The 112334-nt window shown below is 33.4% G+C and overlaps 11 protein-coding genes and 1 long non-coding RNA gene across 15 annotated transcripts; 2 read left to right on the top strand and 10 right to left on the bottom strand.

The window, feature by feature from the left end:
• Positions 1 to 1375: 1375 nt before the first annotated feature.
• Positions 1376 to 7463, bottom strand: LOC117910064. The gene is made up of 3 exons (XM_034824121.1): positions 7296 to 7463; positions 2195 to 3612; positions 1376 to 2118 (listed from the first exon to the last, which is right to left on the bottom strand). Exons 2-3 carry the CDS (start codon positions 3576 to 3578, stop codon positions 1376 to 1378), a joined length of 2127 nt encoding a protein of 708 aa, XP_034680012.1. The 5' UTR covers positions 3579 to 3612; positions 7296 to 7463.
• Positions 7464 to 10615: 3152 nt separating this feature from the next.
• LOC117910051 (glucan endo-1,3-beta-D-glucosidase-like) lies at positions 10616 to 11034 on the bottom strand. The gene is made up of 2 exons (XM_034824108.1): positions 11000 to 11034; positions 10616 to 10900 (listed from the first exon to the last, which is right to left on the bottom strand). Exons 1-2 carry the CDS (start codon positions 11012 to 11014, stop codon positions 10616 to 10618), a joined length of 300 nt encoding a protein of 99 aa, XP_034679999.1. The 5' UTR covers positions 11015 to 11034.
• Positions 11035 to 19350: 8316 nt separating this feature from the next.
• Positions 19351 to 21029, bottom strand: LOC117910063 (the record flags this gene model as incomplete). Its single annotated transcript, XM_034824119.1, has 1 exon — positions 19351 to 21029. A coding segment is annotated over one exon (1668 nt), but the record flags the coding sequence as incomplete, so codon positions are not given.
• Positions 21030 to 24365: 3336 nt separating this feature from the next.
• LOC117910062 (protein FAR1-RELATED SEQUENCE 5-like) lies at positions 24366 to 25437 on the top strand. Its single transcript, XM_034824118.1, has 2 exons — positions 24366 to 25355; positions 25414 to 25437. The coding sequence occupies exons 1-2, from the start codon at positions 24366 to 24368 to the stop codon at positions 25435 to 25437; spliced, it is 1014 nt and encodes a 337-aa protein (XP_034680009.1).
• Positions 25438 to 37502: 12065 nt separating this feature from the next.
• LOC117910052 lies at positions 37503 to 42093 on the top strand. The gene is made up of 4 exons (XR_004650537.1): positions 37503 to 37997; positions 38087 to 38224; positions 41673 to 41762; positions 41849 to 42093. It is a non-coding gene; the product is annotated as an uncharacterized LOC117910052 (long non-coding RNA).
• Positions 42094 to 42860: 767 nt separating this feature from the next.
• On the bottom strand, positions 42861 to 47525 carry LOC117910047 (replication protein A 70 kDa DNA-binding subunit B-like). The gene is made up of 3 exons (XM_034824102.1): positions 47425 to 47525; positions 43585 to 43794; positions 42861 to 43388 (listed from the first exon to the last, which is right to left on the bottom strand). Exons 2-3 carry the CDS (start codon positions 43666 to 43668, stop codon positions 43188 to 43190), a joined length of 285 nt encoding a protein of 94 aa, XP_034679993.1. The 5' UTR covers positions 43669 to 43794; positions 47425 to 47525; the 3' UTR covers positions 42861 to 43187.
• Positions 47526 to 51144: 3619 nt separating this feature from the next.
• On the bottom strand, positions 51145 to 56444 carry LOC117910061. Its single transcript, XM_034824117.1, has 2 exons — positions 56287 to 56444; positions 51145 to 53317 (listed from the first exon to the last, which is right to left on the bottom strand). Exon 2 carries the CDS (start codon positions 53281 to 53283, stop codon positions 51145 to 51147), a length of 2139 nt encoding a protein of 712 aa, XP_034680008.1. The 5' UTR covers positions 53284 to 53317; positions 56287 to 56444.
• Positions 56445 to 72545: 16101 nt separating this feature from the next.
• LOC117910059 lies at positions 72546 to 73478 on the bottom strand. Its single transcript, XM_034824116.1, has one exon. The coding sequence runs from the start codon at positions 73476 to 73478 to the stop codon at positions 72546 to 72548; it is 933 nt and encodes a 310-aa protein (XP_034680007.1).
• Positions 73479 to 73570: 92 nt separating this feature from the next.
• Positions 73571 to 74647, bottom strand: LOC117910058. Its single transcript, XM_034824115.1, has one exon. It carries the CDS (start codon positions 74645 to 74647, stop codon positions 73571 to 73573), a length of 1077 nt encoding a protein of 358 aa, XP_034680006.1.
• Positions 74648 to 82910: 8263 nt separating this feature from the next.
• On the bottom strand, positions 82911 to 105782 carry LOC117910048. Its single transcript, XM_034824103.1, has 2 exons — positions 104900 to 105782; positions 82911 to 83661 (listed from the first exon to the last, which is right to left on the bottom strand). The coding sequence occupies exons 1-2, from the start codon at positions 105367 to 105369 to the stop codon at positions 83124 to 83126; spliced, it is 1008 nt and encodes a 335-aa protein (XP_034679994.1). The 5' UTR covers positions 105370 to 105782; the 3' UTR covers positions 82911 to 83123.
• Positions 83668 to 86524, bottom strand: LOC117910049. Of its 4 annotated transcripts, XM_034824106.1 has the most exons (4): positions 86328 to 86524; positions 85720 to 85861; positions 85259 to 85407; positions 83668 to 85188 (listed from the first exon to the last, which is right to left on the bottom strand). In XM_034824106.1, the coding sequence occupies exons 3-4, from the start codon at positions 85269 to 85271 to the stop codon at positions 84380 to 84382; spliced, it is 822 nt and encodes a 273-aa protein (XP_034679997.1). In that variant the 5' UTR covers positions 85272 to 85407; positions 85720 to 85861; positions 86328 to 86524; the 3' UTR covers positions 83668 to 84379. The 4 variants fall into 4 exon arrangements, with proteins under 4 accessions (XP_034679997.1, XP_034679996.1, XP_034679998.1 ...); XM_034824105.1 differs by lacking the exon at positions 85720 to 85861; XM_034824107.1 differs by lacking the exons at positions 85259 to 85407; positions 85720 to 85861.
• Positions 105408 to 106430, bottom strand: LOC117910057. Its single transcript, XM_034824114.1, has one exon. It carries the CDS (start codon positions 106428 to 106430, stop codon positions 105408 to 105410), a length of 1023 nt encoding a protein of 340 aa, XP_034680005.1.
• Positions 106431 to 112334: the final 5904 nt, after the last annotated feature.

The raw sequence follows: 112334 nt of genomic DNA, 5'->3' as shown, positions 1-112334 counted from the left end.
GTAGCTCCTCGCCTCGCCGGAGCTGTTGACCGTGTTCAATCCATCCACAATGACTGGGCATAGCACAACATCTCCACCCACACCTCACTCACCAATTCCATTTCTCTCCCATCTCCATTTCCACTGATTCAACTTTTTGGCAAGCCCATATGATCATATTCTCAATAATTTGGTTGCACGCACAATTCGGGCATGTAAGTGGTATATTACGACTACGAATTTCATTTTCACCTTCCAATATTTGGAATTGCTCGCTTAAACGACTACGAATTTCATTTTCACCTTCCAATATTTGCAATTGCTCGCTTAAACCGAGGTAGGACATAAGAATGCAGACATGAGTGAGTAGCTCCTCGCCTCGCCGGAGCTGTTGACCGTGTGAATCCATCCACAATGACTGGCAGCATAGCACAACATCTCCACCCACACCTCACTCACCATCTTCCATTTCTCTCCCATCTCCATTTCCAGTGATTTCAACTTTTTGGCAAGCCCATATGATCCTATTCTCAATAATTTGGTTGCACGCACAATTCGGGCATGTAAGTGGAATATTACGACTACGAATTTCATTTTCACCTTCCAATATTTGGAATTGCTCGCTTAAACCGAGGTGGGACATAAGAAGACAGACATGAGTGAGTAGCTCCCCGCCTCGCCGGAGCTGCTGACCGTGTTGAATCCATCCACAATGACTGGCAGCATAGCACAACATCTCCACCCACACCTCACTCACCATCTTCCATTTCTCTCCCATCTCCATTTCCAGTGATTTCAACTTTTTGGCAAGGCCATATGATCCTATTCTCAATAATTTGGTTGCACGCACAATTCGGGCATGTAAGTGGTATATTACGACTATGAATTTCATTTTCACCTTCCAATATTTGCAATTGCTCGCTTAAACAGAGGTTGGACATAAGAAGGCAGATATGAGTGAGTAGCTCCCCGCCTCGCCGGAGCTGCTGACCATGTTGAATCCATCCACAATGATTGGCAGCATAGCACAACATCTCCACCCACACCTCACTCACCATCTTCCATTTCTCTCCCATCTCCATTTCTAGTGATTTCAACTTTTTGGCAAGCCCATATGATCCTATTCTCAATAATTTGGTTGCACGCACAATTCGGGCATTTAAGTGGTATATTACGACTACGAATTTCATTTTCACCTTCCAATATTTGGAATTGCTCGCTTAAACGACTACGAATTTCATTTTCACCTTCCAATATTTGGAATTGCTCGCTTAAACCGAGATGGGACATAAGAATGCAGACATGAGTGAGTAGCTCCTCGCCTCGCCGGAGCTGTTGACCGTGTTGAATCCATCCACAATGACTGGCAGCATAGCACAACATCTCCACCCACACCTCACTCACCATCTTCCATTTCTCTCCCATCTCCATTTCCAGTGATTTCAACTTTTTGGCAAGCCCATATGATCCTATTCTCAATAATTTGGTTGCACGCACAATTCGGGCATGTAAGTGGTATATTACGACTACGAATTTCATTTTCACCTTCCAATATTTGGAATTGCTCGCTTAAACGACTACGAATTTCATTTTCACCTTCCAATATTTGGAATTGCTCGCTTAAACCAAGGTGGGACATAAGAAGGCAGACATGAGTGAGTAGCTCCCCGCCTCGCCGGAGCTGCTGACCGTGTTGAATCCATCCACAATGACTGGCAACATAGCACAACATCTCCACCCTCACCTCACTCACCATCTTCCATTTCTCTCCCATCCCCATTTCCAGTGATTTCAACTTTTTGGCAAGCCCACATGCCTCGAATAACACCGACTTGCTTTTATCTCCTTTCACTTTTATTGGCTCAACTTCCGTGTCAACTTCAAGCAGCAATCTGCAAGCTTCTTCATTTCTGTTAGATATGGACTCCCTTCTTTGCTGGAAGAATCTTTTAGCCTCTGAACAAGTGTATCGGAACCTAAACTCCCCTATCCCTTTTGGCAGCATAAATGGACACATGACTAGTAGATACAACATATACTCAGACAAGCATTTGCTTATTTCGCATCTTGACTTGAGATTGGTATCTGGGGATTTTTCGACATCACAAGGATAATGTAGCGATATGCCAGAGGAGGATGCTGTGATCAAATTCCACATCAATTATACTCCAACGAAGTGTTTCAAAAAACCCTTTTTTTCTAGTCACATAATCACCTCTGTGTTTGAGTAGCTGCCTGCGATCCCCGGCATCATTTGTCACCTCTAGGAGCCAGCAGAAGATGGGTTCCTTCATGTCATCCACCTTCTCCCAAGTCATGTACCAGTACTTCTCTAAGAATTTGTTCATGTCAAAAAACCCGGGAACCTGATTGAACTTGGTTTTGTCTTCGAGGCAAGAATCAATTAAATTGTTCTGTGCCATGTGTCTAGACCATCTCTTGTCACTAGTTAGAACTGATCTAAAAAAGGTAATGGCTAGGTAAATGGAATCAGCCAGGGGGTTCTTCTTGCTGCTCAACCAGACGATGCTCCAGTCCGACAAAATCAGCTTAATGAGAGCATAAACCTCAAGAAAAATAGCTCCAAAGAGTAATAAGTAAGTAATGTTGATGTCAATGTTTGAGAACTCATGCCTATCGATGAAGAAGCAGAAGGCCGCTAAGGTAGAAATAGTGGACAAGAAGCTGGCAATGAGGAAAAGAATGCCTAGTAGAGAATAAACCACTGTTGCCTTGGTGTAGAGCACATCATACATAAAACTAAGCTCCATCTCTACCACTTTGAAGGCATCTTCGAATGACAATTCCTTAATGAAGCGCTCACTGGTTTTTTGGTCATCCAAGCTGAGGATGAGGTCTGCATATAGATGCTTGAATTGGTTCTCGAATAAGAAGTAAGCTTTATCAATATATTTTCCACCCGGAATAGTAATGTCATCACCAGAGGTAGATTGAAGTGGCTTTTCACCAATATTTTTATTCCTGGTTCTAGCAACGTCCATTTTGTCTTTCAATGAACCATATTCCTTCATGAACTCAGCATAATCAGGTCCAGGATCAGGAACTGGAAGCAAAGAATCTCTAAAGTGATTCTTGCTTGCAGACCTCAGAACGCAGGTCCTCTCTCCATACTTGATAATTCCAGCCACAAACATCGGAATGGATAGAAATGTGAGTGGAGTTCCTGCCCATGACCTCAGAAACACGTAGAAAGCCACTCCAACTTGGACAACTAGTCCAAGCAAGTGCCTTAACCACAACTCATTATCTTCTAAGGAGTAAGCTGTGATAGTGTCCGGACCACCAAGCTGCAAGAGAAGGAATGACGCCCAAAATGCCATGAGGGTATAGTTTGGATCCAGAAGTTTCCCTTCCGAATCTCCTTGGCTGTTTGAGAGGGTACCGAGGGATACTGTCGCCACCCAGTCTGCGGACAAGTAGGCCGACCAAATCAGGATTCTGAACCAAGGTGTGACTCTGTACTTTCGTCGGTTGCTAAAGATGATTAGGACGATTTGTAGGAAAAGGCTGAGTAGAACCATCAAGCGTAGCTCCCATTCATTCCAAAGTTTCCGCACACTTTCTGGGAATATCTGCATTGCTCTCGCGCCTGTTCTCTGTAAAAAGATCAAACTGAAAACAACTAAACATTAAAAAATATTAGAGCCAAAAATGAAGAATAAAAGAATAAATTTGTAAAATAAAACTCTTAAATTCATACCAATCATTTTTCACTTTTATTCATTTGCCACTTGTAACTTTCTAGCTTTTATAACTCAACATTAAAGTTTAGCACTTAATTTTTAATCTTCAATTTTATTAAACACCTTATGAATAGCTTCAATTTTCACTTAAAATTAGAAAGATAGGTTGTTTCACCATTTTTTTTACTTTTTTTTATAAGCTATTTTTAAATTAAAGAATAAAAAAATAATTTTAAAAAATTTTATTAAAAGAAATAAGGGTGTTTGACAAGTTTTTAAAAAACAAAAAACAAAAACTTGTTTCCATAAATTATTTTAAAAAAATGATTTTTTATTGAATTAATTAATTAAAATGGATAAAATAATATTTTTGATATAAACGTCTTTTACTATTTTAAGTATTTATATATATATATATATATTGAAAAAAGGTTATTTTAATAAGAAAATAATAAGAGCATTTTTATCAAAATAAGGCCAAAAATGGGTAAAGGGTTAGATTTAAAAAATTGGGCTTCAAATGATCCTTTTAATCAAATAACTCTTTTCTATTTTGATTTTATAAAAACATTGTAAATTTTAATTTATATAATATTAATTAAATTTAATTCGTCTTCTTAAAAATAAAATTGGTTTTTAATTACAAATAAATTTAAAAAATTAATAGATTTTAGTAAAACAAGAAAGTAATATTATAATAATAATAAATAATTTTTTTTATAAAAAAATACTACGTTAATATGTATTAAAAAATATGGATATTAACATTTTTGTAAAAGAGTCATTAATTTCTTTTTTTGTTAAAAGTGAATAATAATAATATTTAATGATAAATTGTTAATAATATTGTATTTAAAATGAATATAAAATAAAGTTTAGCTTTTTTTAACATGTAAATGAACCAAAAATTTTCATTACACGCACACATTTAATCATCAATTATAAGCACAATATTTTAGAATGTTTGGATTTAATATATAACTAATCAAATCAATTTTTTGAATTTCAAATTATTCTCAAAAATTAAAAGGTTCATCAAATAATCTAAATTATTAATTATGTGTTACTTAATTTAGAATCTATTTACGTAATAAGAAAATTAAAAAATTATAGTTGTATATAAAAGAAAAATAGTAAAGTTATAATTCATGATATATCAATTTTTATTTCTTATTTTTTTTTATAGTAATTGATCTATTTTTTGAGTTTTAATTATAATATTTTTAATACTTGAAAATTTTTATTATTCAAGTATTAAAAAAGGTATAAACATTTCTAAGAATCTATAAGGTGTACTCATAGAGTCACATATAATTGTAAGGGAGAAGCTAGAGTGTAGGACTTGGTCACGAGTCGAGGAACACATGCTAATTTCGCCTTTGATTTTCTGAAACACTGTTATGGCTGCAATATTAATGGGTTGACATCTAACCCAAATTCAACTGGAATAAAAAACAATTGATCAAAATCTAACCCAAATTGACTTCATATCCAAAGTATTAAGCCAAAACTTAACCCAACCTCATTTCTCTAAACCCGCTTGAGTTCAAGGTAGTCAAGTTTTATTTCAGGTTAATCAAGTTATATAATTCAAAATCCTTCTACAATGTTTTATTTTCTTTTTTTTTTTTAACAAAATTTCTATATATTTATATGAAAATTTAAATAATAAAATAAGACAATTTAGATATAACACCAAAAATATAAAAACAAATTTGTAAATATATATATATATATATATTTTAAATGAACATGTATATTATATAATATTAATTTAACATTTTTTCACAAAATATAAAAAAAAAATGTATTATTGTACAAGATAATATATATTATAAATATTAAGAAACATTAAATTGAATTCAAATTAGGTTTATTCAAACCCGAGGAAAATATAATGTTTTTTTGAGTTATATAATTCAAAATTCATTTATAATATTTTTTTAATAAATTTTTATATATTTATGTGAGAAATTAAAAAGTAAATAAGAAAAAATTTATATGTAACAACAAAAGTAAAATAAATTTATATTTAAAAAAATAAAAAATATATATTATATAATATTAATTTGATATTTTTTTTTAAAAATCTAAAAAAATAAATATTATTATATAAAATAATATACATTATAAATATTATAAAAACATAAAATTGGGTTCAAATTAGGTTTATGTTGTCCAAACCTTAATCTTAAGCTAGGCACAAACCAAATTGAACTTGATTTGAAAACTTTAACTCAAGCTCAATCCCAATAATAAAAATGATTATCTAAACCCGCCAAACATTATATCAAGTTTAGATTGAGTCGAGCTGACCCGCCCCATCCAATGAATAATAAACTTGTGCATTCACTTCAAAAGTTCCCTATCATCAGTGACAAAACAGTACTATATTCATTGAGTATGGCTTAAGCTTTCTTTTTCTTTTTCCTTTTCCTTTTTCACACCTCACTCGTTAATTTTCTTGTTTTTTAGATCCTCCTGTGCCACATTTTACCTTCTAACCATTATTTCTTAACTACGAAAAAACTCACAAGACTAGACAGAAGATTACACGAAGCAGATTCTCCATGGCTTGCTCCAATTTTTTTCTCCTTAGACTCAACTCATGTGTCTTTGACCAACTCAAAGAGATCAAAGAGCAATAATAATTTGTTGAAAAATTAGTATCGCATAATTTTATGTTTAAAAATGATATTGTAATTGTATATTTTTTAATTGATGGATAATTATGATATTTATAAAAAAAAATTCTATTATGGTATTATTGTCTTGATCATAATGAAGCAATAGAGGATCATTACCTTGTTCATGGAAGCTAATATACAAATGTCGGTGTCTTAGGTTTGCAACATAATATCTTTAGATCTTTGAAAATAATGTCTCAAATCCTTGGGATTGTAAGCTACATAAGCGGATTAGAGTGCTCAAAAGCCTCAGAATGGTAAGCCTGAATATAATGCCATGTTAAATGTTATATAATGATGAGACTATGATTGCTGAGGTGGTGGTTCACTGTGTGAAGTTCATGAAGGTGGAGTGTAGTGGTGAGATGGTATGCTGACCGACCAAAAAAAAAGAGGAAGAAGATTTGCTGGGAACAAGGAAAGCACCCCAAATCAGTTTTTCTTTTTCTTTTGACACTTTTTCTTTTGTCCTGTTGGAAGAAGACCTAGAGTTTGGATTAGGTCTTGGTGGACAAGAGACTGATCACTCCAAATCAATTTCTCTTTCTTTCTTCTTTTATCAGTTTTTTGAGCATCACCCAGAATTCTTTATTCACAGGAACATATTTACAAGATTAAACAGAAGATTAGCACAAAGAAATACAGAAGAAGATTGTGGTGAACTGATGTAGTACAGCAAGAGAGTTGACAGTGGCAGAGTGACTAAAATAGAATACTGATGAAGAGAATCTAATTAAAAATAAATTTAAAAATATCCCATAAAATGTAGGAAATCCATGCATGGATAAATCATCTTCATTTTGAAAAGATTATATTAGAAACTATTACATAAATTCTATAAAAATTAGGAAACAATAATAATAATAATAAGAACAAGAACAAAAGCAAAAGGTTTGAAAGCCAAATAAGAAGGGAATATATATACCAGAGAGTGATGGTGGTGGGTTGGTTGGTGGTGCTGCCGGGGATGTCGCGAGACTAAGATTGATATGGAGGTGGTCGCCTGTTTGAACTACAATGCTTGCTTCAGTCGTGTGAAGGACGATGACTGTCCTGTAGGAATTATGGTGGCAGTGGTGTGAAGCTCATGAAGGGGGAGTACTGTAGCAGTGAGATGATGGCCTTCTTATCTTTAAACCAGAGCCTGGGCTCAAACACAGCTCAGAATAACATTATTTTTTTTTTCCTTGGAGAGTTGCCCCTCTGGCCACATGCTTGGAGATTCAGAGCCGGGGGCGGGGCGGGGGCGGGGGCGGGGAAGGGGAATTTTGTCCCTCTGGCCACATGCTGGCTCTGCCAATGGTTGCAGTATAAAAAGGAAGAAGACATAGAGGGGCGAGAGAGAGACGGACGTGGACTGAGATGGTAGCAACATTAACACGACCAGTGGAGGTGATGCCGGAATTAACGGAGATGGGGAGAGGGGATCTGTGAGAGCAGTAGCTCCACAATGATGAAAGCATTAAAATAAACAAACGAAACCGAATCTTCTAGCCAATCCAGGATGTGATCTGAAGTGGAGTTTAACTTAGGTTCTTCAATGGCCATTGTGGTGGAAAAAGAATGGGTGAAGAAGAGAAGTTGTGCGGTACTGTTTGATCATTGACCAAAGAGGAAGATAAGAGAGGGCTTTGACACACATTCGATGAAAGCATTAAAATAATGAAATGGGGAATGATGGCTTTTGGAAGAGACGATGGAGAGCATATAGCTTGATTTGAGATGGTGAGGAGCTTTGAAAGTTGGAAACAGTGATGGGATTGACCTTGAATTTCAAAGAGACGGCGAACAGCGAGGAGCTTTGCTCCTAATAATACAATAAAATAAAAAGAAATCAACTATCATCAATTTTAATTAAATTTATCTAATTAAAATTCTGAAGTATAATTCACATTCATTTAAATATCCGCTAGAATTAATAATTTTAATCTTTTTTTCAAAATAAAAGCTAGGATGTGATGTTTTCCCCTAAATTAAAAAAAAATTTCCAGAAATTAAAGAATTAATTTCAATAATAATTGAATCACAAATCCGTAAATTTAAAGATGTGCCACATAAAAACCACAAAATTATTAATATAACTTAATTTAATTTTTTTTTAATACTTTCTTAGCAATCAAATGTAATTAAAAACCCCTTAACTATAAATTTCTTAACCAATATATAATTAATTATTCTAAACTTTTATTGTCAAAATAAACGTTGTTGTTTTGAAATATTTGGAAATATGCTAAATTAGTTTATTTATTTATTTTATTTTATCAAATGATTAGTTTTCAAATATTTTTTATTTTAACTATATAAAATAAAAAGAGACATAATCATTAATATTTTAACAAATGTTTTTAGCATATCAAAATGAAAATATTTCACATTTAATTTCCAAATTGTTAAATGATTTTTTTTTTTTTTCTGGTTAGCTTTCAAGTAATTTATTTCATTTACATAAAATAAGAAGAAATGTAATCATGAATACAACTATTGGATGGTTTTAGCATATTAAAATAAACAAATTTAACATTTACTAACGTACAAAAATAAAATAAAAGAACTTTAGCACTTTACAATATTTAAAAATCTAAAGGGTGCAATCTCCATAAATGGTAGGGATGTATGACCTTTTCAATATTTTTAGAATCGGACTAGTCATGGAACTAGAAATGTTATTGAAGCATGGTTTATTGGTAGGATCGGTAGTTAAACCATGATCAAACCATAATGTCAATAAAACATTAAAAGATAAATATATTTTATTAAAAATAAAATAATTACAACAAATTAAAAAATATGTATAAATAATTAAATTTTTTAATAATATTTCATGTTTTATATTTAATAATATCAAATCAATTCATGATCAAAATAAATATAAATGTATTAATATTTTTAATTTTATTAAATAAAATAGACATAATATTTAAGTGTGAAAATATATTCAAAAAAGGAAAAAAAAATTCTATTATTTAATTTTACTTACATGACAAAAGTTATATGCCTATTATTTAGTGATGAAATGAAGGTTACATATTTCCGTTTATTTAAACATTTTAACTAATAAGTAAGAAGACACAGAGGGAGTTCTGCTTACTGCTCAACCAGACGATGCTCCAGTCAGACAAAATCAGCATAATGATGGCAAAAATCTCTCGAAAATAGCTCCTAAGAGTAATAAGTAAGTAATGTTGATGTCCATGTTTGAGAACTCATGCTTATCGATGAAGGAGCAGAAGGCCACTAAGGTAGAAATAGTGGAGAAGAAGCTGGCAGTGTGGAGAAGAATTCCTAGGAGAGAATAAACCACAGTTGCCTTGGTGTAGAGCACATCATACATAAAACTGATCTCCATCTCTACCACTTGGAAGGCCTCTTTGGGTGACAGGTGCCTGATAATGGGCTCACTGTTTTTTCCAATGTTTTAAAAACCGGATCGGACTGGCCGGTCCGACCGGTCCGACCGCCGACCGGTCACCGGACCGGTCCGGTCCGGTCATTTGGACCGGATGGGGATCGAATCGGGGTCGGACCGGTCGAACCGGCGGTCCAACCGGTGAACTGGACGAACCGGCCGGTTCCAACGGAACCGGCCGGTTCAATTGATTTTAATTTTTTTTTTTTTAACCACATCAAAACGACGTCGTTTTGATGCTTCTGGCATCAAAATGACGCCGTTTTGGAGTCATATTTAAGCAAAGGAGATCTCCTTCTCCATCTCCAGGCTGCGCCGCTGCAAGGGATCCCGCTCCACTGCTCTAGCTCCAGCTCCAGCTCGCGACACCAAGGGATCTCGCCGACGGCCTGAAGCAGCGACACTCACAAGACGCCGGCGGCCCACGACACCAAGAGAGCTCTGCTGCAAGGGATCCCACTCCAGCTCCAGCAAGGGATCTCACCGACGGCCTGCAGCAGCGACACTCACAAGGTCCCGCCGGCGGCCCACGACACCAAGAGAGCTCCATCCCACCCCTCTCCCAGCTGGTAACCTGCCTTGGCCGTGGAATTTGCCACTTTGCCCACAATGAGTAGCTGTTTTGCTCTGTTTTTTTATTTTTCCTTTTCACTTGAAACCTAGGACATCATAGATCATTATGGCAGTTTTGTGAAGCTGCCCTGCCCTGCCCCTAAGCCACCAGCCATGGCCTGAGCTGTATTCAAGTTCAATGTTCCACCAACACCATGAACAGCTAGAGAGAGGAAAATCTAGTGACGGTTGTTCTGAATTTTGAAGAAACAAATTAATTGGTAAAACTATATCACAGTTGAATGGGCTTGTTGGAATTGGTAGAAATGTGACTTACTTGGATCGGTCATGACAATGACGGCAGAGTTCTGAAAATAGCAGTTCCAGTGGTTCCTTCCCCTTGACTGGTAGTAAAGATTCATGGCTATTGAGGCATGGTTTATGAGATTATCTGGGGAGAAGCAAGGGCATCCCCTCTGCAGAACCTGGCAATCTACTTGTGAACATGCATAATTGATGTTGGCTAAAAGAGTAGCCTGATCGGATGATGGCTTGGCCACACACCAAGTTTTCTGCGTTCACATTACAAAATTTCCCCAAAATCAATTCGAATGAGAAAAGCAAGATTTGATAACAAAATGAAATGGGGCTTGTCTAGATCTTGGCTCTACCTCTCCATTCACCATTTTCAAAAGTCCTCATGCAAAATTAGAGGCACCCTAGAGTTAATGAATTTCATGCAGTGATCAAATTGTAAATCTATGTGATAAAATTTACACAGTTGAATCAAATTGAATTGCGGTTATCTATACAAAATTACTTTAAAATTTAGATAAATTTATAATTGGATCAAAACATGCTTGTTATAATGACGGTTGTTCCTTTTAGATAAATTTACTAATTGATATATGATTGTTATAAATTGTTGATGACTTGATTATAAATCATTAAATGGTTGATGACTTCCATTCTCTATGTTAATGTGAGATTTTTGTTTCTAATTTGATAGGGAAATAAAAAATGGAATCAAACTTGACTCCATCCTCTGGTCAAGATTCAACTACCAATTCTCAATCAACTAGAAGTAAGATCGATCCTGCATGGGAGCATGTTTCTGAAGAAAGATATGCAAATGGAAGGAAAGCTCTTATTTGTTTGTATTGTAAAAAGATTACAAAAAGGTGGGGTATTCATAGAATGAAACAACATCTTGCTGGAGTGAAAGGAGATATTGGTCCATGTAAATCGGTTCCTCCTGATGTAAAATTTCGAATGGAAAATTCTTTGCAAGAGTTTGTGAATTCTAAGAAAGCAGCCCAAGAGCATATGAATGTAGAAATCCTTATGGTCCTAATGTGTCACAATTTGAAGGGGATGGGGCAGAAGGTGAAGAAGAGGTTCAACAAATGCAAAATCCTATGGCAGCTAATAGTGGAAAAAGGAAAAAATCAACAGTGGATAAGTATTTTGCACCAAGAAATACTCAAGGAGCTCAACCTTCCATGAGGAGTGTACTAGCTGGGAAAGAAGCTATTTGGAGAGCGGATATGGCGGTTGGGAGATTCTTTTATGATGCATGCATTCCTACTAATGCAGTGAATTCCTTCTACTTCAAGCCAATGTTGATGTTATATCTGCAATTGGTCCTGGATATAAGGGTCCAAATTACCATCAACTACGGGTAGTTAATTTAAAGGATGCCAAGAAGGAAGTTCAGTTACTTGTGGACTCTTATCGTGCAATTTGGGCAAAATTTGGGTGTACAATAATGGGTGATGGTTGGACAATAATAGACAAAGAACACTCATCAACTTCCTTGTGTATTGTCCTGAAGGAATATCATTTGTGAAATCCGTTGATGCTTCAGACATTGTCAAGGATGCAACTAATTTGTTTCAGTTATTTGATGAGGTGATTGAATGGGTTGGTCCACTCAATGTAGTTCATATAGTCACTGATAATGCAGCAAATTATGTGGCCGCGGGGAGATTGATTTCTCAGAAGCATAAACACATTAATTGGTCACCTTGTGCAGCTCATTGTCTTAATTTGATCTTTAAGGATTGGTAAGATGGACCATGTTGCTGAACTTGTAAGACGTGCATCAAAGGTGACAATTTTTGTGTATAATCATGTTGCTTTTTGTTAAGTTGGTAAAAAAAAGGATGGACAGAGATTCTGCGACCTGGTGCAACTCGCTTTGCTACTACTTTCATTGCACTCAAGAGTCTTCATGATCATAAACATGACTTGCAAGCTTTGGTGACTAGTAAGTTCTTTGTGGACTCTAGATATTCAAAGATTATAAAAGCCAAGTTGCAGTTTCCATCATCTTGGATATATAGATTTTGGAATGATTGTTTGATTGTTGTGAATCTTATGTCTCCACTAATGCGCTTATTGCGTATTGTTGATTGTGATGAGAGGCCTTCGATGGATATGTGTATGAAGGCATGTATAGGGTTCGTTTGGGCATCAAGAAATTGTTTAACTACAACAAAAGACTATACAAGCCTTATACGGAGATCATAAAGCAACGTTGGATCAACAACTGAAGAAAAGCATTCATTCAGCAGCTTATTGGTTGAATCCATGTTTCCAATATGATCAGGAAAACTTTTGTAGTAAGCCAAATGTTATTGGAGGTGTCATGGATGTTATTGATCAAAAAGTTCTGAAAGGCAAGCTTGAAACAATGAATGAAATGAAGCTATTTCGTGATCGATTGGGAAGTTTTGGAAGAGAACTTGCTTATTCTTCACGTGAAGTACTTCAACCTGGTAAAAATTATTATCATTTATTAGTATGTTTATTCTTCTTATTAGTTACCTACTTACTATTTAATATTTTAAACTTGCTAATGTTTTATTTTTTCTTATTTTTAATGTGAAATGGTAATTAGATGAATGGTGGAGGCTACATGGATACAGTGCACCACATTTGCAAAAGTTAGCCATTCTAATATTAAGCCAAATCGCATCATCTTCTGGATGTGAGAGGAATTGGAGTGTCTTTGAACGTATACATACCAAAAGAAGGAATAGATTGGAACATCAAAGGCTTAATGATCTTGTATACGTTCATTATAATTTGCGCCTAAAAAATCGGTATAAATGATTTCTTAGTTGTTTTGAATTTAAATTCTTCTATTCACAATTATGAATAATTATATGTTTTTTTTTTTTAGGTTCTATAACAAGAAAAGAATCTATGATCCAATTGACTATGCATGCATTGATGAGACCGATTTTTGGGTAGTTGATGATGATCAACCAGCAGAGTTAGATGTTGAAGAATTGGAAAATCTTCTATATGAAGAAGGGTCAATTCCAATAAATGAAGTGGAAGGTTCAAGTTCTCACATTGGTTAGTAAAATATTTAAACTTATAAAAGTTCAATAATTATATTTTTTTCTTTAAAAATGATTTATTGTTGATATATATTCAATATTTTTGTAGATGATGAGGATGGTGGTGACGTGGCTATAGAAGGGCTTGATGTGGAGAACTTTGGTTTTCCAAATGCTCATGTTCAATTTCCATATTCCAATTTCCAAAATGAATGAAGACATGAATTTTATATTTATTAGTATGCAAAAAACTTCATGAATATTCAAACATTGACATGTTATATTTTTATAGATATCATATATGATAATTGATGACTTCTATAGGTAAAAAAATTTGTGACAAAACTCAACAAACAAAGTAGATGCTGTCAAAATTTACATAGAATTTATTAAATTTTAATTTTTTATAATATATAAATAATAAAATATAATTTATGACGTCACCGGTTCGATAGCGGTTCGACCGCCGGTCCGACCGGTGAACCGTGAACTGGTAACTTTTCCGGTTCAATGACCGGTCCGGTTCTGAAAACATTGGTTTTTTCTGTCACTAAAGCTGAGGATGAGGTCTGCATATAGATGCCGGAATTGCTTCTTGAATAAGGAGTAAGCTTCATCAATATATTTTCCAGCAGGACTAATAATGTCACCCTTATCTTTGTCAAACACAATCGCTGTAACTCCTTCCGTGATTTCAATATATTTTCTATATATATATAGAAAATGATCATGCCTAACACAGGCATGGTACTTTGTTATCGTTGGGATGCGTTTGGCATGTGGGAATAAAAATGAAAATATGATGAGAATGAAGGTGAATCACCATATTATGTAAAAGAGAGGAATCAAAATACCAATGAGAATGGGATTTGATTTCTATATATTCTAATGAATTTTCCATTCTTATTTCCATTCTGAAAAATAATTCAAATAAAGTAATAAATAAGAATAAAATTGATTTCTCATTCTCATTCTTTGATTTAGTTTCTAAACCTAATCTTAGGGTTATTCTTATGAGTTTTTCATCTATATACTTCTAGAATTTTAGGGAATTCAAGCTATTTCAAGAGAAAAGGATAGAAAACCATATACTTAAAGGAAAACAAGAGGAAGATAAACAGTGTGCGTGTTTGGAATTGTTTTCAAAACCATTTTTTCTGTTTTTAAGAATAAAAAAATGGGAAAACATGTTTAACAATTCAAAAAATAGAAAATAGTTTTTTTGTTATTAAAAATATAAAACAAGGTTTTTTTTAGAACACATACTTTAGTTGTTTAATTTCAATTGTTTTTTAAGGACTGTTTTAAAAAATAATTATATAAATATAGAGAATAATTGAAAATAAAGAACCCTAGATAAAAGTTATTTTTGAAAAATATATAAAAAAAAATTCAAAACATTTTAAATTTCCAAACAAATTTTTATTTTACAAAACATCAAAAAATCATTTTCAAAAACCATTTTTTTAGAACTGTTTTAAAAAATACACTTCCTAGATAGAGTCAAAGCTTTGTTAATTTGGTTGCCTTTTTTATTTGAGAACATTTTAGGTCTATTTGTTTTCAAATTTATCATCTTTTCTAAAATAAGTTTGCATACAATGGGAAAACCTTTTTACTTTCATAGTAGGAAAATGTGTGTTTTGGGACAAAATTTTGATAAAAAAAAGGGAAAAATAAAAACCTCTAAAAGTAATTCAAATTTTAGACATTCTAACATCAAATATAACATCTAAGTAAATTAAAGGTAGTACTTATATCATTGAATGTAGTATTTGAAACTACCTTTGACAGCATAAAATTACAAATTTTTTTAATCAGATGCTATGGATTGAAATATCAAATAAGAGCATGTTGTAGCTTTTTATCAACAAATATACTTTCATGAGCTGCATACTTGCTCTTATCAATGAATACTTATGGGTCATGAAGGTACACTATGCCCATGAGCTTGCTTATAAGTTATAATCTAATTTTTCACCTAAGTTTACAATAAAAGTAACACTTTTTCAAAAAAAAAAAAAAAAAATTCTCACTTTACATTTCTTTAAAAAAAAAAAAAAAGGTGATGTGCTAAAGACTAGTTTGAGGAATATTCTCAAATGCATTATAGAATGAGAGCTTATAAGTTATAATCTAATTTTTCACCTAAGTTTACAATAAAAGTAACACTTTTTCAAAAAAAAAAAAATTCTCACTTTACATTTCTTTAAAAAAAAAAAAAAAAAGGTGATGTGCTAAAGACTAGTTTGAGGAATATTCTCAAATGCATTATAGAATGAGATTTTTTTTTTCTTTCTTTTTTTGAAAAAGGATTAGTTTTGTGGCAAACTCTATTCACCTTCCAGTAATTGGAATTGCTCACTAAAACTGAGGTTTGCCATAAGAAGGCAGACATGTACATGTGTGAGCAGCTCTCCGCCTCATCTAGGCTACTAACCATTTTGAATCCATCCGCAATGACTAGTAGCATAGCACAACATCTCCACCCACACCTGACTTAACATCTGCCATCCATCAACAATGGACTATTACAGAAATACTGAAATCAACACTTTTAGCACCTACAGATCAACACCCAACAATGCCACGTTTTTACTCTATTGTAGATGGAAAGGGAGGCAAGAATATTGAATCAACTGCAATTTATATGATGGTGCCTGTTTGCCCTAGTGCCAAAATAGAACATAAAAAAACAGAGGAAAGAGAATTCTAGGTCCGTAAATGGCTCAACCTAAAAACAGCTGACCCTTGCACAAGTATTGGTTTATTCATTTACATTCAGAGTCTAAAAACACACTTAGGTGGTGTTTGTTTTTTGGCTGAATAGAAAAAACCAAAATATGTAACTTTTTTTATTCAACTAAAAGTAACCTGTTAACATCATCCAACATCACTAAAGTGAACTTGTTATCAATATGTTCAATTTAGTTATGTTAAATGATATTAATAGGTTACTTTTAGCTGAATAGAAAAAGCCAAATATTTTGGCTTTTTCTATTTAGTCAAAAAACAAACACCACCTTAGATTCCTTTTTAAGTCAAATTCGTATGCATTTGCATTTAGGATAATAACATAAACCCTCAGCATGTGAATATTTGGAATATTAAGGGGGGCCAAGGATTGGCTTTACTTCTTCACCATCTAATATTTGGAATTGCTCACTGAAACCAAGATGTGGCATGAGAAGGCAGATAGAAAAAATGGGGCATTAAATTTCCAATTCAGTGATTGGGCCTACAACAATGTATGAGGGAGCATAAGGCCTAAGGGAGGGTGGGCTGTAGAATTGGGCCTCCATAGTATGTTCTTATTGTGAGCATTTCTCTACCCTTCTTAGATCCCATCCTACATCGAAAATACATGTAAGAAATAAGGTGTTTAAATCACATTCGTCCAGTTAAAAACGTATTTGTCTTGTCACCCCAGAATCAAAATTATTAAACTAAGTGCCGGACTTCCCCCCAGCCCAACCTCTCCATATTGAATTCCTCAGTGAAACTGCGAGCGAAGACTGCTTCTGTAATGATCGGGTATTTTATGACACGTTAGCATTTTTAGTTTGAAAAGTCTTATTTTGTGTGATGGTTGAAAAGTAAAAAAGAAAAGTGTTTGGAGAACATGTGTCAATTTCGGATTGGTGAATTTCATTTTATTGTGTCGGTCAATTAGACAAATTGAAATTTTATGCCATGTCAGCCTTAGGTTAGAAAATTTCTTAAGATTTTAGAAATTGAAAATTTCCGGAAACGAAAAACGAAAACGAAAAAAAATGAATTAATTAAAAATTAATTAGAATTATTAAGAAAAATTAAATTAAATTGATGAATAATAAAATTGAGAAAAATTAGTTTTAGATTGGTGTTAATAAATAAATTTGTGTGTTAAAAAAAAAAAAGAATTGAAAATCAAATAAAACAATTAGAATAAACAAAAGAAAAGTAAAAATAAAAGAAATAAATTTTTCTTTATGCAAATGGATGGGAATAAAATCTTTGGGCCTTGGTTTTGGGCTTTAGTGGCTGGTAGTGGTAGGAATACAAAAGTGGGCTATTAAAAAAAAAAAAAAAAAGGGAAAAGGAGGAGTTTTTGAAAAGGGTAGAACACGGGGAGAAGGAAAGGAGCAGTGGCGGTGGAATTTTGGGGTTCTCGCCGGAGCTTTGACCGGCCATTTGGACAGCCAAATGACCTCCGTTTGGGCCCAAATTCGGAGGAAGTGCTCTATTAGACTAGAGGAACAAGTCTATGGTGGCTGATTTCATTTTTAACGATCAACTTCTCAGATTTGTGGTAGGGAAAAACTAACCCTAAAACTCAAATTTAATATATTTTTCATTGGAAAAAATTATAAATCTGATAATTATGAGTTAAGTAGATAATTGTGATGTTGTGTGAATTTTTTGGAATGATTTGAGATTTTTTCTGGATTTTTTTGTAAATTCTGGAATTCTTTGTAATTGATAAATAATTATTTTAGGTTGTTAAAAATTGTTAGAAATGTAGGAAAATTCCGGAATTAGGGCAAGATTTCAAATCTAGTGATTTATGAATTTTTGAAAACTGATTGGAATAATTGCGGTAATTTTATTGTGGAAAATTAGTTATTTCCAAATATTAGGAATTATTAGAAGTATTGAAAATTTTGAAATTGTGATATAAATTCAAGTATGTTGATGTGTGAATTTCTGAAAATTTGTTGGTATATTTTCGGGAATTTTAAATGTGAAAATTTTATTTTATTGGGTTATTGAGAATGTTGAAATCATTGGAACTGTAGAAATTATTAAGGAATTTTGGAATTTGTGGCATTCATTTGCATCATGATTGTATGAAGAAATGAAAAAAAAAAAAAATTGTGAAAAGTGTATGAAATGGAAAAAAATAAAATAGTGATGAAAAATGAAAGCCCGTGTGAGGCGAACTAAGAAGGGAGAGAGATCCCTAGGGTGAAAGACCCAAAAGTTTACCCCGGGAAGACTCCAAATGGGGAGTATATTTGGATGCGGACGCGTATCCTTCGGTGAAAGCCCAAGAACGATAGTGCATTGTATGATTGTGTGTCACACGTTTATATGCATTCATTTAATGAGTGGATGTTGTGGAATTAAGTATAGTGTTGTATGTTAAATTGTGTGACTTGATTTATATTGGTGAATTGTTGCGTTTGGGTTCTTAAAATATAGTAATCCCCCATTAACCCTTTGGGTGTTAGGCACCCTACTAAGCAATGTGGAAATGCTCACCCCTTCCTTTTTATATATTTTTAGATGCAGATATCACTCCTGAGGATCCACAGATGGGACATGAAGGACTTCAGGATGCCCTTAGAGCGGTTTAGTGGAAAGGTTTTATTTTTTATTGTGTTGTGGTATTGAGACCTTGTAATAAGTGAATTATGGATAATGTAATAAGACCTTAGTTTGATTAAGGGGATTTTTATGAAATTTTATTTTGGGATGCAATGATGTTTATTAAATCTTGATGTGTTTAAGTAAGGTTTAAAATATTGTTAGTTGGTAAGAACCCTAGTGGGACTTATATGAAAAAAAAAAAAAAATTTAGAGTGTTTAGTTGACTGCCAACGTGGAATAGGAGAAACCCTTAGGGTCAAACCTTTGACCTGGGGTCACGGGCCAAATTTTAGGTCGCCCGGAATTTGGGTCATGACAGCTTCACCATCCGCTACTTGGAATTGCTCACTGAACCGAGGTGTGCCATGAGTAGGCTCACATGAGTGAGCAACTCCCCGCCCCGCCTAAGTTGCTGACCGTGTTGAATCCACCCACAATGAGTGGCAGCATGACACAACATCTCCACCCACACATCGCTTACCATCTCCCATTTCTCTCCAGCCTTCATTTCCAGAGATTCCAACATTTTGGCAAGCCTACATGCCTCGAATAACACTGACTTGCTTTTATCTCCTTTCACTTCTCTGGGCTCATGTTTCGTGTTAACTTGAAGCAACAATTTGCAAGCTTCATTTTTGGTAGATATAAACTCGCTTTTTTGTTGAAAAAATCTTTTGGCCTCTGCACAGGTGTCTCGGAACCTAAACTCCCCTATCCCTTTAGGCAGCATAAATGGACACATGACTAGCAGATACAACATATATTTGGATAAGCATTTGCTTATTTTGCATCTTGCTTTAGGATTGGGGTCCTCATCAGAATAGCTACAGAGATCTGTTGCGATATGCCAAAGGAGGATGCTGTGATCAAATTCGACATCAACTACACTCCAACCAAGTGTCTCAATAAACCCCCATTTCGTAATCACATAATCGCCTCTGTGTTTTAGTAGTGACCTGAGATCCTTGGCATGATTTGTCATCTGTAGAAGCAAGCTGAAGATGGGTTTCTTCATGTCATCCACCTTCTCCCACTTCATGTACCAGTACCTCTCTAAGAATCTGTTCATGTCAAAGAACCTGGAAACCTGATTGAACTTAGTGTTGTCTCTGAGGCAAGAATTAATTAAGTTGTTCTGTGCCATGCGTCTAGACCATCTCTTGTCACTGGTTAAAACTGATCGAAAAGGGGTGATGGCCTGGCAAATGGAATCAGTGAGGGAGTTCTTCTTACTGCTCAACCAGACGATGCTCCAGTCAGACAAAATCAGCATAATGATAGCATAAATCTCTAGAAAAATAGCTCCTAAGAGTAATAAGTAAGTAATGTTGATGTCAATGTTTGAGAACTCATGCTTATCGATGAAGAAGCAGAAGATCACTAAGGTAGAAATAGTAGAGAAGAAGCTGGCAGTGCGGAGAAGAATGCCCAGGAGAGAATAAACCACAGTTGCCTTGGTGTAGAGCACATCATACATAAAACTGATCTCCATCTCTACCACTTGGAAGGCCTCTTCGGGTGACAGGTGCCTGATGATGGGCTCACTGTTTTTTCTGTCACTAAAGCTGAGGATGAGGTCTGCATATAGATGCCGGAATTGGTTCTTGAATAAGGAGTAAGCTTCATCAATATATTTTCCATCAGGACTAGTAATGTCGCCCTTATCTTTGTGAAATACAATCGTTGTAGCTTCTCTCATGATTTCAACATAATCCGGTCTAGGATCGGGAGATGGAAGCAAAGACTCTCTCAAGTGATTGTTGCTTGCAGACATGAGAACCCAAGTCCTCTCTCCATACTTGATAATTCCAGCAGCAAACATTGGAATGGATAGAAATGTGAGTCGAGTTCCTGCCCATGACCTCAGAAACACATAAAAAGCCACTCCAACTTGAACAACTAGACCAAGCAAGTGCCTTAACCACAACTCATTGTCTTCCAAGGAGTAAGCAGTGATGGTATCCGGGCCACCAAGGTGTAGGAGAAGAAATGGTGCCCAAAAATATATTTATAATATCCAAGGTGCAGTGTGGTTTTTTTTTTTTTATTCCCTGATCTACGAGCACCATGAGAAAAGTGATCTATGAAACTTACAGGCTTTCGACTGAAAAGTGACCAATGGAATAGGCTTTAGAGTAGCTTTTTCCAAATAGGTCGAGAAATAAAATTTTAAGGAGCTCTCTAGTTGGGATTCACAAGTGTAAATAGAATTCAGGTGAAACATAGGAATTCCAGAGTAAGAATAATAGGCAGAATATCAGATCAGTTCACCTTAAGACCTCATCTTTAAGCCTGTGTTATGAATCTTAAGCCTATGTTCGCACGGTTAGAAATAGAATTTTAAGGAGAACAAAACTCGGCATTGTTTCAACCAGCCTAGATCTTGATACAATTTAAGCCGTTAAACGAACTCAACATTCTCCGAGTCAATCCATGCAATCAAACGTCTCATGAATTTTAAACAATTTCTCAGAAGAATAAACAAATAAAGCATAATTAAAAAGAAGAAGAAAGAAGTCAGTTTGAAAGCAAAATAAGAAGGGAAATGTACCAGAGTATGACGGTGGTAGGTTGGTTGGATCTGTTCACGATGTTCCGCTCATGAAGGTGGGAGTAGTGTACTGGCGAGAAGGTGGATGGCCGGAGATGGTGGTCAACGGCAGTGAGAACGGTGATTTTGTGACCCTTGAATGGGTTGCATTAGTAGTTTTAACCCAGAGAAAAGGCCTAAAAAGAAAAAGAAGAGATAGAGAGAGAGAGTCGTCTCGTGGGCCGACCGAAGCGTGTTTCTGTAGCAATAATTCGAAGAAAGTAGGTGGTCGACAGCAGTAGTACTAGTTTTAAGAAACCGGGTTGTTCTATGGTACCCCTTCTTCATTTTGGGGGTACCTACCCACATTTGACCCCAATAAAAATATGACATGTGTAAAGTACATATCATTAAAAAATTTATAAAAACTTATCAAACCGATAAAGATGACTTGTTGGTGAGAAATAATCACATGCATTTCATATATATCTAAATATTACAATTTTTTATAATTTATTATTAAATATCAAATATAATTTGTTATTTAATGCATTACCTAACTCTATCTAAAAAAAGAAAATCTTACCTACTACTCTTATACTCTCATTATTCATATATAAAAAAAGGATAGTAATTTAATATGAAAATTAAATAATTTCAACTACCAAATTACAAAATATGTAAGATGTATTTTGATGAATCAAATTTCAAGATCAAGTTCAAAACTTTTTGAGAGAGAAAATTTAAAATTTGTATAATATGAAGAAGATGAAGGATTTCAAGTGATTACAAGTGTCAAAGCTAATATTTGATATTTTTTTATCCAAATATAATTGTGTAGGAAGAAATGTGATGTTAAATAACGATTTTAGAATTTTTTATGAGTTTATTATAAAATTTTGTTATCAAATTGTTATTAATATTTTATATAATTTTTTTTTTGTTCATAGATTAAATTTGAAGATGAAGCTTTATATGTCTTGAAGGATGTCAAGTGATTACAAGTGTTAAAAGGTAACATTTGATTTATTTTTTTCCATTTACATATAACTATTGTAGGTAGAAATGTCATGTTAAATGACATTTAAATATGTAATGATTTATAATATCTAGATTTTTAAATTTTTTCTGAGTTATTTTTAATCAAATTGAGAGCATTTAGTAATTTGTTATGAAATTGTCATCAATATTTTGTAAGAGAGGGTACGAACTTTCTAAGAGAGGGTACAAACTTTCTAAGAGAGGGTACGAACTTTCTAAGAGAGGGTACGAACTTTCTAAGAGAGGGTACGAACTTTACTAAGAGAGTGTACGAACTTTCTAAGAGAGGGTACGAACTTTCTAAGAGAGGGTACGAACTTTCTAAGAGATGGTATGAACTTTCTAAGAGAGGGTACGAACTTTCTAAGATCGGGTACGAACTTTCTAAGAGAGCTAAGAGAGGGTACGAACTTTCTAAGGGAGGGTACGAACTTTCTAAGGGAGGGTACGAACTTTCTAAGGGAGAGTACGGACTTTCTAATGGAGGGTACGAACTTTCTAAGAGAGGGTACGAAATTTCTAAGAGAGGGTACGAACTTTCTAAGAGTGGATACGAACTTTCTAAGAGTAGGTACGAACTTTCTAAGACAGGGTACAAACTTTCTAAGAGAGGGTATGGACTTTCTAAGACCGGATACGAACTTTCTATAAGACCGGGTACGAACTTTCTAAGACCGGGTACGAACTTTCTAAGACTGGGTACGAACTTTCTAAGGGAGGGTACGAACTTTCTAAGGGAGGATACGAACTTTCTAAGGGTGGGTACGAACTTTCTAAGAAAGGGTACGAACTTTCTAAGAGAGGGTACGAACTTTCTAAGAGTGGGTACGAACTTTCTAAGAGAGAGTACGAACTTTCTAAGACCGGGTACGAACTTTCTAAGATCGGGTACGAACTTTCTAAGAGAGGGTACAGACTTTCTAAGAGAGAGTACAAACTTTCTAAGACCGGGTACGAAATTTCTAAGACAGGGTACGAAATTTCTAAGAGATGGTACGAACTTTCTAAGAGAGGGTACGAACTTTCTAAGAATGGGTACGAACTAGATAATGTAATTTTCTAACTACTCTATCTTTTATATTTCAGTTTCTTCATAGATACGATGGACAAAGGCAAAGAAAAGGAATTTATCATTGATTTGAACGATGAAGACTTTGATTACCAATATGATAGCATTGTTAAAACTGAGTCTGATGAAGAGGCCATTCTAGTTTTGAACAAGATTTTTAGTGATTTAACTGTTGAAGATGTATGGAAGATGAAGTTTAACTCAGTAGAGGAGGCAGAAGAATTTTATAATTTATTTGCTAAAGTTACCGGATTCAGTGTTAGAAAGGATGATGTAAAACGAGATAAAATCAAAATATAGTATCTCGTAAGTGGGTTTGTTCGAAAGAAGGATATCGACATAGAGTGTGTTTAGAGAATGAAAATCGAAAACGAGAACCTAAGGCAGTAACTCGAATTGGTTGTGAGGCAACATTTCGGATTGGGTTTAACAAACAATGAACAAGTGGGTTGTGAAAGAGTTTATGGCTTATCATAATCATCCTTTGGTGGAACAAAAAATGTCCAATTCCTTCGATCCCATAGGGTCATTAAAAATGCAGATAAAGCTCAATTGAATGCAATGCGAAGTGTTGGCATGGGAACTAGCCAAATTATGGATTACATGGTGCAACAATCAGGTGGATATAAAAATGTTGGCTTCACAAAAAAGATCTTATAACCATGTTGATGCTGATCGTAGAGTTCATCTAAGAGATGGTGATGCAGAGGGTGCTTGGCTATTTGTGTGGAAAGTCTGAAATGGATCCATCATTTTATTACAAGTACAATGTTGATGAAGACAACCGTCTAGCAAACCTGTTTTGGGCAGATTCTACTAGTAAATTGGATTACAGTTGTTTTGGAGATGTGTTAGCATTTGATACAACTTATCGGACTAATGCTTATAAAAAACCGTTGGTCATACTAGTTGGCATTAACCATCACCATCAAACTATAGTGTTTGGATGTGCATTATTGGTAGATGAGAGTGTTAGCACTTATACTTGGGTCTTGGAGACTTTTTTGGATGCAATGAATAACAAGAAGCCTCTTTCTGTTATTACTGATGGGGATAAAGCAATGCGTAAAGCCATCAAGAGGATATTTCCAGACTCTTGTCATCGATTATGTGCTTGGCATATTCAACGCAATGCATTCACTAATGTCCATGTCAAAGATTTTACTAATCATTTTTCTAAGTGCATGTTCATGGAAGGCACCGTTGAAGAATTTGAATGTGCATGGAATGACATGTTGGAAATGTTTAATCTTCATGGACATAAGTGGGTGACAGATATATATGCTAAGCGTTCTAGATGGGCAGAGGCTTATTTAAGGGGGCATTTCTTTGCTGGTATGAAAAGCACACAAAGGTGTGAGAGCATGAATGCATACTTGAATCGTTTCCTTAAAACTCGTTTGAAGCTGTTTGAGTTTGTCAAGCATTTTGATAGAGCACTCTCACGTATTCGTCATAATGAGGCAAAGGCAGAGTTTGAGACACACCATTCTTCAGCTGTTCTAACAACCAAACTCTATGCACTTGAGAAATATGCAGGGACTGTTTTCACAAGGCAATCTTTTCTAAAATTTAGGGATGAGATGAAGAATGCAGAATTGTTTTTCCCTGTCAGTACAGAAAATCATGGAGGTTATCGTGTCCATACATTGACCAAGTTTAGAAGCCCTGACAAGATTTGGAAAGTATGTTATGGTAATAGTGATCGGTCTATGAAATGTACTTGTATGATGTTTGAGTCAGTTGGTTTTCCATGTCCCCACATGATTGTTGTAATGAAGATAGAACACCTTGAAGAAATACCTGAGACTTGTATTATGAAAAGGTGGTCTAAGTTAGCAAAGGAAACGGTCCAAGTTCATCATGACAATGAAAGTCAAGGTGATGCGACTAACATCATACGATATGGTGCACTCAGCTCTATGTGCTCACGGATGTCTTATTTCGCATCTCAATCGGAAAAAGCTTTTAAAGAGGCTAGATGTGAAATACAAAGACTCACTTGTCAAATGGAAGAACTTTGTAAAAATTCAGTGGAAGAAAGTGAACGAGAAGATTTGAAAGCTACAAAACACCATGTTCGAGATCCTATCATTGTGAAGACGAAAGGTAATCCGGGTAACTTAAAAGACAAATTTAAGAAACCAAGGCATTGTGGGAAATGTAAGAAAGTAGGACACACTGTTCGAAAATGCCCAGAGTTCGTCAACACTCACAATGCATTTATCAACATTGAAGATTCAATTGAAGATATGGTATGTTCAAACACACATTCACTAAATTCATTAATTATTCACTTTATAGTTATTTTTATTTGGTTAAATTGGTTGAAATAAAAAATTGAATTCTTTATATTAATACAGGGGGACATGCCTTCATTACTAAATCACAACATGGAAGGTGGATCAAGACACGGACAAATGAATTTTCTCAAAATGTAAGTTTAACATTTTTTAAGTAATTTTTATTATGATGTGAAAAATATTACTTATTAGAGTAATTGAAAAATTAAATCATATTACAGACAACACTTGGCACATTTCAGAATGGTCCAGAAACAAGCTTAAATGATTCATGGCTCGGGTTACATCCACCAAATTACTTCACAAACCAAGTAAGAGTCATAGAATAATTATATTACACCACATATCATATATCTATATATTGACAGAAGTTCCTAACATTTAGTATTTAATCATATGGATTTTCTTTCAAAATATTATGTATAACTGTAAATATTTTCAATGTAGGTCACCATGAACCACTTTACATCCGGAATTTCGGGAGCAAGTTCTACATATCATAACCAATGAGTTGTACTACAATGCAAAAAATTATGTACAAAAAAAAATCAACTCTTGATTGTATTCTATACTCTTCTTCTCTTTATTTTTGCATGATTCTGAACTTTATCTAATATTATAGCTTTCTCACTATTTTCATCATCAAGAAGTAATTCGATTGCCAATTTGTGTCTTATAGCTGTAGAGTCCCAATGGGAAGGGGTTGAACTTGAGTCCATGAAATCGGATCTTCGCATATGATTAATGACATGGACTCCACAATCCCACCTAACAAATAAAATGAGTAAACATTTATCTAGTTAGTACATAGAAATATTATCTTGAACACATTATATTTGAAGAAACAATTATGCTTGCTTACCCATTGGCTTGCACATCTACCCATGTAGGTCTTTCAATGGGAACACTTGATAAATTCTTTAGATGCCCATTGAGATTAAAAAAATGTGCACACTCTTCAACCTAATATTCATATCGTTATATCTTTTAGCAAAATAAAACATGCTATTTAACAACTAACATTAAAAAGTAATAAAATTCATTAAAATATAAGACATACCACAGTTCTCACAGATGAAGTTCGCATGTCATCCCTTTCTATTGATGGTAATGAATCCAATATATGAATATTATGTTGATGAAGATTTATAACACACAAATACCAATGATCCGGACATGTATCGTGCATCGGGATGTATATCTAAACAAAACACACATTTTAGCATTGATAATTATTTACAACTATGATATGAATCCAACTTCAAATATGTACCTTATGCAATCATTCATTTCATCCATGTGTTTGATAATATGTGTGAACATCTTGGTAGCAGTTGCCAATTTTCTACCACCATGTAAGATTATTTGCTATGCAAAAAAAAAAAAAAAACATATATATATCACAATATTTATTAGGTTTATTTTTTTTCTTTAATAAGAAATATAATGGATGAACATACCGCAAATGTGGTGGGTAAGTAGCATCTGGTAGGCCGTATTCCTTTGAATTTGTTCTCAAAACTATTAAGTTTGCATGCAAATACATTTATGATCTAAAAATGAAACACAAAAAAGTTAACAATGTTAATTATGTAATAGAATTAATAAGAATTGGGTTTATCCTTGTATTACTCACCACATCGAGTAATTCTTGTCTAGGCCCTAAAGTCAAGAAGTCTGCTCGATTGCATGCTCATATTGAAAATTAACAAGAAGTTCACTGCAAAATATAAGATATTTAATAAGTATAACTTTTAAAACATGACATACATAAAGTATAGTCAAAATAATTGGTTTACACACCTTTTGTCCAATGAAACATCAAACACATAAGCAACAACTAGAGACTCAAGTGTACTCAAGGAATGTGAATCCTCCACGTTCGGCAAAATGGACATGGGGATTATCTATATTGAAAACATCTCTAACAAACATTAGTTATCGTTCACTATATTATTAAGTATTTAAAAAATACTACATCAATGAAGTAACATATTACCTCTAATACCTTTTGTGATCCAACAACTATGCTTGGGAATCTCTTAGGCTTTGGCATCTTATTGGATTGATGAATGTAGGGTGACACCTTGAATTTACTAGGCTTGCGTTCCATTGTTGATCGTGTTTTCTTCAATTGACGTGGGAGCACCACCAATGAACTTAGTTGTTCTTCTTGTTTTTCAACATATGGAACATCAACATTAACCTATCATGTATTTGAACATTAGTATATATATATATATATATATATATATATATATATATATATATATGTATATATAGACTTTGTAAAAAACTAGGTCTTCATAATATGCAAATACCTTTTCATCTTGACAATGGGAGAAACATGTAACTCCATGTCACCACATGAGTCATTCTCACTCAATCTCTCTTCTACGACAACATTGCTCATAGGAAAAAACAAACGTTTCAATTCCATATATTTTATATGCAATTGTTTTTTTCACTTTATCTTTTTTTTTTAAATATTAAAAATATAAATTTATTCAAAATTTCCTAAAATATAAAATAATAATAATAATAATAATAATAATAATAATGAAGTTCTAATATTTTATAAATAAAAATTAATTTGACAATATAAATTATTAATATAATTTTTAATTATTTAAATAAATTAATGTTAATATAAAAAGTTATTACCACATATTTGTAATAAATTTTTGAAATTAAATTTCAAATAAAATATTTTATATAAATAAATATTTTATATAAATAAATTAATTTTTTATTTAAAATATAATAAAAGATGTTTTAATAAAAGTATTTTTTTTAATTTTTAAAATAAATAAATATAAATATATTAAAGGAATTTAAGCTAATTTTTTTTATAAAAATTTGATAAATATTATTTTTAATCATACTTATGTAAATTACACTTATAAAATAATGTTAATATGCGTATTCTTACTTATTTTATCATTTTTTTTTTTAAGTTTTCTAAGTATTTTCATGAATTTTGAATTATTTCTATTTGATCCATATTTTTGTCAAAATATCCATTGATATTTGTCCGATATTTTCAATATATCCGTAAAATTCAAATACCAATATATCCATATTTAGCGATATTTCAAATATTGCTTCTCATTTATTCAACTATGGAACCATACAAGAGCACAAGTAATAAGAATAAGATTAGATTTAGGTGAATTGGTGTAATAATGGAGGCTGATCAACAATGATAGTGCTGCCAAAATTAATGGATATTTAAGGTTGTTGGTTTCAAAAATTGAATAGGCTTAATTGATTTTCCAAACCCTCTTTGGGATATTTAGGGTTTTAAAAGAGAAGTAAAAACAATTATTATTACATAACTTAATGTTTAAGGATGATATTTTCAATTTTTCTTTTAAGTTATTGACAATTGTGATATTTAATTTAAACATTTTTTGCTACTATTAGAAAATACACTATTATTGTCTTGGTCATGACTAAAAGTGCTCAATCTCTTTTGAGATATAGGAGATTACCTTGTTCATGGAAGCTAACAATGATGTCCAAATATAAATGTTGGTATCTTAGGTTTGCAATATAATATTGTTCTTTGAAAATGATTATCCCAAGTCCTTGGGGATTATAATTAAGGTACGTAAGGGGATTGATGTGTAGTAGTGCCTCAGGATGTTAAGTCTTAAAAGTCGAAATAATACAAAGTTGAATGTATAAAAAGGTTTTACCTCCCTACATTAATAATCAATTTGCTTTAACCTTGAGCTTAGCAAGTTTCCCAAGTTATGGATTCATGTCACCAGAACCTCATGTTCTCAAATTTTAAATTTGTGATAATAGCGCTCATTGGATTAATATGATAGCATAAACACTAAGCCCCAAAATAAGCTTCAAGATAGGTGTGTTGTACTTGGTTTTCAATCCTAGGATGGAAGTACTATAAAGCACTAGCTAGGTCAACATTAGGATGTGTTAGAAAAATTAGGCTAATCCAACCTATGGTAATCACCCTAAAGGGGGAGAGGGGGGGGGGGGATGAATAGGGTGATGGTCTCTTTTTGCAAATTTAAACTATGTGAATGTAAGAGACAATTATATGCAAGTATATAATAAACAATATAAAGACAATTGCATATAAATTAAAAGAGTAGGGAAGAGAAAATGCAAACACAAGAATAGTGGTTTGGCGTAACTCGACCTACATCCACTCTCCTCTATCTTCAATCCCAAGCTTGAGGTTCCACTAATTCAAGGCTTCCAAACCAAGCCTTCAAGCAATACAATTAAATTACGGTTCCAATTCACCCTCTTGGACTTTTGGCTCCAAGCACCCTTTACACTTCTTAAGAGATATCCCACTCTTGAACAACCCCTCAAGTGATACCACACACTTGAGAAACTTCCTCTCAAAGATTTACAAATAAATGATCTCACAAAATCCTAGTACAAAAACTTTAAGCTCAAATGATACAAGAAAACTAGGATTGAAAGGTGCACTAAAGATATAAAAGTTTTAGAACAATGGTGCACTCAAAAACACTATTCCAAGGCTCAAATATATTCAAGAAATGTTTGGGAAGGTTAAACTCTTTTAAAAAATGAAGATTGAAGCCTTTTTATAGAAGAAAAAAAGCCAAACTAGCCATTGGGGGTTCGACCGGTTGACTAGCCATTAGCATTTAATGCTTGGTAGGTGATCGTTGGACCTCGACCGGGAAGGGGTGAACCTCAACCGGGAAGAGGAAGCTACTGGATGAGAGAGAGTGTTTTTGGGCACTCCTCGACCGAACCTCGACCAAACAAGGGCAACCGGTAGACTAGTTCCCTAACCGATTGAGCCGGTTGGCCAGAGCCTCAACCGGTTCAACCTTTTGGTCCCGAAAACCTATCTTTTTCAATTCCTTTCTTTTCTAACACTTAGGCAAGGTCTTTAGGTGAATGTCAATTTTAAAACGTTTTGCCTAAGGTACATTTGATAAAACTCGGGTTTTAATGAAATCGAAGTTTTAAAGGATAAACCAAGTTTTCTAAGATGCATGAAATGGTATGAAAATCCTAAGTGCACCAACAACCTTACAAAAAGATCTTATGAAGCTTGGGTCTTGAAAACACTTCTCTTTGAGGTGGTCTTCTTCTTCATGATTTCTTTTTGGCTTGATTTGTCTTTGTGATTGCCACTTTGGAAATCATCTTGCCTAATCACACTTGAAATATAATCATTAGTTCTAAACCTTGTTTTGTTATCATCAAAACCAAGATTAACCAAACATTGGTTTCACAATCTCTCCATTTTTTATGATGACAAAATCAAGGTTGCTAAAGAGCTCCCCCTCAATATATGCTCCTTTGAATTTAGAAAATATTCAAGTTTAGAAACTTCAAAGAGTATATTAAAGATGCTCAAAATGATATAATCAAACATAAATAGCATAAAGAGCAATTTAGCAATTGCAAGATATTATTATTTAAACATGATGCATGTAATTATAACCAATAAAGCACATAGCATCAATATGAATAGGATTGCTAAAACAAAATTGACATTTATTCCCAAGTTAGCAACCTACCATTACTTTCCCCCCTTTTTGTCATCAACAAAAAGTCTCAATAAAGTATATAAGGGAAATCACATGTTATCAAAATTTTAAAAAATAAACAATAAGCATGATATGATTTCTCATGAAAATGAATCTCCCCCTTTTTCATTTGAGAATAGTTTCCAAATAAAAGATTGCTCATCCTTAGAGCATTTTCAATTTAAAGCATGATTTGGAAATATATGTGAGAGAACATATGCATTTAAAAAGATATATAACATGCATTGAATAACACTATTAGAGTTTACAAGCATATGAACATTCAATTTTACCTAGGTATATTAAAAAAATTTCTTTTTAATCCAAACCTTGGTTTAAAGATATACCAATTTTATCAAAGTGATGCCAAATGTTATATTATTGACAAAACAATATACCAAGTGTTAGAAAAATGATAAAATGATATTGCAAATTAAGCTTTAAAAGGGATACCATTACCAATATTATCAACGCATTCTTTCCAAGGTAAGCATATCCTCATTTTTGCATGGATCCCGACAAAAACAAATTAAGTAACCTTTAGTACCCATATCTTTTTGGGTCCTAGAGGGTTAGTCTTTCTTCCATTTGGAATCCAAAATAATTTAGAGTTTTGAAGAACATGAGGGGATTTTCAAATATCACCAATGTGACCTCCTCTTTCACAAAGATTGCAAATAGTTGAATGTGAAAAACTAGAGGTTTCCTTTACAAAATAATTTTAAAAAAAAATTTGATTTTTGAAAGGCTTGTAGCCTAGCCTTTTTATTTATTTTTATTTTTTATTATTATTATCAAAAATGCACTTTTGATTTGCCAAAATCATATCAAAAGTCTTTTGGCCATTTGAGAATTTTTAACTCCTCATTTTCCTTTTCAAAAGAGATTTTTGTCTTCTCAATATTTTCAAATTTTTCATTATGCTCATTGAGCTCATTTTGAAGACAAGAAATCTTTTTCTTGAGAGATATATTTTTGAATCCAAGTTTTTCAAGATCAAAATATAATTCTTGAAGTATATCTTGAAACTCGTTATGGTTAGAGTTGGAGTTTACCTCATCTTGATGTTCTTCCAAAGCCATAAAGCACATATTGGCATCCTCATTTGTGCATTCTTCTTCCATGGAGTCTTCATCACTTTCACTTTCACTCTCTTCCTCTTCATCATCATTTATTGAAGCCATAAAAGCTATACTTTTCTTATTTTCTTCAACTCTTTGAAAATTGTTCAAATTTATCTCATAAGTCATGAGTGACCTAATGAGTTTTTCAAGTGACAGTTTGGTGAGATCCTTTGCTTCTTGAATAGCCGTCACTTTTGTTTCCCATTTCTTTGGTAGAGACCTTAAAATCTTCATGACTTTCTCTACTTCGGTGTAGGTCTTTCCCAAGGCTTCAAGTTCATTCACAATCACCATGAACCTAGAAAACATCTCTACAATAGATTCAAAATCCTTTATAGAAAATAATTCATAATCATGCACAAGGATATTGATTCTAGACTCTTTAACTTGGTTGTTTCCCTCATGAGTGATTTTTAATAGTCTCAAAATTTCTTTAGCCAACTTACATTGCCAAATGCGATTAAATTCATTTCTATAAATAGCACAATGTAAGATAAAAACGACTTTGACATTTAATTGAACTTTCTTTCTATGAAGTCCATCCCATTCATGCTTAGGTTTTGGAACCATCACTCCATTTTCTAATTTTGAAGGAATGTGGGGACCATCTTCAATGACATCCCATAAATCAAGAATAGTAGATTGGAAAAACCAAGTCATTTTAGTTTTCCAATAAGGATAATTGGTTCCCGTGAAAAGTGGAGGTCGGGTGGTTGAAGAACTTTCAATGTGAGATGAGCTTGATGGATTAGTCATTACTACTTAGACGATTAAGTCTTAAACAAGAAGCCTAGTTCTGATACCAATTGTTAGGATCTCAGACGCTACCAACTCTCTTAAAAGCAATTGTTTGTAGGAAAGGCGCATACCCTAATCTTATAGTGCATTCACCCAAGCACCCACAGCGAACATAAGGGGAGTTGATGGATGCGACCAACCCTCCAATTGCTTTTAGGAGAGTTGGTAGCGCCTGAGATCCTACAAGTGGTATTAGAGTCGAGGTCACGGGTTCGAACCCCAGGGGTGTTGCTAGGGGGGAGATTGTTGGTAGATCGGAGGGTTGACCGCATCCATCAACTCCCCTTGTGTTCGTCATGGGCGCTTGGGTGAATGTACTATAAGGTTAGTGTATGCACCTTTCCTACAAGTAATTGCTTTTAAGAGAGTTGGTAGCGCCTGAGGTCCTACAGGATTGATGTGATATAATTCTCAAAGATGGTTAGCTCAACAACCTCGTTGTAAGTTGTCTCGGGTTTTCATCTCTATGATGGGTGTGTGGTAAAGTCTCAAGATGGGTGTGTTCCAAGCCTTTTTAAGTAAGCTTTGGAAAGTCATCATATCCTCCTTAGAGCAATAAGTGTTGAGATATTAGTATTATAAAGCCTTGGGATGGTTGCTTGGCCTAGAATGGTTAAACTGTGAGATGGGTGCACTATAAAACCTTAGAATAGGTTTATTGTAAGCCTTTGGGGGTGTTATTGCTTATAGATAATTGGCTTGGGAAAGTGTGTTGTGAACCTTGATATAGTAATATAAGGGTTCATTTGGTAATGATTTTAGGAATTGTTTTTAATGTAAAAAGTATTTTTTTTAAAAAAATAATTAAGTGCTTGTCAAAATAATTAAGTATTTTTTTGAAGTACCATGCCTTTAAAATCTTTAATTATTGAATTTTTGAAAATCAATGTCAATAATTGTATTTTAACTACCTAGCTACAATCTAAAAATTAAATTAGGGTATTAACTCCACTAAATAATAGAATGACCATAGCTCGAATAAACATTAATTAAACGTGATAAAACTATAGACTAAGTGGACATTGCTAGTTTTGGACAATGTAAAACAAGTGTGCACCCAAGACTCGAAGATATGGTATCTAATCAGATGAGAAGTTTGGGTATTCTCTTGAAAAGTTTAGGTATTTTGTATATTGTATTGCATTATGCTTGGTTTAGGAATGTATTAAGAAAAATTATTTTTTCATATTAGGTTAATTTCATTTATCTCTCTTAAAGTTTTGACTAAATAGATATAACTTTTATTGGTTTGAAATTTCATCAAATATCTTTCATATATTTTATGTTTACTATTTTCATTCACCTCTCATTTCATCCAAAATAAGAAAGGTGTTTGGTAAATTTTCAAACCAATAAAAGTCAAGTGTATTTGATCAAATCTAAAGGAGAAATGAGTGAAATTAATCTTTCATGTTTGGTTTTATCATAAAAAATAAAAAAATATAATTAAAATTAATTAAACATAAAAGGTATGTTTAATGTGGAATAAAGAGGTAAAAGAGGTAAAGAGAATAAACGAGAAGTATATTATGTATGAATTGGGATCTAAAAAAATAGTACTTTGTATCTATCTTGCAAATGTAGTTTGTAAGTATCCTATATGCAATATAATTTGTTGAGTCAAATACAAAAACATGAACCCTAAACATACGAGTATTTGAAATATTAAGGATGGCCAAGGATTGGTTTTACTTCATCATCTAATATTTGGAATTGCTTACTTAACCCAAGATGTGCATTAAGAAGGCAGACATGAGTGAGCAACTCTCCACCTCGCCTAAGCTGATGGCTGGGTTGAACCTATTCACAATGAGTAGCCGCATAGAATAGCATCTCCATCCACACATGACTTATCATCTCCCATTTCTCCTCTGTCCCTGCCATTTCCGGTGATTCTAATATTTTGGCAAGCCTATATGCCTCGAATAATATGGACTTGCTTTTATCTCCTTTCACATCTCTAGGTAGCAGTTGCGTATCACTTTAAGCAACGATGTGCAAGCTTCATCTCTATTAGATATGGCCTCCCTTTTTTTGCTGAAAAAATCTTTTGGCCTCTGAACGAGTGTCTCGGAATCTCCCCTATTCCTTTTGGAAGCATAAATGGTCATATGACTAGGAGATGGAACATGTAATTAGATAATAACTTGCTTATATTGTACCTTGATGTAGGATCAGGGTCTTTATGATCAAAAGAACTGCCATACATATCTGTAGCAATATGCCAGAGAAGGAGGCTGTGAACAAATTCCACATCAACTATACTCCAACCAAGTTCATTAATAAACCCCTTTTTTGTAATCACATAATTACCTGTGTTTGAGTAGCTGCTTGAGATTTCCACCTTCGTTTATCATCTCTAGAAGCCACCAGAAGATGGATTCCTTCATATCATCCACTTTCTCCCAAGTCATGTACCAGTACTTGTCCAAGAATTTGTTCATGTCGATGAACTTGGGAATCCGATCAAACTTGGTTTTGTCTCTGAGGCAAGAATCAATTAAGTTTTTCTGTGCGATGCGTCCAGACCACCTCCTGTCACTGGATACAACTGATAGAAAAGAGGTGATGGCTGGGCAAATGGAATCAGCCAGGGGGTTCCTCTTACTGCTCAACCAGAAAATGGTCCAGTGGGACAAAATCAGCATAATGAGAGCATATATAAATCTCAAGAACAATAGCTCCAAACAGTAACATGTAAGTTATGCCGATGTCAATGTTTGAGAACTCGTGCTTATCATTGAAGAAGCAGAAGGCCACTAAAGTAAAAATTGTGGAGAAGAAGCTTGTGGAGCGGAGCAGAAGGCCTAGTTCAGAATAAGCCACTGCTGCCTTGGTGTGGAGCACATCATACATGCATAAAACCGAGCTCCATCTCTACCACTTTGAAGGCATCTTCAGATGGCAAGCACCTGATGATGCTGTCACTGATTTTTTGTTCATCCAAGCTGAGGATGAGGTCTGCATATAGATGCCTGAAGTGCCCCTCGAATAAGAAGTAAGCTTTAGGAATATATTTTGCATCAGGAATATATAGTAATGTCATCACCGACAGTAGGTGGTGGAAGGGGACATTTAATCGCCACCTGAAATCCCACATCCTCTCGTTTTCTTGAACTATAATCCTCCATGAATTTATCATAATCAGGTCCAGGATCAGGGGGTCGGAGCAAGGAGTCTCTGAATTGCTTGCTGCTTGCAGACCTGAGAACCCAGGTCCTCTCTCCATACTTGATCATTCCAGCAATAAACATTAGAATGAACAGAAAAGTGAGTCCAGTTCCTATCCAGTACCTTAGAAACACAACCAGCCGCTCCAACTGGGATGACTAGTCCAAGCAAGTGCCTCCGCCCCAACTCGCTGTCCTGTAAGGAGTAGGCAGTGATGCTATCCAGCCCACCAAGGTGGAGGAGAAGGAAGGGTGCCCAAAATGCCATGAGCGAATAGTTTGGATCCGGGGAGCTTCTGGAGAGAGTACCAAGCGAAACAGTTTGCCATCAAGTCTGCTAACAAGTATGGCAGCCAAATTAGAATCCTGATCCAGCTTCCAGCTATCCGTTTTCGTTGGTTGCCAGAGATGACGAGCATAATTTGTAGCAACAGACTGAATAAAACCATCACACGGATATCCCATTCGTCCCAAAGTTTTTGTTGCACCTTTGAGAAAATCTCCATTGCCTGCCTCTTCTCACTACGTAATTATGAGATTAATTCACTTGCAGTTTTTTCAGATTCTCCAGTGCCATATTTATTCCCTAATCATTATTTAACTATCACAAACTTACAATAGTAGGCAGAGAAAAGATACGTGTGGCATATATATAAGGGAAAGTTGTGTTTTGCCCCGCCCATTTGGGCAGAATAGCTTTTTCATAACCCAAGTTTGCATAACCCAATATATGTCCACTATTGCCCAAAAAATTATGCTTTTCATGCACTATGTACTGTTTTATAATTTCATTTCCAAAACTACCCCTCCACATCCATGTCAGCAGCCATCTCCCTCTCCATGTTACGGTTGTGCTTTTAATAAATAAACACACAAATACTCTGAAATTTGGGGAAACCAGGTTAGGGTAAAAGGAGAGAAAGTCACAGAGAGTCCTTAGCTTCTTTCTCTTCTCTCTCTTTTCTCTCTGTTGTGTGAATTTCTCAGTGAAAAATAGAATAATCGATTCATGCGTGTCTCCGTACTATTGATCCGCAAATTTCTTCAGATAAAGCCCACGCAACACCCGACTCTGAAATCTGGGGCTCTGTTGTGGAAAGTCACAGAGAAAGTCACAGAACTGCTTGTTTTTCATGTTCCTATTTAACAAAGGAAAATACTTCTTTGTGACCACTGAGATGGACAAGTTTAACTTCTCTAGAGCAGTAGGTGAATCCATTTCAATGAATCACCACAACAATAATCCAAGTTAGTGTAGAGTTGCATGCTGAAGTCTGGCCTCAGAGCCTTTCTTTCCTTAAGGTTGCATTGGACCACTTTTAAATATATCTGACAAGGAGTTAACACACCTGCAGGCTAGTTTCTCCCCACTGATTATTTGTGGTACCTATTATATGTATTTTACAAACCAATTAACCACTCTAATGATAAAGACTTGTTTTCTAAGTCAGAAAATGATTTTTTATGGGTAGGTTGTACCAGACAAGAAATTAGTAAAGCATTTACAAAAGGAGGTTGCCCGACTTGAAGCTAAGCTACGAAGTCCAGAACCTTCTTCCTTTGCATGTTTAAGAACTTTACTGATGGAGAAGGACTTGAAAATCCAGCAGGTATGCATCGTAGTAATGTGACAATTCCTTTTCATCTTAGGAGATAATTTGTAACAAGCCAGTCAATTAAGTGCACTTAAATACTCTTTCAGCTCCTAGAAATAAATATACTTGCTATTTATTACCCTATTTATGATCTTAGAACTTTGGCTGCAATACTTTCTGTTTTTATTATTAAAATATTTATGAATGTAGAAATCCTAGCCAAGAAAAACACAGAAATAGGATAACTACAGTGTATAGCATCTGGATTGTCGTCCTCCGGGAATGATATAGTTGATTGTTTGTGAATTGTTTAGAGTATAATATACCTAGGATTACCTTTACATAACTAAAAATATCTTCCAATTAAAAGATCAAATTTTGTTTCCAAGTTGAAAATGATTTAAATCAATCAGTAACTACAAGTTTTCACAATCCAGCTTTGGATCCAGTACACAAGAGAGAGCAATATTGAGATCTATGGCTTAGGATTCAAGATCTGTTTGAGATCAAATCAAGCCTAGGGACCAATTCAAATTTGAACCCTAAAAATTGATTCTTTTTATATTCATATCACTAAACCCAATCAACTTGAATGGTGGTTTAGGTCTTTTAAGTTCATTCATTCAGTTCATTCATCCAACTTGCATATTTGACTTTAGACTTAATCACAATAGATTAAACCAAGTCAACTACTGAACAAGCAGTGCCTAGTATCACTAGTACCTCAAAAACATCTACTGTAATTTTTCATCAGAAAAGGTGAAGAAGAATACCATTTCTGCTGGTACGAATTTCCACCTTCAAGAGTAATCATGTCTTCTTCTTCACCTTTTCTGAGGAAAAATTAATAATCATGGTACCAACAGAAAACCATTTAAATTCAACACTTCATCCCCAAATCAAACCAGCAGAAAACCATTTAAATTCAACATTTCAATGTATTTTTGGGAAAGTATATAAAAAAAAAAGGCTCTCTTTTACATATGGGGTCGAAATTGATTTGATGATTTTGGTCAGCACTTCTCAATTATAGAACCATTCATCCAATGACCCACCTCAAGTTAAGGCTCAATAATAATATTTTAGAAGGTAATTTTGGGAAGTAGTATCGTTTTTTAGGGACTGTACCTTAAGTACTACCTTAGTGGCCTTTAGGTACTACCTTAAGGGCCCCTAGGTACTACCTTAGCTAAACCTCAACTCAACCTCTCCAAAGCCTCGGACCTTCCTCTCCTACCCTTACACCATCCATTTATATGCTTCTCTTGAGTGCTCAAGTGGTCCCCAAGTGCTTTTTAAGGACTGTACCTTAGGTACTACCTTAATGGCCTTTAGGTACTACCTTAGTGGCCTTCAGGTACTACCTTAAGGGCCCCTAGGTACTACCTTAGCTAAACTTCAACTCAACATCTCCCAAGCCTCGGGTCTTCCTTTGTCACCCTTAGACCATGCCATTATATGCTTCTCTTGAGTCCTCAAGTGGTCCACCAATGGTTTTTTGCTACTGTTCCTTAGGTACTACCTTAATGGCCTTTAGGTACTACCTTAGTGGCCTTCAGGTACTACCTTAAGGTAAACTTGAACTCAACCTCTCCGAAGCCTCGAGTCTTCTTTGGTGACCTTTAGAGCATCCCATCATGTGGTTCTCTTCATTCATCAAGTGGTTCACCAATGGTTTTTTGCTACTGTTGCTTAGGTACTACCTTAATGGCCTTTAGGTACTACCTTAGTGGCCTTTAGGTACTACCTTAAGGGACCCTAGGTACTACCTTAGCTAAACTTCAACTCAACATCTCCCAAGCCTCGGGTTTTCCTTTGTGACCCTTAGACCATGCCATTATATGCTTCTCTTGAGTCCTCAAGTGGTCCACCAATGGTTTTTTGCTACTGTTCCTTAGGTACTACCTTAATGGCCTTTAGGTACTACCTTAGTGGCCTTGAGGTACTACCTTAAGGGACCCTAGGTACTACCTTAGCTAAACTTCAACTCAACCTCTCCCAAGCCTCGGGTCTTCCTTTGTGACCCTTAGACCATGTCATTATATGCTTCTCTTGAGTCCTCAAGTGGTCCACCAATGGTTTTTTTCTACTGTTCCTTAGGTACTACCTTAGTGGCCTTAAGGTACTACCTTAGTGGCCTTGAGGTACTACCTTAGTGGCCTTCAGGTACTACCTTAAGGAACCCTAGGTACTACCTTAGCTAAACTTCAACTCAACCTCTCCCAAGCCTCGGGTCTTCATTTGTGACCCTTAGACCATGCCATTATATGCTTCTCTTGAGTTCTCAAGTGGTTCACCAATGGTTTTTTGCTACTGTTGCTTAGGTACTACCTTAATGGCCTTTAGGTACTACCTTAGTGGCCTTGAGGTACTACCTTAAGGGACCCTAGGTACTACCTTAGCTAAACTTCAACTCAACCTCTCCCAAGCCTCTGTTCTTCATTTGTGACCCTTAGACCATGCCATTATATGCTTCTCTTGAGTCCTCAAGTGGTCCACCAATGGTTTTTTTCTATTGTTCCTTAGGTACTACCTTAGTGGCCTTCAGGTACTACCTTAAGGTAAACTTGAACTCAACCTCTCCGAAGCCTCGAGTCTTCTTTGGTGACCTTTAGAGCATCCCATCATGTGGTTCTCTTCATTCATCAAGTGGTCCACCAATGGTTTTTTGCTACTGTAGCTTAGGTACTACCTTGAGGGCCCTTAAGTACTACCTTAGTGGCTTTCAGGTACTACCTTAAGGGACCGTAGGTACTACCTTAAGGTAAACTTTAACTCCTTGGATGTAAAATATGTTCTTGTTGTCTTCGGATGTTGGTTTCTTAGTTGTTTTCTGAGATCATCTCGATAAAAAAAATATAATCACTACACTCTGATGTGCTGCCTAGTTTTTAGGTCTTGTTGGATATCCGAGTGATGACATTAATAAGTTCCTGTGGATGGTTCGCATAGGAGGGGGGGTATTCCCTCACATCAAGGAACCTGATTATCTGGTGAGTTGTTGGTTGCTTGTAATATGGATTCTAAGTATGTCTCCTTTGGGTTCTTATTGCTGGTGTATTGTTGGTACACTAGTTTCAAGCTTTGTTCCATTTGAGATTCCAAATATTTGTCTTGATTGGCAATAGACTAACATTTAAGTTGAATCTCACTTGATGGTCTCACATTATTGGTGAATTTGCATTTGGTTGAAAGTTTACTTTTCTTTATGGCTTTATTGTGGTGAATATTGGAAACAGCTTGGATTTGTTTAATTTCCATGGAAGGTCCAAATAGTCCATGAGACATGTCTTTGTAATGTGAGTTAAGAGAATGTTGACTTGTTAGTGTTAGTGTTGGACGGCCCATCCAAATGGCATGTATTTAAACTTGCCATACAGGAATCCTAGAGACATGTCTTTATTTTCCCTATAAAGTCCCATGTCTGTTCTGATTAACTTTCCATGGTTTATAATCAATGAAGGTGTTCACTACTCACCATTGGATGGTTCGGATATACAAATTAAAACCTCCGAAGAACAGGATCCGAGTAAAAACAAAGAAATCAAAATCGGTATGCATGATAAACACCTGTAGATTGTATTCGTTTCTGATTCAGTGCAAAATTACCCACTGACCTTTTGTTGCCTCCCTTTGCAGAAAGCAAGCTCCACAACCAGCTCAAAAAAAAAAGCGGAAAAAAAAAAGAAGAATCCCTGGCAATGAAAGGCACTTTCAGAAGATGCTGTCTCCAATCAGTTACTTGTAACCCACATATTTAATATCCAAAACACTAATTCGTTCTCTTAAAAGTAATTTCTACAGCAATTTTATCGTGGTCAATCCCAAACAGGCCTTTATTATGATTTCTATATCCATATCCTCTCTTTTCAATTTCTTCCTTTCATTTTCCCTCTCATGTGGGATGGGTAAACTTTGCACTTTCTAAAGTCATCTTTAATGTCTGAACTGAGTGGTATCCTACATAAATATTTTCTACAAACTCAGAATGACCTCAGTGACAAAAGCCAACCCCTTGAAGTAGAGGTATAGAAGTAAATTGCATTCACAGCTGATTTTGTCCCCTATTTTCAATCAAGTCACAGCTAACAATTTTATATATAGCATTCAAATTGCATTCCACTCCACAAACTATACAACATTCAGATGCAAAATTGTCTTCTTACCCTTCCAGAAAGCCTATATCAACCAATCATTCAAAACTAGGACATAAAAATGCCAAAAGTACATAAACAGAATGCCACCTTATGAATCTCCACAGTAAAATTATCAATCTTTTCTCATGTCATTCAACATTGTTTTCATAATTTTCTCACTTTCATACAAGGAGTATATATTCAAAAAACAAAGAAACAGAAAAATCAGTTATATAGGCAAGAAAAGGACTTTCCCCAGTTAGACGAACATTTGTGAATAAGATTGATTGGACAGAGTTTCTACTGGATATGAGGTAGTTGGCTGAAGAAGATAAAAATTGATCACTGATGTCTGCACACTTTCTTTGAGCATAGAAACTCCCAAGCTTAATTAATCTTCCAAACCATCGATCAAATACACTATTCTGCGTGAGACCCTGGAAAGGGCATCTCAACAAAAAAAATCCAACAAATTTTACTATACAGGAGCTATATTTTATTCCAAAAGGAGACGGTTTTTGATCTTGAAGCCCAAATCAATATATATATACTAGGAGCTTCTGGCTTCTCCCTGGTGTAATAAAAAGTGAGCTACAAAATGACCCAGAGCAGGTCCCACCTCATAATTACCTTCATCTGGTCATTTTCTTGACACCTCATAATTGTTACAGTTTCTTAGGCAGGTTGTAATTTTTATTGAGAATGCACATACCATTACTGTAATATATATTACAGTCCTCAAGCTTCCTCTATATTCAATGGGATGTGTCTTAAAACATAAAGGGAACTAAAGGCATACTGCCTAACTACCCTTATCCAAATAACAAAATAAACCAAGGAGCCTATTGTGAAGTCTTCATCTTTGATATGTCCTCCAACAATAATCTGGATTCAGCTGCAAAATCAACTGCCACAACAGCCCTGGCTGTTATCCACTGCCTTTTCTCATTCATGTATTCATGTTGTGCAACACTAATCCGGAAAAGATGAGGGACCCAAATAGCTTCCTTCAATTTCTGCTGGAATCGGTTCTCCTCTCCCTCCTGCAGAGAAAATTGGGTTTTTAAAACATCAAATTTTGAATGCCAGAAGTTCATCCTTTTTTTCTTCCATAGAACCCAACTAGGCTACCAAATAAGTAACCAACTACATATGAATTAATGCATCAATGAGCAACTCTTTCAAGTTAACTAAGATTTGGACAAACTCCTAGATATTTCAATATTGTCAAGAGTTCACCTGTGATTTAAGCTTATCAAGCTCATCAGCAGAGCACCCAAATATGTTATCCAAAATGCTGCCATAATAAGTGATTGAAGTCATGCCTGTCTGCAGGTCTCTTGGTGCGCTGGCAAGAGCTCATTATACTTTATTTGTAGATCTAACATGTCAGCTTGTAGCTTTTCATATTCAGACACAGTTGGACCACCTAACTTCTATTGGACAAACCTGCAAAACAATATATATAAGAAGTTAGGTTATGACATTTGATCAATATTACATATTTACATGTCTGAGTATGATTGTTTAAAAGTATGTACATATATTACTACAGATCATATCTCCAAGCCATTACAATCCCCTACTCAGCTAAGACGTGGTATGGAATTTCCAAGCTTGTTTTTCAATGGAGGAATGAAAAGAGACTATCAGCATATGAGATAAATTCATTCTGCATAAAGTTGATCAGATGACAAATTGAAGCAGAATAAATTCTAGCATGAAGAAATTCTAGCATGATTGAGGAATGGAATCAATTTTCATGTTGGAGGAATCAAATTTTGGTTTGGAATGTTGGTAGTACAAGTTTGAGCCAACACTTCAAGTTTCAGCGAGAGTCGCGGGAGTTGCGGGACGAACTTATATTGATTGAGGTTCTTAATGTCTTCATCCTATTTTTAAGCATAAAGACGATAACAATAACAACAATAATAGTAGCAGCAACAACATTAGCAATAACTGAAAATCAGTTTTTAATTCATCAAGCTATCTACCCTTTACATTCAACCTATGCTAGAGTTCATGCTTCTCCCGAGCTCCTTTTTTTTTTAAGGAAAACAAAATCAGAAAGAAACTTCCCCATATCAAATGATATATAATATCACAATGATTGTGATGCTGCTAGCTATTTCATCAAAAAGGTTGTTTTAAGTGGGTGAGCGACTGGTCTGTCTAGCCCATTTCCAAGAAAGTGGAATCCAAAACTGAAGTCGATTACCTCAATTCGGAATACGTATAGCCATTAGCAAAATACCTACAATCTTATCTTGCAAGTACAGTAGCTATCTTGTTTTACCATTTCCAGAAATTATTTCCCAAACACCAAAACAAGCCTAAAAGGAAGTCCCATGTTTAGAGTCCATAGCAGTTCTACCATGTCAGCGAAGAAGATAGAGGGAATCAAAAACAGTTTTAAATTAAATAACCCTGAAATGATAATAAAATTGCATCTTATCTTGTTTATTTTGGAATGATATGCATCCTTCTTTGTACTTATCAGTTCATTTAAATTAACTTTGTTGTTTCCGATAAAAAATATGCATTAGACAAAAACCTTAGAACTGAATGCACTTCTGTTTTTTCAAGAAGACTAAACATCTACCCCTATTTTTTTTTATAGGTAAATGAAGATTGTATTAAATTTTTAAAAAAAAAAACATACACAACGCATACAACATCAAGACCCCACAGAGCAACTCTGGCAAAGCTCGCCTAGTACCACAGGTTACTGACCAAAAGACCCCATAGAGCTAAGGGTCCCTAATCTGAAGGGATCAAACTAAAAGAGGTACCAGTGGACTACTTAAAGAAGTGAGGCCCATAGACTACGAGAGACAGAGTTACTAGCTGTCACACAAGGTGATAAAAAGTAAGCATGAGTTGTTTGTGTGTACGTGTAAATGTATTGTGTTTCTGTACCACAACGCCATTTTTTTATCACAATTCTGTAGCACAACTATCTCAATATCAATTCCAAAAAGCTCCCACTTAGCATGAATAATCTTAAGTTAATTTAATCAATTGGAATTCAAGCAATCTTGTTGTATTTTATTTTGCTGTTTAAGTCTAGAAAAGCTAATCAGCATATTGTCCTTCTTAGTAATAAGGTACAAATAGCAATGAAATAGTATCTTAAGGTATAAATCGTTCTATCCTCTGAAGCATTATGCATCTTGAACTCAATTAATTTAATTTAAGTCCATATCAGAGCTATGAAGCTTAGGATGGATATATCAGTTGAACTCATCCATAAAGAGCATAGCATCAAACTCTTTTATCATCCATGATAGATTTGTACTTGGTTCTTATTTTTCTTTCCATAGGTGTTATGTATGTACTTTGTTGAACTCCTCATCATACTAAAATTCTCTACTACTATAGCCCTTCAGCCTCTACTGTGCCTCTCTCAATTATTGTAGGAGCCACCAGAGCAGCATCAAATATTGACTATGTCTTCAAGGAGCAACATTGGTTTTAGTCCATTAAAAGTGAAATCAAGACCAAATTCAAGCATAATACCTAATTTTCTTCCACAAAAATTTTCATCAAGTTGGTTGAAGGTGTGGGTTTAGATTTGAATGTGCCATCCGAATCATAAAGCCTTTGGTTCCTAAAGATGTTGTTCTTTAAGCAAGCAGCCCCTGTACAATCATTGAAGATTCTTCTTTACAAATAAGGTCCAAAAGTAGTGCTTTTTCAAACCTAACTTTAGGCTTGGTGTTCCTTAGTTGGGTGTTGGTACAAACAGGTCCCATTCTTCCTCAGTCGGGTGTTGGCATAAACGTTTTTCCATATCTCAGTAACATGTATAAACTCAAAAGTTAGGATAAGGATCGTGCTATGGTGCTAGTGATGTCCAATCAAGAACAACCACGTGGCCAAAAAGTTCTTCCTACTTTCTAGCTGTCTTATTTCTTTATACCTTCATTCATTGATCTAGATTTAATCATACGTCTTAGAATTTTCCCTAAAATAATTTGAAGTGTGATGAAAAGCAATTGATATTATGGTTATAGGCTACAGACTACAGTTATCCTATATAATTCAAAAAATATCATGGTCTTAGTGGGTTAGACAATAAAAACAAGAGATAGTGAATTCAGAATAGTTTCTATTCACAAAAGTGGTCTAGGATGGGTGCATGTTACAATCCTTTTACCCTGCAAACAAGTATGAAATCAAGAAGCGCTACTAAGAGAAGTAAATGGGGAAAATTTTGAAGGCCAGGGAGTTTTCTATATGCTCTGAGTGCAATGTCATGAGAAATCATGAAGGACAAGAAATTACAGTAATAAAACACTAAATGTAAGTGAGGTTTAGAGAACCATGAAGGAAGGAGAGTTAGACTAAGGTTAAATTGATTGTATGGGCACATAGCTAGAAGTAATATAATTATGTAATCTGTGTGGAGGTGGAGAGAAATTAAGAGGAACATAAATGGGGATTGGTAAAAAGATAGGCATCAAGGTTTGTTCAAGTTCCGAATGATTGATATGTTTGCAAAAAACAAAAAAAATCAGAGCTCCGTCAAGCCTGCACAATCTGAGTGGTTGGGAGTGGGATGGGACTTGGAAGACACCTATCTAATATATAGGGAAAATTGTGTTTTTTCCCTCCCCCTGTTTTATGGATCTGTTCTAGGGGCCATTAAAATTAAATTTCGCAAACCCTAAACCCACGATTTTTGAGTTAGGCTGAAAAATACCATCTTTGCCTGCAAATCGTGATCAGATTACAAAATAGCATCTTATTGTGCCATTGGATTTAAATTTCGCAAACCCTAAACCCACGATTTTTTACCCAGGCTGAAAAATACCACATTTGCCTGCAAATCGTGATCAGATTACCAAATAGCATCTTATTGTGCCATTGGATTTAAATTTCGTAAACCCTAAACCCACGATTTTTTAGCCAGGCTGAAAAATACTGCTTTTGCCTGCAAATCGTGATCAGATTACCAAATAGCATTTTTTTTAAAAATAAAAAATAAAAATGTTTAGAGAGCTCGTGAACAATGCAAAACAACCTTCAGCCCAAATCTTTTCTCAACAGCCACACAAATCCTTAAATGGAAATCACCTGCGATTACTCCAAAAGGAAGACGAAGCTCCACCGCGGTTTCCAGAAATGATCCATGAAATTGCACATCACGTTAGGGCAAAAGGAGAGAAAGTCACGGAGTCCCCAAATTTCAGAGTTTATGGGTCGGGTGTTGCGTGGGTTTTCCAAATTTGCTAACTTCAAAGTTCAAGATTTTTGTGTTTATTTATTAAAAGCACAACTTCCGACATGGAGAAGGAGATGGCTGCTGATGTGGAGGGGTAATTTCGGAAATGAAATTATAAAACAGTGGATAGTGCATGAAAAGGATAATTTTTTTGCAACATTGGACATATTTTGGGTTATACAAACTTGGGTTATGAAAAAGCTATTAGGCCCAAATGGGCGGGGCAAAACACAACTTTCCCTATATATAATATATGAAGAAATGTGTTGTGATCAAATTCTATCTCATCTACATTCCAAACAAATTGGTAAACTTAATTACCTCAAACTATATGCTTCTGTGTGGCTGCATGTGTAATTGTCTCATATAATTCCCTTCGACCTTCAGAAATCACCTAGTTTTCTGTATGATCTACTCGAACTAGTGACCATTGGGGAGCAAACTCAAGACTGGACCAACTGAGCTATTCTTAGGGTTAAAAGAGGAAGTTGAATTATACACGATTAAAAAAAAAATACGTGCCTTTCTAAATTATTTGTAAAAGGAAAACCATTGGGCATTATGGGCTTCTTTAATCATTTGGTTGAGAAACATATTGAAGAATAAGAATTGTCCTCAAAGAAAGAAAGGTGGCTTAGACAAATAGAAACAGACAAAAGTGGTGTTGTTAACAAATCTTTCCATATTTCCATAATTTATTTAAACCTATTATTTTAAGATGATCATGTGAGTAAAACATTTATAGATTTATATAGTTTAAGGTCTTTTTGGTAACTTTCTTTATTTTTTATTTGAAACAACTATAAAAAAAAGCAATTTTTAAGAATATTTCTTTGATATTTTCTAAAATAAAAATCTATTTGAGAACTTTAAATATTTTTAATTTATTTTGTATATTTTTAAATATTTTTTAAAATTAAGTTTTATCTGCAGAGCTTTATTTTCAATTATTATCCATTTTTTAGAATTATTTTTTAAAAATATCATTTAAAAAAATTATTAAAATATGTCATGAGAAAACATCTCATTTTTTCAAGGAAAAAAAATTCAAAAATTAACAAAATCAAATTCGGATTATGTTAAGAATAATGTGACTAAGGTCGGAAGACTTTATAGTGGATTTGTATTGCCTAGGTTAAATCATTTTGAGAAAATTAGGCCAAAGAGACTTCACATGCATTATTTAGAAAGAGGTGTTAATTAACTTTTATTCATAAAAAAATAAAAAATAAAAATATGATTCTTTCTAAATTAATTGTGAAAGGAAGACCATTGAAAGTTGAAACACCACTGTGGGCCTTGATCCCACCATTGACAACTGTGGAGATCTGCCAAACTTAATTGGAGATGGTGAGGGGTTTTGAAAGTTGGAGTGATGGAGTTGAGTTCAAATTTTCAAGAGAAAGACATACTCTGCTTCACCTATTATATATTCAATTTTTTTGTCACCTTCTTTCCTCAGTTTTCTTCTAATTTTCTCCTCTGTTTTTCTTACAATTTTGGTAACTATAATAACACTGAAACCCAATTTCTCAATTAAAATTTAAAATTTTTCTATGCAATTTAGATGAAAAATAATTTATTATATATTAGTAAAATTGTCATTAAAAAAAGAATAAGTATGACTAAGATAGACTAAGATAAATTGTTTTTTCCCCTCATTTTGTTCTCTTATTTTTGAAGTAAATTTAGAATTTATTTAATGAATTCTTACTAACAAAAAAAAATCAAATAATAATAAAAAATCACTTAATTTGATAAGAAATGAATTTAAAATAAATCTACAAACTTCCAAAATGAAATTAAAATTGAGGTTTAATTACATGATATCATAACTCATCCAATTGTCAATAAAATTATAATTAATTTTTTTATTATTATAAAATTTTAAGTTTAGCTCATTATAATACAATTAAAAAAAATCAACTATCAATTAAAATTGTAGAGAATAATTCAAATTGGGCTAAATATCCACTAGAGTTAATAATTTTAATTAATTTTTAAAAATCCAAATTTAGGAGGTAATTTTTTCCCTAAATTAAAAAACCAAAAATTAAGGAATTAATTTGAATAATCAAATATACTTTCAATCACAAATTCATAAATTTAAAGATGTATGTGTCACATAAAAACCATTAAGTAATTAATACAACTTAGTCTAGAAAATTTTCAACACATTTGTTAGTAATCAAACATAATTAAAGAACCCCATGACCACTAGCTAATTATCCATTTCTTAACCAACTATATAATTAATTATTATGAACTTTTGTTTTTATAATAAATCTTGTTATTTTGAAGTATTTAGAAATATGTTAAATTATGAATTACATAAACTGTTAGATATGGACTACCTTATTTGGAATTTTCTCCTTCCTCTGTTTTGCTTGCATTTCATTTTTTGGGCAGTTGCAGCCATCCGGTAACTACAATAACACTTACACCCACTTTCTCATTTTAAAAATTAAAATAAAATAAGATTCAATCTTAAAAATTTTGTATGCAATTTAGGTGAGAATTAATTTATCATATATTAGTAAAATTGTCATTAAAAAAGATTGAATATGACTAAGATAAGTTGTTTTTTTGTCCCTATTTTGTTCTCTTATTTTCAAATAAATTTAAAATTTATTTAATGAATTCTTACTAAATAAAACAAATCAAATATTATAAAAATCTCTTGGTTTGATAAGAAAAGAATTTAAAATATATCCAGAAAGTTCCAAAATCAAAACCGAAATTTAACTACATGATGTCGTAGCTCATCCAATTCTCAATAAAATTATAATATAAAAAATTATATTATAAGTGAATTTATTACAAAATTTCCAATTTAGTGAAATTTCTATAATTAAAATTCTAGACTATAATTCAAATGCATCTAAATATCCACTAGAGTTAATAATTTTAATTAATTTTGAAAAATCAAATGTTAGGTGGTGATGTTTTTCCCTAAATTAAAAATCCAAAAATTAAAGAATTAATATAAATAATCAAACATTGGATTCAATTACAAATTCATAAATGTATCACATAAAAACCACTAAATAATTAATACGACTTAATCTAGATAATTTTCAACACTTTGTTAGTAATCAAACATATTTATTATAAACTTTTGTTATTATATTAAATCTTGTTATTTTGAAGCATTTAGAAATATGTTAAATTACTTTTTTTGTGCCCAACCCCCTCTTTCCTTATAGGCGAGACGAAGGTTCTATCCTCATCATGTGAATCTGAAAATTCTCTAATCACACTTTAGGTAAAAAAAAAAAACAAAAAAAAAAAAAAAAAGAAAAGAAAAGTAAAGAGTGTTTTATGGACCTAATCTGTTTTTAGAAACTTTTTATTTAAAATAAATAAATAAAGCCTAAATTTCCAATTTAGTGATCGGGTTTAGTGCTTGAGGGAACATAAGGCCGAGGAAGTGTGGGCCATAGAATTGGGCCTTCTTTCTATATTCTTATTTTGGCATTTCTTTACCCTTCTTGAATCCCATCCCACATCGAGCAGTCACGAAAGAAATGAGATGTTCAAATTACAAGCTTCCTCGTGATCAAGAAGCGGCATCAAACTCCCAGGGAAATAGGGGGTTGGGGAAGGGGGGGCCGGGGAGAAAGGGTCCCAAAAGTCCCAGGAGTTGGGGGGAGGGGGAGTTCGAGGGGGCGGAGGGGGCGGAGGGGGACGGACATCGGAGGTGGGGTCCAGAGGGTTTCACCTTCCAGTATTTGGAATTGCTCGCTTAAACCGAGGTGGGACATGAGAAGGCAGACATGAGTGAGTAGCTCCCCGCCTCGCCGGAGCTGCTGACCGTGTTGAATCCATCCACAATGACTGGCAGCATAGCACAACATCTCCACCCACACCTCACTCACCATCTTCCATTTCTCTCCCATCTCCATATACAGTGATTTCAACTCCTTGGCAAGCCTACATGCCTCGAATAACACTGACTTGCTTTTATCTCCTTTCACCTCTTTGGGCTCAACTTCTGTGTCAACTTCAAGCAACAATCTGCAAGCTTCATTTCTGTTAGATATGGACTCGCTTCTTTGCTGGAAGAATCTTTTGGTCTCTGAACAAGTGTCTCGGAATCTAAACTCCCCTATCCCTTTTGGCAGCATAAATGGACACATGGCTAGCAGATACAACATATACTCAGACAAGCATTTGCTTATTTTGCATCTTGATTTAGGATTGGGGTCATCATCAGAATAGCTACAGAGATCGGTTGCAATATGCCAAAGGAGGATGCTGTGATCAAATTCCACGTCAACTATACTCCAACCAAGTGTCCTAATAACCCCCCATTTTGTAATCACATAATCACCTCTGTGTTTGAGTAGTGACCTGAGATCCCTGACATCATTTGTCATCTCTAGGAGCAAGCTGAAGATGGGTTCCTTCATGTCATCCACCTTCTTCCAAGTCATGTACCAGTAACTCTCTAAGAAATTGTTCATGTCAAGGAACCTGGGAACCTGATTGAACTTGGTTTTGTCTCTGAGGCAAGAATCAATTAAATTGTTCTGTGCCATGCGTCTAGACCATCTCTTGTCACTGGTTATAACTGATCTAAAAGAGGTAATGGCTCGGTAAATGGAATCAGCCAGGGAGTTCATCTTGCTGCTCAACCAGACAATGCTCCAGTCGGACAAAATCAGCTTAGTGAGGGCATAAACCTCTAGAAAAATAGCTCCAATGAGTAATAAGTAAGTAATGTCGATGTCAATGTTTGAGAACTCGTGCTTATCGATGAAGAAGTGGAAGGACGCTAAAGTAGAAATAGTGAAGGAGAAGCTGGTGGAACGGAGCAGAATGCCAAGTAGAGAATAAATCACTGTTGCCTTGGTGTATAGCACATCATACATAAAATTGAGCTCCATCTCCACCACTTTGAAGGCGTCTTCGGATGACATGTACCTGATGATGCCCTCACTGGTTTTTTCGTTATCCAAGCTAAGGATGAGGTCTGCATATAGATGCTTGAATTGGTTCTTGAATAAGAAGTAAGCTTTGTCAATATATTTTCTACTAGGAACAGTAATGTCATCACCAACGGTAGATTGAAGTGGCTTTTGAACGATGTATTCTTTGCTCATTTTAGCAACCTCCAGTTTGCCCTCCCTATATTCCTTCATGAACTCAACATAATCAGGTCCAGGATCAGGAACTGGAAGCAAAGAATCTCTAAAGTGATTCTTGCTTGCAGACCTCAGAACGCAGGTCCTCTCTCCGTACTTGATAATTCCAGCCACAAACATTGGAATGGATAGAAATGTGAGTGGAGTTCCTGCCCATGACCTCAGAAACACGTAGAAAGCCACTCCAACTTGGACAACTAGTCCAAGCAGGTGCCTTGACCACAACTCATTATCTTCTAAGGAGTAAGCCGTGATAGTGTCCGGACCACCAAGGTGCAAGAGAAGGAATGGCGCCCAAAATGCCATGAGGGTATAGTTTGGATCCAGAAGTTTCCCTTCCGAATCTCCTTGGCTGTTTGAGAGGGTACCGAGGGATACTGTCGCCACCCAGTCTGCGGACAAGTAGGCCGACCAAATCAGGGTTCTGATCCAAGGTGTGACTGTGTACTTTCGTCGATTGCTAAAGATGATTAGGACGATTTGTAGGAAAAGGCTGAGTAGAACCATGAAGCGTAGCTCCCATTCATTCCAAAGTTTCCGCACACTTTCTGGGAATATCTGCATTGCTCTCGCGCCTGTTCTCTGTAAAAAGATCAAACTGAAAACAACTAAACATTAAAAAATATTAGAGCCAAAAATGAAGAATAAAATAATAAATTTGTAAAATAGAACTCTTAAATTCATGCCAATCATTTTTCACTTTTATTCATTTGCCACTTGTAACTTTCCAACATTTGTAACTCAGCATTAAAGTTTAGCACTTAATTTTTAATCTTCAATTTTATTAAACACCTTATGAATAGCTTCAATTTTCACTTAAAATTAGAAAGATAGGTTGTTTCATCATTTTTTTCTACTTTTTTTTTTATAAACTATTTTTAAATTAAAGAATAAAAAAATAATTTTTAAAAATTTTATTAAAAGAAATAAGGGTGTTTGACAAGTTTTTAAAAAACAAAAAACAAAAACTTGTTTCCATAAATTATTTAAACAAAATGATTTCTTTTATTGAATTAATTAATTAAAATGAAATTATAGTTATGTATAGAAAAAAAATAGTAAAATCATAATTCATGATATATCAATTTTTATTTCTTATTTTTTATAATAATTAGATCTATTTTTTGAGTTTCAATTATAATATTTTTAATACTTGAAAATTTTTATTATTCAAGCATTAAAAAATGTATAAACATTTATGAGAATCACTAAAGTGTACTCATAGAGTTACATCAATAATTGTAAGGGAAAAGCCCCGACTTTAGCACTTGGTCACAAGTCGAGGAACACATGCTAATTTTGCCTTTGATTTTCTGAAACACTGTTATGGCTACAATATTAATGGATTGATATCTAACCCAAATTCAACTGGAATAAAAAACAATTGATCAAAATCTAACCCAAATTGACTTCATACCCAAAGTATTGAACCAAAACTTAACCCAACCTCATTTCTCTAAACCCGCTTGAATTCAAGGTAGTCAAGTTTTATTTCAAGTTAATCAAATTATATAATTCAAAATCCTTCTACAATGTTTTATTTTCTTTTTTCTTTTAACAAAATTTCTATATATTTTTATGAAAATTTAAATAATAAAATAAGACAATTTAGATATAACAACAAAAATATAAAAACAAATTTGTATATATATATTTTAAATGAAGATGTATATTATATAATATTAATTTAACATTTTTTTCATAAGAATATAAAAAAATGAATATTATTGTACAAGATAATATATATTATAAATATTAAGAAACATTAAATTGAATTCAAATTAGGTTTATTCAAACCCAAGGAAAATATAATGTTTTTTTAAGTTATATAATTTAAAATTCATTTATAATATTTTTTTAATAAAATTTTTATATATTTACATGAGAGATTAAATAGTAAATAAGAAAAAATTTATATGTAACAAATCTAAAAAATAAAAATATATATTGTATAATATTAATTTGATATTTTTTCTTAAAAATCTAAAAAAATAAATATTACTGTATAAAATAATATATATTATAAATATTATAAAAACATAAAATTGGATTGAAATTAGGTTTATGTTATCCAAACCTTAATCTTAACCTAGGCACAAACCAAATTGAACTTGATTTGAAAACTTCAACTCAAGCTGAATCCCAATAATAAAAATGATTATCTAAACCCGCCAAACATTATATCAAGTTTAGATTGAGTCGAGCTTACCCGCCTCAAATTGCACCCTAAGCACTATCCAATGAATAATGAACTTGTGCATTCACTTGAAAAGTTCCCTATCATCAGTGACAGAACAGTACTATATTCACTGAGTATGACTTAAGCTTTCTTTTTCCTTTTTCACACCTCACTCGTTAATTTTCTTGTTTTTCAGATCCTCCTATGCCACATTTTGTCTTCTAACCATTATTTCTTAACTTCGAAAAATCTCACAAGACTAGACAGATGATTAGCACAGAAAGATGAAGCAGATTCTCCATGGCTTGCTTCTCTTTTTCTCCTTAGACTCAACTCATGTGTCATTGACCAACTCAAAGATCAAAGGGAAATAATAATTTGTTTAAAAATTATTATTGCATAATTTTATGTTTAAAAATGATATTGTAATTGCATATTTTTTAATTGATGGATAATTATGATATTTAAAAAAAAAAATCTATTATGGTATTATTGTCTTGATCATAATGAAGCAATAGAGGATCATTACCTTGTTCATGGAAGCTAATATACAAATGTCGGTATCTTAGGTCTGCAACATAATATCTTTAGATCTTTGAAAATAATGTCTCAAATCCTTGGGATTGTAAGGTACATAAGGGGATTAGAGTGCTCAAAAGCCTCAGACTGGTAAGCCTGATTATAATGCCATGTCAAATGTTACAAAATGGTGAGGCTATGATTGCTGAGGTGGTGGTTCACTGTGTGAATTTTTTGGAAAAGGTTTTATTTTCTATAAAGATCTCGATGACCGCTTAATTCATCTGTCCTTTCCCGCTTCTGAATGAGAAGTGGTTTTTTTTTATTCCCTGATCTACGAGCACCCTGAGAAAAGTGATCTATGAAACTTACAGGTTTTCGACTGAAAAGTGACCAATGGAATAGGCTTTAGAGTAGCTCTTTCCAAATAGGTCGAGAAATAAAATTTTAAGGAGCTCTCTAGTTGGGATTCACAAGTGTAAATAGAATTCAGGTGAAACATAGGAATTCCAGAGTAAGAATAATAGGCAGAATATCAGATTAGTTCACCTTAAGAGCTCATCTTAAGCCTGTGTCATGAATCTTATGATCAGGTTTGAATTCCAGAGTAAAGAGCTGATCTTAAGCCAATGTTCGCACGGTTAGAAATAGAATTTTAAGGAGAACAAAAGTCGGCATTGTTTCAACCAGCCTAGATCTTGATACAATTTAAGCCGTTAAACGAACTCAACATTCTCCGAGTCAATCCATGCAATCCAAAGTCTCATGAATTTTAAACAATTTCTCAGAAGAATAAACAAATAAAGCATAATTAAAAAGAAGAAGAAGAAAGAAGTCGGTTTGAAAGCAAAATAAGAAGGGAAATGTACCAGAGTATGACGGTGGTGGGTTGGTTGGAGCTGTTCACGGTATTCCGCTCATGAAGGTGGGAGTAGTGTACTGGTGAGAAGGTGGATGGCCGGAGATGGTGGCCAACGGCAGTGAGAATGGTGACTTTGTGACCCTTGAATGGGTTGCATTAGTAGTTTTAAACCAGAGAAAAGGCCAAAAAAGAAAAAGAAGAGATAGAGAGAGAGAGTCGTCTCGTGGGTCCGCCGGAGCGTGTTTCTGTAGCAATAATTCGAAGAAAGTAGGTGGTCGACAGCAGTAGTACTACTTTTAAGAAACCAGAGAGAAAGCCCCAAAAACCAAAAAAAAAAAAAAAAAGGAGAGAGATTCGTCTTTTGGGGTGGTGAGAGTACAGTGGGGAGCTAATACCGATAGTGCATATAGGGTCGTTCCTTTACACGCACACATTTTTTATAAGAGTACAGCTGTTTTAAAAAATAATTTCTAAATTATTATAATAGGGAAAATAATTTCAAATCTATCTCGTCTTAAAAATCGTCTCTTTAAGAGAAGATTTTCAAAAAAAAAAAAAAAAAAAATTTAAGAAGTAAAAAATTGTTTCTTCAAGAGATGATTTTCACAAAAAAATAAAAAATTGAGAAGTGAGAAATTGTCTCTTTAAGAGACGGTTTTAAAAAAATAAAAAAAAACTAATAAGAAATCGTCTTTTAAAGAGAGGATTTTCACAAAAAAAAAAACATATATGTGAGAAATTCTTAAAAAAAAAATAAAAATAAAAAACTAAGTGGAAAATCATTTATTTAAGAGGCGACAACAAAAGTGAGAAATTCTCACTTAAATTGAAAAAAAAAAACACTTGAAAAATCGGAAATCGTCTCTTCAAGAGACGATTTCCATACTTTTAAAAGTGAGAAATTCTCACTTCAAAAGGAAAAAAAAAAAACCTTTCAAAAATCCATTTTTTCTTTTTTTATTCTATTTATACAATAATACAATTATTATAAATACATATTATAAAATTAATTAATTTTATTTACTAAATTTAATATATAAATAACATACTAAATTTAATATAAGATAAATAATCTATTATTTTTTTCTCTTACTTTAGAATTAAAAAAAAAAAACTATTATCAATTTATGTGTTTCTCACCTTTAAAGGGGAGGTGGAAATCGTCTCTTGAGGAAACTATTTCCAATTGGGCTTTTTTAAAATGATATACTAAATAATTATTTAATAAATTAATAATAATTGTTTTTAAAATTTATTTTTCACATAAATTGATAATAGTTTTTTTTAATTCCAAAATAAGAAAAAAAAATAATAGATTATTTATCTTATATTAAATTTAGTATGTTATTTATATATTAAATTTAGTAAATAAAATTAATTAATTTTATAATATATATTTATAATAATTGTATTATTGTATAAATAGAATAAATAATGAAAATGTGGATTTTTGAAGGTTTTTTTTTTTTTTTTTTTTTGAAGTGAGAATTTCTCACTTTTAAAAGTATGGAATTTGTCTCTTAAAGAGACAATTTCCACTTTTCACTTTTGTGTGGAAATCGTCTCTTCATTTTGTTTCCTTTTAAGTGAGAATTTCTCTCATATATATTTTTTATTGTGAAAATCGTTTATTTAAGAGACGATTTCTCACTTCTTAAATTTTTTATTTTTTATTTTTGAAAATTGTTTATTGAAAAGACAATTTTTCACTTACAAGTTATTTTCTCTTTCTATCTAGACAAAATTATGATAGATTTGAAATTATTTTTCTGGATAATTTAGAAATTATTTTTTAAAACTACCGTCGTCTTATAAAAAAAATCCCACACTCTTTAATTTGGGGTACATGCCCACTTTGATTCCAAAATTGAAAGGTTCATACTCACTTTTTCTGAAAAAAAGAAAAAAAAAAAAGGTGGGAGTAGTGTACTGGTGAGAAGGTGGATGGCAGTGAGAATGGTGACTTTGTGACCCTTGAAAAAAGAAGAGATAGAGAGAGAGTCGTCTCGTGGGGCCGCCGGGCGTGTTTCTGTAGCAATAATTCCCCCCCCCCACCCCCGGGCGTGTTTCTGTAGCAATAATTCGAAGAAAGTAGCTGGTCGACACTACTACTTTTAAGAAACCAGAGAGAAACCACCACGACGCCGCCCCCCCCCCCCCCCCCCCCCCAACCCCCGGGCGTGTTTCTGTAGCAATAATTCGAAGAAAGTAGCTGGTCGACACTACTACTTTTAAGAAACCAGAGAGAAACCACCACACCCCCCCCCCCCCCCCCCCCCCCCCCCCGGGGGCGTGTTTCTGTAGCGATAATTCGAAGAAAGTAGCTGGTCGACACTAGTCACACTACTACTACTTTTAAGTAGCTGGTCGTTCCTTTACACACACTTTTTTGTTTTTTATAAGAATACAACAGTTTTAAAAATAATTTCTAAATTATTATAATAGGAAAAATAATTTTAAATCAAAATAATTTTAAATCAATAGTAATTTTGTCCAAATAAAAAAGAAAAAATAACTTGTAAGTGAAAAATCTCTCTTCAAGAGACGATTTTTAAAAAATAAAAGATAAAAAATTTAAGAAGTGAGAAATCGTCTCTTGAAGAGATGATTTTCATAAAAAAATAAAAAATAAAAAAAATTAAGAAATGAGAAATCGTCTCTTCAAGAAACAGTTTTAAAAAAAATAAAAAAATAAAATAAAACCAAGTGAGAAATTGTCTCTTAAAGAGACGATTTTCACCCAAAAAACATATATGTAAGAAATTCTCAAAAGAAAAATAAAAATAAAAAAACCAAGTGGGAAATCAGCTATTTAAGAGACGACAACAAAAGTGAGAAATTCTCACTTAAATTGAAAAAAAAACATTTGGAAAATCGAAAATCAATGATTTCCATACTTTAAAAAGTGAGAAATTCTAACTTCAAAAGAAAAAAATAAAAAAAAAACCCTTCAAAAATCCATTTTTTCATTCTTTATTCTATTTATACAATAATACAATTATTATAAATATATATTATAAAATTAATTAATTTTATTTACTAAATTTAATATATAAATAACATACTAAATTTAATATAAGATAAATAATTTATTTTTTTTCTCTTACTTTGGAATTAAAAAAAAAAACTATTGTCAATTTATATGAAAAATAAAATTTTAAAACAATTGTTATTAATTTATTAAATAATTATTTAGTATATTATTTTAAAAAAGCCCAAGCAGAATCATCTCTTCAAGAGACATTCCACACCACCTTTAAAAGTGAGAAATTCTCACTTCAAAAAAAAAAAATTAAATTTAGTATGTTATTTAGTAAGAGAAAAAATGGATTTTTGAAGGTTTTTTTTTTTTTTTTGAAGTGAGAATTTCTCACCTTTAAAATAATATACTAAATAACTATTTTATAAATTAATAACAATTGTTTTTAAAACTCATTTTTTACATAAATTGATAATAGTTTTTTTTTTAATTCCAAAGTAAGAGAAAAGAATAATAGATTATTTATCTTATATTAAATTTAGTATGTTATTTATATATTAAATTTAGTAAATAAAATTAATTAATTTTATAATATATATTTATAATAATTGTATTATTGTATAAATAGAATAAATAATAAAAAGGTGGATTTTTGAAGGTTTTTTTTTTTTTTTTTGAAGTGAGAATTTCTCACTTTTAAAAGTATGGAAATTGTCTCTTGAAGAGATCATTTCTCACTTCTCACTTTTGTGTGGAAATCGTCTCTTCACTTGGTTTTTTTTTTTTTTTTTTTTTAAGTGAGAATTTTTTTCATATATATTTTTTTGTAGAAATCGTTTCTTTAAGAGACAATTTCTCACTTTGTTTAATTTTATTTTTTTTAAATCGTCTCTTAAAGAGACGATTTCTCACTTCTTAAATTTTTTATTTTTTATTTTTTTGAAAATCATCTCTTAAAGAGACAAATTTTCACTTACAAGTTATTTTCTCTTTCCTATCTGGATAAAACTATGATAGATTTGAAATTATTTTTTAAACTATTGTAATTTTATAAAAAAAATCCCACACTCTTTACTTTGGGGGTACATGCCCACTTTGATTCCAAAATTAAAAGGTTCATACCCACTTTTTCCCAAAAAAAAAAAAAAAAAAAAAAAAAGATAAACCTTTTTACGAGTAAAAGTGACATAATGATGAGAGAAACGTGTGTATATCAATAATTCCAATCACTGATTCCATTTTCAATTTTGTTGAGTCATCAATCAAGTTTCTTTAATTAAGTAAATTCGAATCAATAATTCCTCCTTCACGTTTGTTGGATTCATCAATGAAGTTTCTAGCAGTGGAGGCCAGCAGTGATCCTTTCAGTTATATCACACGGTGCCTTTAGCAGTGTAAATATAAACAGGTTTCACATTTGATAGCATTCAAATACTAATGAAATAAAACATTTTAGTACAATTGATATATATAAAGGGTGCAATCCTCAAGCAACGAACATGTTTTTATAATTGGATTGTTCAATTGAACTAGAAATATTAAGGATCATGATTCATTGGTTAGTGCATTCGGGGTTCAACTATGGTCGCTCATCATGATGTGATATTAGGATGACATTATAAATATATAATTTATATATTATTAAAATTAAAAATAATTATAAATAATTAAAAAATATATAAATAATTAATATATTAATAATATTTGATTTTTTAAAAAAACTTTAATATTATTAAATTAAATCATGAAAAATATAAATATAGATATATTAATATTTTCAATTTTTATGTGTTAAAACTATGGACTGTATGCGTCCCCACTCAATCGGTGAGACTCGTTTTTATTGATGAAAATTTAATTTTGAAAAAGTCGGAGTTGCCACTTATTTTATTATATTTTAAAAGGGAAAACAAAATAAGAAAGAAAAACCCTAAAGAAGTGACTCCATAGTTTTGGAAAAGCATGTCTTTGAAAAACCCGAGTCTAGATTCAAGGGCCAAGTTACTTATTAGGAAGGTACCTCTAAGATGTAGTACTCTTCTAAGCCCTAAAGAGGTATCTAATTACTCAATTGAGGGAAATGGATCAATTAATTGATTAATTGAGGGTACCTAGGAGGTAGACTAGGGTGATTTCAAAAAATAGTGTGCCAAACAATATCAAATCACAATAAAAGAGAGTTAGGATGCGTACTTGAATTGCCTCTCAAGCGCTATCATAAAACATCAAAGTTAGCATAGAAATATAGTACACAACATATATTCTATCCAAACAAGTCAAACATACATCTAAGCACCCAAGGATTACATCAAACATGGATATGATCTTCAATAGCATGTATTCCCGTTTAAGCTCACGCTTCAACTTTTGCCTAACATACTCCATGGATATTTGCATCAACAGCAAAGCTACCATTCCTAAATGGCAGTTAAAAACCTTACAGCGGTAACCATTTCTGGCACCAATTCACAGCTGTATATTGCCATCTTGATCTTCATATATCTGTTCAGTCTGATTTGGGTGCAAAACGAACCATGTTTACAGTTGCACAGCTTTCAAATTCCTTTTGGCATTCCTGAGCCCTCGTCTCGTGTATATAGAGTTGCTAGCTCCCAAGTTGATACAGTACGAGATTTTTGATTGCAAGAATGTGTATAAAGAAAGATGCACTTAGAGATGACAGTGCAAGCCATCCATAAGTGGGGCCCGGGGGTTGAGAGGCGGTTGGAAACGAGATGAGGAATATTGGTGGCGTGGGGCCCTACTTTGCCTCTCGCGGGGATTGTTTTCCTGTGCCTTGGAAGGAAAGTCAGCATGGGGCTTGCTAGGAATTCCTTGACTTGGTGTTGAATTATTCAACCCCACTGCTCCTCTGCATGATTTACCATTAATTGCATGCAAGAATGAAAATATCGGTAATCACGGATATATCGGTATTTCGATTTTACGGATATATCGGATATATCGGAGATATATTGGATATATCGGAGATATATCGGTGGATATTTTGGAAAAAAAATTGATAAGTTTAAAATTGTTAAAAACTCATGAAAATGTAAGAAAAACCTCATAATAATATAATTAGAAGTATAATAGACATTTTAAAGTTATTTTATTAAAAATTTTGATATATGTATAACATGATTTATCATATTTGATAATAATATCGTATGCATCGATAAAAATATGGATTTTATAAGTGTACATTTATTATTAAATTACACCTAATATTATGATATTTGATTATAATATGTCTAATTTTAAAATATATATTAGTATTAAAATATGATCTATTTAATTCAATTATATTAAACAATATAAAATGAATAATGATATATATATAATTTTTTAATATTTAATTAATTATTTATGATATTAAAAACATTATGAAGAAAATTATATAATTTTTATATTTTTGGTAATTAATTAAAAGACTTTGCATTTAATTATAAAATAATTATAATTAATTTGCTTTTTAAAATATTCTTATATTTTCTTTATATAATGAATTTAAGTATATATATAGTTGTTGCATATTATATATCAAAAGGGGACTTAGCCAGGTGAGTGGGTGAACCCCAAACCTTTTGGTTTGGGGTTCAAATCCTCTCGGCAGCAGGCAAATGGAGAGGTACTGTAGTGCGTCTGACTTTCGTTGACCCGCGAAATATCGCCGGACCGATATTTCTCCATGAAATATCGTGTCGAAACCCTTCGATACATGATATTTCGGCGATATATCCGCGACATTTTCTTCCTTGATTGCATGAACTGATCCCAAAGATTCCTTGTCGTGCTTGAATAAGCGGATTGAAGCCATCTGTATCATTATTACAAGGGCAACTAGCAGAGTCATTGGTATGGATAAACCCAACCTATGAACGCATAACAGGCTCCTGTTCTGTAGTTCTAACTAAAGCATCATTTAAATGATTGTGATCACTACCAAATATTAGTGTACTATCACCATCAGGAGGTAAAACAGGCAGATAAGTTTGACGGTTTGGAGTTCCCAGCAGGTCAGATCTTAGAGGATCAACTAATTGTGAAGCTAAAGTTTCTGAAATCCCAGAGCTTTGAGAGTGCGATGAATCTGCACCCCGCCCAAGTTACGGATGGCTGAGCAGTCTAAAAGATCTCTGACAGAAAGACATTCATGGTGGAAAATGTTTGGGCAGTCATATTTTCTTCAAAAAAATCAGCATGTGTACTGGCTGATCAGAATATGCCTCTCCACAACTCATATCACCATTAGAGGCCTCGTCTTCAACCATAGAATTCGCCCAAGTTGCCAAACTCATTCCTGACATAGATGCGTCCTCCAGCGAAGTTCCCATGGCCCCTGAAGTTGTCATCAATCTCATGTTCATCTTGATCTGTGTCGGGATGGCAAATGATGGGCTTCATCTTTTTTAAGTCTCCCATGCTTCCATGTTACTGTGCTATAAAGCCCTGGAGCAATTTAACGACAGGTTCCAGTTTCAGTAGTCTTCATCTCCGTTAATGACTCCTCTCCCGCTAAACCTAAGTCCGCAAGTTTGACAGTTTTGTGATCTACAGTGAGGATCAAACTTTTGGTCTCAAGTCATGAGGCACGATCCCCTGGGAGTGTAAGCATTCCATGACAAAGCAATATCCAATGCAAAACCAACTGCCACCTCTGTATTCAAGCATCTCGGTCACAGGTTCAGCAGGCATTTCCCATGTGATTGCACCAAAGAAGGCTGAGGCAGGTCGAGTGCATTTTGGCCCAACTAGGAGGTCATGATTATCCATGTAAGTAGAGTGCAAGGAGTGTGCCATGTCAACAGATATCAGAAAGGTCCTCTGATAATTACCGATATTTTAAACTAGCCACTTGATGTATTGTGATGCATGCCATGCAAGGTTTTGGATGTAGAAATCATGTGAGAAAAGGATGACGTCTGTAACTTGTCTACGAGTCATGGAAAGCCACTTGGATTTTAAGTGGATAATGATTAAGCGAAGAGCTTCCAATCCCAAGGTAGTGAACCTGAAGCAAATCTGGCTCTACTATTCTCAGATGGATGAACTGAAGATAGCATTAATGCAGAAACTGACTGGCTGCGATTAATATAATCAAAGTTCATTATCCTTGAATCTATGTCTTCCTCAACATCCGCCATCTGATTAATTCCAAAGACATATTTGATCTGACCGAATATGTGACCAGAGATCTTGCCAAAAGTCGGACTGTGTAATCATAAGTCCTTTTCCATAGAGGAAATTCCTGAAGATTCTTCACTTCCTGCTGCTTCCATGCAACCTTCTTCTGTAATTCAACCAAATTTACACAATCTGAATCTCCATCACTACCCTTCATTCTCCATAGTGTCTGTTCGAGCTCTGCAAGCATTTCCATCTCTTGATACAAATTTGCATTCACTAAAATAAAGCGCTCCATCTCCTTAACCCAGTACAAAGTAAGAAAAGACACCCTTAATCAAAAACACCAGAAAATTTCTGGGTCATGCAATAGCCTCTGCCGGAACTTTAATACTAATGCCGAGGAAGCTTCTGAATCATATTCAAAGTTACAATCATCATCCGACGGCTGAGTTTGATACAATCAAAGAAACCCAATCCCCTGCACCGTTTATCACAGACGTTCAGAATCCATATTCCTATCAGCCGTGTGAGAAACCAGCAGCTTGGTTTCGCCTTCCATAGTGAAACGATCAAGTTCTTTTACCCGCTGAAACGCAACAATCCACAGGATAGATTACAAGGGCACTTAAAAGATGGCCACACCTATCTTCTGATTTCCACTGGCTCCAGAATATGGAAGCATACCGAAGCAACTTATCATGTTGGAATAGGGTTATGGCACATGACACCGTTCTGAAGCAAGTGTTGTGATCTGGAAAACTGCATCTGCCAACTGGACCACTTCCTACGGTATTCACAAATGCCTGAGGACCCCCAGAAACGATGGCGGACTCTGCATCTATCTAACCCCAAACAACCCATTGTATACAATCCTTATAAAGTCTCCATCTTCCTAGAAATACTCATGCCATCATGGTCTCCATAGCCCAGAACACCAAAGAAAGGGAGGCGGGTGAAATATAGATGCTAAGCATAGAAAGAAATGACCCAAGAAAAACAAAGGAAGGAAGACAGAGGATGGGTAACAGACGAGCCACATTCCATTATTTTGTCAAAGGGCTTGAAAACAGGTGGGGAATATAAGAAAACAAAAGCACGATCCTTAGATATCAATATCAGCGATTGATTATATACATTAGCCATTAACACTAGAGACTTTAAAAAAGATTACAGTTCAAGCCAGGACAGAGCATGCACATGTTTTAAATCCATTCAACAGGAGGAACAATCAACCTTAAATATTCACAACAATCAACAAGATGACACCAAAATCTGCAGAAAAAGTGATGATGAATCATATAGAGATAGGAAAATATGAATTTCATCTTACCATACCCGGAGAAATTCCCCTCAAGAAATTTCATCTAAGATTAATGTTTTTATTTCAAATTTTTATCATATAAAATCTTTGAAGAAATGTAAATATTTAAATTCCTGTTTATTTTTATAATAATAATATAATAATAATTATAAAAAATAATATAAATTAATTAATAGAATAATTCTAAAACAATAAAATACAAAGACAAAAAGATAAAATTAAATATTATAAATTTTTTCATCTTAAAAATATCTTCATTCTTAAATATTACATATTTATATTTAATAAAATTTAAAATATTAAACTTTATCATTTAATTTAATATACCAAATATAAAAATCAAACATTATTAAAATTTGTAATTTTATATATTTTTATTTATTATTATTATTTTAATTTTATATAATATATAAATTATATATTTATTACATCACCGATTCAACCGCGTTTCGACCGTTGGTCTGACCAATGAACCATGAACCGATAATTTTTCTAATTCGATGACCGGTCCGGTTCTGAAAACATTGGTTGAAAGTCCCTTTTGAAAAGACCTTTTTTTTTTTTTTTCTCTATCTCTCTTCACCTATGAAAACCCTCTCTCTATGAAAACAATCTCCGAATGCCTCCTAAAATCACTAGCCTGTGTTTTTATATCCATTGGAGTTGTTCCAACTGAGGACTCCTTTTCTCTCCAAACTTCTTCATTGGTAGATTTTCCTATAAAACTTCAAATTATTAAATCGGATAAATGTATAAAGAATAAATAAATAAAATAATAAATAAATTGAAGAATGATAAAATAATAATAATAATAGATAAATGAATAAATAACAAGATAATGAAAAAAATAAATAAATAAATAATGAATAACTAAATAAATAAAAGTGATTGACAACAATAATAAAAAATAAAAATAAATAAATAAATGAGATAAATGAGTCATGCAATCAAACAAGTCACGCTAAGAATGTCTAATGGGCCAAACATGCCTAAATGGGCCTAAAATGTCTAAATGGGTCTAGGTGAACCTAGACGAGTCTAAGGTGTCTAAATGGGTCTAAGTGAACCTAGACGGATCTAAGGTGTCTAAATAGGCCTAAGGTAGTGCCTAATGGGTTGGGTATACCTATACGGGCCTAGGGTGAGACTAGGTGGGCCTAGCTAAGTCTAACCTAAAGTGCACCTAAGTGAAACCTAATCTAAACTTGAAAGGCAACCAAGGTCATAATGTGGAACCAGATAAACCCCTCAACCAAAGTCTCCAAAGTGGCTCAGAAAAGGTAAACTACACAAGTGTAATGAGCCATCAAAGAAACACTGTAGAACACTAGAAGTGAACTTAAAGACATGTGTTAAAGGAACAAAATGGAGGGTCTACAAAAACATTTATAATATTTGAGTGTAAAGATATACTTAGGATTGAAGAAATATATATATTTATAGTACAATCAAATATAAGAAAACCATTTTTCTTAATATTTTTTTTATTTTTTTATTTTTTTTTCTTTCTAAGAACCAAACATAGCCTTTATATAGAAGCCTTAAAAGAAGTGAAATGAATTTGAAGTAGTATCTAACAATAATTTATTAACTTTAAATCAAAATTTTATTTTCTTTTCACTTTATCTTTTTTTTTTTTTAAATAATAAAGATATAGATTTATTCAAAATTTGCTAAAATATAAAAATAATAATAGTAATAATAATGAAGTTATAATATTTTATAAATTAAAATTAATTTGACAAGATAAATTATTAATATAATTTTTAATTATTTAAATAAATGAATGTTAATATAAAAAGTAATTACCACATATTTGTAATAAAATTTTAGAAATTAAATTTCAAATAAAATATTTTATATAAATCAATTTAATTTTTTATCTAAAATATAATAAAACATGTTTTAATCAAAGTATTTTTTAATTTTTAAAATAAATAAATATAAATATATTTAAAGGAATTTAAGCTAATTTCTTTTATAAAAATTTGATAAATATTATCTTTAATTATACTTATGTAAATTACACTTATAAAATAATTTTAATATGTGTATTCTTACTTATTTTATCAATTTTATTTTTTTTTAAGTTTTGTAAGTATTTTCATGAATTTTGAATTATTTCTATTTGATCCATATTTTTGTCAAAATATCCATCAATATTTGTTCGATATTTTCGATATATCCATAAAATCCAAATACCAATATATATATATATATATTTACCAATATTTCAAATATTGCTTCTCATTTATTCAACTATGGAAATATATAAGAGCACAAGTAATTAGAAGAAGATTAGATTTAGGCAAACTGGTGTAACAATGGAGGCCAGTCAACAGTGATGGTGCTGTCGAAATTAATGGATATTTAGGGTTGTAGGTTTCAAAAATTGTTTAGGCTTAATTGATTTTCCAAACCCACTTTGGGATATTTAGGGTTTTAAAAGAGAAGTAAAAACAATTATTATTACATAACTTTATGTTTAAGGATGATATTTTCAATTTTCCTTTTTAAGTTATTGATAATTATGATATTTAATTTAATTTTTTTTTGCTACTATTAGAAAATAAACTATTATTGTCTTGGTCATAACTAAAAGTGCTCAATCTCTTTTGAGCTATAAGAGATTACCTTGTTCATGGAAGCCAACAATGATGTCCATATATAAATGTCAGTATCTTAGGTTTGCAATATAATATTGTTCTTTGAAAATGATTATCCCAAGTCCTTGGGGATTATAAGGTATGTAAGGGGATTGATGTGCAGTAGAGCCTCAGGATGTTAAGTCTCAAAATTTGAAATAATGCAAAGTTGAAGGCATAAAAAGGTTTTACCTCCCTACATTAATAATCAATTTGCTTTAAAATGAGATGACTAAACCCTTGAGCTTAGCAAGTGGTCTCAAGTTATGGATTCATGTCACCAAAACCTCATGTTCCCAAATTTTAAATTTGTGATAATAACGCTCATTTGATTAATATGATAGCATAAACACTAAGCCCCAAAAGCTTCAAGATAGGTGTGTTGTACCTGGTTTTCAACCCTAGGATGGAAGTACTATAAAGCGCTAGGTAGGTAGTAAACTCCAAGTTTTCAACATTAGGATGGATGTGATGTAATTCTCAAAGATGGTTAACTCAACAACCTCATTGTAAGTTGTCTCAGGTTTTCATTTCTGCGATGGGTGTGTGGTAAAGTCTCAAGATGGGTGTGTTCCAAGCCTTTTTAAGTAAGCTTTGGAATGTAATCATGTCCTCCTCATAACAATAAGCCTCGAGATATTAGTATTATAAAGCATTAGGATGGTTGCTTGGCCTGGAATGGTTAAACTGTGAGATAGGTGCACTATAAAACCTTAGAAGAGGTATATTATAAGCCTTTGTGGCTGTTATTGCTTATAGCCAATTGACTTGGGAAAGTGTGTTACGAACCTTGATGTTGGTAATGATTTTAAGAAGCGTTTGTAATATAAAAAATATTTAAAAAAATAATAATTAGGTATTTGTCAAAATTTAGGAAACATTTTTAACAACTTGAAAATCACTTATAGTACATATTAAAAAATCACTACTAATATTTTATGAAGAAATATTTAATAGTGATTCTTCTAAAAACACTTTCAAATAAAACACTCTCACTAAAAAAATTTAAATAGAAACATTGTCAAACACATTTTAAAGCATTGGAATGAATGCGGTGAAGGCAATCTTTGAGATAAGTGTGTCTAAGCATTAGGATGGTAAATCCTAGATTAAAGTAATATAAAATATCATAAAAAAAGTTATCTTCTTTTATTGATATTAATCGATGTATTCAACTATCATGATGAAAATCTTAAATCCGACAATAAAATAGGTCTTGAATGAGAAGTAAGTATTATGTACACATTTTGGAATGAGGAATAGTTGTACATGTTTCATTTACGAAGACTGTAGAAATGCTTTATTTATTTATTTTTCTGAAATACCATGCCTTTAAAATCTTTAATTATTGAATTTTTGAAAATCAATGTCAATAATTGTATTTTAACTACCTAGCTACAATCTAAAAATTAAATTGAGGTATTAACTCCACTATATAATAGAATGACCATAGCTCGAATAAACATTAATTAAACGTGATAAAACTATAGACTAAGTGGACATTGCTGGTTTTGGACAATGTAAAACCAGTGTGCACCCAAGACTCTAAGATATAGTATCTAATCAGATGAAAAGTTCAAGTATTCTCTTGAAAAGTTTAGGTATTTTTTATATTGTATTTCATTATGCTTGGTTCAGGAATGTATTAAGAAAATTTATTTTTTCATATTAGGATAATTTCATTTATCTCTCTTAAAGTTTTGACTAAATATATATAACTTTTATTGATTTGAAATTTCATCAAATATCTTTTATATATTTTATATTTACTATTTTCATTCACCTCTCATTTCATCCAAAATATGAAAGGTGTTTGGTAAAATTTCAAACCAATAGAAGTCAAGTGTATTTGATCAAATTCAAGGAGAGATGAGTGAAATTAATCTTTAATGTTTGGTTTTATCATAAAAAAATAAAAACATATATAATTAAAATTAATTAAACATAAAAGGTATATTTAATGTGGAATAAAGAGGTAAAGAGAATAAACAAGAAGTATATTATACATATCATACAACTTTGTAGAGAGAGATGTATGCAATATAATTCGTTGAGTCAAATACAAAAACATGAGTATTTGAAATAATAAGGATGGCCAAGGATTGGTTTTACTTCACCATCTAATATTTGGAATTGCTCACTTAAACCAAGATGTGCAATAAAAAGGCAGACATGAGTGAGCAACTCTCCACCTTGCCTAAGTTAATGGTCGTGTTGAACCCATTCACAATGAGTAGTCCCATAGAATAACATCTTCATCCACACATAACTTATCATCACCCATTTCTCTTCTATCCCTGTCATTTCCGGTGATTCTAATATTTTGGCAAACCTACATGCCTCAAAAAACACCGACTTGCTTTTATCTCCTTTCACATCTCTAGGTAGCGGTTGTGTATCAACTTTAAGCAATATTGTGCAAGTTTCATCTCTATTAGATATGACCTCCCTTTTTTGCTGAAAAGCTTTTATCTTCTTTTTTGGCAGGCCACTTATTAAACAAAATTTCATGAGAAGCTTGACATTACCAAAATAAAAATCAAAATCAAAATTTCTCATAAAGTAGTGTAGGAAATCCATGAACAAAAGATCTTTTGAAAGGATTATATTAGAAACTATAGCTTAAATTCTATAAAAATAGGGGAAAAAAAAACACAATCTCTTTTTCATTTTCCTTTCAATCTCTTTTTCGTCGCCATTAATCAATTTTCTGTCAATAATTGACAACAGTGCTTATCAAATTATTCAACTATGGAAACTTACAAGAGTAAGAGTAATAGTGTAGAACTGTTTGATCATTGACGAAAGAGGAAAATAAGAGAGGGTGTGAAACACCATTAAAATAACGAAATGGGGGGTGATGGTTTTTTGGAAGAGACGATGGAGAGCATATTGAAGTTGGTGGGGGTGGTGTGAATTTGGAAGATGTGATGTTGGTATGAAGGTTTTTTTAAAGGCTATAAGAGAGTAGAAACATGGGTTTCTTAGTTTCTTCTTTGGGGTATTAACTTACTCATTTCTATATGTCATCGTGATGGAGATCTGCCAAGCTTGATTGGAGATGGTGAATGGTATTAACTTACTCCTTCCTCTATTTTGCTTGCATTTCATTTCTTAGGCAGTTGCAGCCATCCGGTAACTACAATAACATTTACACCCACTTTCTCATTTAAAAAATTAAAATAAAATAAAATAAAATAAAATTCAATCTTAAAATTTTGTATGCAATTTAGATGAGAAATAATTTATCATATATTAATAAAAGTGTCATTAAAAAAGATTGAATATGACTAAGATAAGTTGTTTTTTTGTCCTCATTTTGTTCTCTTATTTTCAAGTAAATTTAGAATTTATTTAATGAATTCTTACTAAATAAAATAAATTAAATATTATAAAAATCACTCAGTTTGATAAGTAAACGAATTTAAAATATATTTACAAAATTCCAAAATCAAAACCGAGATTTAACTACATAATGTCGTACCTCATCCAATTCTCAATAAAATTATAATAAAAAAATTGTATTATAAGTGAATTTATTACAAAATTTCCAATTTAGCTCCTTATAATACAATAAAATAAAAAGAAATCAGCTATAATCAATTTTAGTGAAATTTCTCTAATTAAAACTCTAGAGTATAATTCAAAATCTAAAAATTAAAGAATTAATCAGGACAATCAAAGATTGGATTCAATTACAAATTCATAAATTGAAAAATGTATCACATAAAAACCACTAAGTAATTAATAAAACTTAATCTATAAAATTTTCAACACTTTGTTAGTACTCAAACATAATTATTATAAACTTTGTTATTACATTAAATCTTGTTATTTTGAAGCATTTAGAAATATGTTAAATTATTTTTTTTGTGCCCAACCCCCTCTTTCCTTCTAGGCGAGACGAAGGTTCCATCCTCAGCGCATTTTACGGACCTAATCTGTTTTTAGAAACTCTTTATTTAAAAATAAATAAATAAAGCCTAAATTTCCAATTCAGTGATCGGGCTTACCGTGCTAGAGGGAACATAAGGCCAAGGAAGTGTGGGCCATAGAATTGGGCCTCCTTTCTATATTCTTATTTTAGCATTTCTTTACCCCTCTTGAATCCCATCCCACATCGAGCAGTCACGAAAGAAATGAGATGTTCAAATTACAAGCTTCCTCGTGATCAAGTCGTTGCATCAGAGTCAGCGAGCCTTGAAGTTCCTATGCACTCCATAAGGCAAGTTCTTGAAGTTCCTATGCACTCCATAAGGAGGGGACTCATTTGGAGGTGGGACATAAGAAGGTGGATTCTTTTGGAATTGCTCGCTTAAACCGAAGTGGGACATAAGAAGGCAGACATGAGTGAGTAGCTCCCCGCCTCGTCGGAGCTGTTGACCGTGTTGAATCCATCCACAATGACTGGCAGCATAGCACAACATCTCCACCCACACCTCACTCACCATCTTCCATTTCTCTCCCATCTCCATTTCCAGTGATTTCAACGTTTTGGCAAGGCTACATGCCTCGAATAACACCGACTTGCTTTTATCTCCTTTCACTTCTTCGGGATGAACTTCCGTGTCAACTTCAAGCAGCAAACTGAAAGCTTCATTTCTGTTAGATATGGACACCCTCTTTCGCTGGAAGTATCTTTTAGCCTCTAAACAAGTGTCGCGGAACCTAAACTCCCCTATCCCTTTTGGCAGCATAAATGGACACATAACTAACAGATACAACATGTACTCAGACAAGCATTTGCTTAGTTTGCACCATGACTTGAGATTGGTATCTGGGGATTTGTCGACATCACGAGGATAACAGAGATCTGTAGCGATATGCCAGAGGAGGATGCTGTGATCAAATTCCACATCAATTATACTCCAACGAAGCGTTTCAAAAAACCCTCTTTTTCCAGTCACATAATCACCTCTGTGATTGAATAGCCGCGTGTGATCCCCGGCATCATTTGTCACCTCTAGGAGCCAACAGAAGATGGGTTCCTTCATGTCATCCACCTTCTCCCAAGTCATGTACCAGTACTTCTCTAAGAATTTGTTCATGTCAAAGAACCTGGGAACCGGATTGAACTTGGTTTTGTCTCTGAGGCAAGAATCAATTAAATTGTTCTGTGCCATGCGTCTAGACCATCTCTTGTCACTAGTTAGAACTGATCTAAAAAAGGTAATGGCTCGGTAAATGGAATCAGCCAGGGGGTTCTTCTTGCCGCTCAACCAGACGATGCTCCAGTCCGACAAATCAGCTTAATGAGAGCATAAACCTCAAGAAAAATAGCTCCAAAGAGTAATAAGTAAGTAATGTTGATGTCAATGTTTGAGAACTCATGCCTATCGATGAAGAAGCAGAAGGCCGCTAAGGTAGAAATAGTGGACAAGAAGCTGGCAATGCGGAGAAGAATGCCTAGTAGAGAATAAACCACTATTGCCTTGGTGTAAAGCACATCATACATAAAACTAAGCTCCATCTCTACCACTTTGAAGGCATCTTCGAATGACAATTCCTTGATGAAGCGCTCACTGGTGTTTTGGTCATCCAAGCTGAGGATGAGGTCTGCATATAGATGCCTGAATTGGTTCTCGAATAATACGTAAGCTTTATCGATATATTTTCCACCTAGAATAGTAATTTCATCACCAACGGTAGATTGAAGTGGCTTTTCACCAATATTTTTATTCCTGATTGTAACGGCTTCCATTTTCCCTTTCTGTAAACCATATCTCCTCACCAAATCAAGATAATCAGGTCCAGGAGAAGGAAGCGAAGAATCTTTAAAGTGATTCTTGCTTGCAGACCTCAGAACGCAGGTCCTCTCTCCATACTTGATAATTCCAGCCACAAACATTGGAATGGATAGAAATGTGAGTGGAGTTCCTGCCCATGACCTCAGAAACACGTAGAAAGCCACTCCAACTTGGACAACTAGTCCTAGCAAGTGCCTTAACCACAACTCATTATCTTCTAAGGAGTAAGCCGTGATAGTGTCCGGACCACCAAGGTGCAAGAGAAGGAATGGCGCCCAAAATGCCATGAGGGTGTAGTTTGGATCCAGAAGTTTCCCTTCCGAATCTCCTTGGCTGTTTGAGAGGGTACCGAGGGATACTGTCGCCACCCAGTCTGCGGACAAGTAGGCCGACCAAATCAGGATTCTGATCCAAGGTGTGACTCTGTACTTTCGTTGGTTGCTAAAGATGATTAGGACGATTTGTAGGAAAAGGCTGAGTAGAACCATGAAGCGTAGCTCCCATTCATTCCAAAGTTTCCGCACACTTTCTGGGAATATCTGCATTGCTCTCGCGCCTGTTCTCTGTAAAAAGATCAAACTGAAAACAACTAAACATTAAAAAATATTAGAGCCAAAAATGAAGAATAAAATAATAAATTTGCAAAATAGAACTCTTAAATTCATACCAATCATTTTTCACTTTTATTCATTTGCCACTTGTAACTTTCCAACATTTGTAACTCAACATTAAAGTTTAACACTTAATTTTTAATCTTCAATTTTATTAAACACGCTTCACTTTTCACTTAAAATTAGAAAGGTAGGTTGTTTCACCATTTTTTTCTACTTTTTTTTATAAACTATTTTTAAATTAAAGAATAAAAAAATAATTTTTAAAAATTTTATTAAAAGAAATAAGGGTGTTTGACAAGTTCTTAAAAAACAAAAACTTGTTTCCATAAATTATTTTAAAAAATGATTTTTTTTATTGAATTAATTAATTAAAATGGATAAAATAATATTTTTGATATAAATGTCTTTTATTATTTCAAGTATATATATATATATATATATATATATATATATATATATATATATATATATATATATATATATATATATATATATATATATATATATATATATTGAAAAAAGGTTATTTTAATAAGAAAATAATAAGGGCATTTTTGTCAAAATAAGGCCAAAAATGGGTAAAGGGTTAGATTTGAAAAATTGGGCTTCAAATGATCTTTTAATCAAATAACCCTTTTCTATTTTGATTTTATAAAAACATTGTAAATTTTAATTTATATAATATTAATTAAATTTAATTCAAGTCTTCTTAAAAATAAAATTGGTTTTTTAATTACAAATAAATTAAAAAAATTAATAGATTTTAGTAAAACAAGAAAGTAATATTATAATAAAATAATAAATTAAATTTTTTTTATAAAAAAAATACTACGTTAATATGTATTAAAAAAATATGGATATTAACGTTTTCGTAAAAGAGTCATTAATTTCTTTTTTTGTTAAAAGTGAATAATAATAATATTTAATGATAAATTGTTAATAATATTGTATTTAAAATGAATATAAAATAAAGTTTAGCTTTTTTAACATGTAAATGAACCAAAAATTTTCATTACACGCACACATTTAGTCATCAATTATAAGCACAATATTTTAGAATGTTTGGATTTAATATATAACTAATCAAATCAATTTTTGGAATTTCAAATTATTCTAAAAAATTAAAAGGTTCATCAAATAATCTAAATTATTAATTATGTGTTACTTAATTTAGAATCTATTTATATAATAAGAAAATTTAAAAATTATAGTTGTGTATAAAAGAAAAATAGTAAAGTCATAATTCATGATATATCAATTTTTATTTCTTATTTTTTTTATAGTAATTGATCTATTTTTTGAGTTTCAATTATAATATTTTTAATATTTGAAAATTTTTATTATTCAAGTGTTAAAAAAGGTATAAACATTTCTAAGAATCTATAGGGTGTACTTATAGAGTCACATTAATAATTGTAAGGGAGAAGCCCAGAGTGTAGGACTTGGTCACGAGTCGAGGAACACATGCTAATTTCGCCTTTGATTTTCTGAAACACTGTTATGGCTGCAATATTAATGGGTTGATATCTAACCCAAATTCAACTGGAATAAAAAACAATTGATCAAAATCTAACCCAAATTGACTTCATATCCAAAGTATTAAGCCAAAAGTTAACCCAACCTCATTTCTCTAAACCCGCTTGAGTTCAAAGTAGTCAAGTTTTATTTTAGGTTAATCGAGTTATATAATTCAAAATCCTTCTACAATGTTTTATTTTCTTCTTTTTTTTTAACAAAATTTCTATATATTTATATGAAAATTTAAATAATAAAATAAGACAATTTAGATATAACAACAAAAATATAAAAACAAATTTGTATATATATATATATATAAGATGTATATTATATAATATTAATTTAACATTTTTTCACAAAAATATAAAAAATGAATATTATTATACAAGATAATATATATTATAAATATTAAGAAACATTAAATTGAATTCAAATTAGGTTTATTCAAACCCGAGGAAAATATAATGTTTTTTTGAGTTATATAATTCAAAATTCATTTATAATATTTTTTTAATAAAATTTTTATATATTTATATGAGAAATTAAATAGTAAATAAGAAAAAATTTATATGTAACAACAAAAAGTAAAAATAAATTTATATTTAAAAAAATAAAAATATATATTATATAATATTAATTTGATATTTTTTCTTAAAAATCTAAAAAAATAAATATTACTATATAAAAAAATATACATTATAAACATTATATCAAGTTTAGATTGAGTCGAGCTGACCCGCCCCAAATTGCACCCTAAGCACTATCCAATGAATAATGAACTTGTGCATTCACGTCAAAAGTTCCCTATCATCAGTGACAGAACAGTACTATACTCACTGAGTATGGCTTAAGCTTTCTTTTTCTTTTTCCTTTTCCTTTTCCTTTTTCACACCTCACTCGTTAATTTTCTTGTTTTTCAGATCCTCCTGTGCCACATTTTACTTTCTAACCATTATTTCTTAACTATGAAAAAAATCACAAGACTAGACAGAAGATTAGCACAGAGACAGCAGATTCTCCATGGCTTGCTCCGATCTTTTTCTCCTTAGACTCAACTCATGTGTCATTGACCAACTCAAAGATCAAAGAGCAATAATAATTTGTTTAAAAATTAGTATCGCATAATTTTATGTTTAAAAATGATATTGTAATTGTATATTTTTTAATTGATGGATAATTATGATATTAAAAAAAAAAAATTCTATTGTGGTATTATTGTCTTGATCATAATGAAGCAATGGAGGATCATTACCTTGTTCATGGAAGCTAATATACAAATGTCGGTATCTTAGGTTTGCAACATAATATCTTTAGATCTTTGAAAATAATGTCTCAAATCCTTGGGATTGTAAGCTACATAAGGGGATTAGAGTGCTCAAAAGCCTCAGAATGGTAAGCCTGATTATAATGCCATGGTAAATGTTATAAAATGATGAGACTATGATTGCTGAGGTGGTGGTTCACTGTGTGAAGTTCATGAAGGTGGAGTGTAGTGGTGAGATGGTATGGTGACCAACCAAAAAAAAAGAGGAAGAAGATTTGCTGGGAACAAGGAAAGCACCCCAAATCAGTTTTTCTTTTTCTTTTGACACTTTTTCTTTGTCCTGTTGGAATAACCCAACCTAGAGTTTGGATTAGGTCTTGGTGGACAAGAGACTGATCACTCCAAATCAATTTCTCTTTCTTTCTTCTTTTATCAGTTTTTTGAGCATCACCCAGAATTCTTTATTCACAGGAACATATTTACAAGATTAAACAGAAGATTAGCACAAAGAAATACAGAAGAAGATTGTGGTGAACTGATGTAGTACAGCAAGAGAGTTGACAGTGGCAGAGTGACTAAAATAGAATACTGATGAAGAGAATCTAATTAAAAATATCCCATAAAATGTAGGAAATCCATGCATGGATAAATCATCTTCATTTTGAAAAGATTATGTTAGAAACTATTACATAAATTCTATAAAAATTAGGAAACAATAATAATAATAATAAGAACAAGAACAAAAGCAAAGGGTTTGAAAGCCAAATAAGAAGGGAAATATATATACCAGAGAGTGATGGTGGTGGGTTGGTTGATGGTGCTGCCGGGGATGTCGCGAGACTAAGATTGATATGGAGGTGGTCGCCTGTTTGAACCACAATGCTTTGCTTCAGTCGTGTGAAGGACGATGACTGTCCTGTAGGAATTATGGTGGCAGTGGTGTGAAGCTCATGAAGGGGGAGTACTGTAGCAGTGAGATGATGGCCTTCTTATCTTTAAACCGGAGCCTGGGCTCAAACACAGCTCAGAATAACATTATTTTTTTTTTCCTTGGAGAGTTGCCCCTCTGGCCACATGCCTGGAGGATTCAGAGCCGGGGGCGGGGGAAGGGGAAGTTGTCCCTCTTGCCACATGCTGGCTCTGCCAATGGTTGCAGTATAAAAAGGAAGAAGACATAGAGGGGCGAGAGAGAGACGGACGTGGACTGAGATGGTAGCAACATTAACACGACCAGTGGAGGTGATGCCGGAATTAACGGAGATGGGGAGAGGGGATCTGTGAGAGCAGTAGCTCCACAATGATGAAAGCATTAAAATAAACAAACGAAACCGAATCTTCCATCAATCCAGGACGTGATCTGAAGTGGAGTTTAACTTAGGTTCTTCAATGGCCATTGTAGTGGAAAAAGAATGGTGAAGAAGAGAAGTTGTGCAGTACTGTTTGATCATTGACCAAAGAGGAAGATAAGAGAGGGATTTGACACACATTCGATGAAAGCATTAAAATAATGAAATGGGGAATGATGGCTTTTGGAAGAGACGATGGAGAGCATATTCAAAGCTTGATTTGAGATGGTGAGGAGCTTTGAAAGTTGGAAACAGTGATGGGATTGACCTTGAATTTCAAAGAGACGGCGAACAGCGAGGAGCTTTGCTCCTAATAATACAATAAAATAAAAAGAAATCAACTATCATCAATTTTAATTAAATTTATCTAATTAAAATTCTGAAGTATAATTCACATTCATTTAAATATCCGCTAGAATTAATAATTTTAATTTTTTTTTCAAAATAAAAGCTAGGATGTGATGATTTTCCCCTAAATTAAAAAAATTCCAGAAATTAAAGAATTAATTTCAATAATAATTGAATCACAAATCCATAAATTTAAAGATGTGCCACATAAAAACCACAAAATTATTAATATAACTTAATTTAATTTTTTTTAACACTTTCTTAGCAATCAAATGTAATTAAAAACCCCTTAACTATCAATTTCTTAACCAATATATAATTAATTATTCTAAACTTTTATTGTCAAAATAAACGTTGTTGTTTTGAAATATTTGGAAATATGCTAAATTAGTTTATTTATTTATTTTATTTTATCAAATGATTAGTTTTCAAATATTTTTTATTTTAACTACATAAAATAAAAAGAGACATAATCATTAATATTTTAACAAATGTTTTTAGCATATCAAAATGAAAATATTTCACATTTAATTTCCAAATTGTTAAATGATTTTTTTTTTTTTTCTGGTTAGCTTTCAAGTAATTTATTTCATTTACATAAAATAAGAGGAAATGTAATCATTAATATAACTATTGGATGTTTTTGGCATATTAAAATAAGCAAATTTAACATTTACTAATGTACAAAAATAAAATAAAAGAACTTTAGCACTTTACAATATTTAAAAATCTAAAGGGTGCAATATCCATAAATGGTAGAGATGTATGACCTTTCCAATATTTTTATAATCGGACTAGTCATGGAACTAGAAATGTTATTGAAGCATGGTTTATTGGTAGGATCGGTAGTTAAACCATGGTCAAACCATAATATCAATAAGACATTAAAAGATAAATATATTTTATTAAAAATAAAATAATTACAAAAAATTAAAAAATATGTATAAATAATTAAATTTTTTAATAATATTTCATGTTTTATATTTAATAATATCAAATCAATTCATGATCAAAATAAATATAAATGTATTAATATTTTTAATTTTATTAAATAAAATAGACATAATATTTAAGTGTGAAAATATATTTTAAAAAAAGGAAAAAAAAATTTTCTATTATTTAATTTTACTTACATGTCAAAAGTTATAGGTCTATTATTTAGTGATGAAACGAAGGTCAAATATTTCCGTTTATTTAAAATGTTAACTAATAAGTAAGAAGACATAGAGGGAGTTCTTCTTACTGCTAAACCAGACGATGCTCCAGTCAGACAAAATCAGCATAATGATGGCATAAATCTCTAGAAAAATAGCTCCTAAGAGTAATAAGTAAGTAATGTTGACGTCCATGTTTGAGAACTCATGTTTATCGACGAAGGAGCAGAAGGCCACTAAGGTAGAAATAGTGGAGAAGAAGCTGGCAGTGTGGAGAAGAATGCCTAGGAGAGAATAAACCACAGTTGCCTTGGTGTAGAGCACATCATACATAAAACTGATCTCCATCTCTACCGCTTGGAAGGCCTCTTCGGGTGACAGGTGCCTGATGATGGGCTCACTGTTTTTTCTGTCACTAAAGCTGAGGATGAGGTCTGCATATAGATGCCGGAATTGCTTCTTGAATAAGGAGTAAGCTTCATCAGTATATTTTCCAGCAGGACTAACAATGTCGCCCTTATCTTTGTCAAACACAATCGCTGTAACTCCTTCCGTGATTTCAATATATTTTCTATATGTATATATAGAAAATGATCATGCCTAACACAGGCATGATACTTTGTTATTGTTGGGATGCGTTTGGCATGTGGGAATAAAAATGAAAATATGATGAGAACGAAGGTGAATCACAATATTATGTAAAAGAGAGGAATCAAAATACCAATGAGAATGGGATTTGGTTTCTATATATTCTAATGAATTTTTTATTCTTATTTCCATTCTAAAAAATAATTCAAATAAAGTAATAAATAAGAATAAAATTGATTTCTCATTTCTCATTCTTTGATTTAGGTTCTAAACCTAATCTTAGGGTTATTCTTATGAGTTTTTCATCTATATACTTATATACTCTCAGAATTTTAGGGAATTCAAGCTATTTCAAGAGGAAGATAAACAGTGTGTGTGTTTGGAAGTTGTTTTCAAAACCATTTTTTTCTGTTTTTAAGAATAAAAAAAATGGGAAAACATGTTTAACAATTCAAACAATAGAAAATAGTTTTTTGTTATTAAAAATATAAAACAAGGTTTTTTTAGAACACATACTTTAGTTGTTTAATTTCAATTGTTTTAAAAAATAATTATATAAATATAGAGAATAATTGAATATAAAACACCTTAGATAAAAGTTATTTTTGAAAAATATATATAAAAAAAGGTTAAAAACATTTTAAGTTTCCAAACAAACTTTTATTTTACAAAACACCAAAGAAATCATTTTCAAAAACCATTTTTTTAGAACTGTTTTAAAAAATACACTTCCTAGATGGAGTCAAAGCGTTGTTAATTTGGTTGCCTTTTTTATTTGAGAACATTTTAGTCTATTTGTTTTCAAATTTATCATCTTTTCTAAAATAAGTTTGTATACAATGGGCAAAACCTTTTTACTTTCATAGCAAGAAAATGTGTGTTTTGGTACAAAATTTTGAAAAAAGAAAAAAAGAAAAAATAAAACCTCTAAAAGTAATTTAAATTTTAGACATTCTAACATCAAATATAGTATCTAAACAAATTAAAGGTGGTACTTATATCATTAAATGTAGTATTTGAAAATACCTTTGACAACTTAAAATAACAATTTTTTTTTAATCAGACGCTATGGATTGAAATATCAAATAAGAGCATGTTGTAGCTTTTTATCAACAAATATAGTTTCATGAGGTGCATGCTAGCTCTTATCAATGAATAATTATAGGTCATGAAGGTACACTAGGCCCATGACCTTGCTTATAAGTCATAATCTAATTTTTCACCTAAGTTTACAATAAAAGTAACCCTTTTTCAAAAAAAAAAAAAAAAAGGGTGATGTGCTAAAGACTAGTTTGAGGAATATTCTCAAATGCATTATAGAATGAGATTTTTTTTTTTTTTTGAAAAAGGATTAGTTTTGTGGCAAACTCTATTCACCTTCCAGTAATTGGAATTGCTCACTAAAACTGAGGTTTGCCACAAGAAGCAGACATGTACATGTGTGAGCAGCTCTCCGCCTCGTCTAGGCTACTAACCATTTTGAATCCATCCACAATGACTAGTAGCATAGCACAACATCTCCACCCACACCTGACTTAACATCTGCCATCCATCAACAATGGACTATTACAGAAATACAGATCAACACCCAACAATGCCACGTTTTTGCTCTATTGCAGATGGAAAGGGAGGCAAGAATATTGAATCAACTACAATTTATATGATGGTGTCTGTTTGCCTTGGTACCAAAATAGAACATAAAAAAACAGAGGAAAGAGAATTCTAGGTCCGTAAATGGCTCAACCTAAAAACAGCTGACCCTTGCACAAGTACTGGTTTATTCATTCACATTCAGAGTCTAAAAACACACTTAGATTCCTTTTTAAGTCAAATTCGTATGCATTTGCATTTAGGATAGTAACATAAACCCTCAGCATGTGAATATTTGGAATATTAAGGGTGGCCAAGGATTGGCTTTACTTCTTCACCATCTAATATTTGGAATTGCTCACTTAAACCAAGATGTGCCATGAGAAGGCAGACAGAAAAAAAATGGGGCATTAAATTTCCAATTCAGTGATTGGGCCTACAACAATGTATGAGGGAACATAAGGCCTAAGGGAGAGTGGGCTGTAGAATTGGGCCTCCATAGTATGTTCTTATTGTGAGCATTTCTCTACCCTTCTTAGATCCCATCCTACATCGAAAATACATGTAAGAAATAAGGTGTTTAAATTACATACGTCCAGTTAAATACGTATCTGTCCTGTAACCCCAGAATCTAAATTATAGAAGTAACGGCCGGAATTGTTCCAGCCCCTCATACTGAATTCCTCAGTGAAACTGCGAGCGAAGCCTGTTTCACCTTCCTCTATTTGGAATTGCTCACTGAAACCGAGGTGTGCCATGAGTAGGCTCACATGAGTGAGCAACTCCCCGCCCCGCCTAAGTTGCTGACCGTGTTGAATCCACCCACAATGAGTGGCAGCATGGCACAACATCTCCACCCACACGTCACTTATGATCTCCCATTTCTCTTCCAGAGATTCCAACATTTTGGCAAGCCTACATGCCTCGAATAACACTGACTTGCTTTTATCTCCTTTCACTTCTCTGGGCTCATGTCTCGTGTTAACTTGAAGCAACAATTTGCAAGCTTCATTTTTGGTAGATACAAACTCGCTTTTTTGTTGAAAAAATCTTTTGGCCTCTGCACAGGTGTCTCGGAACCTAAACTCCCCTATCCCTTTAGGCAGCATAAATGGACACATGACTAGCAGATACAACATATACTCGGATCATCTTGCTTTAGGATTGGGGTCCTCATCAGAATAGCTACAGAGATCTGTTGCGATATGCCAAAGGAGGATGCTGTGATCAAATTCTACATCAACTACACTCCAACCAAGTGTCTCAATAAACCCCCATTTCGTAATCACATAATCACCTCTGTGTTTTAGTAGTGACCTGAGATCCCTGACATCATTTGTCATCTCTAGGAGCAAGCTGAAGATGGGTTCCTTCATGGCATCCACCTTCTCCCACTTCATGTACCAGTACCTCTCTAAGAATCTGTTCATGTCAAAGAACCTGGGAACCTGATTGAACTTAGTGTTGTCTCTGAGGCAAGAATTAATTAAGTTGTTCTGTGCCATGCGTCCAGACCATCTCTTGTCACTGGTTAAAACTGATCGAAAAGGGGTGATGGCCAGGGAAATGGAATCAGTGAGGGAGTTCTTCTTACTGCTCAACCAGACGATGCTCCAGTCAGACAAAATCAGCATAATGATAGCATAAATCTCTAGAAAAATAGCTCCTAAGAGTAATAAGTAAGTAATGTTGATGTCAATGTTTGAGAACTCATGCTTATCGATGAAGAAGCAGAAGATCACTAAGGTAGAAATAGTGGAGAAGAAGCTGGCAGTGCGGAGAAGAATGCCTAGGAGAGAATGAACCAAAGTTGCCTTGGTGTAGAGCACATCATACATAAAACTGATCTCCATCTCTACCACTTGGAAGGCCTCTTCGGGTGAGGCTCACTGTTTTTTCTGTCACTAAAGCTGAGGATGAGGTCTACATATAGATGCCGGAATTGCTTCTTGAATAAGGAGTAAGCTTTATCAAATAAGGAGTGAGCTTCAAATTTTCCATCAGGACTAGTAACGTTGCCCTTATCTTTGTGAAACACAGTCGCTGTATCTCCTCTCATGATTTCAACATAATCCGGTCCAGGATCGGGAGGTGGAAGCAAAGACTCTCTCAAGTGATTGTTGCTTGCAGACATGAGAACCCAAGTCCTCTCTCCATACTTGATAATTCCAGCAACAAACATTGGAATGGACAGAAATGTGAGTCGAGTTCCTGCCCATGACCTCAGAAACACATAAAAAGCCACTCCAACTTGAACAACTAGTCCAAGCAAGTGCCTTAACCACAACTCATTGTCTTCCAAGGAGTAAGCAGTGATGGTATCCGGGCCACCAAGGTGTAGGAGAAGAAATGGTGCCCAAAATGTCATAAGGGTGTAGTTCGGATCCAGAGATTTACCATCAGAATCTCCTTGGCTGCTGGAGAGGGTACCCAGGGATACCGTTGCCACCCAATCTGCTGACAGGTATGCCGACCAAATCAGGATTCTGATCCAGGGCGTGTTTGTATACTTTCGTCGCTTGCTGAAGAGGATGAGGACAATCTGCAGGGAGACGCTGAGTAGAACCATCACGCGGAGCTCCCACTCATTCCAAAGTTTGCGCACACTTTCTGGAAAAACCTGGATTACTGACCTCTTCTCCATAAAAATCATACTGCTAGCAACTGAACATTCAAAAAGTATTAGAGCCAAAAGAACAAGAGACAGATTGGTGGGAAAAGAATATGAACTCACATGTGATTAGCATTGTTGGCTGGTTGTGCACACTAAGAACTTGAGTGAAGCTCAACTACAACGGATTGGCCTGGTTTTTGCTCTCCTGGAACTAATTCTTCATTTCATTCCAATCCTAGTGCCTCACTATTGTAACTCCTTGTGCCCAGCTATAAAGGAAGTGGAGAGAATGAGAAATCTACTCAGGGAATGGAATGTAGGACTTGGTCACAGTGGGATATATACAAAAAAAGCATCCTTTTCAGGAAGGAAGAAGGTTTGTGGTGGGGAGTCTGATGGCATATATAGGATTGTTCTTTTATACGCACTCACTCTTTGCTTTGGGGGTACATGCCCACTTTGATTGAAAAATTAAAAGGTTCATACCCACTTTGATAAAAATAAAAATAAAAAACTTATTACGAGTAAACGTTACATGATGATGACAGTTAAAAAAAATACTCTTGTTAAAAATCCCCTACCTCCTCGCTCATCGGCATTTCCAAAGGAATTTTTGGAAATGCTTTTATTTTCTATAAAGATCTCGATGACCGCTTAATTCATCTGTCCTTTCCCGCTTCTGAATGAGAAGTGGTTTTTTTTATTCCCTGATCTACGAGCACCCTGAGAAAAGTGATCAATGAAACTTACAGGCTTTCGACTGAAAAGTGACCAATGGAATAGGCTTTAGAGTAGCTCTTTCCAAATAGGTCGGGAAATAAAATTTTAAGGAGCTCTCTAGTTGGGATTCACAAGTGTAAATAGAATTCAGGTGAAACATAGGAATTCCAGAGTAAGAATAATAGGCAGAATATCAGATCAGTTCACCTTAAGACCTCATCTTAAGCCTATGTTCGCACGGTTAGAAATAGAATTTTAAGGAGAACAAAAGTCGGCATTGTTTCGACCAGCCTAGATCTTGATACAATTTAAGCCGTTAAACGAACTCAACATTCTCCGAGTCAATCCATGCAATCCAACGTCTCATGAATTTTAAACAATTTCTCAGAAGAATAAACAAATAAAGCATAATTAAAAAGAAGAAGAAGAAAGAAGTCGGTTTGAAAGCAAAATAAGAAGGGAAATGTACCAGAGTATGACGGTGGTAGGTTGGTTGGATCTGTTCACGATGTTCCGCTCATGAAGGTGGGAGTAGTGTACTGGTGAGAAGGTGGATGGCCGGAGATGGTGGTCAACGGCAGTGAGAATGGTGACTTTGTGACCCTTGAATGGGTTGCATTAGTAGTTTTAAACCAGAGAAAAGGCCAAAAAAGAAAAAGAAGAGATAGAGAGAGAGAGTCGTCTCGTGGGCCGGCCGGAGCGTGTTTCTGTAGCAATAATTCGAAGAAAGTAGGTGGACGACAGCAGTAGTACTAGTTTTAAGAAACCAGACAGAAAGCTAAACAAAAAATAAAAAAAGAGCAAGGGCTAGAAGGGAGGGAGATTCGTCTTTCGGAGTGGTGAGCTGATACTGATGGTGCATAGAGGGTCGTTCCTATACACGCACACACTCTTTACTCTGGGGGTGCGTGCCCACTTTGATTAAAAAAATCGTGTGTGAATATCAATAATTCCAATCACTGATTCCATTTTCAATTTTGTTGAGTCATCAATCAGGTTTCTTTAATTAAATAAATTCAAATCAATAATTCCTCCTTCACGTTTGTTGGATTCATCAATGAAGTTTCTTGCAGTGGAGGCCAGCAGTGATCCTTTCAGTTATATCACACGGTGCCTTTAGCAGTGTAAATATAAACAGGTTTCACATTTGATAGCATTCAAATACTAATGAAATAAAACATTTTAGTACTTGATATATATAAAGGGTGCAATCCTCAAGCAACAAACAGGTTTTTACAATTGGATCGCTCAATTGAACTAGAAATATTAAGGATCCTGATTCAATGGTTAGTGTATTCGGGGTTCAACTATGTTAGATCATCGTGATGTGATGTAATAATTTATTAACTTTAAATCAAAATTTTATTTTCTTTTCACTTTATTTTTTTTAATTTATTTTAAAATATTAAAAATATAAATTTATTCAAAATTTTCTAAAATGTAATAATAATAATAATAATAATAATGAAGTTCTAATATTTTATAAATTAAAATTAAATTGACAAGATAAGTTATTAATATATTTTTTAATTATTTAAATAAATTAATGTTAATATAAAAAGTTGTTACCACATCTTTGTAATAAAATTTTAGAAATTAAATTTCAAATAAAATATTTTATATAAATCAATTTATTTATTTTATTTAAAATGTAAAAAAACATGTTTTAATAAAAGTATTTTAAAATTTTAAAATAAATAAATACAAATATATTTTAAACTAATTTTTTATTTATAAAAATTTGATAAATATTATCTTTAATCATATTTATGTAAATTGCATTTATAAAATAATTTTAATATGTATATTCTTACTTATTTTATCATTTTTTTTTTTAAGTTTTCTAAGTATCTTCATAAATTTTGAATCATTTTTATTTGATCCATATTTTTGTCAAAATATCATCGATATTTGTTAGATATTTTCAATATATTTATAAAATCAAAATACCAATATATCCATATTTATTGATATTTCAAATATTACTTCTCATTTATTCAACTATGGAAACATATAAGAGCACAAGTAATCAGAAGAAGATTAGATTTAGGTGAATTGGTGTAACAACGGAGGCCAGTAAACAACAATGGTGCTGCTGAAATTAATGTATATTTAGGGTTACAGGTTTCAAAAATTGTTTAGGCTTAATTGATTTTCCAAACCCCCTTTGGGATATTTAGGGTTTTAAAAGAGAAGTAAAAACAATTATTATTACATAACTTTATGTTTAAGGATGATATTTTCAATTTTTCTTTTTAAGTTATTGATAGTTATGATATTTAATTTAAATTTTTTTTGCTACTATTAGAAAATACACTATTATTGTCTTGGTCATAAGTAAATGAGATTACCTTGTTCATGGCAGCCAACAATGATGTCCAAAAATAAATGTCGGTATCTTACGTTTGCAATATAATATTGTTCTTTGAAAATGATTGTCCCAAGTCCTTGGTGATTATAAGGTACGTAAGGGGATTGATGTGCAGTAGAGCCTTAGGATGTTAAGTCTCAAAAGTCGAAATAATGCAAAGTTGAATGTATATAAAGGCTTTACCTCCCTACATTAATAATCAATTTGCTTTAAAATGAGATGACTAAACCCTTGAGCTTCGCAAGTGGTCTCAAGTTATGGATTCACGTCACCAGAACCTCATGTTCTCAAATTTTAAATTTGTGACAATAACGCTCGTTGGATTAATATGATAGCATAAACACTAAGCCTCAAAATAAGCTTCAGGCAATCCTAGGATGGAAGTACTATAAAATAATAAATTTAAAATTTCATAATTATTAATTACTTTTGAAGCATTTTTCTCTTCTTTGAATTCCATTTATATGACCTACTACTTAAATTTTCAAAATTAATTATTAATAATAAATAATGAGATTTTAAAAATACATATGAAAAAAGTAAATCTAGATACAAATTATTATTATTTTTTAATAATCAAGGAACATTTCATAGTTAAACTCTTAGGACTTTTCATGAAGACCCAACTACCACGGGGTGCTAACCATCCCGTAATAATTAACATTGGGTAAATTTAGGGTATCATCAATGATAAGATTCGAATCTAGAACCACATGTTACTTATCGGAACCACACTTCTTAGTGTTTGATTGTAGATACAAATTATTATTAATTATAAAAATCAATAATTAAAATTAAATTTAAAATATTAAATTATTGATATTCTAATTTAGTTACCATAATAAATTTTTATTTAAAGGATTTATTTGCTGATTATAAAAAAAAACTAAAAGTGTAAAGGATAAAAAGAACAAATATATCACCCATAAGATGGGTACAAATAAGGGTCTCCAACGGGCCGGGCCGGGCCAGTCGGCCCGGAGGAGTAAGGCCCATGGCCCAGCCCGGGGCGGGCCACTGAGCCCGTTGACTAGTCAATGGGCTGGCCGGGCCGGGCGGGCTTGGGTGGGTATTGGGTAAAAATTAAAATACTTTTGAGTTTTGAAGGGAAGGGGATTCGAACCCTTTCCCTTATGGATCCATAAGCATTCAAGGAGACCTAGCCACCAACTGAGCTGACCCTCTTTTGTGTAACTAGCCACCAAATTTTTGTGGTGTATATTATCCATCTTCAAACCGAGTTGTCATGCAAATAACTAATATTTTTATTGTACTTCAAAAATATTTAAATTTGAATATATTTAATGATGCAATATTTGCAATGATAGAAAAATTTAGAAAATATTGGGGAGAAATACCTTTAATTTTTTATCTTGGTTTAATTGTGGACCCTAGATTGAAATTTGAAGCTTTGGATGAATGGTTAACAATTATTTATTTTAATGACCAAATAAAAATTGAAGAAATTAAAAATGAAATAAATTCATTATTATATAATTTATATAACTATCATAAAGAAAAATATGGTGATGATATTAGTTCTATTAAATTACCACCTACATCTACAAGCTCTTCATCTTTTTATAAAGGAGCTCTAGAAATGTTAAAAAGTCGAAAGAAGGCAACAAATAGTTCTCCAAACAACACAACTGATTTAGATAGATATCTTAATATTGATTTAATTTCATTTGAAGATGATGAAGATTTTGATATTTTAATATGGTGGAAATCACAACAACACAAATATCCTGTGCTTTCTATCATTGCTCGTGATGTACTAACAGTTCCTGTGAGTACAGTTGCATCAGAAGCTGCTTTTAGTGCAGGTGGAAGAGTAGTTAGTGATAAACGATGCAACTTAGCGCCGGATTCTATTGAAGCAAATATATGTGTGAAAGACTGGGCAATAGCAGATAAAAGGATATTTGATTCTATTCAAGAAGAAAATATGCTTGTCAATATGGAAAAACTAAAATCATCAAGATCTTCATGAATTTGCAATAGTTCGCCATCACCGCCAAGAGATAATGATTAAAATATTTTACTAAATATATGTTATATTTTTATTTTTATTTTTGTGGTTGAAAAGTACAAACGATTAACAAATAAGTAGGTGCCAACCTAGTTGGGATGTATTTATTTTGTAGTGATGTAAATTTTTCCCACATTTTCAAATGTAATGTATACATTCAATGAATAAAATAGTTAATAATGAATATTTTTATTAATGTAGCATTTCTATTTCTTGAATTTATATATATATATATATATATATATATTTTAAGTGGCGGGCCAGCCCGCCGGGCCGGGCCGGGCCTAAATTGGGGCCCATGGCCCGACCCATCCAGAAATGGGCTCGGGCCGTGGGCCGCGGGCTTTTTGGAGACCCTTAGGTACAAACAATATTAATTATAAAAAACAAAGATAAATAAAATAGTTAAAAATATAGCCACTTTATAAAATATTTTATACCTAAAAAAACCTTTACAATAAATTTCATTTTTCTATTATATCAAACAAATAATATTGAATATCAATTTATTATTAATTAATTTATTATAAAAGATATGTGAATATGGATTTATTATTAAAGATATGAGATAATAAGTAATAATATTATGTAAGCAAATGTGTGATTCATAATTATTTATTATAAAAAATATATAAATATAAGAAGATTAAGTATCAATATTATGAAAATAAATTAAGTAATATAAAGAATTATTTATTTTTAAAAATAATTGAATATAATAAGATGGTAAGTATTAGTATTATGTAAAATATTGTAAATTTAAAATGGAACTTATATTTTTTAACCCTTCAACATCTATAGGAAAATCATTCAAAATATATGAACATAAATTAATTACTAATTTTTTTCACTATTAAAGATATATGAATATGAATTTATTAATATAGAAAGTTGCTCATTTACTGTAAACTTTTTTGTTTAATTTTTTTTACTACATTTTGTAAAATATTAAAAAAAAAAAAAAATTTTGCTGCCTCACATGCATTACATATGTGACAGATGAATTCCTTGCATGGCTGTAGGCAGAGAGGGTTAGACACCTATGTCAAGTGTAAGTCATATATCCCTTATCATATATGAAGGCAACTAGAATTCTAAAAAATGCACAAACTTCTATCTCCTTTCACTTCCATGGGTGGGAGATATGATCTGATAGCAGGCTTGAAAGCTATGCATTTTGTACTCAACCAAGCTTGATTTTGTTTAGATCAGTACAGATAATAGAAGTGGTCAGTTGTAATGTGCCTGATGAGGAGAATGCTCTGATTGAACTCTTCCTCCATGCTCCAACCAAGGAGACCATTCATTTTTTCAGGCACATGATCACCTTGATATAGTGATATACATGAAGAAGATAGTGTACTTGTGCAGTTTCCTGGCAGCCTAAGATTTCCGAGAGAGCTCTTTCTGAGGCCTGTGAATTTGGTCTATCTATAGAGAATGGCATAATGTTTATCAGCAAGCTTGAGTATTACACCAAGCAGAAAGTAGTTTTTGAGTCTAGATTGCCTTCATTCTCCGAGGTTGAAATGAATACTTGAAATGTTGGTTCGGTCTTGAAGTCCTTACCGAACTTTTGAATCTCTCTAGCCCTTACTTCCTTCAAAGCTTAGAGAACCGTTCTACCATATTTAGCTACTCTCAGACATCTTTGTATTGCTATTCTGAGTAGCAGCCAACCGTATTGTCTAAAAAATATCACATGGCCTGTCACTTGGCAAATACTACTAGACGCATTGTAGTTTGGGCAGGAAAGTCAGTATGCATTTCCCACCTTACCTTAGTCTTGTGGAAGAGAAGGATTTCCACACTGGAGACCTTTGTTTATTTGTGTTGACTCCTTTTGCTACAAGCTTTCAAAACAAGTCTATCAGTATACCTCCTAGAAAAAGAACTGATGGTCCCACCCTGCACTGTGGATTCTCAAAGGATAATACTAAAAGAAGATGAGGGCAGCCATCATCTTTGAACACTACATATTGAGACAAAAAAAGGTGTCATTTTTTGGGGAAAAAAAAGGGTTGTGATCCCCACCCCACTTAACCTTGGAAATTTCAAGGAGACTGCAAAATGGCTTTTCAAAAGACTCAGAACATTTCGAAAGTGAAGTCCATATTATTATTATTTTTTTTTTGTGCTAATTCCATGTACAAGACTCATAAATTTTAGTGTTTTGCATAGACTTAAGAGTTGTGCTTTCTTCAATCAAACGGATCTCCCTCATCTCACTCAGTAGAGCACATAGGCCTCATATTTGGCTTGCAACTGTGGCTTTTGCCTTCATCTGTTCTCACTTGACTCCAGCTAAACTTTGCAGTTCCAAGACCAAAAATTTCGTTTCTGTTGGAAAGCTTTCTTGTTCCTATCAATATAGACTGCACTGAAGAAGATGGCAGTGGCAGCAAGCATTCTGTCCAGGATGACAGAGAAGCTCTCTCTTCTGGTAGTTCGAGAACCAGCAGTTTTGATTGGAGTGGCAGAACCGATTGAATGGATTGAGTGGCAATAAAGGACTTGGGCTCCTGATCATTTATGCTACTTCACAGAGAAATTAGTGGACATTGCTTATGATGTTAAGGACATTATAGACGACCTTATATTCAAAGTAGCAGTACAGGGAAGGAGAGGAGGAGTTCTTGAGCAGTTGGTTTTGTTCATCAGAAATTTGATTGATCAACAAATAATTCACAAGAAGTTGGAAGGGATCAAGGTTAGGATCTCCAGTCTCCAAAGAAAAAGTGTTTTGCAAGGTGCTATATCCATTATCCATTGAGGAAATAGACTGGTTGATGTCAACACACCATCAGAACATGGTCAACACAGTTGCTCCCCCTGTTATTGAGAAAATTACCGCCCTGCTAGCTCAGGAGGCACTTTATTCTGAAGTGAAAAGAGGGCCAGACGGATACAAGATGAATTCAGGTTCCTGGATGGTTTTCTGAAAAACTTAGAATCAAAAGAATTAGATGATAAAGGAATGGTTTGGATGGAGGAACTCCGCCAAGTTTCCTGTTTTGCAGTGGATGTAATTGGGCTTTTCATCAACAGAAGAGAGCAGCTTGGAAGGAGCTGGATTGGACCTTTGAGGAGAGTTGTTTTGGCTTTTGACAGTTTGAGATCCCAACATAAGCCTGGCATGAAGATGGAAAAATCAAAGCTAAACTCCTGGATATCTCTACATGGAGACCAAGAGATGTCACTAAACAACGTCAATGGAGAGTTCCAGAGTCTACATTCAGAGTACTGCAACAGCCACCACAAGAGGCCGATATTATCAGCTTTGATGATGATGTACATGCAATGATGACACGGTTGCTTTCAGATGACAAAGATTTCTGTGCTATTTCAATTGTGGGCATTGAAGGCATTGGTAAGACCACTCTAGCAAAGTTGGTCTATGACCATGATGCTATTGTGAATCATTTCCCTTATCGCGTTTGGGCATCAGTCCATTTCATCTGATCCTTTGACAAACATAATGACAGAGTTGATGAGTCAATTGATGGGCTACAACCAAAGGGCGCTAGTTAGTTGGTGGAGCGAAATGAGACAGGTGCTCAAGGCTTTCCTGGCTGATAAGAGGTTTCTCATAGTTGTGGATGATTTCATCCAGGACCATATCTTGGAAGAATTTGTTACAGCATTCTTGAACACATCGAGAGGCAGCAGAATGATTTTGACCACCCGGGGAACAACACCTTCATATCTCAAATCAAGGAGTCCACCTTCGTATCTTAAGACTATGAGTGTTCATCATGGACTGCGGTTACGGGGAGATGATGAGAGCTGGGCATTGTTTACCCATGTGATGAAGGTAAACATACCCCCAGAACTGCTAAAACTGAGAAGGGAAATTGTGATAAGATGTGGGGGCTTGCCACTGGCGATTGTAAGATTGGCAGATGTTCTGTCACAGAAGGATGCAGACATTGATGAGTGGTCCAGTGTGCTTCAGCAACTTGACCAAGACCAAGAACAAGTTTGGTCCAAGGCCTTATCTAAAATCAATGAGGATTTGCCCCTGTACAAGCAGCGTTGTCTCTTTTATTTTGGATTGTTTCCTAAAGATTATGAGATCCCGGTAAGAAGGTGATCATGTTATGGGTTGCAGAGGGCTTGGTGCAGCCAGAGGTTGAGAATGAAGATCCAGGAGATGTTGCAGGGAGGTGTTTGATAGAGTTGATAGCTGAGGACGTGGTTCAAGTGACAAAGAAGAAGCTTGATGGGAATGTGAAAACATGTCATCTGCCCTATGCCCTACGGCGACACTGGTTGTCAAAAGCTCAGCAGGCCACATTTGTTCAGGTTTATGCCAAGACAAGATCGGAGTTGTCCATAAGCACTGGTTTAGTCCGCCGCCTTGTTGATCATCTTGACAAAGAAGATTTCAGCTTTGATCACATCCATGGTGACTACAACAGAATTTCCACATCTTTGAGACCTCATTATCAAGTTGTCGTATCCTTTATATCATTTGATTCTCAAGAAGGAAACAAACCAGGAGAAGACATAGGAAAATTTCTTCATCGATGCATTTCTAGCAGTTGCTTTCTACTACTACGGGTGCTTGATCTTGAACATGTATTTAGACCTAAGTTGCCTGAAGCGCTTGGTAAGCTAACTCGACTGAGGTACCTTGGCTTGAGGTGGACGTTTTTGGAGATGCTTCCGTCATCCATATGCAAGTTGCAAAATCTTCAAACATTGGATTTGAAGCATACTTACATCAGCACTCTTCCTAGTTCAATTTGGAAGATGCAGCATCTAAGACATTCGCTCTTAAGTGAGAGTTACCGGAGTAGATTTACGCTTCAACCAAGAGTTTGTTCTCTAATAGCTCTTCAAACCTTGTGGGGACTGTTTGTAGATGAGAAGACTCTGGTGAAGGGTGGCCTGGACAGGTTGGTGAATGCTAGAAAATTGGGACTGGCATGCCGGTTAATGCCATCCCAACAGCAGACAATGTTATCACAACTGGAGGCAGTGGCTAACTGGGTTCTAAAATTGAAACATCTTCATACTTTAAGGCTAAATCGGATGATGAATCGAATCAATCTTGGGATCTAACTTGAAGCCTTTATCTGGCCATGTCAATCTCTCTAGTATCTACTTGTTGGGAAGGTTAAAGAACCCATCTATTGTATCTGATTCCCACGGAATCTCTCTGACCTTACCCTATCAGGTCAGACTAATGGAAGATCCAATGCTAAAATTGGATAAGCTTCCCAACCTAAAAAATTCTTAGGTTGTTAGCCAAATCCTATACAGGAAAGCTCATGCTCTGCCCCTCAGGAGGCTTTCCACAGCTTCGAGTTCTTAAACTATGGAAGCTAGAGCAACTGAGGAATGGAATGTTGAGGAAGAGCACTGCAGGCTCTGGAGAGATTTAGAGATAAGTCCTGTATAAGGTTGAAGATGCTTCCCAAAGAATTGCTACATAGGAGCTTGTTGGAATTGAAGTTGACAGACATGCCTAGTCAGTTCACTGCATAGGATGATTGCTTAGCAGACCAACAACTTTTATGTGTATGCATTCCTTTGCTTTTCTTATAAGTTTGATAATATCTTTGGGTGTTTATCCTACTTAATCATCTAATGTGATATGCTTGTAATAGAGATAATATTCAGGGTTAGCTAAAAACAATGTTATAAGGTTTTACCTTGGAGTTTACCCGATGCAATAGTCCCAATCTTACTCTTAGTCAACAGTCATCCTATTTTACACTGCAACCAATTCAGATATCTTGTGGGACATCAAACTAATCAACTGACAACCAGCTCGGCCTTTGCATAGCCTTGTGAAATCTTGAAATGTTCAGTATACCAAAATAACCCATGAGAAGCCAAACATGAGTGAGAAGTTCTCCGCCTCGCCTGAGCTGCTTGGCATGGTGATTCCATCGACACTGATTTGCAGCATAACATAGCATCTCCACCCACACAAGACTAATCATCCCCCATTTCTTTTCACACTGCCATTGCTCCTCTCTCTCCAGGGATTGCAGAGATTAGCCAGCCTGCAGGCATCAAATAGCACAGACTTGCTTCTATCTCCTTTTACTTCTGAGGTAGAATTTCAGTGCTAACTTGAAGTAACTTTCACTAGCTTGATTCTATTTTTATAGCTTCTTATCCTGAAAAAACACTCTGGCCTCAGCACAGCTGTCTTGGAATCTGATCTGTCCAATTCCATCAGGTAGCATGAAGGGACACATTACGAGCATGTGTCCCTTCATGCTGTCTCAGGTTTCAACATTAGGATGGATGTGATGTAATTCTCAAAGATGGTTAACTCAACAACCTCATTGTAATTGTCTCAGGTTTTCATCTCTATGATGGCGGGTGTGTTCCAAGCCTTTTTAAGTAAGCTTTGGAAAGTCATCATGTCCTCCTCAGAACAATAAGTGTCGAGCTATTAGTATTATAAAGCCTTGGATGGTGCTTGGCCTAGAATGGTTAAACTATGAGATGGGTGCACTATAAAACTTTGGAATAGGTATATTGTAAGCCTTTGGGATGTTATTGCTTATAGGCAATTGACTTGGGAAAGTGTGTTGTGAACCTTGATACATAATATAAGGTTTGTTTGGTAATGATTTTAGGAATTGTTTTTAATGTAAAATGTATTTTTTTAAAAAAATAATTAGATGTTTGTCAGAATTTAGGAAACATTTATAACAACCTAAAAATCAGTTATAGTATTAAAAAATCATTTATAATGTTTTTTGGAGAAATATTTAATAGTGATTCTTCTAAAAACACTTTCAAATAAAACACTCTCACTCAAAACTTCAAGTAGAAATATTGTCAAACACATTTTAAAACATTGGAATGGATGTGGTGAAAACAACCTTTGAGATAAGTGTGTCTAAGCATTAGGATGGTAAATCCTAGATTAAAGTAATATCAAAAATCATAAAAAAGTTATCTTCTTTTATTGATGCTTAATCGATGTATTCAAATATCATGATGAAAATCTTAAAAACCGACAATAAATAGGTCTTGAATGAGAAGTAAGCATTATGTACACATTTTGGATAGGAATAGTTGTACATGTTTCATTTACGAAGACTGTAGAAATGTTTTTTTATGATTTTTTTTGAAGTATCATGCCTTTAAAATCTTTAATTATTGAATTTTTGGAAATCCAATGTCAATAATTGTATTTTAACTACCTAGCTACAATCTAAAAATAAAATTGAGGTATTAGCTCCACTAAATAATAGAATGACCATAGCTCGAATAAACATTAATTAAATGTGATAAAACTATAGACTAAGTGGACACTGTTGGTTTGGGACAATATAAAACCAGTGTGCACCCAAGACTCGAAGATATAGTATTGAACTAGAAGAAAAGTTCAGGTATCCTCTTGAAAAGTTTAGGTATTTGTATATTGTATTGCATTATGCTTGGTTCAGGAATGTATTAAGAAAAATAATTTTTTCATATTAGGATAATTTCATTTATCTCTCTTTAAGTTTTGACTAAATATCTATAACTTTTATTGGTTTGAAATTTCATCAATATCTTCATATTTTATATTTACTATTTTCATTCACCTCTCATTTCATCCAAAATAAGAAAAATGTTTAGTAAAATTTCAAACCAATAGAGGTTAAGTGTATTTGATCAAATCCTCATGAGAGATGAGTGAAATTAATATTTTATTGTTTGGTTTTATCATAAAAAAATAAAAAAATATATATAATTAAAATTAATTAAACATAAAAGGTATGTTTAATGTGGAATAAAGAGGTAAAGAGAATACACGAGAAGTATATTATACATATCATACAACTTTGTAGAGAGAGATGTATGAATTAGCACCTAAAAAAATAGTACTTTATAAGTATCCTATATGCAATATAATTTGTTGAGTCAAAAACAAAAACATAAACCCTAAAGATATGAGTATTTGAAATATTAAGGATGGCCAAGGATTGGTTTTACTTCACCATCTAATATTTGGAATTGCTCACTTAAACCAAGATGTGCAATAAGAAGGCAGACATGAGTGAGCAGCTCTCCACCTCGCCTAAGCTGATGGCCATGTTGAACCCATTCACAATGAGTAGCCGCATAGAATAGCATCTCCGTCCATACATGACTTATTAATTTAAGGGTCTCCAAAAAGCCTGCGGCTCGGCCCGAGCTCGAGCCCATTTCTGGATGGGCCGGGCCATGGGCCCAATTTAGGCCCGGCCCGGCCCGGGCTAGCCCCAGTAGCCCTCCTGTAGACCCACCTGTAGGCCGCCCGTAGGCCGCCACTTAAATATATATATATATATATAAATATTCAAGAAATAGAAAATGCTACATTAATAAAAATATTCATTGCTAACTATTTTAGTCATTGAATGTATACATTACATTTGAAAATGTGGGAAAAGTTTACATCACTACAAAATAAATACATCCCAACTAGGTTGGCACATACTTATTTGTCAATCGTTTGTACTTTTTAACCACAAAAATAAAAATAAAAATATGACATACATTTAGTAAAATATTTTAATCATTATCTCTTGGCGATGATGGCGAACTATCACAAATCCATGAAGATCTTGATGATTTTAGTTTTTCCATATCGACAAACATATTTTCTTCTTGAATAGAATCAAATATCCTTTTATCTGCTATTGCCCAGTCTTTCACACATATATTTGCTTCAATAGAATCCGGCGCTAAGCTGCATCGTTTATCACTAACTACTCTTCCACCTGCACTAAAAGCAGCTTCTGATGCAATTGTACTCATAGGAACTATTAGTACATCACGAGCAATGATATAAAGCACAAGATATTTGTGTTGTTGTGATTTCCACCATATTAAAATATCAAAATCTTCATCATCTTCAAATGAAATTAAATCAATATTAAGATATCTATCTAAATCAGTTGTGTTGTTTGGAGAACTATTTGTTGTCTTCTTTCGACTTTTTAACATTTCTAGAGCTCCTTTATAAAAAGATGAAGAACTTGTAGATGTAGGTGGTAATTTAATAGAACTAATATCATCACCATTTTTTTTTTTATAATAGTTATATAAATTATATAATAATGAATTTATTTCATTTTTAATTTCTTCAATTTTTATTTGGTCATTAAAATAAATAATTGTTAATCATTCATCCAAAGCTTCAAATTTCAATCTAGGGTCCACAATTAAACCAAGATAAAAAATTAAAGGTATTTCTCCCCAATATTTTCTAAATTTTTCTATCATTGCAAATATTGCATCATTAAATATATCCAAATTTAAATATTTTGAAGTACAATAAAAATATTAGTTTTTTGCATGACAACTCGGTTTGAAGATGGATAATATACACCACAAAAATTTTTTGTTGAAGTATCAAATACTTCAAAAAGATCTCTTAAAAGATCTGCAATGTGCCAATCATAATCATTTAATGCATCAATATCTGCTTCACAATCATTACTAATTAATTGTATTTCATATAGTTCTACTACTTTTCTATATTTTATAATAGTTTGTAAAAGTTTATAAGTGGAATTCCATCTAGTGGGCATATCCAAATTTATATTTCTTTTTTCATATTTAACATTTTGCAACAATAAAAAATAATTCATGTTTTGCTTGAGAACTATTAAGACCCGCAGCAATGCCTCTAATTTTTGATAATGTATCATCAACGTGTTTTAATCCATCTTTTACAATTAAATTTAAAATATGTGCACAATAACGCACATAAAATATTTTACATTGATCTTATTTTATTTGCTAATATCGTTTTAATCGAGATACTGCTGCATCATTATTATAAGCATTATCTAATGTTATTGTAAATATTTTATCACGAATGCCAACATCTATAATTTCATCATTTATTAAAGATGCTATATTTTTACCATTATGTGGAGCATTTATTATTTTAAATGAAATAATTCTTTTATTTAATTTCCATTTATTATCAATATAATGAGCAGTTATACATAAAAAACCACTGTAAGTTAAAGATGTCCAAATATCAGATGTTAAACAAATTCTTCCTTCAAAATTTGCAAAAAAAATTTTTAAATTTTCTTTTTGTGTTTCAAAATTTTTTATAAGAATTCTTTTAATTGTATTTCCAGAGCAACCTTGAAACTGAGGATTAACAGCTCGTTGCATTGTTCCCGTAAAATCATGAGTTTCCATGAAATTGAAAGGTTGTTCTGCTCTTATTATATAACCAATCATTTCTTCACGACAATAAGATTCATCATAAGAAAATGTTTTTAAATTCTACTTTCATCTTTACCTAATTGCATATAATTTCTAATATCTACATTATTTTAGTTTTACAATTTTCATGATGCCTTTTTAAATGACTTGTACCTGCATTTGAGCCACCACTAAGAAGTTTGTTACAAATTTTACATTTTGATTTTATTTCTTTTTTATTATTTTCTAAATTTATTTCTATTCTATCAAAAAAATTCCATATATTTAAAGTAAATTTTTTGCTATTACATGCATTAGATGAAGAACAAGAACCACTTGCCATAATTATAATTATTGATAAAATATTATGCTAAAAATAATAAATGTAAAATTAAAATGTAACAAATAAATAAAAGTAAAGGTGAAGTATGTTACTAAATTGGAGAACCGAAGCAGAAATTCCTTCAAATTTGAACTCTTTGAACCACCAATGCTTTTTTTCACCACCAATAATATTGAATAATTTGAGACAAAATGCAATAATCGGAAATATTGTGGAATGGGAGAGAGCTTAAGAGTTGAGAGAATAGAAAAAAATTGAGGGTATTTAATATTTATAAGGATTTAAATATTAGGATTTAATTTTTTTTTTTTTTTAATTTCAAGACCGTTCAATGGTCATAATATTGAATTATGAGTGGCAAGCATGTTCAACGGTCATGTGACCGTTGAACAGCCAGCTCACTTTTATTTTTTTTCAAAAATTATACAACATTTCTAATATATATATAACTAATGCAAAATAGTTACACAAAAGAAGGTTAGCTCAGTTGGTGGCTAGCTCCCTTATGGATCCATAAGGGAAGGGAATCTCCTTCCTTTCAAAACTGAAAACTATTTTAATTTTTACCCAAGCTTGTTCGGGCGGGCTGCCCAACCGGCCCGCGCAAGCCCATCCGGACATCCCGCGCAAGCTCATCCGGACATCCTGCGCAAGCCCATCCGGACAGCCCGTGCAAGCCCGTCCGGGCAGCCCGCCTAGCCGGCCCGCCAAGCCCGCCTAGCTTGAGGGCCCACAGGCTGGGCCACGGGCCTTAGATATACCGAGGGCCCAGCCCGGCCCGACCCGTTGGAGACCCTTATCATAACCCATTTCTCTTCTGTCCCGCCATTTCCTCTGATTCTAATATTTTGGCAGGCCTACATGCCTCGAATAATACAGACTTGCTTTTATCTCCTTTCACATCTCTAGGTAGCGGTTGCGTATCAACTTTAAGCAACGATGTGCAAGCTTCATCTCTATTAGATATGACCTCCATTTTTTAGCTGAGAAGCTTTTATCTCCCTTTTTGGCAGGCCACTTATTAAACAAAATTTCATGAGAAGCTTGACATTACCAAAATAAAAATCAAAATCAAAATTTCCCATAAAGTAGTGTAGGAAATCCATGGACAAAAGATCTTTTGAAAAGATTATATTAGAAACCATAGCTTAAATTCTATAAAATAGGGAGAAAAAAAACAAAAAATACAATTTAAGCCTTTAAACGAAATCAATATTCTCCGAACCAATCCATGCAATCCAAAATCTTATGAATTTTGAACAATTTCTCGGAAGAAAAAGCAAATAATAATTATAAAAAATAAAAAAATAAAAAAGAAGAAGAAGAAAGAAATCGGTTTGAAAGCAAAATAAGAAGGGAAATATACCAAAGAGTATGACGGTGGGGGCTCGGTTGGAGCTGTTCACAGAGTTCAGCTCATGAAGGTGGGAGTAGTGTGCTGGTGAGAAGGTGATGGTTGGAGATGGAGGCCGACGGCAGTGAGAATGGTGACTTTGTGACTCTTGAATGGGTTGCAGTAGTGGTTTTAAACCAGAGAAAAAGCCAGAAAAGAAAAAGAAAACAGAAGAAGAGACAGAGGAGCGAGACTGAGAGAATCATCTTGTGGGTCGGTCGGCCGGAGCGTGTGGTGGCTATAGCAATAATTCAAAGAAAGGAATCCAACCCTTTTTCGCTTTCCTTTCAATCTCTTTTCTGTCGCCATTAATCAATTTTTCTGTCAATAATTGGCAACAGTGCTTCTCAAATTATTCAACTATGAAAATAGGAGAGGGCGTGAAACACCATTAAAATAACGAAATGGGGGGTTGGGGGTGATGGTTTTTTGGAAGAAACGATGGAGAGCATATTGAAGTTGGCGGGGGTGGTGTGAATTTGGAAGATGTAATGTTGGTATCAAGGTTTTTTTAAAGCCTATGAGAGAGTAGAAACATGGGTTTCTTAGTTGTTTCTTTGAGGTATTAACTTACTCATTTGTATATGTCACCGTGATGGAGATCTGCCAAGCTTGATTAGAGACGGTGAAGGGCGGCTTTGAAAGTTGGAGACAGTGATGGGTTGGGTTGAGTTCGAATTTTCAAGAGACGGCAAACTGCTTCACCAATTAAATATTTAAGCTTTTGTCACTTGTCAGCTTCCTTCCCTGTTTTCTTGGAGTTTTCTCCTTTCTCTGTTTTGCTTGCATTTCATTTTTTGGGTAGTTGCAGCCATCCGGTAACTACAATAACACTTACACCCACTTTCTCATTTAAAAAATTAAAATAAAATAAAATTCAATCTTAAAAATTTTGTATGCAATTTAGGTGAGAAATAATTTATCATATATTAGTAAAATTGTCATTAAAAAAAGACTGAATATGACTATGATAAGTTGTTTTTTTTGTCCCCATTTTGTTCTCTTATTTTCAAGTAAATTTAAAATTTATTTAATGAATTCTTATTAAATAAAACAAATCAAATATTATAAAAATCACTTAGTTTGATAAGAAACAAATTTAAAATATATCGACAAAGCTCCAAAATCAAAACCAAGATTTAATTACATGATGTCGTACCTCATCCAATTCTCAATAAAATTATAATAAGAAAAATTGTATTGTAAGTGAATTTATTACAAAATTTCCAATTTAGCCCCTTATAATACAATAAAATCAAAAGAAATCAACTACCATCAATTTTAGTGAAATTTCTATAATTAAAACTGTAGACTATTATTCAAATGCATGTAAATATCCATTAGAGTTAATAATTTTAATTAATTTTGAAAAATCAAATGTTAGGTGGTGATGTTTTTCCTTAAATTAAAAATCCAAAATTAAAGAATTAATCTAAATAATCAAACATGGGATTCAATTACAAATTCATAAATTTTAAAATGTATCACATAAAAAACCACTAAGCAATTAATACGACTTAATCTAGAAAATTTTCAATACTTTATTAGTAATCAAACATAATTATTATAAATTTTTGTTATTATATTAAATCTTGTTATTTTGAAGCATTTAAAAATATGTTAAATTAGTTTTTTTTTTGGTGCCCAACCCCCTCTTTCCTTCTAGGTGATACGAAGGTTATATCCTCGTCATGTGAAACTGAAAATTCTCTAATCACATTTTAGGTAAAAAAATAAATAAATAAATAAATAAGTAAAGAGGGTTTTATGGGCCTAATCTGTTTTTAGAAACTCTTCATTTAAAATAAATAAATAAAGGCTAAATTTCCAATTCAGTGATCGGGTTTACCGTGCTTGAAGAACATAAGGCCGAGGAAGTGTGGGCCATAGAATTGGGCCTCCTTTCTATATTCTTATTTTGGCATTTCTTTACCCTTCTTGATTCCCATCCCACATCGAGTAGTTACGAAAGAAATGAGATGTTCAAATTACAAGCTTCCTCGTGAACGAGAAGTGGCATCAGAGTTCGCGGGCCGACTCACGTTTCGGGGAATTCGGAAGTTCCAGTATTTGGAATTGCTCGCTTAAACCGAGGCGGTTTAAGGGGGGTAGGGGGGCTATATCCTTTCGGAAGGGACGCTCCTTAAACCGAGGCGGGGTAGGGGGGCTATATCCTTTCGGAAGGGACGCTCCTTAAACCGAGGGACGCTCCTTAAACCGAGGCGGGGTAGGGGGCTATATCAATTCGGAAGGGACGCTCCTTAAACCGAGGCGGTTTAAGGGGGGTAGGGTGCTCACCTACGAGTATTTGGAATTGCTCGCTTAAACCGAGGTGGGACATAAGAAGGCAGACATGAGTGAGTAGCTCCCCGCCTCGCCGGAGCTGCTGACCGTGGTGAATCCATCCACAATGACTGGCAGCGTAGCACAACATCTCCACCCACACGTGACTGACCATCATCCATTTCTCTCCCATCTCCATATTCAGTGATTTCAACTCCTTGGCAAGCCTACATGCCTCGAATAACACTGACTTGCTTTTATCTCCTTTCACCTCTTCGGGCTCAACTTGTGTGTCAACTTCAAGCAACAATCTGCAAGCTTCATTTCTGTCAGATATGGACTCGCTTCTTTGCTGGAAGAATCTTTTGGTCTCTGAACAAGTGTCTCGGAATCTAAACTCCCCTATCCCTTTTGGCAGCATAAATGGACACATGACTAGCAGATACAACATATACTCAGACAAGCATTTGCTTATTTTGCATCTTGATTTAGGATTGGGGTCATCATCAGAATAGCTACAGAGATCTGTTGCAACATGCCAAAGGAGGATGCTGTGATCAAATTCCACGTCAACTATACTCCAACCAAGTGTCTCAATAAACCCTCTTTTTGTAATCACATAATCACCTCTGTGTTTGAGTAGTGACCTGAGATCCCTGACATCATTTGTCATCTCTAGGAGCAAGCTGAAGATGGGTTCCTTCATGTCATCCACCTTCTCCCAAGTCATGTACCAGTACCTCTCTAAGAATTTGCTCATGTCAAGGAACCTGGGAACCTGATTGAACTTGGTTTTGTCTCTGAGGCAAGAATCAATTAAATTGTTCTGTGCCATGCGTCTAGACCATCTCTTGTCACTGGTTATAACTGATCTAAAAGAGGTAATGGCTCGGTAAATGGAATCAGCCAGGGAGTTCATCTTGCTGCTCAACCAGACAATGTTCCAGTCGGACAAAATCAGCTTAGTGAGGGCATAAACCTCAAGAAAAATAGCTCCAAAGAGTAATAAGTAATGTCGATGTCAATGTTTGAGAACTCGTGCTTATCGATGAAGAAGTGGAAGGCCGCTAAAGTAGAAATAGTGAAGGAGAAGCTGGTGGAACGGAGCAGAATGCCAAGTAGAGAATAAATCACTGTTGCCTTGGTGTATAGCACATCATACATAAAATTGAGCTCCATCTCCACCACTTTGAAGGCGTCTTCGGATGACATGTACCTGATGATGCCCTCACTGGTTTTTTGGTCATCCAAGCTGAGGATGAGGTCTGCATATAGATGCTTGAATTGGTTCTCGAATAAGAAGTAAGCTTTATCAATATATTTTCCACCCGGAATAGTAATGTCATCACCAGCGGTAGATTGAAGTGGCTTTTTACTCTCCATTTTCCCTTCCCATGAACCATATCTCATCACCAAATAAGCATAATCAGGTCCAGGATCAGGAACTGGAAGCAAAGAATCTCTAAAGTGATTCTTGCTTGCAGACCTCAGAACGCAAGTCCTCTCTCCATACTTGATAATTCCAGCCACAAACATTGGAATGGATAGAAATGTGAGTGGAGTTCCTGCCCATGACCTGAGAAACACGTAGAAAGCCACTCCAACTTGGACAACTAGTCCAAGCAAGTGCCTTAACCACAACTCATTATCTTCTAAGGAGTAAGCCGTGATAGTGTCCGGACCACCAAGGTGCAAGAGAAGGAATGGCGCCCAAAATGCCATGAGGGTATAGTTTGGATCCAGAAGTTTCCCTTCCGAATCTCCTTGGCTGTTTGAGAGGGTACCGAGGGATACTGTCGCCACCCAGTCTGCGGACAAGTAGGCCGACCAAATCAGGATTCTGATCCAGGGTGTGACTGTGTACTTTCGTCGGTTGCTAAAGATGATTAGGACGATTTGTAGGAAAAGGCTTAGTAGAACCATCAAGCGCAGCTCCCATTCATTCCAAAGTTTCCGCACACTTTCTGGGAATATCTGCATTGCTCTCGCGCCTGTTCTCTGTAACAAGATCAAACTGAAAACAACTAGACATTCAAAAATATTAGAGCCAAAAATGAAGAATAAAAGAATAAATTTGTAAAATAAAACTCTTAAATTCATACCAATCATTTTTCACTTTTATTCATTTGCCACTTGTAACTTTCCAACATTTATAACTCAACATTAAAGTCTAGCACTTAATTTTTAATCTTCAATTTTATTAAACACCTTATAAATAGCTTCACTTTTCACTTAAAATTAGAAAGGTAGGTTGTTTCACCATTTTTTTATACTTTTTTTTATAAACTATTTTTAAATTAAAGAATTAAAAATGGTAAAAACTTTTCCTAGAATCACTATCAAACACACTCTAAGTTATTTAATCTTTAAATTAATTTATCAAATATCATCTTATATTTAGCATCGAAACTTCAATTATACTGTTCCCTAAAATAAAAATAAAAGTATTATGTCTGGTAACAAAATCTGAACTTGTCCTACATGAGTTAGAGCCAAAAAAAAAAATGAGGAATAAATTATTAATGGTTGATAGGAACTACATATGAACTTACAAGTAAGGAGGACTTGAATAAAGGGCTGGTTTTGGCTCTCCTGGGACTCCTTTTTGTGACTCACAATTGGGAGTCCTTTGTGTGTGTATTTATAAGGGAAAATAGAGTTTGCCTGGAATCTGAGCGAAGGATGTAGTGCAGGAGTTGTTGGTCACAGTACGCATACTGTAAGGGCATCACCAGCAACAACAATATGATATTATTCTTTACTTCATTATAATGCAAACATAACTCTTTTCCTTTCATTTATTCCCAATTTTGCTTTGTGCAGAATCATCTGATCACTAGGGTGTACTCATAAAGTCATATTAATAATTGTAAGGGGGAAGCCCAGAGTGTAGGACTTGGTCACAAGTCAAGAAACACATGCTAATTTCGCCTTTGATTTTGTGGAACAGTGTCATGGTTGCAATTTTGACGGGATGATTACTAACCCAAATTCAACCCGAACTAAAAAACAATTGATCAAAATCTAACCCAACGTAACTTCTAGCCCAAATTTTTCAATCAAAACCTAAACTAACCTCATTTCTCTAAACCCAATTGAGTTCAAGGTAGTCAAGTTTTGTTTCAGGATAATTAAGTTACATAATTCAAAATCCTTCTATAATATATATAACAAAATTTTTATATATTTATATGAAAATTTAAATAATAAAGTAAGACAAAATTTAAATATAACAACAAAAATGGAAAAACAAATTTGTATTTTTTTAAAGAAAAAATGAAGATATATATTATATAATATTAATTTGTTATTTTTTCATAAAAATATATAAAAAATGAATATTATTGTATAAGATAATATACATTATAAATATTAAGAAACATTAAATTGAGTTCAAATTAGGTTCGCATTGTTTGAGCCTTAACTTTAACCTAACTACGTACAACCCAAATTGAACTCGGTTTGAAAAAACTTAACACAAGCCCAATCACAGAAATGAAAATGGTTATTCAAACCCAATGAAAATATAATGTTTTTTTGAGTTATATAATTCAAAATTCATTTATAATTTTTTTTTAACAAAATTTCTATATATTTATAAGAGAAATTAAATAGTAAATAAGATAAAAATTTATGTATAACAACAAAAAAGTAAAAATAAATTATTATTTTTTTAAATGAAAATATATATTATATAATATTAATTTGATATTTTTTCTTAAAAATCTAAAAAAAAATGAATCTTACTATATAAAATAATATACATTATAAATATTATAGAAACATAAAATTGGATTCAAATTAGGTTTATGTTGTCCAAACCTTAATCTTAACCTAGGCACAAACCAAATTGAATTTGATTTGAAAACTTTAACTCAAGCTCTCTCCCAATAATAAAAATGATTGTCTAAACCCGCCAAACATTATATCAAGTTTAGATTGAGTCGAGCTGACCCGCCCCAAATTTCACCCTATCCAATGAATAATGAACTTGTGCATTTACTTGAAAAGTTCCTTATCATCAGTGAAAGAACAGTACTGTATTCACCGAGTATGGCTTAAGCTTGTTGCAACAAGAAAAGCACTCCAAAATTAAATCAGTTTCTTTTTCTTTTTCCTTTTTCACACCTCACTCTTTAATGGTCTTGTTTTTCAGATCCTCTTGTGCCACATTTTACTTTCTAACCATTATTTCTTAACTATGAAAAAAATCACAAGACTAGCTAGATAGAAGATTAGCACAGAGACAGCAGATTCTCCATGGCTTGCTCCTCTTTTTCTCCTTAGACTCAACTCATGTGTCATTGACCAACTCAAAGATCAAAGAGCAATAATAATTTGTTTAAAAATTAGAATGGCATAATTTTATGTTTAAAAATGATATTGTAGTTGTATATTTTTTAATTGATGGATAATTATGATATTTAAAAAAAAAAATTATATTATGGTATTATTGTCTTGATCATAATGAAGCAATAGAGGATCATTACCTTGTTCATAGAAGCTAATATACAAATGTCGGTATCTTTGGTTTGCAACATAATATCTTTAGATCTTTGAAAATAATGTCTCAAATCCTTGGGATTGTAAGGTACATAAGGGGATTAGAGTGCTCAAAAGCCTCAGAATGGTAAACCTGATTATAATGCCATGTTAAATGTTATAAAATGGTGAGACTATGATTGCTGAGGTGGTGGTTCACTGTGTGAAGTTCATGAAGGTGGAGTGTAGTGGTGAGATGGTATGGAGACCGACCAAAAAAAAAGAGGAAGAAGATTTGCTGGGAACAAGGAAAGCACCCCAAATCAGTTTTTCTTTTTCTTTTTCTTTTGACGCTTTTTTTTTGTCCAGTTGGAATTTTCTTTAGCTAGATGGAGTGCTGATCAGGTAAATTTAGAACTCAAGCATAGTAGGAATAACCCAACCTAGAGTTTGGATTAGGCCTTGGTGGACAAGAGACTGATCACTCCAAATCAATTTCTCTTTCTTTCTTCTTTTATCAGTTTTTTGAGCATCACCCAGAATTCTTTATTCACAGGAACATATTTACAAGATTAAACAGAAGATTAGCACACAGAAATACAGAAGAAGATTGTGGTGAACTGATGTAGTACAGCAAGAGAGTTGACAGTGGCAGAGTGGAGAATAAAAAAGATCGATCAGTCCTTGGTGTGACTACCCTATATATATACTATATTAAGAATCAAACAGTTAATATATATAGTTTGGCATCGTCCAGTTAATATATTTTTAGACATCTTCTCAGATGATTCTGATCAATGATTCAATCTCTTCTTGTGTCAATTCCTTTTGGTAGTTGTTCTGATTCAAGAAAATCACAGTTAAGTACACGATCATGTGATCCATCCAACACCTTCAATTTGGCCAATTTTGGTTAATTTCATAGTTCTAAGGTCCTAGAAAATCATGCCAGACAGCCAGGACCATTTTACATGTTTTGTTTTTTACTTTGTTACTGTTGGGATGCATTTGGTTTGTGGGAATCAAAATGAAAATATGATGAGAATGAAGGTGAATCATAATGTTACATAGAAGAGATGAATCAAAATACTAGTGAGAGCGAGATTTGATTTCTATACTAATGAATTTTTTATTCCTATTTCCTTTCTAAAAAAATAATTCAAATGAAGTAATAAGTCGGAATGAAACTAATTTCCCATTCTCCTTATCTATTCTAGGTTCTAAACCTAATCTTAAGGTTATTCTTATGCATTTTTCATCCATGTACTTCTGCAATTTTGAGGAATTCAAACTATTTCCAAAGGAAGAGATAGAAAACAATGTGCTTAAAGGAAAACAAAAGGAAGATGTCAAATGGTATGTTTGGAAGTTGTTTTAAAACCTTTTTTTTTCTGTTTTTAAGAACAAAAAAAGTAGGAAAACATGTTTGACTATAAAAAAAAAATCAGTTTTTAAAAATATAAAATAAGGTTTTTTAAAGATTGTTTTAAAAAACAATTACATAAATATAGAGAAGGATTGAAAATAAAGTATCAAACATAAAAACTTTGTTTGAAAAATATATAAAAAATGTTTAAAACATTTTAAGTTTCCAAACAAACTTTTATTTTATAAAATATTGAAGAAATTATTTTAAAAATAGTTTTCAAAAACCATTTCTTAGAACTGTTTTAAGAAATATACTTTGCAGATAGAGTCAAAGCTTTGTTAATTTGTTTACCTTTTTTATTTGAGAACATTTTAGGTCTATTTGTTTTCAAATTTATCATCTTTTCTAGAATAATTTTGTATGGAATGGGTAAAACCTTTTAATTTAGCATGAGGAAAAAGTGTGTTTTGGTACAAAAGTATTAAAAAAATGGAAAATAAAAACTTCTAAAATCGAATATCTTGATGTTAGGATGATATTATAAATATATATAATTTATATTTTATTAAAATTAAAAATAATTATAAAAATATATAAATAATTAATATATTAATAATATTTGATAAATTGGTGATGACTTCTCAACTGACAAAAAATCATTAATTATCATGTTATTATTTTGAGTTTCCATCGTTACCTTCATTACTTGTTGCATCGCCTTTTGGAAACCCTACTGCGTCGAAGCAAGAAGGTATTTTACTCTCTTCTTATTCCTTTGAAAAGAAAGCAAGATATTTTATTTTCCTCTTGTTCCTTTTTTTTTTCCTCGGTTATTTTATGTATTTTCTGTTTCCCCCCACCTGTATGCATTCTCTCATTTCCCTTTTGCATTCTCTATTTTCCCTTTTTCATTCCCTCATTCTAATTGTTTGCTTTCCTTTCATTCTAATTATTTCACTCATTCTAACAATTGGCTTTTCCAAGCGAAGATGGAACTAGGTAAAAGAAATATCATACATGAGAGGAAGGCTTTCGGAGATCAATCTGACCAACTAACAAGGCTGAATCCAAAGAATCGACTAAAAGTATCCTGTGCTTCATCTACCGAATCAAGGTTGCTCTACGATCTTAGTTTCTGTAGATCAGGTGGAATCCACCCACCGAAACAGAGAATCTGGTTCTTTCTCCCTAGCCACAGGCCAAGTCCTCCGTTTCAAACACATCCGTATCGGAACCGAATGAAGTAGGCACCGGAACAGTGCATCCTGCAGTTCTTTCCTCTTGACCTCTTTGTTTCTTCAAAAAGCTCTCACAGGCCTTGATCCAGCAGCTGATCTACCACCAGCCTAAACTTACCATCCAAAAGCATTTGCATCCGTTTTTTTTCAGGACTAACTGGACCACAAGGTTCAGTTTCTCATCTCGAACCAGCAAATCCTGGTCCCTTAATGGACTTATAAATATCCGAGCTTGAAGCTGCAAACTCTTATATAGGAGCCATTTGGAGAAGAGAAAGCTGAGTGGTTTTCCGCAGGATCTTTTGCAGAAGTAGAGACGGTGTATCGTTTTCATAGCAGGCCTAGCTTCGTAGCAGGCATAGCTTTTCTCCGCTCACACGGTTCGCAGGTTGGAAAAGTCCCTTCGCAAGAGAGGAAAGCCAGAAAGAAGAGATTTTTTTCCTCCTTTTCGAACTCTCGTGATCTACGGCCACCCTTGGAAAGACTTTTTCCTACGATGGTGATTCCTAATATGAACGAGACAGGGGGAACGACTATTGCTGGCCTGGCCTACTCATCGGATTTTTGACAAGAGTACGACAGTTTAAAAAGATACTCCTATTAAAAATCCCCTACCTCCTCGCTCGTCGGTATTAGCAAAAGTTCCAACCTGGCCTTCTCTACCCGCACAATCGCCACACAAAACCAGCCGTTCTGATCTTCGACCACCTCGCCCTTCATTCAATAGATCGCTTAGCTCTACTCCTCAGTCAATCCCCTGTGTTCATGGCTTTGAATTTTTGGAAATGCTTTTAT

This window comes from Vitis riparia, unplaced genomic scaffold, assembly GCF_004353265.1.
Source record: "Vitis riparia cultivar Riparia Gloire de Montpellier isolate 1030 unplaced genomic scaffold, EGFV_Vit.rip_1.0 scaffold567_pilon_pilon, whole genome shotgun sequence".
Classification (NCBI taxonomy): Eukaryota; Viridiplantae; Streptophyta; class Magnoliopsida; order Vitales; family Vitaceae; genus Vitis; species Vitis riparia.
Note: the sequence above shows the minus strand (reverse complement) of the source record. Positions and strands in the feature narration are given on the sequence as shown.

What these genes read in the sequence shown, in the direction of transcription:
- LOC117910064 (XM_034824121.1), bottom strand. Translation starts at nt 3,578, where the DNA reads ATGCAGATATTCCCAGAAAGTGTGCGGAAACTTTGGAATGAATGGGAG. An exon ending in GCAGCTACTCAAACACAGAG is followed by an intron (nt 2,119 to 2,194) that starts GTGATTATGTGA and finishes ATTTGATCACAG; the next exon opens with CATCCTCCTCTGGCATATCG.
- LOC117910062 (XM_034824118.1), top strand. Translation starts at nt 24,366, where the DNA reads ATGGTGATGCAGAGGGTGCTTGGCTATTTGTGTGGAAAGTCTGAAATG. An exon ending in GCCCTGACAAGATTTGGAAA is followed by an intron (nt 25,356 to 25,413) that starts GTATGTTATGGT and finishes TGTTTGAGTCAG; the next exon opens with TTGGTTTTCCATGTCCCCAC.
- LOC117910047 (XM_034824102.1), bottom strand. Translation starts at nt 43,668, where the DNA reads ATGACTTCAATCACTTATTATGGCAGCATTTTGGATAACATATTTGGG. An exon ending in TTGATAAGCTTAAATCACAG is followed by an intron (nt 43,389 to 43,584) that starts GTGAACTCTTGA and finishes TTTTCTCTGCAG; the next exon opens with GAGGGAGAGGAGAACCGATT.
- LOC117910061 (XM_034824117.1), bottom strand. Translation starts at nt 53,283, where the DNA reads ATGCAGATATTCCCAGAAAGTGTGCGGAAACTTTGGAATGAATGGGAG.
- LOC117910059 (XM_034824116.1), bottom strand. Translation starts at nt 73,478, where the DNA reads ATGGCACAGAACAATTTAATTGATTCTTGCCTCAGAGACAAAACCAAG.
- LOC117910058 (XM_034824115.1), bottom strand. Translation starts at nt 74,647, where the DNA reads ATGCAGATATTCCCAGAAAGTGTGCGGAAACTTTGGAATGAATGGGAG.
- LOC117910048 (XM_034824103.1), bottom strand. Translation starts at nt 105,369, where the DNA reads ATGAACTCCCTGGCTGATTCCATTTACCGAGCCATTACCTCTTTTAGA. An exon ending in AAATGCTTGTCTGAGTATAT is followed by an intron (nt 83,662 to 104,899) that starts GTTGTATCTGCT and finishes ATCCGAGTATAT; the next exon opens with GTTGTATCTGCTAGTCATGT.
- LOC117910057 (XM_034824114.1), bottom strand. Translation starts at nt 106,430, where the DNA reads ATGCAGATATTCCCAGAAAGTGTGCGGAAACTTTGGAATGAATGGGAG.